The following is a 121,758-nucleotide window of genomic DNA, read 5'->3' as shown; positions in this document are numbered from 1 at the left end:
AAATTATTTGACGAAACATGTTTTTGAAACCCGGCGTGAACAGTAGTCCGGTTTTTGAGGACCTGGTAAAAGTTTCACAAAATCGCAGCACCGGGAGAAAAGCAGCACAGCACGTATCGAAAGTCGCATCGAAAGAAGCATCGAAAGCAGACGACGGTACGGAGTCTGCTTTTGATGCGAGCTGCGCTGCTTTCCCCCGGTGCTGCGCTTTCGTAGAACTTTTGCCGGGTCCTCAAAGATGAGGCTACCGTTCACGCCGGGTTTCAAGAATCTGCTTCATCGAACAACTTCAATCAAGCACGAAATGTCACCCACGGTACAGTGTACTAGATCTACGACTATTTTTATGGCAGCCTGCCGCCATTGCGCTGTCCGCCATATTACTATGATGGCTAGAGATGATATAACTCTACCTAAAGATGGCCGCCAGTGACCGCATTCCGGTCCATAGGAGGAGCTGGTCAAACGCGATCCAGCAAATAGACATAGAGATCAGTGGTGCAACCACTCGTGGAGTGCCGGCCGAAACGAACCCGTTCCACGCTGCGAGTGGGCACGCGTGGGCACGAGTGCCGTGAAACGAACTCGCTAGAGCACTAAGATTGCGAACTAACGTTCGCAATCTTAGTGCTCTAGCGGTAAAATCTGGCGATTTTTTTAAATTTATTTTATCAATTTGTTGTAAAATTTACGGAAGTGACAGGGATTACTCACTGATCTCTATGACAATTGCTGGATCGCGCTTCCCCGCTTGTTCGCTGCAGCGCATTGCACTCGCTAAACACATTCACACGGCGTCGGTTCTTGGTCGGTATCCAAGCGCGCGAAGGCACAGAGACACGGCACTTCGGCGTGCCAAGGATGCTTTGAACACGCCGCCAGCCCTTCCTTTCGACGCGTTGTGCCTTTTTCCTGCGACACTGCACTTTCGTAAAATTTTCCACGTGTTCACAACGGAAAGTCTCAACAATACACAGAGTCTTCAAAAAACTTCTTCGGCGAATGACGACGAACGAGTAGAAAACGTGTCGTCAGCACGCTGGAAAACCGCAGCAAAGGCTAGCAAAAACGGCAAATCGTATCCCAAGCGAGTGACGCCCGGTGGCTTCACTTGCGGGAGCGGCAAGCGCGATCCAGCAATTGTCATTGAGATCAGTGGGGATTACTAATCATTTATACGCGGTTGCTCCAGCGACATCGCAATCTTCCTCACGTGACACGTCCACGCCAACCTCCTTGGTCCACGCCTCTATGGTCCACGCACTGTGCGTGCGGTGCGTGCTGTGCGTCCAAGCCGTCCATCCATCCACGGGCTTCTGGCGTCATAGTTCCGGTTCTAGCTGTTCTAGGGCTCCTCCTCCTCTAGGGGGTTTTGCATATTTTACCAACTGAGTTATGGGCTGTGAGTGCTGTTAGTTCACTCATTTTTACGAGTTTGAGGAACTTTAAAGTTTCCCAGTGTTCGTGAGAATTGTGCGAGTTCAGCCTTTGCCAGTTTACTTGAGCTTTTGGCAATATCTAGTGCTTGGTGCTCCAAAATTGTCCCGAAATGGCCCAGCCTCCGAGAGCGGACGTGAACTACCTCCGTGGGTTGTTCAGGAAGTATGGCCATTTTTTTTTGCTCATTGCTTGTGTCTTGAAAACACTGTAGGCGGTCTGAATTCGAACTTATTGTGCCCAAGTCCAGCTAGTCGCCGATCCAGCCGAAGGAGTGGTTGATGGCCGCGTTTTTGCAGGAAGCAATTGCTAACGCTTGCGTCGGTTGATGCGTCACCTTAGTCGCAATGTGGTAGATGGGCGTTCCAGGCAGCTGATGGCTTTGGGTACAAACATATCTCACATGACAAAAAGAACGCCGAGACTGAGGACACACACAAGGGTCCGATCCATTGATGTGTCTGTCGCCCCATAAAATTTTGTACGTTCACCTATTTCTCCATGATCCAGCGTGGATAAGGACGGAACTGGAAACATCAGCGCGACTGAGCTTCAGAGTGCGCTCTCCAATGGTAAGTCCCAACTGCACAGCTTGCGAGTGGCTTAATGCTACGGTGCCGCAGCTATGTTGTAGCAACCGTTTGGTTTCATTCTAGGAACATGGAAGCCGTTCAACCCAGAAACCATAAGAATGATGATCGGTGAGTTCTGCTCGCGTCGCCCTCCCTGCCATGGGAGAATTTCCGATGCCCGGGCCCGTATAGCACCACCTTGCCTCCTTTCACACGCAGATTTTGCGTTTTGCCACGGTTAAATCCACCTGGCCTTACGTATCACTGCAATTGTTTTTTGCTTTGCTCTTCACTACATCGTCTCGAGTCTACCGAGCCGATACTTTAAGCGACAGTTGTAGACAAACCAGAGTATTACATGCAGCGCTGGAAAGGGTATCAACTCAAGTTACACCTACTATCACTTCCAGTAAGACCCTTTTCTGCGCAGTGCACTGCCATTTTGGGGACATCTGTCAGTGGAGTTTGCTTTGGCTACTTTCAGTCTGGCCACTTTGATCATCAGAGTGGCCGGACTGGATTGGATCGTGTTGATCATGGTCATCATTAGGGGTGTCGCGAACTTTTTTCGAACCGGATTTTTAGTTCGAACTTTCGAGGTTCGACTGGGTCGAACCGGTTCGACGAACCTTTGAAACTTTTCACCAGATTCAACCGGTTCGACATGTGGCCAGATCTTGATACACGCATGTCTAGGTTTGAAGAATTAATTTTTATGCAAAATGGTTATTTTATTTTATGAACAATTGCAATTAAAAGAAACCAATTCTAATTGCTGAAGACGTTAATAACTTAATTTTTTGTGCTGTATTAACTGAAATAACCAATCAGCGGTGCCCTTAATTCATCCCTTAGCCATTACCGTCCAATCCGAACGAAGCCAACTGGCCAGCCTGTCGCGCATGCGCACGAGAGTCGAACCTCAATACAAGGTTCGTCGAAATTTCCACAAAAAGTTAGAAAAAGTCGAACCTGGTCGAACTCGAACCTCGGCCGGTTCGCGACACTCCTAGTCATCATCAAGAAACTTGTTGATTAGAGTATAATGGTGTACTAGAACTGGGAGGTGTGCCAAGCACCGGTTGTTGCTAGGTTCTCCAACTGGATTCTGCTGTGCCGTAGTCAGGTTGCGGGCAGATTGGATACGGCACTCTGCTTCGGTTGTACGCAATCCAGTATTGTAATTCCGTCAAAAAATGTGTTGTTGTTGTTTTTTTTTTTTTTTTTGCTTGCATTGCTGCTGTACAGCATGAATAAATTTGGTTAACCCCCTAGAAGCTGTTCAAAATCGTTCCGCTCGTTTTATCCTCAGTAATTATCAACGCACTGCAAGTGTCACCTCTATGAAGTCTAACTTATCCTTGCCTAGTCTTGCCTCACGCCGAAAGGTAGCCCGTTTGTCTCTCTTCCATAAAGTATTTCACACTAACTCATTCCTCCGTCAACGTCTCCTCACACCACCTTTCTATGTTTCATCCCGTCTTGATCATCCTCATAAAGTAGGTGTACCACTATGTAGCACAAACACATTTCAACAATCTTTCATTCCCAAAACGTCTTTGGATTGGAACCGCCTTCCCACCTCCATCGCCATAATCCAGGCGGATGATTTGTTTAAAACTGCTATTTCTAACTTGTATTGTTCATAACTAATTTGTGCTTTGCCTTTCAGCTATTCATTGTATAATTTTTCTTGTTGAATACAACCCACTCCCCTCTGTAATGCCGTTGGCCCTGAGGGTATTGAAATAAATAAATAAATAAATAAATACATGTGAGAATTACACCACTTTACTTTTTTGTTTTATTCGCGTCTCCAGCTCGACGCTCGCCCTCCCACGGCGGAAATGGGAAGCGCTCTAGTGAGGGTCCCCCGATTCTCCTGCTCAGTGGGCATGGCGGAACTGCTCGCAATCATGGCTCGCGAAATGTCATTTCTAAATGCTGTGCCTTACTAGAGTAGAGAGTTTTAGTATTGCGCATAGAAGCAAGCGCAAGCTTTGTGCATTTGCGTTAGAGTTGCAAGCCCCACATTGTGCGTGCACCTCAGCGCCATCCAAGACCGCAATTCGAACTGGAAAGGCTGAGATTGGCAAAACGACGGTGCATAAAAATGAAAGTTACTAAATGTTATTAAAAAAAAATTAATGATTAAAAAAATTTTTTGGGCATTTGTTTTGGATAGATATTGGCGGCGACTTACGTTGCATTTTTTTGCCATTTGGTTTGGAAGGATATTGGCGGCGACTTACGTTGTGCCGATTGTCGAAAGTCGCGACTTTGATCGAAAAATATACTTCAACCACAATTAATGTAATTTTACATGGATTTCTCACATTAGCTAAAATGTTTTCATTGACTTTGGACTATTTTTATTTTATTACTTGGTAATTAAAAACACTTCAATTGGCACCAGTGATGATAATTAGCACACTTTTGGTTGTAATATTTGTTCGCGCGTTTGAAATTAGATCATAAGCAACGCTTGAAAAAATTACGTATTACAATTTCTGAATTTTTATATTATTATTATTGCCAATCGCGGCAATGTATGCCCCCAATTAACGATAAGATCACGAAAATACGTAATTTAACCATAATAGTCTTTCCAGAAAGGTATAATTTTGTTTTCTTTTTAGCATATGAAAAACACTGACATCGTTATCAAGGTAGACAAACAGTCAAACACTAGATATAACGTAAAGTCCTATGCGTCACGTGTTGCTATAAAAAAGCACACACACACGCACACTTCAGCTGTCCGACTCAAATTCCGTCTTTGGGTTGTTGCAGTGAGAACAGCGTTTATTAATTTATACGGTTTGTGGACATATTGTAAAAATTGGAATTATTCTCTTACTCTTGTGCTAGGAATAATGTTAAACCAATTAATCATCTGAATACCCAAAAACTCATTAAAAGGCCCGCAGTTCATTATTTCCCATGGCAATTATCTGAGCAAGAAAAGGCAGCCAGAATGCACAACTATCGGCACTGATTTTTTCAACAACTACAAATATCAGCCTGGATTGAAACGTGTATGTCACAAAATAAAGTTTCCGCGAACAACTTCTGTAACTAAATAATTACGATGTGAGACACATCTCAAGTTATGAAAGAATATGAAATTAAAACCTATACCGAGAAATTAAATCCAAAATAGAGATTAGTTTCGGTTTTGCTCCAAATTGAAACGCGCATCCTTGCATAAATATTACGCTAAACACCATTCTTGTTTTCAGGGTAAAGAGGTGACCTGCGCCCATAACACCCTAGCTTCATTGTATTACCAGAAATAATTTGTGTTGGTCAGTAAAGCCAGCACACTAGACAGGCTTAACAGCGGCTCGCATCTCCTACCCTCACTATAACCGCCATTTTGGAAAATGAGTGGCGCCACCTATAGTTAGTCGGAGTTGCGAATAGCAAAATAGAACACTGTTGAGTGTTCAAATCGAGAACACTGGGGGGATCGGTGGCCGAGTGGGCTAGCGCACACCAGCTCGGAGCACGTGGAGCGAAAGCTCGCGCTGCAGAACCCAGGGATCCTGGGTTCAATCCCCACCCCTGCCCATTCTAGGCTGTATAAACATACACACAACCCAATTTTTTTTTATCGAGAACACTCAGCCGATAGTTTGGTGCGCAACGGGTCATATTCGACTGCTCGCAGAGGAAAATAAGAGCTATGGTGACCCTTACTGAGTCTTTTCTCAAATATGCACCATGTAAATTTCAACTATACAATTTTTATATATTTTTATGAACAGCAATGTGCAAAGCCCCTTCGTCGTAAGTAAAACAAATTACTAGAGGTTATTTTCAATTTGTAAAACAGTATTTATGCTGCAAAGGTTATTTTTTTTATTTTCTGGTATTTTGACACAGGAAGTGCCCACATTTTACTTTATGCTTTTGCTCCTTGGACTTGGTAGTTTGCTGCCTTGTTTTTGCCTCTCAAGGAGTGCGTTTGTCTTGTGCAGAAAAACTTCACTGAGTGAGGCCCATGCAGTGGTGGGTAGCCGACCTTTGGGAGTTTTTGCACCATAAAACCCGCAAACAAAGCAATGACCTAAGGGAGTTTCTTCAGCGAGTCAATTATGTCAAACATAATGTCAGCATTGACGTTTGCATGTGCTGAAGATCTTTACAATGTAGTTTTCCAGACATCGGCACAAGCTGACAAGGGGCAAAACGATACAATGAAACTTCTGATTGCATCCGATTCTTTGTCATTAACAAGTGGTTAAACATAAATAACTCCAAATTTGTATTTCATTTGTTTTGTAATAGCCATAAACCCCTAGGAATGGTCATGTAAAAATAATAAAGCCAAATAGTTACTGAAATCTAACGGATAAGCTCGATTTTTCTTAAAAGGACTCAACAAAACACAACCTTCTGCATCACGCAGCAGGTTGTATTCCGTTGAGTGCTACAAATACCAAAACTTTTTTTTTTTTTTTTCTGGTTAGATTGTGGTGGTAGATAAGAGTGTTTGATAAACATATTAAAATACAGATCAAGGTGGGCTAACAATTTGCAGTTACAGTGACGAAAGGGTAAACAAGGAAAACTAATTGCATGCAAACTTAGTGTAAAATCCTGAATAAGCTCCCCCTCAAGATTTCAAGACAATCATGTGACACCAGGGGCAGATGCAGGAATTTCCAGGGGGGGGGGGGGGGGGGGGGGGTCAGGTGTTGGTCAGTGTACCATATGTTCAGGAACCCCCTCCCTCGTTTCCATGCCCTAAATTTTTACACATGCAGAAATCAAGAGGGGGGTCAGGACATCTAGACCCGCTCTAAATCCGCTCCTGTGCGACACTGGGGCGCTCCTTTGGCCAACAATATGTAGATACGTATTTTCCAAATGCTACACAATCGAGGGGTGGGCACTTCTCGTGGATGCTCGGTATTTTAGGGAACATTGAATCTTTGAAATGGAGAATAATGAGCCTATCCACTAGGCATGCATGGTTGGCTATATTTAACATTGTGGGATAGCCATCATGAATACAAAATGTTTTATTGCTCGTCTTGACTCAAGGTCGAGGGCTTCGCGGACTCCCCATTTGTGAGCCACTGAACTAGATGGTGCCACTCGCAGCTTTGAATTTCGGTGGTGGTGGTAGTATTGAAGGAAGTCAGTTTTGAGACAAAGGGATGAAAAATGATTTTCTTAAGTGCAGATATAATTTGAGTGGGTGATTCCGTCTACAGTTCCAAAGGTGCCAACATTATCGAGAAAAGCTTTTAATGCAACAACACGTCACCGCAATCAAGGGGAAGACTTGTCGCCAAATTACCCAAGCACCAAGGAGAATGCGGAGAACGTAGGTACACATGGTGCGCATTCTCACCTTCCTTGTATGGAAGAATCAAAGTATAAGCAAAATAAGACCTTGAGGAATGCATGTGCAAAATGCCATTTCTTTTAGATTTTTGCTTTGGAACAGTTACTGCTGCAGATACCAGCAAGTGCAATGCATTGTGTAACTGCAGTCGTGGCATGTGCCCGGGAGGTCTCTTCCGAGTGGGTTTGAATTTCCCGTCCCCAATATGGCAACCGCACTGCCAACAAGAAAAGGAATGCGATACTCTGGAAACCTTGACTAGCAAGCACTTTTCCACGGGCAAGGACCCTGGTCCCGCTTAAACAGTCTCTTTCCAATGCTCCTAAAGTTACCGCAAGCTGGACTCTGCTGCACCATTGCTGCCGAGAGACGGACCCCCATGCTGAGTGTCGTAACGCCACTTACGCAGCCGAGACCAACTTGTGAGGGAGAAGTGCAGGCACTGTAGTGGACAGCCGAGCTCCCCTGTCGTCATTGCTGCTTCCTCTTCCTCCTAAACAGACATGTTTCGTTCGCCAGGCATGTTTGACCGGAGCCGTGTCGGGACGGTCGACTTTGACGAGTTTGTCTCTCTGTGGAACTACATCACCAGCTGGCTGAGCTGCTTCCAGAGCTTTGACCTGGACCGCTCGGGCGCCATCGATAAGCGAGAACTTAGCGAGGCCCTCACTAGGTTTGGTGCGTATGGTGGCCGCTCGTGCCTTGCCAATTCTCTCGGAGGCCCGTGCGAGCTTTTGGTTGCTTCTGTGCACAGGCTACCGGCTGAGCGAGCCAACGATGACCATGCTGCTAGTGAAGTTTGATAGGGACGGCAAGGGATCCATCAACTTCGACGACTTCATCCAGTGCTGCGTGACACTCCAGGTGCTTAACTCTTTTGTTTCCCCAAGGCTGGTATTGTCCGTCAGCCGACGTTAAAGTATGAACCGCATGCAAGCTATTCGGCGAGCGACGAGACAAGCGATGGCGATCCCCTTCATTGTCGCTCGGTCAGTTGCGCGAGGCGACAAACCGCATGAAAGTTGCTGGAGCAAGCGACCAGGGCGATGAGAGACGTTTTTTGAAAAATCCAAAAACCAAGCGACACGACAAGCGAGAGTGAGAAATTTCTGTCGCTTGTTGCCGACTCCCGTTGCTCGTATTGTCGCTCGCTAAATCGCTTACATGCGGTTCAGCCTTAACTCTTTCCCGACCACGCTTTTTGACGGCGCTTGGTTTCCAAGCGCCGTTAAAAAACAAATTTAGTGCGGAGTATTATGTTCCACAATCTCGTCGATAGCCGAAGAACTGTAGTTTCGGTTTCAACATAGTTTTGAACTTGGCAACAAGCTGGTGGGCTGTCAAAAATAGTCCTGGGTGTGACATGGCTAACTGGTTGCATCAGTCTTAGTAACAAAGATGGCATTTACTTACATAATTCAACTGCATTGTGGCACATTTTTTAGACTTCAAGAGCTCTAGGGACACTTTTAACAATGTTATAGGTGTCGCTTAACAGATGGTTGTCAGTTAGCATCACTACAATTTCCAGTGCTGTCATGAGCCGACGTGTACGTTTTATGTTCCCAACAAGGCGGACAAAAAGCTAAATATGAAGGAACTGCAATTGAGACTATGACAAAACCATGGTAGAACACAAAGAAAGCATTCTGCTGTGGATGTGAGGTGTAGTGTCTGTGTTTCACCAATATATGCATTCCTTCGTTGAAAAGTACACGTGTTAAGAAGGCCAACTCTCAGACGAATCAAAAATATATGTCAGAGTATACAAGTTTTCAGAAGTAATAGCTTGGGTATGGGGCATATTTTGTATATTCTGAATTTTTTAAATTTGTTGTTTACTTTGACATAGCTGTAGAACTTTCAGCATATATACACCTTCCACACATACATAGTATTTTCAAAAAATATTTCATTTTAAAATCTTTTCCCCACATAATACCAACCTGTTTCTTTTGAAAGAACAATTGGCCACTTTTTTGGTGTGTCATACTCATGCTGCTAGAAAAAAAGTGGAATGCACAAGCCCTAGCCACAACAGCCCAGACTGCATGCACTGCCCCAAACAGAACTGGTGCAGTGCACTTGAGTCTTGCCGCATTTCAATGTACATTACCTCGCTGTCTCAATGCTGCACCCCAAGAACCTCTCACAGACTAGTCCCTCAGCAAATGGAAAGAACTGTGGGCAAAAGGATATCCCGACCAGGGTGTAAGATAGACAGGTGGAGAAACGAGAGCCAAATGAGCGATCGGATGGTGTCCCTCTTGGTTTTCTCTTTTTCTGTGGCGCCATCTATGTGGAGCACCGCAAACTCTCACTCCAGGTGGGCGACCGGTAGCGACCGGCTAAACTGACGGAGATGGTTTCTCGTGGATTTTTAATGGAGGACTGTCGTGCTCTCGGTTTATTTTGCGCACTCTCTTATAGAGTTCCATGCAAATCCGATTCCAATTTTTTTCCTCTCGCCGCAGCGCCATCTGTCGCAAATCGGGGGTACCCGCAAGCAGACTAGTACACAATCCGGTCACGGCGCTGCGGTAGGCTTCAATGGGCCGTTTCCCCACCTTTCTATCTTACACCCTGATCCCGACACAGTATACCAGCTTCCCTCACAAGCAACGAGCACAGACAGATTATGACTGCTTGTAACAAACCAACCACACTTCTGCCTTCATTAAAAGCACATATTCAAATTAGGAAATAAAAAGCGGTTGCACGGATCCTTTGAAAATTGCTGCTTTTCCCGTGGTCAGGAAAGAGTTACCGTAAAATACCGGGCAAGCGCCCACTCAAAATTTAGAGATAATCGCGAAAAATTGGGGGATGGGTGCTTGTCCGGTCATCAATTTTACATATAAATGTACTGTGCATATTTTTTCATATCTTAGGAATTTGGATATGGGCGCTTAATGTGGAATGGGCAGATGCGCAGTATTCTACGGTAACATTTAAACGAGGGTGGAGTGGCATTGAAGCCTGTTCTGGAACTGTTTGCGGTAAAAGTTAAGAGCGTGTCATGCTACGATGGGTTGACAAAAGAAATATAAAGTTTTTTCTTACAGTAGAAATGAAAAGATCCAGCTTTACTTTGGTTTAATGTTTACAGCACCAAAAACAAAACCTATTAGAATCCAGACTAACTATTCAGCTGGCACCAACTAAGGCAAAGTTTCTCGTCTTTTGTACAATTTGTCAATGCTGGCTCCCCAGTGTTCTCTCCCACCGAACGGCCACTAAAACACCGTGTGCCCTTTCTGCACCCCTAGACCCTGACAGCTGCATTCCGCCATCACGACACGGACCAAGATGGCTGGATCAAGATTTCCTACGAGGATTTCCTCCGGCTGGTGTTCAGTGTGCGCATGTGATGGCCTTCGGGGAGTGTTGTTGGTTCCTTCTTTCCCCTTCACTCCGTTTCACGGCGCTACAGTTTGTTTTGTCCAGTGCTTGTATGGTCCCGGACAGGCACGTCTCCGTGCTGTCACGGAAATGTGCCGAGGGGGCTGTTGCCTTTATTCCGTACCAATATTGCATCAGGTGCCCACAAATGTCAACAGAGTTAATAAAGGGAATGCTTCTCGATGCCTAAGCCATTTGTCATCTCGGTCCTCGAAGCACTGTAGCTGGAAAAGGGGCTTGTTGCTCTTGTACCTAGGATTTGCATGCTAAACAATCGTTTGTTATCTCGTGCATTTTTTTTTGCATTTGAAAATTTCAAAAGACTAGCATTTTTTTTTTTCTTTTTCCCCAAAGGTAATGCAGCAAGATTTCATGCTGTAAATGACTTACTGGTGCAATGCTCTTTCTGAAAGCCAGATTCTCCAAGGTTGGCTGTATTATGTAGCGATATCCCTTGTTCAATAGACTACTTCCATAAAGCCCTGCATGCAACGCGGCGCGCGTTGCACTCTGGGAACTAGTTGGCCAGGGAGGAGGGCGGCATGGTTTCGGTTTCGATCGACACGTCGACAAGAAACTATACACAGAGCGTGGACTATTACGGCCGTCATCTCACGTTTTCTGGTCCCGAGAGCGTCATTTGTGGTCTCTAAACTAACCTAAATGGCCAGACCGCGAAGCTTTAGCACAAGCCTGAGACGTATAGCTTGTCTTAACACATGCTTGTTGTATTTTTGTACTTGAGCCTTCCTGTTAGCGTTCCAATCGACGTATGTGGACGAGCCAGTGCTGGGAATCTCGACGCTGCGAAGCACGGGGATCTTGCTTGTTTACGAATCAACAAGCTCTAGCAACCAATAAGTATGCATACATCGAGCTCGCGCCTTTACATTAGTGTTGTTGATCAGGAAGTTTGTTTGTTTCGTGCGTCCATAGACGAAATATTACTTCTTGCAATTACTGTTTTTCTTAATATGCTTGGGTATGCGAGGTAAAACTCGAAGGCGCCATTGAAAAGCTCAATTTCAACACACTTCTTATCGCTTATCTGTACTGGCCCGCAGCACTGCACGAAGTGAAGTCCCCGCCCGCTTGCATTCCACTAATATTGAACATCGCGTATGCGCATAAAGTTATCCTGCAATCATGTCGGAAAATTCGCACGTACAGACCGCTTTAAGAAGGCAAAAGTCGAGACTTTGTGTGAATAATGTCGCAAAGTGCGCCGGACGGGTGCGAACCCCTATGCGGTGCGCCAAACGAACGAATTCAAAGCGCGTTTGATGGTTGCTAATGGCCATAATATTTGTTACGTGTTTGCTTTCTTCCTGCCTGAGTACGCCGAGATAATTTCAGACACACCGTTCAGGCACAGATTTTGGGCGTAAGTAAAAGCTCGTCCAAAAAGGCTTAGCGAGGAGTAAGGGACGCTTGTTAGGGCCTCCGTCGTGGCTAGCCGATCTCAGCGTTTGCGAAAAGTTAATCTTTTATCAGCATAAAATTTGAGTGGGAGATATATGATGAGACGAGGAAGACATCATAGTAACTTTTGTGCAGTGGTGAAGTCGAATTTATTGCGTTTAAAAGTTCATGCGTAAACGCTGGGCTTAACTTTGATACCCTGTGAGGATGCGGCTTGTTTTTCGCCCAATGAAGTAACAAGAAGCGGCCGTTGAGCAAACAAAATGCGTGTAAGGCCCAGATGAACAAATTTCAGTTCTAGTTCACTGGTACTAGACGGGATTATTGAAATTGAGCTCAAACATGCACTCGTGGGGTGAGGTGACTAAGCCACGACTTACTACGTTTGCATACGCACGCACAGTATGCGGTGTTTCGGGAACCAAGGAAAGTGCCCCGGTCTTTGTTTTGTATCGCTCGAGCGTGAAAAGTCAGATAATCGAAAACGCAAGCAGCGCGTTCGGTCGCGACGTGATAGCATGAGATGCAGCTGCTCACTCGAAACCGAAACTGAGTGGCCAACTAGTTCCCAGAGTGCACTGCGTGATATTTCGCCGCGATGGGGCGCGTCGGTTTTGGAAGAAGTCCATTGAATAACCTAGGGTGCCTTCATGTGCACTCTGCTTCAGGTAACAACATCTGTCCATTTTGTTCCGAACACATCTTTCTTTTTTGTTTTGGAACATGTAAAAGAACGTCCTCTGGCACGAGTGCTTGGCGTTTTCTATGGTGGCATTTTGTTTCCGGCCATCTCTTTGTACATTCCCTGTAAGTGCTAACTGTCGGTATTGGGTACTACAAAGAATGACATCACCCTAAATGGAAGGACATCATGGCACCCTAAGACTTATCTTTTAGTGCAGCTGGCGGCCTCACAGTTACTCTTTCTGCATTTAAGTGATTGTGCTTAAACTGTAAATAGAACTTGCAATAAATATTTTAGAATGCTGCCTGGTGTAGATTGACATGACATTTCAAAAGCTTGGTATGCTCTGTGAAGCATGTGAAAACAAAACACAAGCAGCAAGACACTTTTTGGAAAGTTTTTATTTTAAGGAAAAAGGTATATGTACAAATAGCATACAAACATTAAAAAATTGTCCCTTAACTGTCCTAGGAAGACTTTCTTTGTTTTCTTTCTAACCAGAGGTACACTACTTCCTGGTAGCATGTAGAAAGTCAGCACAGGCTGTAGGAGTTCTTTCACAAAAATCCTTAAACACTTCCAAAAATAACTAGAAAACAAGCCAAATCACTATTTTGGAGTGGCGATTCCAACCTGCCAAAAAACACAGTTTGTGCCGAGGGCAGGAAGTCTGAAGGTGAGCTTTGTAATCATTTAATCAACTTTTTTTTATACATTTTCCAAAAAGTTTTTATTTAAGCAGATGTCAGCAAGAAGGGGGCCAGGAAATTTTAAAATGACAAATTTACAGGCCATTTATGCACCACCACTGCTTTAGCCATGTAGCCCTCATTCCACTGGCAGGCACATGCAAGTGACAATTGACAAAGCACATTCCACATCTTTGATGGCAACTAACAGGGGAAGTTTTGTGAATTTACTGTTAACCAATGCGCTCCGATGCATGGTGCACTACGACACCAATGTCTGGACAAGTGTTTGCACATAAGCGACATTTGGTAATCCCTGGATGGGTGGAATGGAGCTGGCAACAGGTTTCTTTGCACTTGATTTGCCACATTATCCATTATGGAAGAGCCTGCTAAATACCATAGTGTCCTGGTTTGCACCACCGCCATTGCGAACTACAAAAAGCAGCAGACCCTTCAAGCTAGTGAACATAAGCAGTTAAGGAAATTGCGCAGTAGTATAAATAACCTCAAAGTATGGGGCACTCAAAACACTGCCAAGTAAGGTGCTTGGTTTCACCAAGTTGATGGCACAACAAACCTCTGCTGCATATTTCCTGCTACCGTCTTAAGTACGCTGCGACTACCGGGGCTCCAACCATTACACTTCCTACGGCACCCATTGTGACAACATTGATCCAAGACCTTTCTGACAGTGCTGCCTTTGCTAACACAAAATGTGAAATCAGACAGGCTCAAAGTACTCATGCTGCTAGAAAAAAAAAGTGGAATGCACAAGCCCTAGCCGCAACAGCCCAAAGACTGCATGCACTGCCCCAAACAGAACTGGTGCAGTGCACTTGAGTCTTGCTGCATTTCAATGTACATTACCTTGCTGCCCAAGAACCTCACACAGACTAGTCCCTCAGCAAATGGAAAGAACTGTGGGCAAAAGGATATCCCGACACAGTATACCAGCTTCCCTCACAAGCAACGAGCACAGACAGATTATGACTGCTTGTAACAAACCAACCACACTTCTGCCTTCATTAAAAGCACATACGATTGAGCCAATTGTCAATAAAGCCCACCAGGGTCCAAGAGCAGTCAAGCATAGTTTCTTCTAAGCACTACTGCTTTTGGTACAAACAGTTTTCTCTCTCAGAGCAATAAAAAAATCCAATGCTTTTTTTTTTTTGTGAAGATTTGTTTAGGACTACAGATTTCTGCCAGAATGAACAACACACACTTGCACATCTTGTCAAGTGGCCAGTTTTTATCCTGCGAATGAACCTGTGCATGATAGGCGCGAGTATTATCAAAGGTATGCATAATCATTTTCTGCAGATGGTTAGAGGGTCAGAAATAAAGTCGGACAGAACCTGCAGCTTGTTTAAACATGGCACTAGACTGTGGTTTACTACATGCCACAACAACCAGCGAAGTCTGCCAAAACATGCTCAATCAGGCATCCGACACAGTTTAAGAACCCAGCATGTTAGAGAGGCTAACATATTACAAAACACAGCAGTGAAAGGAGTTTGCATAAAGGTGCTTAAATATTCTGCTCTCAACTACATCAGCAGTTGGCCACTGCTGCAACTGAATTAAAATTATATGAAAGATTGCACAGGCCGCCCATGACCATCCTTTTTGAATGTGAGGAACAGCCGTTCAAAACCTTTGAGGTTGTGGGGAACAGTGAAACCTGGCCAGTCTCCCAATTAACTCCCGGCTACTGTCAACACAACCAGAAACTTCAACTTGGCTGCAACATACAGATGTGTACAAAGGCTTATATATGCTGTGTAAACCTATGCAAAACAACAATATATATATTTAGGTATATTCTCGACTGCTCGTACAAATTTGAGCAGATAAAACATAAAAAGTTAGAATTGTAAAATTCTCAGCTGGCGGCACCATTGAGGCCCATGCTCAAAATAAGGATATAGTACTAAAAAGTTAAAATGTTAAGCAGTCCTTTCAGCTTCTTTTGACTAAAAAGAGTACGGCATAAGGAACTTGCTGCTTTATCGAGACCCATGTCTCAAAATTTGGACCAATTGAGCTCTCATTTAAGTGTGCTGCCTTTACCTCCGAGATATATATATCTCTATGCTTTCCGTACGCCGCTCTGCATTCCCCAAGAAAGGTGAGACTCCCCACACATTTATTCAATCAAAGAAAGGCTTACACAATGTTGACTGTGGCTTTTACAAAATCACGTGCAAACATGTGCCTTTCTTGACTTGCACTCTGAACTTTGGCTTTACTTCTCCTTGAGAGAAGCTTCCAGGGCTTGTTGGAGTGCGTCGTCGTCGTCAATGCCGTAATCCTGCCGGGGAGAGACCAGGAAATGCGTGCAACGCTGCCACAGTGCATGGGCCACTCTTGGCTACAAAATAGAACTTTTTACACGGTGATCGCATCATTTTCAGCAAGTCCCTAGCAACCTGACTGAAAAAGGCAAACGGCCATATCCTCTGAACTCCCTCCAACCAGTGGAAGGCTCAGAAAATGACACCACAGTGATGCTGGCCTCTGAACAGAAGCAATTTCTGAGTAGGCATGTACTAACGGACGAAATCACCCCCAACATAAAATGCACGTGACAACAGAAATAAATTTTTTTTTTCCTTTGGGGAAGTGCAATTTGTGACAAGTGTCCTATTTCTGTGGTCAAGAAAAAAAATATGGTTTAGAAGCACAGTATCCCTTTAAAGTGTTGGGATCATGACAGCCGTCTGAAAGGGGCCAAGAAAAGATTTTGAAATTTGAGGCTAATTAACGTTACTTTTATTATTATTGTGTTACATGTGAGAGAAAACAGGCACATCAGATTTCATAAAATAGTGTAATCCCAATATGTTATCGGAAAGCAAGAAATGGGACCGTTTACCATTCAGTAGCCCCAACAGCGGCGTGGTGGTTACCACGAGATGACATAGTGAACTACGAAATTCTGCAATATAGACTCCCGTATTGTTAATATTCTGATCTGGACAAAGGACAATGGCCCCTGGAGCAAAGGCAGGAGAGGGTTTTTGCTGAAGCGCGACACTCGCAATTGTGCTAGACACACTACAGAACAAGAAGCTTCGTACACCCGGAGATACGTGACTAAGCATGTGGCCTGCAAGTATTGCACACTAATCTGAGCACTCTTTTAAAATAAAAACTAGCATATGCAAGCAAAAATTACTCTCCGCTCTGCATTTCATGTAAGTGACGAGAAAAGTGCCATAGTATGTTCGTTGTACAGTAGGCACCGTGACTGGGACGGCGCCAGACTTGTAGAAAACTGGTTGGTCATTCTGATTTTGTAGACTCCATATGAGAAAAAGAGTGCACTTTTTTGGGGTCCTCACAATTCAAAAACTGACAGGGCACAGGCGTGAAGTTTTCAATTTCCAGGGGGGATCCCACCCTCCCACACACATACACAATATATCAGTGATGGAAGTGGCATTTGACTTTTTGTAGCAGGTTTTAGATCCCAACATGTGTTACCACATTAATGATGATTATTAGTGGACAAAGAGCATGTTGGTCAAGACTGATGAAAAAATAAACATGCAAGACGAAGACGACACAACCAACTAGCATATCTGCTAAAACGTCGATCAATGAAAATATGCTCCACCAAGATGTAGTTGTGTCGTCTCCCTCTTACATGTTTATTCTTTCTTCAATCTTAAAAAAAAACCAAAAAAACTTAATTTAAAATTGTTGATAATAATTGAAGGTTCACCTTTGATATTCAGGTATATTACTTATTACCCCTTGGTATAATACATATAAATAATCATAAAAAATATAGCATGACACGCAACTGTTTCTAAAAAAAAGCTCGAGGTATACCTAAGCACTTCGGAGTTGTGAGTGTAACAGCACGCAAGCCGCTCGTCCGCTCCCTTTTTCGTCTGCTGCGTACTTTCCGTCGCCGGTCAACGCGCGCGCCCTCTCCTCGCTGCTCTGACCTAGGACGCTCCGTGTTAACAGCGCGCTGATGGACACGCAGCGCCATGGAGCGAGCGGTCGTGGAAACTGACGAGCACAGCGGCCAATGGGAGCCCCGTCGACGCGCGCCAGCCAATGGAACCGAAGGCAAAATCCATCAGCTTTACTTCGCTCCTATTGGGATCGCGGAAACTAGGTGCCATTTGAGCGCTTCAAACTGAAGACGTCAGCTCGCTCTATGGGACCCAGTTAATGCTTTCGCATTAAAAAGGCTGAGGTCAAAGTAGGTTCCGTTTATAATGGGGATTAAAAGGAAAAAAACATTGTTCAAAAATGAATCATAGCAGATACTTCCATTCAGATAAAGTGTCTCTACCATCAATTAAAATATAAAAGGTTTAAACAGCATAAACAAAATGAGGACAAGAGACCCGACACAAAGACAACAGGATAGCGCCTGTCCTGTTGTCTGTCTTCTTTGCCCTCATTTTGTTTGTTTTTTAAACCTTTTAATTAATATGACCAACTAAGTTATAATGACTCTCCCACTCCAACGTTTACACTCACAGTTGATGTAGCCTGTCAATATCATTATGTAAAATTCCATAAAAAAACTAGCATATCCGCTTAAACGCCGATCAATGCAAGTATGTTCCACCAAGATTTCTGAACCTACAAAACTTAGATATCTAACTTCATAAACCCTTCTCGCTAAATTAAAATGACTTTCTGAAAGAATAACGATACTTCACCAAGTGATACACTTTATTTAGCCTCCATAAAAGAAATTCTGACGGTTCTTGCCAACGCTGCTAATCACAAAGTCAACCATGAAACGTCACCAACTGCGCATTTTGAATGCACGGGGTGCCACCAGACATGGCGCTGTTTTGATCTGACCGAATCGGAATATGATGAGCAAATATTTCGTGAATACTACTTGTTCCCCGAGTAGCCCGACCCACTAATGAGGTAATAACATGAAAAGTGCAGAAGCTCAAATATCATTAGAGGGACCCTTTAAATTGTTTTAGGGGCGAAGCTCCTTAGGGTCTAGCCTTGTCCGGCGTTCGTGCTCACATCGATTGCCATCCCATCTGTCTTCTTAAAAAAATAAAAAAATTTTTGCGCAGTCGACAGGATTCGAACCTGTGCGGGGAGACCCCAATGGATTTTTAGTCCATCGCCTTAACCACTCAGCCACGACTGCGGGACGAGTAGGGGGCTCTGAGGTGTGGTAGTAACTCAAGAGCTGGGGATGTCATGGGTGAAACGCTGCATGTAGCCGCTCAACGTCTATACAGGAGAGGGCACTGCGGTCAAATGCGTATATAATCGCGTTAAACTTTGCATGCATTGGCTCAACGTTTATAGACGAAAGGGCGCTGCGGTCAAATGCGTATATAACCACGTTCCATACCACACATTCTCTTTCTGACATGGATGAAAACAATCGAAAAGCTTGGCATGCTACGGCTCAGTGTATCAGCACCACCAGAGCTTCGCCCCAATCAACATCATTCACCACGTGGAGATGCGGTCATTTTTTATTTGGTCTCCAGAATCACGAATAATTATATTTCAGATTGATGTGACAAGTAGCCACAGCAGCACTTTCAAAGTAGTGCCGAAGCCCCTCCTGCCCGGAGTGTTAAGAAAGAATTGCGACGTATTATACAGAAATCTCAACATTTACGCACCTTCCGCAAGCCTTACCCGAGCGGAAGACGACGACAAAGTCGAGTCAGTCAGACCCGCCTCGCTTCAGCTCCGTCAACATTTGGCGTTTTTGCGTCCCACGCTTGGGCTTTGGCCCACATGTCTCGTAATGGCACTACAACGACCCTTGGCACTGCCAAAAATCTTCAGGAACTTCCCCTGCCTGAAAATATAGACTCCCTACCCACCAAATTTAGGTCTGGAACTTCTTCTTTGTTAACCCTAACGCCGAATGCACCGGCCGCCGCTGCTGTAGTGACTAACAAGGGCGCACCATATCCTAACGCGTTATTCGCTGCCACGTGGAGCCCCCCTGCGCTTCCTACTCGGAACCAATTCTACATCCTCGGCGACGACGAACTCACAGGCAGCCGTGCCATGGCTCTCGGAGCCGTCGAGATGATTACCGGCGTGCTTGATCATCAGCCCAGCAAGCCCGTGATAGATTTTGTTGAAAATTTCACCATGACCAACACCCGAGGGAACGAGTGGCATACGGTGCTCTAGTGCACGGGCAAGCTGCGCCCAGTTCCCGCCACGTCGGAAGGTTTCCCAGCCCCCATCGTGCCAGTCCCCGCCAAGCCAGCGGACCTCCACGCGAAGAAACGCCTCGTGCCACTGCCGAAGGGAGGGTTCAAAATCGTTATGCGCCCGTGCAACGGATTGGACCTTCGCATGTGGAAACCCTACCAGCTCGTCCACTACCTAGCCAAGGCGGTCGGGGCCTCCGCAGAGGAGGTAAGCGACGCAGCACACCTGCAAGTGAACCACAACCAGAACATTTTGGCGATCCACACCGAGGACGAGAGAATGGCTCAGGCGCTCGCCCAGATTCATCAGCTCGTGCTCGGAGGATGATGCTACCCTTCGTACACATATCTCGCAGCGCCGGTCGACTCCAACAAGGGCACCATCCACGATGCAAGACCAGGATCCACCATGGAAGAGCTCGTGAGATGTATCCGGACGGAGGATGGGACACAGATCATCACTGCTCGCATACTGGGCCAGTTTGGCTCGGCAATCATCACCTTCGCTGACCGAAGACTCCCACATCACGTGGTCTACTACGGCAGCCGACAATGGGTCACCCTATACCGACCACTCAAGCAGGTATGCACCACATGCATGAAAGAGGGACACCGTGTGGATGTCTGCCCAACGCCAGGCACCCAGGCGTGCCCCCGCTGCACGTCGCCCACCCTTGCACCGAAACACGCCTGCGTCCCCTAGTGCCTGCTGTGCGATGGGGACCACCCCACCGGGGACAAGGTCTGCCAGCACCGATACGCCGATCGTCGGCCGAGCAATCAGGAAGCCGGCCGCTGTAGCCGTAGCAGGGGCTGTAGCAGGAAACCACCTAACAAAAAACCGCCAGCCAAGGCTGACAGATCCGAGAGCTGCGGCAGGAGCCACATGCGACGTGGCCGCAGCCGCAGCAAGACGAGAAGCCGGACCACAGAGCGAGTGAGCTGGACATGGATGCTGAAGGGCCACCGCTCTCTGCCGAAGACCCCTCCCCACCCAACCCTGTTGAGACCCCCGACTGGGCGAAGGCTTTCATGAGCTTTATGGACGAGATGAAAGGCACAATGTCGCATACTGTCGAGACCGGTTATAACGAAGTTGGTTATAATGAAATAGCGGCTACAGCGAAGGAATCACGATTTCCCCATTCCCTTTTGCACTTCGTTAATTGAATTCGGTTTAAACGAAATAGCGGATATAGCGAAGTAATTTCCGATTCCCATTGTCTTCGTTATAACCGGTCTCGACAGTATGACCAGCCCCCTAGACAAACTAGAGCAGAAATCCAACCCTCCTCCCCCACCAGAGCTGAGGGCTCCTGCGCTTCCTCTCCCTCGCCAGCCCGAGGACGCGCAGCAGACGATTGAGCGCCAGCAGGGGCTTATCACCCAACTGCAACAAACCATAACTCGACTGCAGGAAATGATGACGCACCAGGAGGAGGTGATGACCCACCTCCACAAGGGGCTGGACGTGCAGGAAAGCGAACAGGAAGTGGCCAAGAGAGCTAGGAGGGTGGACGTACTGTCCTCAGCCATGCGTAATCCCGAATGCGCCGCAGCAGCCGCCGTCCTACATTCAGCCAGCTGCTCCAGGCCTCTACCCCGCCGCCCCAGCCCACGCCGTTAACGATGGCAGGACGCAATCGAGGCACACTAGTCTGGCAGTGGAACTGCCGCAGGTTTTGTGGTTAACACGGTGCTCTTGCGCAGTTCATTGCAAGCTGGGAATATCCCCCCGACGTGATGTGCCTACAGGAAATCAGCAGGGACCTCCCCTCGCTTTTGGGTTATCAGACACTCACGCACTCGCACGCAAACTCAAGAATAGCCAAGCTAGTCATGAAGCGCATCACAGTGAAGCAGCACGAGTTTGACAGCTCCACGGTGGAGCACGCAATCGTGGAACTCCTCACCAAGAAGTGAAATGCACCTAGCTTCTTCATTCTTAATATATATAGTCTGCCCAGCTGCACAAAAGACGTATTTGAGTGCCTCCTCGCGCGTGCGCTGCACCTAGCCAACCAGAACCTTCTAGCAGTAGGCGATTTCAACGCCGCGCACTCGTCGTGGGGGTACAGACAGGCGACTGCAGAAGCCGTTAAGTGGCATGAGGCAATTTGCCAACATCACTTCACCCTCCTGACCGACTCGGAACACCCGACGCGCACGAGGTATGGCGTAAATAGGGACACGTGCCCCGACCTCACACTACTCAAAATCACTGCAGCCGACTAGACCAACACCGGCGAGAGCCTAGGCAGCGACCATTCCATCATCGAGGTTGAGGTCGCCGTTACTTCTTAGAACAAGTATGTCAGGCCTTAACCGACTGCGATGCATTCCGTAAGTCGCACCCAAAGCAGCCTGCGCTCTCAGGAGACCTAGAGCAGAGGGTAAGAGACCTGCAGACTGACATAGAGAGAAGCACACCAGACACGTGTATCTCACCAACAACAGGCCAGAGGTAGGCTCTCAACTCCTACGCCTCTGGGACGGCAGGCGTGGCCTCAAGAGGTGGAAACGCCAGCGATTCAACCGCCAGCTCAAGATCTGAACTGCCAAGCTGGAGAGGGAAATGCTCGAGCAAGCAGCCCAGCAGTCACACTCCAACTGGCATCAGACGTGCAACAATCTCCAGGGGACTCTGGGCACGGCGAAAACGTGGTCACTGCTGCGCCACCTTCTTGACCCGAACAAGGGCAAGCTTCAGATGAGCCACACACTCTGCAAAATCGTGCGAGATTTCGAGGGCACAAACGACGAGATTCTCCACCGAGGCAGACGGCAAACTAGTAAATGGGTAACAGAGGACAGGGTGCACAGAGCTTGCTTAGCGCCTTTTCCGATGCCGATGCGGGCAGGGAGCAGCGTCAACGTTCCGACGCTACTCACAGTGCCCGCGGCCGACGCTGCCCAACTCCTGGCAGAATCGGGTCAAGGGAGCGATGAAACTCGGAGGAGATCATCCCGTTCGGAGCCCCCGGCGTGCGCCCCTGCGGTGTACTACACGCACACGTGCGTCATATGGGAGTGTTAACCAGAAGTCGCTTAGATCTGCGAGGATGAGAAAAGCAGCCGGCCCAAGTCCAAAATTGCCAAAGAATTCGACATTCCGGCAATGGCTGTTTGACATTGCCTACCATTTTGCAGAACGAGCGAGGCATACGGGACGGGTTCAAGAAGTTTCTCGCGCAGGAAAAAGCGCGCCGGCAATCCGAAGATGAAAGATTGGCAACTGCTTCGCGGACATCAGATTTTCTGTCGCGAGTATGCTCGCCGAGCTGGCGCACGATTTCCATGGCTCCAACGATTTCTACAAGTGTGTGTGAAAAGATGTTGGCAAAGCCACCGAGGATAATTTTAATTTGTTTGTGCTTGTCGATGCGGACGTTCCCGTGGATGCTTCTGCCACGGAGGCTGCGATAGTAAACCTTACGTGCGGCCAGGGTAAACACGAAGCTGCGTCGGAGAGGCAACTCGGGAAACGCTGACGACTGCGGAGACGCAAAACATCCTACGGCCGCTTCCAAACAAATTGGAGTGCAGCGGTGGTGACAGTGTTCTTGCAATGCCCGAAGCAGTTCGAGGAGAATCAATGCCGATGAAATTATCGGCAAACTCCACTTAATTATTTGTTTCCACTTAATTATTTTTTACTCGGTAAAGCTGCCGCGAGATGTTCATAACCAAGGTCTCATTAAATATACAGTCAGAGAGTTCTGCAGTATTCCCATCCGCATTCAAGACTGCTGGCACTGTTTTTTTGGCTCTGTTGCCTTTTATCGAATTACCGCTTATATCACACTTTTTTGTGGTCCCGTTGACTTCGTTATAAACAAAAATTACAGTAGGGCCGCTTTTTTTTTTTTTTTCTTTCTCGGCACTATTTTTTAAAAGTAAAGGTTAACCTAGAATCGAGACCAAAAAAGGTTGACCTGTAATAGTACTGAGCATAATTTGTAAGCCATTCCGCTAACCCATGGGTATTTCCCGCATGCCACTTCTTCTAACACAACGGTGCAACGCGGTGAAGCTCAACACGCACGCGCCAGTGCGAGGTGGTGAAGGTTTATGCGAGCAGCAATAGTGTCACGGTGTGCAGCCATGTGGCTGAGCTAAAAATCAAGTCATCAGGAGTATGACACTCTGGTTCTGTCTTATCACAACAACCGCCATACCACCATTTTTATTAATTTTTTTTTTTTCTCCAGACTTCTACCTCGGTGATATCGTCAACATCATTGTCAGACAGTTCAGACGATTAAGTGGCCAGCGTGGTAGACGAACTAATTTTAGCTACGTAAGTAAAGACGCCGTAAAATACATGTATTTTACGGCGTCTTTACTCATTTTACTCTGCTTTTACTTCTTAAATTATTAATGCTCACAAACATTAATTTTTTTTTTAAGCGTATTTTGGGGCTTAGGTGGGGTGCAATTTTGAGCTAAAATGGCATTTTGGCATGACATGAAGCAGGCTTGCATACAGGGCACAATTTGGTGCAAATAGCGCAGCACTTCCATCACTAACATATGTATATATAGGGTGCTTCCAGAAACGCGGGCAAAATAGCTCTGGATACGAGCGACATATCGCTCTAGTATAAGCCCTTCGTAGTCAAGCTGACGAGGAAGGGCCACCCTTCGAAACAACCTATGTATTTTTACATTAAATGAAAACTTTTCAAGTTTGTCTGTTCCTGGCTGACTTCTACTTATATGTGCATGCCCTCGGCCTACTACAGTCTTAAGATATATATATATATATATTTACAGGGTGTTCAGCAAAACGCGGAACAAATCGTTCCTGCCAGAACTATGCATCGCACAGAAAAAAGGCTTGTGACGTTTTCTTTTTAGGAAAGTTATTAAGTTGGGGATAATTAAGTTAATTATTTTTCTGTAATTAATTTTTATAATATTAAGTTCAAGGGCATGGTTTCACTTAGAAACTTGCTGGGCATCATTGAAAACCTCTAAATCAAACCTTATTTAGACAGGTATAAAGCAAACTCTGCAGTTTATGACAATTGGAAAAACCCTTCGTTTTTTTGCATTCTCTGGTTTCGTTTCCTTATCCATACCTGCCAACCTGTGGACTTTCAAATTTGTAAAAGTCCCACGGCCGCGGCAGGGGGGGGGGGGGGGGGGGGGGTTACACGAAGCAATGTGCAGCTTAATGTCAGCCTGGCCAGCGTGCAAAACGCTTACATCACACTTGCACGTGCTACAGAATCCAAACTTCTCTCGCTTTTTGGGCGGCATGAAGCATGAAAATTTCGACGTGTAGGACTTCAGGAACACCTGAAAGTACCTCTTTTGAGGTTTGGAGTTCGGCATTGCGCCGCGAAGCCACAGTGACCAGGAGAATGCTACAGTTACACGTGCAACAAACACAGACGCCATACTTCTCGCCTCGAAACTGGCCGAAACAATGAGGCCCAACAACGTCTGAACACGCCGAACCAACGTGCACCCGTGCACCGCCGAACACACGAACAAAGGCTTTGAGCTTTGGATTGGTTTTAGATCCGTGGCCACCGGATAGACGGATAGTAAAAACCACGACGCTGCTATGGACGGTACCTATCGTCCTCTTGTGGCGGTGCAAGATACCGCCAACAACGGAGTTACAAAAAAAGAAAAAAAATTATTGTTTGTAAGATTTGAAGCAAGATTCGTAAAATCGTAAAATTAGTCCCGATTCGTACATTTTACAAAAAATTCGGAAGAGTTGGCAGGTATGCTTATCGAAGTGCATCTTGGCGGCTGCAGTACTGCCCTCTCGCGGCCGAAGCGCAGATCCAGTAGAAAAAAGTTCAATCTTGCAATGTCATGCTCATTCAAAAGTGAGGTTTTCCTTTCCGGCCACTCGTCCCTGCACGCGCAACGCTTCCTTTTTTACGAGAGAGGGGAGGCAGGCGAGCTCGACGTGGCCGAAGCAACTGCCGAAGCTGCTTGCCTCAACCGCGGGAGGGCAGGTCTCCGGCCACCAAGATGCGCTTGGATAAAAAAGCAAAACCAGAAAATGCGTAAAAAAAAAAGAAAAAAAGAAAAACTTTTTTTTTTTTTTTTAAACGTCATAAAATGCTGGTTGTGGTTTATACCTGTCCAAATAAGGTTTGATTTAGGGGTTTTCGACGATGCCCAGCAAGTTTCTAAGTGAAACCATGCCCTTAAACTCGATATTTGAAAAAATAATTAACAACTTAATTATCCCAAACTTTAATACCTAATTTTCCTAAATGGGACCCTGGCCCAGGACCAGAACGTCACAAGCCTTTTTTCTGTGCAATACATAGTTTTGGTAGGAATGATTTGTTCCGCGTTTCGCTGAACATCCTGTGTGTGTGAATGCGTATATATGTATATATTACGGGAGAGAGAGAGTTCATGAAGCACTGGTGTCTTTGCCTACCGGGGATTGTTCTGCGGTAGGCAGAGGCACCAGTCTGGCTACTGGAGGGCTCCCCAACAACTGGGAGCCCCTCAGTAGTCAACGCCTAGGTGATAGGGCGACTTACCACGTAACTGTCATACTCGAAGCGATGCCTGAGGTTGAGGTGACTGAGGAAATTGATGGATTTTTGATGCGGGTTTCCCCACGGCATGGACGCGCACACAGGACACACCTGCACACAGGGAAAAAGAAAAGCCTCCTTTCATTACAGCAATAATGAAAGCCCATATTCATCACTAGACATACACACCCTGATAACAAATGAGAATAGAGGGCAATTTTCCAGTTCTGTTATCTTTGGGCAACTCCCACAGTGGAATTTTGTGGGTTGGATTGTCCACTGTGTCAGAACTTTCTCTTGGCAACTAGTGCCTGCCTCCCTATGGCAGTAATTTTTCTGCCTCTGAGAGCCCAAAAGGGGGCTACAGCTACCAGGATTGGATAAACTTCCCTGTTCAATGATGATAAAGTGGCATTGGCATGTAATTACGTTGTAGCATGACCATGAAGGACAAAAGGGACGAACTCTCAGCACTTTGCCAGCTGGAGTTTTCCGAATGTGTGCTGTGCAGTTCTTAACGGCCTCTCGGCTCAAACCAAATGTGTCGCCAGGAGAGAAAAGGATACCGTGGAACGCATAACCCAAAACAAACACTTGGCATTATTCTGAAGCAGCGTCCCATTTCAGGTGCCAAGACCCTACCGTCAGAGTTGCTTACCTCACTGGCATTCTCATAGCCGTTAACAGCACGTTTGCACACAACCTTGCACTAGGGTAAGTTCAACCGTGCTGCCGGGTAGCACCAAGTCCAGAGGTGCTTGCGGAGTGTGAAATAGGGGTGGGAACATACCACCGACTGTGAGCTGTTGTTGTGGTCAGCATTGCAGTGGTCCCTCAGGGCAACCAGATCAAGGTTGTCAGTCTCGCAGTAAGGACAGGGGAAGGTGAGCCGGTTCTCCTGGTTGGAAGGATCGCGCCCCGACACTCCGTTGGGTGGTCGGTAGACGGGCGGCCAAGCGGCTGTCGCTCCCTCCACTTGGTCGGTGCAGGTGCGATTGTGGGCACGTAGCTTGGACAGCGGCACCTGCATCGGGCATTGCACACTCACGCACACATTGTGCAACTAAGGAAACTCGCGCACTCTGGGGACAAGGGTCACTCTCTCGGATAGCACAATCATTACCGGTATGGCGCATTTACAGCGTCCTCATTTCCAGTCCCTCGAGTTCGTTCCCTGCCACAACCATGGAGTAGACGTCTGTCCTGCTCCGAGGCCAAGCATGACAGTCCTCGACACTCGCATTCACCAGTCTCTTTTGCAGGAACCTCCACCGCCAACTACTTGGCCTACGACAGCAGGACACCACAGCTTTGGCGAGATTAGTTTCCCCACTCTGGAACCACTTTTGATGCCCGGCCGATATAAACACACCGGCCGAGAACGCGTTGCAGGCACTAGAGTACCGGTAAACAATGCCCTAGAAAAATGTGTGTCCGATGCCAAACAGCCTATTGGGTACAGTACCAGGACTGCTGTCTTCGACGACGACGAGTTGGTGAACTTTTTCCGACGCTGGTTAGAAAAAAATGGACGACAGTGTTCTTCTCATCGAGCATGCTTCGTTTCAATAACACCAAATCGTGCCAGTGTTTGGGGGCCCTGTTCCAATCACTATAAGTGACTATGGACTATGGGCTATAGTCTAATAGAGGTTGTGCCGCGCCATGTGCCAGCTCAACGCACAACGCTGGGGCATCAGCAAGCAAGCATTAAACTCAAAATGGTTTGCCCCGCTTTTTATCCTCCACGTTTCGAACCTGCGGCGATGTGTTGGCGTGCGCGAGCTTCCAGAGGCTTGACTTTCTTTGAGGAAGCGATCAAAGGACTGCCCACTGTCCTTCCATGGTGCTGATGAACGTTGATAAAAACGGAATGTCTGGTTCAAGCGGTTGCATAGGTTGCGTGCAGAGCAACCTGAGAACAAGCTGATACTACAGTTAACTACATGTAACCACGGAAGCCACAAGAGACATGCAGAAATTCCGAAAGGACCTGTTCCAGCCAATTCAGCGTTTTTCCGATATGTGCCATCTGGTTTGCTGGAGTCGCAAATACCGGGTATTTCAGCTAAGACATAAAAATTTCTAAAAATATGGTGGTTGAGAAAAAAGGAAACTTTTTACGGGAACTAATAGCCAACCACAACACAAGTAGGGGATTGTAAAAACATCAATTAGTCAAATAATTAACTAAAAACACTAATTAACTTTCTAATTAGTAAAAATAAACATGTGGTTTTAATTCAAAACTTGCTGAGCATCATCGAATACGACTAAAAATTAATTTTAGAAAGATATAAAAATACAGAAAGATGCAGCAATCTACAACGTTCCCAAAAATGCAAAATTTGGACGCGTTTCTAGTAGTAAAGGGACAAACTTCTGCCGAATCTTAGGATTCGGCAAAGCCGAATTTTGGCCGAGCTGTTTTAAAGATTCGGCAAAGGATGAATAGTAATAGCTATACCCTTTGTAACGGGCGGCAGCTTGCGCCACCTAGCCTAACATTTTGTCATCCCTTCTTTCTTAAACTTTTCTCCCCCTCCCTTGTAAAGTGTTCCCATTGCTTATTTTTATCTGTATTTTCACCCCTCCCTAGATATTTTCTACTGATCTTCCCATCTCCTCTTAGTTACCACAATTCTTTCCCTATTCATTCGTCCATCCATGTCAGCAAATCATCCATTCCCCCCCCCCCCCCCCCCCCCCCCCCCCAAGGGGGCGGAACAAAGCCTGTGCACCTTGAAATTACACGTTCTATAGTTTCCCCTTTAGACCAGGGCGTGTTTCGGCACTAAGGTTCGGCAAAAATACCTTATTGCCAAACCTAAAAGCTTATATTCCGTTTTTAAGGGCAATAAAAGTTCTTGGGTTTTTTTTTTTAAATGCATATTGACACAGTTATTACTAAATAAAGTGATATTCCTAAACGTAATAGACCGATCTCACCAGGAGTTGCACGACGCCACCGCCGCCGCGGTGCATTCTGGTACCTGTAGTTCTCCCCAGTTTTCTGGCCGCGTCAAGGCGCATTGTACGCTCGGCGTTTGGGAATTTTCAGGTTAGCACGAGTCTTTTAGTCGGCCTTTTACCCACGGTTTGTAATGGCCGTCTTCACCCGTTCTGTGTCAAGGTGCTGCAATAACCGCACCACGCAAAAAGGCATCGGATTTTATGTCTTCCCGAAAGAAACCAGCCCACGAAAAGAGTGTCTAAAAAATGTAAAGAGAGCGGTAAAAGAGCGGCAGGAAAAAGGGTTTTTATATTTGTTTCGTTATTTGATTCATAATTTATATTCACCCCATTGCACGATAACTAAAGAGGGTAAGCTTACACAGGGCATGAGACGTAGTAGGGCGTGCTAAAGTGTTTAGTACGTTGGAATCTCCCAGAGCGCTCGCTCCATAGCGGTATATCCGTTGGTCTATCTCAATCGGAACTTCCACACTGCCTTGCTGTGACCGTTTTTAATACAATGTTTGCTTGATGCATTTTGGTGGTTACAACTGTTATTGATACGACATGTTTTGAGCACAACTGTGCTTCAAAAGATCAGTACAATCACTGAAGAAAGAGCAGCGATTCTCGGTATGTATAACTTGACATAAAACGACTTTTTTTAAATCAGACCTAATTTTTTTTGGTGGGCTATTATTCTACAACGTGATTTTGGCTGGCATTACTGATCCATTCTGTGTTAACACCAATCGACACACCGGAAAAAAGCATTTTCCGTCGGACAGCTCTTACCGTTAACCAAATAAAATGGAATAGAAACTGTACACAAGAGCTCATCTTTACCCTAAGTTCTCAGGCATCTCGCATGGCTACGTTTCATTTTGACAAATGCGAGTTGTTACGGTTCTTCAGGCAGGTTCTTTTTGTGGATCGTTTCTTTGTGTGCAGGCTTCCCCCCGAAGTTCATTTGCACCCTGTCGCAAAGGCTGTCAAAAAGAATAAAACGAGCTTTAGAAAACTATCGCTCTCCGAGAATATCTATTGGGCTCGTCTTCACTATCGAATAAAAGTTATGCCTCCAAGTTTATCCGGAGTGCTCGAGGGAGTAGCGGCCTCGTTGTTTTTCCCGCTGTTGGAGTAAGACCACCGCGTGTACGCAGTGGGTTCACGCGCGTTCACGGAGGCGAAGAAGCGGACGACGACGGAGCAGACAACAAAGCGATTCTAAAGCGATAAGACGACCAAAAACCGAAACTTTTTTTTTTTTTTTTTTTTTGCGCTTGATGACAAATTAAGGCATCACAAACAACACAATCTTATAAAGTACTGATATGCAGGAGAATCCAAGCTAACACCAGGGCTGCCCAAACTATGATGTACGCCCACATGAGCCCTTTTCAGCCGGGAAGCCGGAGAGCGATGACTACAAGTAGCATGGCGGCGGCAATACTTCCGGAATGCGCGCGCCTGCGCAGTTCGCTTGGTGGCATCGGTCTATTGTACCGGTTTCACTTTTGTGTGTCTACTGGCAATTTTACAGTGACTTCCTGCAGAAGAGGTGCGACAACAAGGTTGGGTAGTAGCAGGGTGGCGGGCGAAGTCACGGTACGCAAGTTTCGGTTTTGAGGCCTCATCAGCGCAAGCCTGGAAGTGTGTACATTTTTTAAATAAAGGCAGTAACGCTGTGTTCTTACTTTCTTTGCGAGTCACCATTTCGCGCACAAAAATGAATGCAACGGTTGCTGAGCCTTCACCAGAAGAGAAAACACTATTATTGTAAACATGCATGTTTTTCGATTTGAGTCACTTGACGCCAGCTTTGCATGAAAGTGTGAGTCCCATATACACGTCTTGTTTTTAACTTTTAAAATGCTAATTTCCGAGATTAGGACACACGTGCATGTTTAGGAAGAAGGGAAGAGTTAGGAATGTCGGATGTGCAACGTCGAGCATGATAGTTGTGTGTTTAGTTTTATGCTGATAGATGAAAACCGCAAAATAACGCTAATTAAAAAGCAATTTTTTTTTTTTTTGAGAAAACTACTTGTGAGTTGAAGACAGGATTGCTAAATGGCGAGGAGTGCTTTAACCCCTTAAAGGGCCCATGAAACGGTTTTTGGGTTGGGATAAATCAGTTTAGATTGGGATTTTACTAATAGCACATCGTTCAGTGGACCAAAAGAAAAAAGGTAGAAAGTCAAAAGCCTGACTTTCAGTGCGAAAATTTGAAAACAGAGCGGACTATTTCGTACCTCCTCCCCTTCGCAACCTCTCTGCCTTTTCACGATGATACATGCGCGGTCCCAAAAGCGCGTCATCGGGTCCAAACTGACGTCACACGCAACCGGACTTCACTTATTCCCTTCACCCCTAAGCTGACATTGTGGTGGAAGCGACGCACTTGCCGGACCAATCAGCCGCCTCCCTTTCATCACCTGACTTCATTCTCTGCAGCCACATTCGCCACGCTCACGTGGCAAGTGTGGCTGGCCCAACGAGCACGTAGCTTCAACAGCACTGTCAGCTTCGGAATGAACGGGGTGAGGAAAGCAACTTTTGTCTGAATTTTGAGCGGCGGGCTAATCTTCTAGGGGGAGAATGGATGTGTCCGGATTACACAAACGAGAGTGCGAGCAAGAGGGGACTCCCCCTTTTCGTCTTCTTTAACTGTTTGGTGGAATGCGCGATTTATGACTTGAGGAGGAAAGCTAAACAGGAAAAAGTTGGAAAAGCGTTTCATGACCCCTTTAAGTGCCATGGACGAGCTCAGGTCGTACAGTGTTTTTTTCGGTAGCCCTCAATTCCACGGACGAGCAAGGCTCGTCCGTGTAGTTTTGCGGCGCTGATCATAAATGGCAGCACTCGTATTAGTTGGCAAACATTTTTTTCGCCTACACTGATTTTTTTGTAATAAACTTTTCAAATTATATGTGTAATACTAGATGAATAAAAATTCAAAAAAAAAAAAAGGCACCTTTGGGTTACTTTTGGAAAAAAAAATGTGGCACTTCAGGGGTTAAAAGTACTTGTCAGTCAATGTTGCAACTGCCTCTATGCATCACTGGAAATATCAAGTGGTTAAAAGTACTTGCCAGTCAATGTTGCAACTGCCTCTATGCATCACTGGAAATATCAAATGAAGACCACATTATCCAAAATGTACCGCATCATTTGTCATTTGCGCAGTGGAGTGTGTCAATTCCTGGTTGATCTTCTGTTCTTGAGGCAGAAAATATTGCAATGAACCACACTCGCAAAGGCTGACAAACACACACTTACCATGTTGCCTACTCCGCACCTCGCACTACTACACTGCGTGATGGTATCATGGTGACCGCACGGCGTCCATTTGCAATTCATTTCCCTGTCACGTTCTCGCGCGTGCGCAGACGTTTGCCGAATTTTTGCCAAATTTTCCTTCAAAAGTTTGGCTTGTGCCAAACTTTGCCGAATCTGAAGTTCGGCAGACTAAGTCCATCGCTACTTTCTAGGTTTCGGTTTCCTATCAAAGCACATCTCTCCAGCAGTGACCACTTCCCACCATCCAAAGCCGAGGCGCACAGCTACATCGTAGCCTCCCTCATAGGATGGAAGAAGGTGTGGAGCATGCATGTTGCATGCCTCGGCCACAAGGGGGAGGCAGAGCCGTATATTGGGAGAGTCTGGCCAGTGGGTGTGGCAACGAAGGCGCTGGAGGGGAGAAAAGTGAAGGAAAGGGAGGAGAGCGCCGAAGGAGCGAGAGAGAAAGAAGGAAGCAAAGAGGAGACGATCGCCATTTTGACACATCGCTGTGGGCGCAGAGCACTGTTGAGGCTACGCGTAGTCTGCTAAGGGCATATTTCTTTTTCACCTGAATCAAAGTTTTTGTTCAAACGTGAAGAAACTTCATTTGTTAGCCACCGAGCAATAACACAATATCATTTTCTTACCACAGCCTGCCAAATAAAAGGAAAGAACTGAAATTTGGATGTTGATTCGATGCATTCTGCCGGGCATATGAATGAAAATGGCGGCCGACCCTCCCCGCTCAGCTAAGAGAAAGCCAGTTCACGTGCATGCGCTCACGCCTCTCGCTCTGCGCCGCGGGCTGATTGACTCATTCAGGAGGGGGGCGTTACGGCGGTGAGATCATAGACTGGCCAAACTCTCCCCATATACGGCTCTGGGGAAAGGGAGAGGGGGAGGAGGAGGGGGGGGGGGGGCTGTTGCAGAGATGTGCTCCGATAGGAAACCGAAACCTAGAAATGTGTCGAAACTTAGCGTTCTTTTGGAACGCCGTAAATTGCTGTATCTTTCTAAAATTAGTTAATTTAGTGGTGTTCAATGATACTCAGCAAGTTTCTAAATAAAAGTATATGTTTACTTCCACTAATTAATCAGAAAATTTTAGTTCATTATTCAACAAATTAGTATGGTTTTTGCAATCCCCAATGTCTGCCGTGGCTGGCAATTTGTTGCCGTATTCTCAACTACCCGATTTTTAGGCATTATTAAAAGTCTTTTTTTTTTAACACTTGGTATATACATCAAATCGATGCACTATCCACAAGGCAAACATTATTATTCAAGCAATACAAAAGACAAATAAAGGAATAAGTTGGGGGGGGGGGGGGGGGGGGTGAATCGGGCGGAAATGTATCTGAACACACGGATGCATTTTAGTTGTATCATAGATAGAAAAACAAGATCTGGGCTGTCCCATTATTTCTGTAACTTAGGGCCTCGGTGGGGGGTTGGGTTGCGTTGAAACTGCATTTTAAGTTGCTCTTGAGAAACTCCTCGAAGATATTTAGGGATTCGCCTGCGGCCTCAGGGCATGTTTCCTGTTGTTGGGTAAGCAGACTCGGCTCCCCTACAAGTAAATAAGCGGAGGGGAGCGGACTGCAACTTGGAAGCCAATAACAATATGCCGGTCGCTGACTTCAAGGCGACGTTTTCTCCTTCTCCAACGAGAGCCTGCCCACTCCTGGCGAGAGCAACAGCTTGTGCAATCTTCCCAATGACAACTGCGAAGGAATTTGCAGAACTGTGGGACACTCTCCACAAACAAGGTGAGCATGTTCCAACAAACATGGCGGAAGAGAGACCCCAGAGGGCCCAATGCAGGCTACTCTTGCAATCATAGAGCGTCATGTAGCGCAGTGAAGGCGGACACCCACCGGGTCGGGGGGCGGGCACTCACCACCTTTCGGCAGCCAGAACAGGGTGCTTTGAGCGAGGAAATGTTTTTGGCAAGGTCCTTGGCCCGAACTGTTTTGCTCGGGTCAAAAATGGAACGGCAGAGTGGGCACTTGGGGTCATCTTGCTTGCACTGGGCCAAACAGGTGCTGCAGAACCTGCACATGCACACGGCGTCACCGGAGCTGGCAGCAGCTAGCGTTCAAATAAATGTTTCCAGGCTCCCAACGAAAGCGCAAGCTCAAATTAAGTACATTTAACGCTTTGTCCAGTAATTGGCATCGTTTATGCCCATTTGATTAATTCCTTACTAAAGTAGAGACAATAGAGAGATTTAGGAAACCGTACTGGCATCTCCAATCGATCGAGCCGCTTCCCGATACAATTGCTAAACGACGTGCGCAAAATGCGTCCTTGCTTTGATCACAAAAATAAAATTTTTCTCCCAGAAACGGGAGGAATAAGCTGGAAATACGAGCAAAATGGATTGCCTTCGCATATTTGAGGAGTGACGTGTACGGCTATTGCTAAGGAGGGTCGCAACAAACAATGAAACGTAAGGAGAAACTAAAGCTGCTCGGCCTACATCGGCAAAACATGCTTCCGTAAACAGCTGAAAACAATGTCTGCATGGTGGCCGAGCGGTCTGGGGGCATTGCTCTCTGGCAACCACACTGATGAAGTCCTGGGTTCAAGTCCTTATAGGGTCATGTTTCTTTCATGTTTTTTTTTTTTTTTTTCCATTTTATGTTAATGCACAAGTACCATACAGTAAAGTACCGGACAAGCGCCCACTCAAAATATAGCGATAATCGCGAAAAATAGACCGATCTCACCAGCCAGTTTGACTACGCCACCGCTGCCGCAATGCATCGAGGGAACTTTAGTCTTTCTGCACGTGCGAGAACCAAGCTGGAGCTCTGTGCGTGTGGAGCACGAGAAGGCACGAGCACTCGCGTGCACGGCCGTCTGCCTCCTGTGAACTAAAGTTATGGCGGCTTTACGCATGCGCCCAACGCTTAGTGAGATCGGTCTCTTGGGGGATGCGCACTTGACCAGTCATCAATTTTACATATCAATGAACTGAGCATATTTTCTCAAATCTTACAAATTTGGGAATGGGCGCTTAGTGTGGGATGGGCGGATGCACGGTATTCTACGGTAATCTAATTCTCCTTGAGAAGCTTTTTTTTTTTTGTTATTTGTGTTTTTTTAGTGTTTGCAATACTGCCTCAGTGAGAGCAGTCACTGCACTGAGCTATGGTGTGGTGGGGAAGAGCTTGAAAACGCTCGTCTTCATCGCATTTCAGACACCTTTTAGCGCTTTCCTATCGCATTAAACTGCTCTCACTGAAGCACTAGTGCAAGGACTAAAGAGATACAAATAAATATAAAGGCTTCTGAAGGTGAATTAGTGCTTAATTAAGCGCTTATGAATAAAAAAAAAAACAATATAAAGAGGACTATGGACTCGTGTCCAGAACTTCCCGATCGTTGTCGCCAGACTGCGACGCCCCAGACCACTCGGCCACCATTAATTTTTTTTTTCTTTATGGCCTCGGCTTAATGTAGGCCTCGGACCTATTGTATTACGACCGTTCTTAGCAATAACTTTACGCGTTGCCCAAGTACACAAAGATGAATTATTTCGCTCATGTTTCCAGCCTCTTCGTCCCGTTTCAGGAAGTGAAATCGCAGTTTTGGGATCAAAACGAGGACGCATTTTGCACACATTGCTTGCCGATCGTATCGAGGCTCGGCTCCACCCATCGTAAGTGCAAAACTAAAACTTTTCAATATGTATGTGAGAAAACACGGAAAAGCTGTGAAATACAAGTAGCAATGGGAAAACTTTTCATCGACAATATGATTAATGTGGCAAGAGTCGGAAAACATCCGAGGCGATGTAATCTTTCAAACACATTTAGACACAAAAGGAAATTTGGGGGCGCCAAGCGTGTCAAACCAAATCTGGCCCACCCCAGCGTAGGACTGAGGATCTTATGACGTGGAACCCTAATGTTGGCTCCACAATAAGCCTTCAGCAAATTGCGGGCACTTCGGCCGGCATTCAAACCCGCCACCTGGGGATCCGCAGGCCGGCACTTGGCCTTGGAGCCACCGAAGTAGCTATAGTTACGAGCTTTTCCCAAAACACGCGGTGTAGAGAAACATAGAATAGATCAGTGGTTATGCTTTAAATAACTTTCTTCAGCACTGTTTTTTTTTAAACACAGAGTGTGTTTGAGGGCTGGGATTCCCGAGGAAGGCGCGATGTGACGCCACGAAAGGCTGCCACGCGCTCGGCAAAACTAGTGAACCTATCTCCTGCTACATTCGACATTACGGAAACCTAGGTTTGATGGGCGAAAAACCGCCCACCTAACGCAGTGGACAGTGGTCACACAATGTCGTTATCAGCGAGACGGTCACGTGACCACATCGTGCGACGTTAGTGACATCACGTGACATGGCACTGCATCAGATGACACCATGACGTGCCATGTGACCTCTAGTGGCACCAACTATGTGGGCCTCCTACTGTATGTGTATGACGAGCAGAGGAAATCTCGTAGAGAAACACCCTGCGCAGCTCAAACACACATTGAACATCCTACGTCGCCCGACGCGATCCGCAGGATTAGGATACATTAATTTCTATCTCTCCTTGGAACACTCCTATCGTCATTAGAGGTTTCGTACAGGTCTAGAAGACAAAAATTAAGATATTTTTGAGGACACAAGACAACACTGTATCTGTTAGTTTTATGACATACCAACATTTTCAACTCATTGCAAATGCTGGTCTTGTTGCACAAAATAATATTTTACCACTGAAGTGCTAATGGAATTTTTTTTTTCTTGCAAAGGAGCTGGTATAGCGTTTTTAAAATTATTTTTGGGTTATTGTTTAGGTATTAGCTTTTTGCAGTTTTCTTCAGATAGTTTGATTTGGATATGCACATAATGTCACTTGATGCTTCCACTTTCTCAGCATCATACATTGGTAGTAATTCTATCACATTAATTAGTGCAATTGATTTACTTTCCTGATTAATATTGCCATCCAGTTGAAACCATCTGAACAAGCTTCAGCGTGTTGCCTTAAGTGCTTAGAACGTCTCCCCAAGCAATTGCCTTCTTTCTTCCCGTCCTGTTTACTTTCTTGCCCACTCTGCCCTTTTCACCCCTTCACCTTCCATCCCAGAAAAACGAAACCAACCAGCTTTGAATAAATGCTTAATGTGTTGAAAGTTTAAAAGTAAAACAGTTATGTCTGTCCTGATATTTAAAGTTTTAACCTTAGTAGCTGCAAAATTAAGTATAGCTACTTTTTTAAGGAATACTATATGATCAAAGTTTCTCAAGGCCTTGAAGGAAATTTTCTTCAATTTCAAGGGTTTCAAAGGTTTTCAGGACTAGTACGAACCCTGCGAATAAATGTGGCATAGTCCAATGGTTGTTTCATGTTTATTTTAAAATAGCTATGGGTGCTACACGAACCCTACATAACATAGGTATCTATCTGTTTTATGCTAGCTGCTTCTTTAATATAGAAAAAAAAACTAAAAAATAAAGTTGTAAAAGTTGTAAAAATAATTTTTACAACTTTCAAACTGCCACTGATTATGCACTTACACTTGTACCCAACTTCAAGGGGTGCAACACTGGCCGCTAGTTATGTGAGGTTCTTTTCTGTTTCCCAGGCCGAAACTCCATAAACCCTATTGCCCAGAGCAGAGTTGCGGTCTCACGTTCATCTGGAGACTGGGTCTGAGGGGAATCGGAAGAGAACCCTACACCATTGGCTGGATCTTGTTTACATTAGAAATATATTGGCCTTAACCCCCCTCCCCCCCCCCCCCCCCCTTTTTCTTCACCCACTAAAAAATAAAAAAATAAAAAGAGAAATGCTGGCAAGTGAAACATTTTACTCTTACTATGGTCATAATCTTTCTTTGCCTCGGGAATACAGTTGTTTTCCTTATTATCTATTAATATACAATGATTTATTAGAGGGCAAGAACCTGAGCAGGAGCTGCAGACGATAACTAAATATTGAAACAATCAATTACAGGGTGAGAGCGCCTCGGCACACGATGTTGCGATGAATATGGCAAGTTTTGCGCTAAGCAACTCTCTCAAGGAACCGCTTCGCTTCCTCTGCGCACTTGGGGGAAAGGGAAAGCGCGCATCCCCTTCCTTTGTTCTCGCAGCGTCGGCTGGTGCTCGCTCGGGGACTTTGAAACGACAGCGGATGCAAAAGCAAATGCGACGCCTAGGATCCGCACCACGACAGACATTTACGACGAAACCTGGTCGAACGGCCGAAAAACGCCAGACACGCGCCACTCCATTCAAGTGCGCACATCAGCTGTGGCGTACACGTAGCGGGGGGTAACAAAGGATGCAACTCCGGGTTGCGTAACTCGCGACCCGATGCGTCGGGTCGGGAACACACGGCGTTGTTGACGTGCTCCATCGCACGAGACTGGGCATCGGGTGCCCAGCGAGGTACCCCCGAGACTCCGAAACACACCGACATGGCCCGCATAGCAACAGCACACCACGAGCGTCGGTTTAAAGAGACGGCGTTCTTTCCACTCTTCGCACAAAAGCAGCCGCGCATCATCCTCCACATTCACCTGATTCAGGCGCCACCTTTAGATCGGGATAAACAATCCGAAAGAGAGAAAGAAAAAAAGCGGGCCTGCGGATCAGCGTTCGAACGTTCGAAATCGAACGCCGTGAGAACAGGTTACGAACTGATGGTAGAAACGCTCGCAAAGTCGAACCATTTTTTTTTTTACCCTGCTCCGAATTATGAGAAAAACGATCGCACCTTCATTTGGGCTGAAAAGGCTATCAAAGAGCGCGAGTAGAGGCGAAGCAAAGGCAGCTCTAAGCGGACGCGAGCGAGCGCATCTCGTGTTTTGGAGACGCGCACCATGCGTTGCGAGAACAAAAGCGAGCTCTTACGTGTGGCCGCAGCTGATCGTCACGGGCTTCTGAAAAATCTCCAGGCAAATCGGGCAGACGAACTCTTCCGTGCTGCTGATCATGCTGCTGGTCGTCTTGAAGAGGGAAAGCCTCGCCATCATCCTGATTTGCTTGAAAAGCACAAGCCGTTACAGCATGGAGCTTCTAAATTAGTGCGCAGCAAAGTGCTCATCCTACAAAACACGATCCTGATTGTCGTCGTCGTCGGATGGGGACCCGATCTGTTTTCGTTTCCCAAGCCTGGACGTGCTTGTTAGAAAAAGTTTTGTGCGTTTTGGTGTCGTAAGGCCGTTCATACTACAACTTATTGGCTTCAGAAAATATAATATAGTGAAATGTGTATTTTATATTGCGAGGAGAATAGCGTAATCATTGTAATTTAAAACGCGCATTAGGATTGTTGCGTGCGACCTCTATAAAATGAATGATTTTTTTAACTGAGGTAGGTGAACGAGGCGAACCCACGTGAGTTTGCACGTGTTGTAAACAAACATGGCGTTGATTCCACTTGGTTTGAGGAATCACAGGAAGCTCTTTGGCTTGGTGTCGCTATACGTGAGGTCGTTCTCGGTTGGACAGCGAGATGACGCTAAGCTTGGAGTCTTTCTGCATAAATTAATTGAAAAATCAAAGTGAGTTGAATCTTTCCCCTTCAGCTCGTGCGCTACCACGCGTTCATCAACGTGCTCGTGGGAACGTTACATGGGTACCGGACATTCCACCGAACGCCGTTTCATCAAATGGTCCATATCACATGAGCGAATGTCGTTTTAGCGAACAGCGACATTTGAGCGAATCAATTTTTGAGTGAATAACGGTGATTGCAGCCAGCCAATGATGGGACACTGCCGGCAATATTTCTTCTGAACTGCTGTGCCGGCTGCTCGCAATATATCCACTTCCTTTTAGTTTTGTATTTTCCTATTTACTTGTTCTTTCATTCTATCCTAGGAGTATACCTTCCTCTCTAAGAGCATGGCTTGAAAAGCCTGCAGGTCCGCGGTACTGCCGATTACGTAAAATAAAGGAGAGACATCATTTTTTTGTTTTTGTTTCATGCAACATGGAGACATGTCATTGCTTCAAGGACAGCTTCGTGCTTGAAACAGAATGCGTCTCTTCAAGGATCTCTTCTTGAAGGGACGCATTCTGTTTCAAGCAACCTTGAAAAGACGCACCTTCGTCACTGCACCCGATGATCGCAGGTTTCATGTCTAGGCGGTGTTCTCGCTTATTATTGACCACATGAGCAGCAAAAATCCTCAATTACTAAAAAGAATTGAAAGGTGTAGCGGAGAAAATAAAGATTCTTATTATTAGTTTCCCTCTCTGTAGGAAAAAAAAAGGTTCACTCTCCTTCCGGTTCTAAAAGAAAACTATTTCCTATATGAAAAATTTCTACTGCTCAACTAGGAGATGTTTGATGAAACTGCGTTGAATGAAATGTCCCGACCCAGTGGCATACCAACTTGTTTTTGAGTGGGGGGGGCAAACCCTCTCCCCCCCCCCCCAGGGCCGGGGGGCGGTGCCCTTGGTATCCCTTGGGCGCCGCTGGTTAATGTTTGCCCTGCCCAGTGGCGGCTGTTTCAGGGGGAGCAAAACACTTGCCTTGCCCACCCCACTTTGAGAACTGGGGGGGCAACGCCCCCCTTGCCCCCCCCCGGTTGGTACGCCCATGTCCCGACCCAATGTTCCATTGATACTCTATTCATTCTTGGCAGGAGGAGGACCCCGCAGCAGTATGTGTACATGGTAAGTGATGTCCACATTCTCTGGAACCCGCAGGGCAGCGTTCCCTGAAGACGTATTGATTCCCCTTAAACGCTTAGCCGCACAACTCCGTCGTGGCGTCAGCGCCGAGGAAGGTACAAGAACGAACTCGAAGACAGAAGGTCCTCAACACCATTTTTATGGAGAACATATCCAACATAATGGCCACAGGAGAAATCGGCGACTCGTTAAAAGGCCTTGCAGTGGAGTTGACGGAGGTGAGCAACCGTGACTGGGGAAGGCATTTGGGGGGAATTTCGCGGAGAGTTCTTCGCTTCTGTTTACCAGGTACGCATCTCGCCAGACTGCACTTATCTCAACGTTTATTGGTCGACCTCACTCGAGGAACCGGGCATCGAGCAGAAGATTTCAGATAGTCTCCGAGCATGCACGGGCCCACTAAAGTGAGTAGTATTCTTCCACTTGTGATATGCCGTGACGAAAAATTACTGCTACACGGTTGACGTTGCGGTCATGGCGAAATAATGTTTCTGAGGGGTCTCCCAAACTACCACCTCCAGCTTTCATCGAGCTTTGGCTGAACGTGCTACCAAAATCTGTCCTGTAGCTCCTAGAGCGGAAATCATTTCATGATGCTTCTTGCCACCGGATATGTACGGGGTGTGGCTGTAAGCACTAGGACATTTGGCGTGCCTTGCGAAATTCCAGTTCCAAACTTTACATACCTGAAATTGGGCACGCAAACATAGTCTTATCAGAAGTTCTATGTATTTTATTTTAGCTCAGTTTTGAGGTAGTGAAATATTAAAAATAAAAATAAATCGGAGGCCGTGTATTTTCTATGTCCTATACCAGCCTGTTTGCCGTCTGCACACTGGTTTATGAGCTTGCTCCCGGGTGGCTTGCTAAACGCAAAAACGCTACAAACCAATAGCAGAGGCTGGCGATGAATGAGGTAATTGCGATAATACTTTTAATGACATATGTGAACAGTCACCACCTGGGAGTAAGATCAGAAACCAGTGTGCAGACGAAGAACATCCGGCATAAAGCATAGGAAGTGCATGGCCGCCGTTTTTATCTCTATTTCTAATATTTGACCACCTCTGACTCAAGCTCTGAAAAAGATAGTGGTAAAAATTGTTGCAAAACTATATTTGCGTGCCCACTTTCGGGAATGTTTGGAATTATTTTGCAGGGCATATGCCAAATGTGTTAGCCCTTATGGGTGCACTCCGTATAAACTCTGTCACAATTTTGTTAAGAAAACGTTTTTCCATTTTAATCGGGGAGGCATCTTTATGGGAAAAAAACTTAATTTGACTACTTCTTACTGCTGGCAACGAGAACAGCGATTGCGTCCAAGGCTGGTGGAACCCCGTAATAGGGGCCGGCACCCATCATTCTCCCTTTCTCTCTCTTCTTATTAGATTCAATAGAGATGTTTTTAAAAACAACAACCTGGAGGCAGCATAGGTGCAGACATGAGCCTTTCTCAACTGCAGAACAGAGCTCATTAACTGCCAGTTCATGGGGAGACCTCCAAAGATCACTTTTGTCCGAGACCTAAGCCATGGGAGGGCAGCAGCAACGGAGAGGCTCATCGAGCAGGTGGCCAGGGATCTGCCGGCCGACCTCGAGGATTCATCTTGCGAGTCTTCCGATGGGGAGTTGTCCAAGTTGGTGAGTTCTGTTCACAAAGCATGTGCCGATAATTTATTGTTTTTTTTATTTATTGATGCTACTGTCCGGCCGTGGGGCAGCCAAGGTAGGAAAGATACATCGATCAAGGTTTACGATAAAGCAAGCGCAAAGTGTGGTAGCGCAGCAAAACAAAAACAGACAAAAAACACATCACATATATAATCAGGAACACACACAGAGTAGAAAAATGTTCTTTAAAGGGGTATCAAGGCTAGAAACAATGTAGAACAATTTGAAGAGACAATTTGTTCGGGTAACGCATTCCAGGCATGGATAGTAAGAGGAAAACAAGAGTATTTGTAACAGTCAGTCATGCACTTCATTTCAGTGATTGATTTTCTGTGTTTATTTCTTGTGACCCTAGACGTGTTGAAGTGAAAGTAATCTTGATAATCTATGTAGTTCCTATTTATTACATTAAAAATAAATTGCAGTCGATTGATCTTTCTACGTTTCTGTAAAAGCAGAATGCCCGGCCTGTACATAAAGCTACTAACTTGAGGTGCTTCTCCTATACCTTTTAAATATAAACCTTAATGCCTTCTTTTGAATCCTTTCTAATTTGTTAATATTAGTTTTGTGTAAGGATCCCACAGCGTCTGCATACTCGAGTAGAGATCTAACAAACATTTTGTATATGGTTAGTTTTGTTTTGCTAGAGCAGTCCTTCAGTCTCCTTTTTAATGCCCATAATCTATTGATTGCTTTTCGAGAGATAAAGTCAATATGTGAGTTTCAACGCAGGTCTGAAGTTATGATTAATCCTAGGTTTTTGTATTCGCATACCGTATTTAAAGCTGTTCCTTGAAGAGTGTAATTAAAATTCAGTGGGTTTCTTTTCCTAGCTATTGTCATATGAGCACATTTTTGGTTATTAAGAGACATTTGCCAATCATCACACCATTCTAAAATTATTTCTAAACGTTTGTTTAAGATTACATGGTCATTCAAGCATTTCACTTGCTTATAAATTATACACTCATCGGCGAATAAACGAATTTGAACGGATCTGTCTACTGTAATGTCATTTATAAAAATTAGAAAAAGCAGGGGTATAAGAACTGATCCCTGAAGAACTCCGGAGTCTACTTTTGGTGTGGATGAGCGGGAATCCTGTATTTGTACAAACTGTTTTCTGTTATTTAAATATGCCTCTAACCATTTTAAAATGTGTTCATTGTTTAATAAGGGTCTGTTTGAGGAGTAGCTTTCTGTGAGGCACGCGGTCAAACGCTTTTGCAAAATCTAGAAAAACTATGTCCGTCTGATATCCGTCAATCAATTCCATTGGTCAATTGATTTTGCGAAATCATTCACAGTGAGCACCAGTTGCGTAGCTGTATATAGATTGCGTCTGAAGCCGTGTTGACCTTTATTAAAAAAGTTATTCTCTTCGAGAAAAGAGACAGTATGCTTAAACAAAATATGCTCAATCAATTTTGCACTGCTGCTCAAAATTAACACCGGGCGGTAGTTACTAACACGATGGAAATCTCCTGCTTTGAAGATTGGGACTATTTTAGCAGTTTTCCAATCGTCAGAGATTTTTCTAATTCAGTTTACTTATTAAAAATTTCAAGCAAGAAATTTGAGCGAGATTCTGCATACCGACTCAAGAATATGTTTGGGATTAGGTCTGGTCCTACTGATTTTTTAGTGTCAAGGTTAAGCAATGCTACAAAGATGCCTTCTTTAGATATTGCAACACTCAGAATGCTTTTCTGTGAGAATTCTATTGTTGGATTTTGGTTATTATCCATAGTATACACTGATTGAGAAGTATTCGTTGAATGAGCTGGTAATTTCGAATGAATCATCAATCTCTGTTCCGTTCTGTGTTATGGCATTAATTGGCTGCTTTGATTTGATCATAGATTGCCGAAATTCCGTAGGATCCGACGCCAAAAATTTATCTAACGTCACATTATGGAAATATCATTTTGACTCTTGAATCATTGACCTTAATTGCTTTCGAAGTTGTGTTATGCTAGGTTTGTCTGTTCTTTGGTTTTGAATTCTAATTCTGTTTATTTTACGTTTGAGATGCAAAACCTCCCGAGTAATCCAAGGATTACTTTTCCGTGTTCGTTTTTGCAACGTGTCGGTATAAAACTTTCTATACAGTAGAGAACGGAATTCTTAAATGACAGCCACAAATCGTTCATATCTAATGCACATTCACTTTGTTCACAAAAACTGTCAAATGATAATTCGAGGTGATCTAAAACGCTTTTGTCTAGTGATCGAGTGTAGTCGGGCACTTTGACTAATCGGTCGGTTTTTTTAGTATTAAGTTCTCCGACACATTCACACCGAACCAAATGGCGATCAGATATTCCCTCTCTAACCTGGCAAGTGAGTGCTTTACCCAATAACTCCTCAGATATAAATATGAGATCAAGGATATTATTGGTTGCAAGTTCTCGTGGAACATTTAACAATTTGCATTAAATCATTATCAAAGGCCATATTGATTAAAAGTTCTGAGTGTTTGCAATTATAGTTCAAATGTGTTAAATTTTCCCAGTTGATGTTGGGAAGGTTAAAATCACCGGCAATTACAATGTTTGGAAAACATTGTTTTTACAGATTTACAAATGTGGAAATCTGCTCATTTTGTTTCACCAGGCTTTTTGTGTGTTCTTTCTTTTTGCTGGAAGCCACCATACTTCGTTTCACCTTGAGTCTAGACGAGCTTGTAGGACCAATCGGACAGCGTCAAAAGTGCATCATCATGGTGTCAAAAGTGCATCACCAATCATAAAGATCTTTTGTTTCTGCCTCATTGGTCCCATTGCCTCATAGTGTCAGCTGCGTCTGGACTCGGGCTGAAACAAAGCGTAGTAATCCTCAAGATTGTCTAGAAATCTTGCAGAGTGTCCAGCATTCGAAAGAATGTTACTCCCAAAATTCTTGGCTTCTTGTGGTGGCTCGGTGAAACTAGTCACTGGATCTTGCCAGTGTATCGCATTTAATAGCGTTCAGTGTGACTGTTCTCTTTTAGCTTTGATCGGCCATTTTGGCGCTTTAACAGATACAGGGAAAGGGGTTTCAGGGGTGCCAACCCCCATCTCCCAAACGGACTCGCTGCGAATTATCACCGAAGTTAGGATGCTCCCAGATAGGGACGTGCTACCTGAAATCCCTGGTGAGACATGGTTGTATAAAACAATCTTAATTATGCCGCAAAACTCTGTAATCTAACATTTTATGAAAACATCACACTTCTGTCATTCATACTAATCTACAATAAAAGTACCTACAAAAAGAGCTTTTTTCTTTTGTTTTACGCAAAAACATGCTCTCTAAACAGTGACATTGATGAGAAATGCTTCCAGGGGCCTAATCCACAAGACGGAACCAAGGGACCAGGACAACGCCGCCTGCTCCGATTGTTAGGCGGTGCGGCGCCGACAAATTATAGCAGGCAGTGATGTCCCGGTTTCTTGTTACTGCCGTGGAGATTAGGGTCCCAAAACTTTTTCGCGTAGAAGGTAGGTCAGAAATTCCAACAACACTGTTCACACTGGTCGTCACAATGACCACAGTAAAAAAAAAAAAAAAAAATATTGAACCGCCGTTGTGCCTGGAAGTTTCGGTACTCCGGGAACATCCAGGGACTCTAGGTGAAACTAGAGTAACTGTATAGGCTCTGCTTGAGGGTGTGAATATGTTTGTACAGCCTAAACTTAGTCTGCCTTGACGGGCAACTTGTCTCTCAGCTGTACATGAGAAATTTAGCCAGTGCAGTACAGCCGCTAGCATTGGGTCTTTAACGTGTATTACGCTGTAGTAATACACAACTGCACGCCGGTACGATGCTCATCCAGATCGAAACAAGCAGGGGTGGGGATTGAACCCAGGATCCCTGGGTTCTGCAGTGCGAGCTTTCGCTCCACGTGCTCCGAGTTGGTGTGCGCTAGCCCACTCGGCCACCAATCACCCTAGGCTCTGCTTGCGGAGCCAGAGTACCATATTTCTTTTTCTTTCGCCGCTAACTCCAAATTGGTGGAGAAGTGGTCACGTGCACCAAGCTGGATCCAACCTTTTCGTGGGAAAGCTGTCTTGCAGGCGTCGAGTTTCGGGCAGAGCATGTTTCTCGCTTTGCGTTTGCGAAATATACGTCCTACACTAAAATTGAACGAACTGGAAGGTTTCTTAACCATTGAACATTATGTGTAGCCGCTGGGTTCAGTATGTTTGCTTTGTTTTATATTGCGAGTGATGATTTAAAACGCCTTTCCAAAGTCTGGGAGCAGACGACACGGAGAACGATCGCGTCTGCGGCACTCGTGGTGTGATACGTGACCGGCACATCCAGGCAGCTCGGACCAGACAACAATGTGCAGCTATGGCTCGCAAAGGGACAATGTTTTTTTCAGCCACTACGTTCTACCGATGGCATAGAGAGAAACAGGAGACAAGTGACAGGACGATGATGCACGCGTGGCGTGTCGCCACACTATATCTGCTCTGCTCTGCTTGCCGCAGCACGCCACCTCACAGCCATGCCATCTGTGCCTCCTGCAGAAGTGACAGTCGCTTCCCGCAGTGCAGCCTATTGCTAGAGCGCCAGCATGGCGCTCTAGCAGCACTATTGCGATATCTGCTGTGCAAGTGGAGCATATACAGTTACTCTAGGTAAAACGAGTCTATTCAGATCATGCAGCCAACCTTGTCGGTCGTTAACCTCCCACTGGAACACCAGCTGCTTATCACACCATGTTGGGATTTAAAAGTTTGGAACGCCAGTGGCTATCATTATCTCGTCATTTGAGCTTTGCATCATCACCATATCAGAAACAAAGGCTATAAGAAAAAGCACAGGACCATCGCCATGAAATTTGAAGCCAACCTTACCGTTGCACTAAATGTGCCACTAATCTCTCACAGGGACTCCGGCTGCTCTGGAGTGAAAACCATGATTGGCCAACTGAGGGTTGTAGCCGTTGCACATCAATTGTAATATCTCTATGTACGAAAGACTGGCTTTTCTAGACTCAAATGGTTGCACACCTATTGCGTGCATATGAGTTATCGTATTTATAGTATAATTACATGTGCGGCGATTCCACTCCTGTGCCAAATGCACCATTTTGCGCCAAAGGAATTTTCCTGCGCCATCTTGATAAAAATTGCCAGATTGTGCAAATTGCGTGGCTAGCCGAATTAGGCGGCAACTTGCGCCATCTATCCTAGCCACACACAACCTGAGCCGCAGCAAAGTGGGACAGGCAGAAAAGAAGAGCGTCAGAAGCAAGCAAGCCACCTAAAGAAGATCAAGAAGATCAAAATTGGAGAAGAAAGACTGTTCCTGGACAGACGTTTGGACTTGTCAAAGGCAATGTTTAACTTTTCCCGGACCGCGTCCATAGAGCGTCGATGATCCATGATCAATGGGCGCGGACACTCCTTTCAAAGTTCCCGCGCAGCTTCCGGGCTCGCTGTGGTTTTTTGTAGATAGTTTGAAGACCGCAGTTTGGCTTTTTGTGTAGTTTTTTGTTTTCCCATATGGCGGCGATTTTTAAGCGAAGCGTAAAACCGACGGCGCGTCATTGTTACCGACAGCAATGGCCACTCGCAAGGGCCTTGCACCCACTCACAAGCATGCTGATCCTAGTGAATCCTCCGACGATTTTTTGGATTCAAACAGCAGCAGTGGGTCTAGTGACGGAGCCTGGTCATCGTGCTTCAGTTCTGATTGCGACGATGACCAAGACCAACCGGGAATATCTGCGGCAGTTTGTCCGTAAGTTTCGCCTCTGCGTACCTGTTTGTTCATTCATACTTGCAGCTGGTTCAAACGTTTTGCTGATGTTGACAATGACATATTTTAAAGTGATAGCTTTATGGGCGACACTTTGTAGCGATTTCGTCCTCGTCACTTGTCGCCGCGCTCGCGAAAAATGGAAAAACTTTTTTTCGCTCCTCTCTTCCTGCGAGAAGAGGGAAGTTGGGACTCCCAGTCCGCCGTCCGTGCCGCGCAAAGACAGTCTCACCAAGAATTGCGCAACGAAGGGCGAATGAATGTGTCGTCTGCTTGAAAGACATGTTTTCAAACATTACTCGCGTTATGCGAAGTCCCACTTTGGCAGTATCCAGTTGCTACGCGTAATGTCGTATGATTTTAGAAACTTCCCCGCACTTCCCTACTTACTTCACGGATCACTGGTGGCAGTCGTCAGTGGCATCCACGAAGGCTATTTTATTTGTAGGGTGTCTACATCATTCGGGCAAGATGTGTTGCCGCCTGCTCAGCAAAGAGTGCTGTTTCGACCAAGGAGAGAGCCAGGCATTTATTTCAAAATGGCGCTCCACAGCATCTGCTCAAGGCTATTGACGTTTTTTGGCTTCCTTTCACCACCGATGTGATTGTGACCATTTGGGCAAATACATACAAACAAGTATGCCTGGATGCTCATATTTGAGAAGCCCACCTACAGCGAGGCAGACGAATCTTGGAAGGAGGTCACTCCAGTGGAGATGATCGCGTTCATTGGCCTTCTTGTGTACATGGGGATTGTGGAACTACCGCACCTGCACCTATAGTAGACTGGATCAAGCTTGTTTTCTGGGTTAATTCCTCGAAACATAATGCCCAGAAGACGTTTGAAGGAATTTTTGGCTATGGTACACATCTCCGACCCAGACGACGACACCCAAGCTCCCGGATAAAAGTTGAGAAGAGTCGCCTGGCTGCTCCAACACATAAATGATCATTCAGAAGAACATTTTCAGCCCCATCTGGAACTTTCAGTTGACGAAAGAATGGTGAAATCAAAAGCGCACGCAGGGATCCGGCTGTACATGAGAGACAAAGTAACCAAATGGTGGGGCTACAAGGTATGGGTCCTGGCAGACCCCCGAGCCGGCTATACGATATAATTTATTGTTCATATGGGCAGGCGTGACAGGCCCAGTTCCAGTGGTCTCGCATTGGATATGGTGACACAGCTGTGCAGGGACTATCTTGACCAGGGTTACTGCGTTTACGTGAATTTCTACTCGTCAGCATCCCCATTTTCGCACCTCCTATAGAACGGAAGACTTGGCATGTGGAACGACATGGAAAAACCATCGCGGGTTCTCCAAAGAGCTCAAGGACAGCAGGTGGGCAAGAAAAGCCAAAAGAGGGGATATGCGCTAGCTAAGGAATAACGGAATTTTGTATTTGCAATGGAAATACCGGCGTGTTGTGCACATGGTCAGCACAATGCACACCGCCATAGGCGTAGACTTCGGGGGGGCATCGGGGCTCGTGCCCCCCCCCGGGCCCGGGCCATGATCCTTACTGAGACGCTGTTTATGTGCCATGTAACGAGCTTCTAGTAGTGGCATGTAAACAAATTACGCCCACGTTGCCTTTATTGACATAATACATGGGAAATGGAATCCCAGCGTGCTTTCGTTAGCTTCAGTCTCCAGTTCTGGCGAAAAGGTAACGCGCAGCCCCCCCCCCCCCCCTGGACCCCCAGAGAACTTCTCAGCCTGCCCCTCCCCATTAAAATGGAAAGTCTACGCCGCTGCACACCGCCAACAAGCACGTACTTGCCAAACGGCGGGAAGTGGCAGGACATTTCGGTAAAGCAACCACAGCTGGTAGACGAGTACAATTTTGGCATGTTTGGTGTTGACAAATCGGGCCAACTCTTAGGTTTGTACGATGTCCTCCAGAAGTTTGTCCATTAGTGGAAAACCCCGTTTTTTTCATTGCATTGACATTGCGTGCGTAAATAGCCACATCGTAGTTCAGGAACATTGCATGCGACACCCCGAAATACCTGAGCTCTCCAGGATTTCACGTTATAATCAGCTGGCTTTTAGGACAGAACTTGCACAGAAGCTCTTAGCTCTTGAGGCACATCAAAAGTTCATGTTTCTCCAAGACCTCGGAGCATGCAGCACAAGCCAACCAGAACAAGCAACCGCCAGAACTACAAAAAGTGCTATGAAGATAACAAAGTAGAACACAAAACAAATATTTTCTGCAAAACTTGCCATGTGTACCTGTGCTTCACCGCATTGAGAAACTGCTTTGCCCAATGGCACGTCATTCATGATGGTCGACCTGAGTTTTTATGGCTCAAAAACCTGTATGAGCCAGAACTCAAGTTTTTGCTGAGCTTTTTGTTGTTGAAATGGAGACCATTTTGAATATGGCAGATTATTTTTGGCATTTTTGTCTCTCGAGATTTAGGCATATCTTTACCTGGTTTCATTGAAATGTTAGAAAAAAACTTGTGTTTGGCAAATTAAATTTTGCATTAGAAATTAAGTCTCTGTTTTCACGTTTACATTGTTCAAAATCACATTTACTTAGCTTCATTTCTAACTTTGGTATCGTGCTGTAAATTCAATGGTTTCCTCACGAAAATGAAGTAACAAAAAGCCACAGAAAACAGACATTTTCCCCATGGTCAAGAAAGAGTTAATCCGGCCCGGGGACTGATCACGAGGCTGGCTAACGAGAACTTGGAAGAAATAGAATCGGGTACAGGTCTTTCTGAGGCAAACACAAGCTTTTCCGAGAACACAACTAAGCTGGCAGGCATAAACGAAAAGCTGCAGACGCTTTGATGGATGGGCCTTTGACAGGTTCTTTTGTGTTTAAATTAAACAATGGACAGTAAGTTACATCAACAGTTGTGTCAACTTTTTTTTATATGAGAAAGATCTGTTTAGTAATCCCTCGGATTGGAATTCCATGAGAGATACCTTTTGTACTTAAGACTGTGTAGACCAACATTACAAAGTGACTTATACTGTCTACAGAAAAAAGAGAACTTGGTCGATTTGCAAACTTCAAAATTCTCGTAACTAAATTTAAGTGATCATAAGATTTCATAACTGCATGCCCAAAGTACTTTTGGAAAGTGATATTTAGGTGCTCAAAAGGGCTTCAAATTTCATGTTTATGTGCTCCAAAAGCCATTTTTAGGTGCTCCAAATCACAGTTTTGCAGTAGCATCACTGCAAGTGTCACAGCATAGCATTGTAGTGAAATGCTATACTCTAGTGTCACACATTGAGCAAGAGAAGTGCCAACTTTCGGTTAAATGCTTCTCGACAGTTGTTTGGACGTTGGAGACACGCAGAAGCACATTTTTACTTCCAAGATTATAGTATGCACTGCCCAATTAATTAAATTGAAATGCTTATACTTTTTTTTTCTTTGCGAGTGGTACTATTTTTATGTACAGCATGCAAACGCCAGAGGTAAGATAGTTGCACAAAAAGTACATACCGTAATATCCACAGGGATGCCCCACTCCCCCAAGATAGCCCACCCTTATTTTTGGCATGATTTCCTATTTTTTCTAAAACACCAAAAGGTAGCCCACTGTAGTCACCATTGGCCAGAGCCCTGGCCACTGGTGACCTATGCAAAAACGGTGTTACTTAATCACAGTGGGAGATGAGCGAATATTGCTGACTGGGAAGGACAGTCATCTTTGGTTCATTGCCCGTTCCTGCGATCACAAGGTTCGAGGGTCACAAAATGTAAAATGAGCATCGTTTTTCAACTTTTTTTTTTACGGCACATCGAAAGTTAGCCCACCTTTTGTTTTCATCCGATTAGCTATCGATTTTAGGTGGGCTATCTCCGGATATTACGGTAGTGTGGTGCAATGCTCTGCTGTGTTCGCTTTACTCGTAGATTTGTTTGCATATGTCACAAACCTTTTCTCACTACTTTTGTATTCTTGGCAATTGTTTCAACAAGGTGCCGCCATTTTCAGAATTGGCTAGTTCGTGAGAATTTTGTACGAGCAGAGCGCGACCAATTCGCTTGAAGGAATGCCCCCATCGAACGAGCGCTCACGCAGTAAACGTACATGCCCCTACCAATAGTAGCTCCCAAACCTACAGTTTAGAAAATGGTCGATTGCAGTGAAAGGTTGCGGCTAATGGTGAAATTTCTCCTCGTTAGTACTTCAAAAGGACCTCCTGAAAAAGCCTTGGTGCGGTGACCCATGCTTAGACAAGAGACCCGATTTCTTCGGGGCTAAGTTTGCTGGAAAGATGTCGCCTGTTGCACCAAGGCTTTAATGGGGTTCCTTCCGTTCAAGTTGTTCCTGGCAGCGCATTTTTTTAAAGGAGCTGTGCAACAATTTCAGTGCTTTTCTTAAATAGTTTGGGAGTTGGTGTCTTGCCTTTTCTGAAGTAAGGAACAAAAAAACGCTTTTGCCTGCCTGTCCTAGTTTTTATTTTAAAAATGGACAAAGATTGAGGTTTTCGGCACCTCTCGACTCCTTTACCATCTTCCAAGTCACGTGAGCTGTGACGTCAACGGGGGACACGCGGGGTTCCGATGAAGCTCTCTCTCTCTCGAGAGAGAGAGAGGCATTAGTAAGCAGCGAGAACTCGTCCGCCTGCGACCGCGTGACCACGTGCTTGCGCAACGGGATCAACATGACGAAAGGAGGAAAGTCTCATCCGGGTCCGGCCATCCCCGTCTGGCTCTGCCCCCATCCCCGTCCGGCTCTGCCCCCATCCCCCTCCGGCTTCTGGTGGCTTTTCGTGGTAGCAGACAGAGCCGACGGTTTCGTTGACCTTGGATAGATGGCACCACTAAAACTCCGTATTATAAAAGTTTTGTCGATGATACCAGGCTTTTGACGCATTTATATTTATGTTGGAACGACAAGATTTATGGAAAAATGACATTTTATCGAGCAGGTATTTGCGCAACTTCCTAGCTTTTTACAAGTCCCCCATTGATGTCATGCCGCGTGGTTCTCATGGCCGCCGCTCGCGGTTACAGGTCGGGAAATATTCAAATTTTTGCCTCGCGATTACGCCGCAGAATCGCAACATTTCGAAGGAAGGAGATGTGTTTTCTGTCCTTAGTGACAAGATAAACAATGCCAAAAGTAGAAGATGCAAATTCTTTCAACATAAAATCGTTGCACAGCTCCTTTAACGACAACATCGAGGGTCATGCGGCGCATACACATTGGTCCTCTACCGCTTTTTCTTAATTCAGGACAGCATGGTGGAGGAAGGCAAAGGTACGGAGAGCAGCTCGACTACCTCCCAGTCGGCAGCAGCGCCCGTCCCACCCGAGGGCATGAAGACCAACGTCTACGGCCTGGACCGTGCCATGCTCATGCGGCAGGTGCTGCTCAAAATGAAGAGGGCCAAGGGAGGACACCGCACCCCGGCAGATGACCCTGTGTCCGAGGGGCACCTCTTGGACGAGGGGGTCAGCTCAGACAGCGACAGGCTCAGCGAGGCGAGTGCAGCGGGCATTGCCGAGTTTGTGCACCAGAGGCGGCTCAAGAAGCAGCTGGCAGCCCGGGCCGAGAGGGAGGCCCCCCTGCAGGCCTTCCAAGGGGAGGAAGAGCAGGCGTCGGATACAGCAGAGTTCCTTCCACACGAAACGGAGGACCAATTTGACGAGGAGGAGATCACAAAGGTGTCTTATCTAGAGGACGATGCAAATGGGCGAACCTGAGGCAAATGTCTTTCCGCAAAGATTCTGACTTTTCCCGGTGAATGCCGTCTGGCAAGCTGCATTGACCATCATCATGTCGTCTGGTGGTTCGTCCTGTCGTGCGAGTTTTTAATTTTTTCTGCATTTCCTCGGGGGCAAAATAAATTAAACCTGTTCTCCAACTTATGAGGCTTGAAGGCTTGCCCAGCCTTGCAATCTTTAGTCCACAAATGTGCTATTTCCCCGAATAAAGTTGTACAATAGCTAAATTTTTTGAAGGAGTTGAATTTTTTTTTTTGTAGAGCACATGTGTTTGTTTTTGGGTTGACTGGCGTCGGCGTAACCATGCGTTACATTATGGGACGTTTCCCATATTGACGTCACACGTGACGTCACGAGGGTAAAATTTTCACGCTAAATTTGGCAGGAAAATTTTTCACTAAACTTAGCGGGAAACATTTTCCGCCAAATTAAGTAGGAAATTCCCCCCCCCCAATTTTAGCGGAAAAATTTCTCGCCAAATCTATTGAAACATTTTCCTGTCAAATTTAGCCAGAAAATTTTACCTTTATGACGTCACGCTAAATTTAGCGGGGAAATTGACGTCACGTGACCTCAACACGTATTCAATTTCCCCGCTAAATTTAGCGGTAAAAGTTTTGCTAAATGTAGCAGAAAAATGTTGGTAAATTTCCCGCTAAGTTTAGCGTGAATATTTTGCAGCTAAATTTAGCGGGGAAATTTTAGCTTTTAATGTAGCGGGAAATTTAGCGAAAATTCCCCGCTAAATGGGAGGGGGGCAGGAGAGGAGGAGGAAAGGGTACGGAAGGGAAGCATGGACATACCCTCCTCCTTCACAAGAGCTGCGCTCCAATTCAGCTTTACAGAGAATTGTAAACGTCTTTCACTTTTTTGTGTTAAAATAATGAATAAGTTGCTGTAGGAACACCACTAATGTGCCAAAAATACTTTTTTTTTTCCCTTTTGCTTATGCTTAATTAAGTGGCATAGTTGCCATTTAACCCAGAGCATGACGATGTGCCATCAGATGGTGGAAGGACCTGCAATTCGTATGTTGAACAAAAAGCATCTCATAAACAGAAAACTAGGAACGTTTGGGAGAAGAAACAATGCTTCAGAAGCTATTTTCTGGAATGCTGTCCAGTAACAATGCAGAATTCTGTATTTGCTGTACAAATAAATAAAAACACATTCAGCAAGTGGAGCTGTGGAATAGCAGGCTTGCATGCAAGCTGCCGAACAACACTGTCACTTTTAAATGGTGGTGATCTTCACTTCTACTTCCGTTTTTCAGTCGCTAACCCACCTTCCAATTTGGATAAGGTATGTACAGTATGTAGGGTGACCACCCGTCCCGCGACTCTATCCCGCTTGGAGGGCTTGCGTCTCGTGTCCCACAAAATATAGCAAAATTTTCAGAATGTCCTGCACCTTCACGTCGTAAAATTCAACTCGTGGCACTGCCGAACAGCGAGGCACTGGGAAGCGTGGCGGTTGCTCGTAATCGTGTGAATCGCGATGGTATGCCATTTTCTATCCTAGCATTGCGGGAAGAGACCGTCATTCTTGCTGGAAAACCGATGCACATGCGCCCTTGTGCCTCTCCCCTTAGTGGAAAAGTACTGCTAGAGAAAATTGCTAGCCAAAAGCTGAAAAATTAATTATTGTAATTATTTTAAAATCAAGCTGTGTCAATGCGAAAGGGTTGCTGTGAAATATTTTTAGTGAAGATGGTCACACAAGGTGCCTGCAACTCGCAATGGTCGCAATTTGTGTAAGAGCATGTTGGTAAGCATCGACAGGAAACAATGAGCCGAAAAAGATTTACTGTTTTTTTCCTTTTGATGCATTGAGTTTTGCTGTAGCCTATTTTGATGTTTTCAATTTAGACACATTTAATAACATCTGGCATAAAAAAAAAAAAAAAAATTACATATATATATATATATATATTTTTGTATATCACTGGGGGTGAAAATTATTTAAGATTAATTGCCATAATACAGTTTGCAAGTGTATAATATGCCGTCAGCCACATTTCGTGGTGTGCGTGTTAATATATTGCCTCCCATGTTCTTTTTTAGTTGCTGCAGTTGTGATAATGCTGCCCTGCTCATTTCATCCCCCCACCGCCGTCAGCGTGTCCCGCTTTTTGCTGGCAGGAAGGTGGTCACCCTATATGTATGTTGTCCATTTTTGGAACATGTTCCAAACCAGAAGTTGGTGGAGAAGGAATGGTCAGCTTTTGTGCATATGGTATGAACACTGACTATCATGATATTCAGAAAATAGGTAGGATTACAGTATCTGTGACTGTGCCGTAAAACTCTTACTTTTTATCAGCACCCAATGTTCCTCTATTTCGCAACATTCGCTGTAGTTTCCAAAAGGGCGTGCGAGAGGGGTCTCCCAAATCGCAATGAAATAAGCAGACTTTAGGAGCTTTGAATTTGATCAGGATACCCGTCTCGCAAAAGGCCATGGGAACAAAGGCTTATTTTGTCAGCTCATGCACTGCAGCAAAGTTTGACACAGCATAGCAACTACTCTTGCAGCAGGCTGCACATCCCCAAGCTTTGCATCAGAAGGCAGTCTGACAGGCGTAGTGCACAACAGTACCACCTCATGCATCCACTTTTTCGTCCGAGGCCCAAGGGCCATCCGTACCCCTCTCGGACCTTAGGGTAAACAGTCCACTTTTCTTCATGAGTGGGTGCTCCTCCAGTATTGCATGTATTGTCCCAGCAGTAAGAGGGCAGAAGACGTGCAGTGCTTTCAGCTTGCGACATCTCGTGGACAGTCTCAGAAGGGCATTCTCGAGTTCAACGCTAGGCGGTGCCTGAAGGATGAGCTTCTCAAGTGTTTCCGAGTAGGTTTCTGCAGCCTGCAGTACCATGTCATGGATGATGGTAAACGTCTCGAGCCTCAACACTTTGCAGGGGACTTCGGGCTTCATGATGACAGGAATCACGACAAGCGGGCAAGTCTGATCGAAGTGGAGGGTAACCCCGAGCTTGGGCAGCATGCTGCGGACCTTCCACCATAGCTCCGAACTGAGCTGGTCGTTGTCGGTCTGCGGGCTGTTGGTGTAAGCCTCTCCGCTGCGGCACTTCAGCGACAGGTGTTCCAGATTAACGCGGTTGGCTTCAAGAAAGCATAGCATGGCTTCCCGAGATAAGCTGCACATGTGGATGTGGAGCTCGCGCAGCTGCCTGCAACGCTGGGCAAGCCTGACAATGCAGCCTGGCAGCACCAAACAGATCAGGTTGTTATTCTGGATGTTGAGGTGTTCCAGTAGAGGGTTGTTCTGGGACAGCACATCAACTGTACAACAGTCTATCATCATGGGAAAACCACTGAGGTCCACATGAACCAGGCGGCTGTTGGGCTTTCCGAAGAGTCCTTCCAGAGCAGACACAAATTCTTTCCCTGCGTAGAAGAGAGGGTTTTCCCCCGTGCAGCTGATCTTCAGGTGCGACAGCCGTGCCTCTGAACTCTTGGCGAGGAGCGATAGTGCTTGCACCGCATTTGTACGGTTGACGTTTTGGAACTGGTTAAGTTGAATGGTTGCCCGCGTGAGATGGCTGCCGAAGCGGTCTATGCACTGGAGTAGCCGGGCGTCTTTGCGGCTGTAAAAGCTGAAGTGGAAATGCTTCCAGCATGCCCGAGTGGTGAACGCAGCGTACCACTGTTTGCAGCTCAGAGCTGCGTGAAAGCGGTCGCTTAGTGGAAGGTGTAGAAGAATATTGACAATGATGCATTCTGGAAGATTTTCGCAGCATCCGACCTCATCTGGATACGAGACAGACTGCTGGGGTGCAGCAGAGCCCTTTTGTTTGTCTCTCATGACAGCTAGCCAACGTCCAAACCAATACTGAAGAAAATAGCGCAGCTGCGTTGTTTATGTACGGCCTTCGCTACGATCGTTCCTACTTGACAAGCAAACACGACGCTAAAACTGGCTGCGTACGAAAGAAGTCGCGTAAAGCAGCACTCTCAAGATCGAAGGGAATTTCACTGACTTACGCATCTGCAGTTTTACGCGACGTCTTCGGGCTCTTCGCGGCGACGGCCAGCGCGCACCCTACTGCCGTGGTCTGCAGCAGCCGAACACCTCAGCATCTAAATTTGACTCCGGCGTGGATCGGGTCCCCGCCTTTTACCGCGACTCCAAAAGCGGCAGCCTTCGCCTCGCGAAACCCGAGTCAATCGTAACTGCGCAGTTAATAATTTTCAAGTCGACTGGGGGTAGTGTGTTACGGGCACGTATGCCTGCGTTTATTTACGGATAGCATCGTGAATTAGGGACAATATCTCCGCGAGTCGATGGTTCCTATTATCGTGGTTTATTTCGATGACCGTGGCGCTTTGGTGACCTCTTATCCGCTCGACCAGAGGCAGCGGTCTCCCTCCGGCAACGGGCACGGTGACGAGGATGCAACGGTCCGGACTCAAAATGAGCTCCTGCACTCGCTGCTGAAAGCGTTGAGAGAAGAGTTCCATCTTGCCGACTTCGTCCAAAATGACGACATCGCAAGGTGCTTGCAGGGACTCGAGAGCGACAGCCTCAAATGACACGAGGTTGACGCAGTACTGCCCCACCGACGGCCCCGCTTCGTCTCCGCACAATTCGCGTATTCGAGCCAGCGGACCCCTTTTGCCAGTCGTGGTGATGACATCAAAGCCGATTCTACGCCCATTTTCTCTCAGTTCTTCCGTGTAAAAGCCCGACACACTCGCCCCGTGTTTCGTGAGCGATTCGACCACACGCTTCACTAAAGTTGTTTTCCCCACTCCGGGGCGGCCGGTCAGAACCACGAACTCGTGCCTCACCATTTACACGTAACCGCGGTTACAAACTAACTTAATTTCTGAGATTTCTAAAAAAAAAAAAAAATAGGAACACCGCTAGATCGCTGGAAGATACGTAGTACAACATGAAGGCACCCCACTACATACAGGCAGCGGCTTGTCTGATTAGAGTTGGTCGTGGATTAGATCAGCTAGGCAGCAGCTAGGTGGCGAAAGGGCGAAAGTTGCCGCCTGATTCAAAGGCTTCAGCCATATTTATTCATCTATTCATGTTCTTCACCCGCGCCTTTTGGCGTCTCTCCACTCGTAGACTTATTATAATAAACGCTAGAGTCTAGAGGTCTAGAGTTTAAACGTTCGGCGAGTGCATTTTCTCCCTGCGCTTGATTATAAGAGTAAATACCACGAATAATTCGTACGTTCTAGGTAGATTGGAACATTTCCCAATCACGCAAACGAAATAATTCGTCAGTTACGGCGTTTTCATTTTAAATTCGTGGTATGAAAAACTGTGCTAAAACCGCTTCATACATGAACTTATGCTTATGCATGTGCACTATCGGACACTGTCAGCGCGAACACTGCGTCGGCGCTTTCCAAACGAACGAAGGACATGTGGAAAACCAAAAGAGACGGCAAAAACTACGCAGTAACACTGGATAAAAAGAGACAGCTGTCAGTACCGTACGTGCTTTATTCTTTACGTTTCGAATGTTTTTAACCGCTCGTAAAGATGCAAGACGAGGTCATTTTTATACAGTGACAGGACGGAATGCTGGCGAACTTTGAACACGCTTAAAACGTCGCTCAATTTTACATACGGTTTGATCGTTCACTGGTGAAGAAAAATGCCGTAACTAAAGCAATTCCACTTTTTTCAATGTTAATCAAGGTGATCAAGGTTCGTCATACTACCCGGAAGTCGCATAGACACTAGCGCCAGTTGAACCTCTAGCGTACATTATAATAACTATGTCTCCACTGCGTCTCCGTGCGTTTTTAAAAATATATAAATTTTAATATTTCTAACTATAAATGCTTACGTGTAAATGCAAAAATCTCACAGGCTAAACTATAATTCGAAAATTGGGCTATTGCGCTGCATCTTTCGTTTCTAAATGCCGGCCACGCTGATTGGTCAGTGCTTGGGTTCGTTAGTTTTTAAACGTAAGCTTGCATGGTGGTCAGTTCGTCCGATTTGCAGGCCTGCGCTCAGAAATCCAGAATGGCTTCTCAAAACATTGATCCTTTGGCTCTTGGTGGCAACATGAAAAGCAGCGATGAACAGAGGAGGGTGGACACTGGGAAACACTCGGTTGCAAAACGGTACCAACTCTTTTGACAAAAGTGTATCGCTTGGTGTTTGTAGGCCTAAAATGTAGCCAGGGGTATGTGTAAATTTTCAGGTGTGACAAATATATTGAGCTTTTATCGATGCTGTATGCAGTGCTCGCGTCTGTGATTATCGCCTCTACCTTTCATCAGAGTCGGTTGACGGTTCTTTCCGCATCTATAAGGATATTGGATAGCTATTGTTCAGCTGCTGTGAAATGTGTCCGCTTGTCTCTGATTTTATGATAGCTTTTTGCCAACAAGACGGTGGCGTGAACAGCCTAGCTCTGTGAAACATGTTCGGAAGTGAAAGGGAACGTTTCTGAACACATTTGGCTTACTTTGTACCTAGTCACGTTGCCACTACCCCTTTGTTACACCGAGTCTTTCCTTCCTATTGCGGCTGTTCTAGGTTTCGCCTGTCGATTGCTTGACAACCACTTGTAAGCATACGCAATAAGTGAATAGCCTCATTTGAAAAGTTACCTACTGGTGAACGAGATGTGGGTGTTTCAATTGCCAACTGTAAGCAGCCTAGCTGAGAGTCATGGAAATTAGACAAGGAAGGCACTTTAGATGAACTCCTTGCCTACTTTAAGCATGTCATTTCTTTCCAGACTGCAGCAGGAATTAATGACTCTTATGGTAAGCTGACAATGTATGATTGTGGGAACAGCTGCTTCCTGCATTAAACAGGTTTGCTACCAGAATGTATGTTTTGCAGATGTCGGGCGACAAGACGGTCTCCGCATTTCCAGATGGCGACAACCTTTTTCACTGGATTGGGACAATTCAGGGGCCTGTGGGAACGGTGATAACCTTTCAATTCTTGGTGCAAACTATGATTTCATTGGTGCCTAATACTTATAGCCTTTTGCTGTAATTAATGTTTTTATTGAAACAAGTTCCTGACACACTTTCAAGTTTTTTTTTTTTTTTTGTTTTTTTATTTTCACTTAAAAGGCCACCACCGTGGCTTGGAAGCAAAGTGCCGGCTTGTGTATCCCCACATGGCAGGTTCCAATCTTGGCCGAGTTGCCAACAATCTGTTGGTGGTGTATTGCGGAGAAAGCCGTGTAACTGAGCTGTCGGTTGCATGTCAAAAGATCCCCAGGTGGTCGAAGTTAATCCTCAGTCTTCCGCTGACGTGTACTGAATGACCTTCGTTAGTTTGGCACGTAGAACCTCCAAAATTGACCAATTCTTTCTTTCACTAAACACTGCTCAGAAGGAATCCTTGCCATTCATAACCTGCAATACTTGTGTTAGATTTTCCTCCATGTTCTAGCAGTCTAAGGAGGGAGAGAAATCGAGAAAACCAAACGGGGCTAACCCACTTCAACTCATATCCAGACCAGAGCCATATATGGAGAGTGTATGGCCAGTCTATGATCTCGGCGCTGTAATGCCCCCCCTCCCGAGTGAGCTAACCAGCCCACGGCGCAGAGCGAGAGGAGTGAGCGCATGCGCGTGAACTCCCGGCTGCTCCCAGCTGAGCGGGGAGGGCCGCCATTTTCATTCCTTCGCTTTGCTGAATTCGTAGCGGAATGCATGGGATCGACATCCGAATTTCGGTTCTCTTTTTTATGTGGCGGGCTCTAACAAGAAAATGATATAGCATTATTCTTCGGTGCCTTAAAAAGCTAATGAATGTAATTTCTCCAAATTTGAACGCAAGCTTTTATTCAGGCAAAAGAGAAATAAGCCCGTAGCAGACGACGCATAGCCACAACAGTGCTCGGCGCCGACAGCGTTGCGTCAAAATGGCGGTCGTCTCCTCATTGCTCCCTTCTTGCTCTCTCGCTCCTTCGGCGCTCTCCTCCTTTTCCTTCACTTTTCCCCTCTCCGGCGCCTTCGTCGCCACACCCACTGGCCAGACTCTCCCAATATATGGCTCTGATCCAGACCAGGTAACCACGCAACCTGGTGTCGACCGTGTGTTGTAGATGTGCAACGAGGTTGGCAATGCACAGGGCTCGTGCTCTGCTCCACATGTTGTTAGGGTTTAGGTATATTCCCGTCACCGCAGTGATTATTTCATCCCCAACCATGTAGTCCAAGTCGTGTGCTCGTGCAGTGCTCATGTGTTGCATTTGACTATTGACGCCCCGTGGCAGTCTCCGCGGCAATGTCAATGTCTTAATTCCCATGGCTATCTGGACAAGTTTGCGAAGAAACTGAAAGGAATAGTCCGCTTCGAGCCTCGAAATTGACAAAGAAGCTTATGTCCCTCTGGCGTTGCGGGTTGGTATACTTAACTTGCACATGGATCGGCACGCTTGTGCAAACTGCGTAGCAGTCGTACCTGAGAACTTGCTGGCTCTCTGTGAGAATCTGAACCATTTACTCGGCCGAAAGGTAGATGATGTGGGATGAGATCTTTGGCTGCCATTGCTGTGGAAGAGAATGCACTTGAGGCAGGGGTTTCATTTAATTTATTTACCCTCGGGGCATAAAGCATTACAGAGGGGGAGTGGGGGAACAATGAGTCGATAGTGAAAAACTCGCTTGGGAAAATCGATAAACATCATGATTAACAAAATCAAGTAAAGATACTAATCAACGCCTTTTTGAAAAGAGCACTGTCAACCATTGAAACAATGGGGGCCGGAAGGTGGTTCCATTCATGAGATGTGCATGGTACAAAAGAATGATAAAAAGCATTGCAATTTGAATGAGGGATGGCAACTTTATGTTGATGATCGACTCGAAACATAGAAAGGAAGCTCAAAAAGCCTTTTGCACAGTGCAGCATTAGTGTAATAAATTTTGTGAAAATAGACTTCACCGAGCGATTTTTGCTGCGCGCTGAGAGATGTGGAAGTGAAAGGTTAGCCTTCATAAACGATATACTTGCCGTTCGATGATATTTAGAACAAATGAAACTTACTGATCTGTTTTGTATGGCTTCATGTGATGCAACTAGTGAAGATTGACCAGTGTCCCAAATAGATGATGCATACTCTAGCTTCGGTCGTACGAGTGTTTTGTACAGTATCACCTTTAATGATTGGGGTGCCAATGAAAAGTTTCTCTTAAAGTATCCCAGCACGCGATGTGCATTGTTAGTTACATTATCTATGTGATGTTTGCATGTTAGATCAGACGTGATATGTACACCAAAGTACTCATACTCTGAGACCGACTTTAATGCAATTCCTTTAATATTAGAATCTGCAGGTACTGCTATACATCTGGATATGCGCATAGATTTACGTTTAGTAAAGTTTAATTGCATTGACCATGATTCGCACCGAAGTGACACTGCATTATTATTATTTGTAACTGTCTCGATTCAAGGTTATTGGTTACTTCGCTGTATAGGATGCAGTCATCAGCGAATAGTGAAATATTGGATGAAATATGAGATGGTAAGTCATTGATATAGATTAACAATAGCAAAGGTCCTTAGACTGAACCCTGTGGTACTCGTGAAGTGACAGAAACTAAAGTGGAGCTAGAGTCATTGGTGGTAACCGATTGTTTGCGGTTAGTCAAGAAAGAATGAATCCAATTGAGAACTTTAGGGTCGATATTTAGTTTACTGAGTTTTTTTAGCAAGGCCACAGTCAGTTGACCGATCCGTTTGAAAATGGGTTAATGACGAGAAAAATGTACCAAGATGACCTTGTGAGCGCTTTAAGAAATGAAACTTATATTCCGCTTTTGTGTTGAAGTTGGTTCACTTAGTTGCTTTCCTAGGCCGTAAGGTACACTTGAGGTGCTGCGGATCCATCCACTGAGTGTGGAATGGCTTGACGTGTTCCTTAATCCATGATGCTGTCTGCTTTGGTGCAGGTCTATGAGAAGCTCAAGTACCGTCTTGTACTGGACTTTCCCAGCACCTACCCGTACGAGTCGCCCCAGGTTCGCTTTGAGACACCCTGCTTCCACCCCAATGTGGACTCGCTGGGAAACATTTGCTTGGACATTTTAAAGGAGAAGTGGACAGCTCTCCTGGACGTTCGCACAGTCCTGCTCTCCATTCAGTCTCTTCTCGGAGGTGTGTACATTGCAGCTTCTAAGATTCTACTAAAGAGAAAGTGTCCTTTTCTTTTTTTTTTTTTTTTTTTTTTTTTAAGTTTGGATGTGTTGTTCTTTACTATTATATTTCTAGCCCTGGGTGGTTCAGGTAGGTTGAAACTGTGGAGGGAGCATTTTAGCGCTGTTTTGAAGAGACCATGAAATAATTTTTATTGCTTAGCAGACTAGTGCTCAGGAGAAAATTTTATGAACCATGAAGCAGATGTTACTTATTGTTTTATGTGCCAATATTTGCGAGATAAATGCACCTGCGAGTCATTGCTGCCAGTGGGCGCTCATGTGCAGGCAACATTGATAAAGCATTCTTTATCTGGCTGGCAGTGCCGGCCATCCACATCAAACAAGCATGATTGAATACTTTGTTTAAAGTGTCTCCTTCACTCCGTTCCCTGTGAGGGGCACTTGTTAGTCACAAATTGTTAGTGGTGGAAGTGCTGCGTCATTTGCACCGAATTGCGCCATGAATGAGTCTGCTACATCTTGTGCCAAAATGCCATTTTTTGCTAAGAATTGCACCACAACTGTGCCGAATGGGCTTTAACAAAAGAAAAGAAATTAATATATTTAATTATTCGTCGATTCTATTATTCAGAGAAGTAGGAGGAAAGAAAAGTGGTGTGAATATGTTTTGAGCATCTCTACTTGCCGCATAGTTTGTCTCATCTTAGGTCAGAGCATAGTCGACGGCTTGAACACAAACAACCACGAACAAGCATGCTAAAAGTGCAAGTCCCGGGACATTCGCTGTACTTGATTGGCCTAGCTGATGAAAGAACACTTATTGGAAGGTGGCAAATGCCATGATGTTGCGCTTTGACGCTGTTTGATTCGTCCCACTGGCTTGTAGCGTCGGCTGCGCTTTGACTTGAAGGGACAGTGCAACGATTTTATAGTTGAAAGAATTTGCATTTTGTATTTTTAATATAATTTATCTGGGCACAAGTGAGAAAAACGTGCCACCTTCCCAGAAGGGCTGCTATTCCGGTGCATAATTGCAAAGGAAAAAACAGATTACTTGCGGATCTGCAGCCACGTTTGGCGGTTACGGGAACTGTGCCGGTGCTTTGTAGGGGGCCTTGCGGAAGTCAATAAAACTTGTCCCCCTCCACTGCTACACTCGCCCCGTGGCAAAACGTCTTTTGTGTCGATCGTTCACTATGACCTCTGGCGATGCTTGTCCTTGAAAAGTACATTTGCGGAGGAAGCAGCTGTGAAAACAGAGCCCACTGGGGAACCAGCTGGTCCCCCAGAGATGTCACTCGAAAGACAATGTCAGAAATAAAAAGCACCTTCAGTTTGTTTTATCTAAAAAAAAAAAAAAAATCTAGCAAGAAAAAATGGTTTTCTGTTCTTCGTTTCATGGGTAACAGATTAATTCCCGCAGTTAATTGGCCAAAGTCCGGAAATCGTTGCACCGTCCCTTCAAAGGGTCCATGAAATGTTTTTTCAACTTTTTCCTTTTTAGCTTTCCTCTTCAACTCAGAAATCGCGCAGTGTTACCAAAGGTACAGGTGCCAGAGTATACCACTAGCAGTTCAAGACTACCCTCATTTGTGTACCCACGCGTCGCCATTGTCCCCCTAGAAGATTAGCTTGTCACTCAAAATTCGGACAAAAGTTGCTTTCCCCCTCTCTTGACCGTGGCTTCCGTAGTACTGCTGCACGCATCTACTGTCGAGACCAGTTATGACGAAATAGCGGCTACAGCGAAGCAATCATGATTTCCCATTCCCGTTTGCACTTTTACAATGCATTTGTGTCTGTTTTTAGCGAACAAAATTGAGCGGCTCGCACGCATATAGAGAAGAGAAATTTTGCGATAATTTAAAAAAGAATAAAGTTCGGAAAATTTACTAAGTCTCGGATTGCCAAGAAGCCACCCAGAGCAGGATGCAAATGCTGGAAAAACTGCCGGCAGCAGTCTGTGCAACGTTGTCTGCTCCCCGCTCCTTATCTGGGAAGCGGCTTTACCGCATCGCTCGTGGAGAGGCCGTCGTGGCATGACGATAGGGGCATTTGAAGTGCTAACGGCAACATACTGGCGGATATGACGGAGTTTAAGAGAGGGAGCAGTAAGTACGGCTGCATTCGATTGTTGCATGGCCAGTGTGGCGAGGCGGACACGTTTGGAGGAGGTGAACGCTTTTGAGTTTTGACTCCTTGTGTGCTGCAGCTCATTTTGCAAATGCAACCCACAAACCACGTGACCCCGATTGAGCAGTTGCTACATCTCTTAAATCTAGGCTCTCAATCCCGATGGCAGATATGCTTAAGCGCGAACTCGGTGCCGTGCGCGCTTCTTTCTTTGCTTCGTGATTTGTGTCTGGGTCTGGTCAGTGAGGTCGCTCTTGCTTGGAAGTCTACTTCGCTCAAGCACCGATTTAGCGAATTATCGCCACTCAGTGATGGAAAGTCGCGGCACCGCCGGCACCTCGACGGAAAAGACCAAGTCAATCTCCTTGGTTCAAAAGCGTGCCATCCTCGACGGAGTGTGCATAAGCGTAAAGAATGCTGTCCACCGCCGGTGTTCTCTGTGGCGGCCGTTGCAGCTGTTGACACGGTCCGTATGTAGCAGGATCTTTTTTCGATTGGAGATTCTTGCAGTTGGTGAGAAGCAGCTCCGATCTAGCGGTCGAGGGATTCCTCGACTGCTTTCTGCAGGCTCGATAAACATGGGCTTGTGACAACCCGTGTTATCTTTTTTTTTTTTTTTAATGTTATTGTACGAGTTCATATATAACAAAGAAGCGGATATAGCGAAGCGATTTCCGATTCCCGTTGACTTCATTATAACCGGTCTCGACAGTATCCTCCTTTCTCCCCAAGCTGACAGTGCTCATTGGGGCAGTCATCTTTTGCCACATAATCACGCTTCCTTGCGCATACCCTCGCGCAGAAAATGGGGTCATGTGATGAAAGGGAGGTGGCCGATTGGTCCGGCAAGCCTGTAGCCACACTGTCAGCTTAGAGATGAAAGGGGTATAGTGAGATAGTACAGTGACGCATTGCTTGCGTTCAACGCATGAGCTGGGGTCGGCTAACGTTTTTTTGGCACCGTGAGTGTATCGCAGTGAAAACGCAGAGAGCTTTTGAAGGAAAGTAGGTACAAAGTAGTCTGCTATGTTTTCAAATTTTCGTGCTGTAAGCCAGGCTTTTGACTTTGTAACCTCTTTTGTTTTCAACTCTAAATAATGTGCTATTAGTAAAATCCCAATCTAAATGTATTTATCCCAGCCCAAAAATTATTTCGTGGCGCGTTCAAAGCCCGACCTAAAAAAAGTTTTTCCACATAGTAGGAAAATCCTCCTTGCCACCCTTTCCATTTCCCCCTCACCCACTGCTATCTTGACCTTGGGGGGGGGGGGGGGGGGAGTGGGGAACTCCTTTTGTTGCTGCATTTTGGGGCTGGATAAGCTGGATTATCCAGCCCCAAGATGCAGCTACAAAAGGAATGCCCCCCACTTTCTAGACAAGATAGCAGTGGGAGGGAGAAATGGGGGGTGTCAAGGAGGATTTTCTTACCTTGCAGAAATTGATTTTGTAGGTCGGCCTTTAAGGTGAGACAGATTTCTCGTCAACCGCGCTGGCCGGTTGCACGAGTCATGGTCTAAATTTCCAGTCAATGTGAGTGATGTTGGTGGCTAAACATGGTGAGAAAACTTTGCAAAAGACAATAAGACCGACCCAGGGTGTGCTCCTGATGACTTGCTTGTCTGTCGCATGCCTCTTTGTCTTGGCTACGAGTACCGTGGCACTTGCGCTGCTCGCGTCAACCTTCACCTCCTCTCACGAGGCTGCGTGCGTCGAGCTAACACCGCTTTGCGCTAGGAGCAGTTGCTGACGGGGGGGAGCACCTGGTTAGCGAGATAGGCTCAAACTATGCTCAGTACTATAACAGGTCTACCTTCTTTGGTCTAGATTGCAGGTTGGCCTCGAATTTTAAAAAGCTCTGCCGCCTGCCAGTGAAGTCACAGGTTTAACTTGGCCAGCCGGACCTACAACCATCGTGAATAGCAATTTAACAAGTTTGGTGGCTCAAACCTTTCCATTTCATTGCGAATATAGATATAAATGTTTGCATATAATTTGCACCACTGTTCTTACTTTTCTACTTTCTATAAAAAAAAAGGTAGTAGTAATTACAAGTGGAAAAAATTCGGCTAAAGCTCCTAAAACTTGTAACTTTAAAGAGCAAAGCATGCTTATTGGTTAAATAAATGCAAAGGAAGAGCAACGTGGGTATTCTTTTAATTAGTAGAATACAGCCTGAGCCCACTACCCGAATACAGCACAAAAAAAAATATATACAGGGTGTCACAAAAGAAAATTTACATGGTCTTTTTTACCGCAAAAATAAACTAGGCATCGCCGAACGCTCATTCTCTGCCAAGAGGCAGAGCTAGAGGTCACAACCATATGCCAAAGTTTCAGCCGATCCGATAATTTAATCAAAAGTTATAAGGGATTTTCTGAAAATTTCAATGGGAAAATGGAGCCCATTTTTGCCCGTTTTCGGTTTCTGGTGCAATAGAGTCCCATGTGTTTGAAAACTCCGTCGGCCGCCATTTTCTCGTTGAAATTTTCAGAAAATCGCTTATAACTTTTGATTACGTTATCAAATCGGGCTGAAACTTTGGCATCTGGTTGTGACCTCTAGCTACCTTTGGGCGGAGAATGAGCGTTCGGCGATGCCTAGTTTATCTTTTCGGTAAAAAAGACAGTGTAAATTTTCTTTTGTGACACCCTGTATATATATTTATAGAGCCATAAAATACAGGGAATCAAAAGATAATCTCGTCTTTGACATTGGGCAAAAATGCCGGCATGGAAGGTACACTTTGCAGCGTTGTAACTTTGAAGGAAACAAAATGATGCAACATGTTTTTTTTATGAATAAACACAACAGTATGGTGGAGAACTATAACTGAGTTTCAGGAAAATCGAAGATGTTTTTTTTTTTAATTGCCTCTGGAAATTTTCCAACTTTGTACTTTAGAGCATGTTTGGAGGGTCATAAACATTTTATTTTTTAGATAAAGCAATGATTTATATATTATTTGAAAGAACATTTTAATAAGAATACATGACATACATTTTAATGTTGTATTACATTTCTTTTTAGATAACAGCTCATAAATCTTGTGACAAAACATCAAAGTAGCCATGTTTGCGAATTTTTGATGCAAAATATATACCCTCCACAATGCTGTACATATCTACACCAATTGTTCCCATGATCTATTATTAATAGAAAATATTTTAGATTTCTGATATTTGTAGTTTGTGTTGTAGGTATTGCCAAGCATGGGGGGGGGGGGGGGACCTAAACAAAAACTTCAAAAATCAAAATGCCGTGTTGGCACACTCCTAAAATCTTATTTCTCTTCAGATATTTTGTTTTTTGCAAAATCTTTTATTACGTTTCATACACATGTTGAGGAGTAACATACTAAAAAAATCAACAAAAACAAGAAATACTTCCAGACTCGCACGCATGATCTTATCTGAACAGAGCCTGTAGCTAGAAAAAAGTGATGCTTTATCACTATATGCATTTTTAAATTTGACAGATTGATCAATTTGCTCCACCACTAAACACAATATGGAAGAAAGGATTACTGTACATTTCAGATTTTTAACTAGTTTAATTAATAACTTTAAATTGATGTCAACCCACCATACTAGAACAAAAGCAACTTTTTTTTTTAGGTAGTGATAAAGCTGATTTAGCTTTTTCTTTTACATTCTGATTTGCTTGCAATAGGGCATTACTTTTCTTGTTTTGGTTTCTTTCAAGTTTTGATTTGTTTGCAGTAGCTGCATTACATAAATGACGAACAAAGTGGAACATAAAAACAAGCTAAATGCTCCGATTTGCTTAGAAGAGTTGTTTGTGTTCAATCTGCTTTAAATTTTTTGCTTGGTGATTTTCTTAAAAATTTAAATACAAAACAAGTGCACACAGAAAGTATCAAGTAATAAATAGACAAACTGAATGAAAAAAAATTGTGTATTATTTTTGTTGGAAAAGTTTGATTGAAATAGACCAGTGTGATTTAAATCAGGATTTAAATCAACTTGACTTTTATTCTCCGCTCTGGTCTGTGCACATAATTTCAAAAGAAGAGCTTCTCCAGATATGCAAGCATTTAGTGTGCATTGACATCATCACGAGTACATTTCAATCACACTTTCTGAAGGCAAAATATGCAGGCACAGGCCTTTTTATATTTCTATTTCATGGTTTCCAAAAAAACATATCTTACAAAGTCCACCGGGCAGTGTAAATAAATTCTCAGCTGAGTGCTTCATTAACTTGTCTGGAATCTCGGCAGGCATGTAGCCAGCCCCCCCCCCCCCCCCCCCCCCCCCCTCGAAATCTTTTCATTTTGCTGGGACCTCCTCTCCTCCCTCCCCTTCATACAGCATTTTGTCATGGGTGCCCCCCCCCCCGAAACAAAATCCTGGCTACGTGCCTGAATCTCGGTAATATTTGCCTATAGAGTAGCTAAACCCTGCCAGACCAGGGTGACGACCCCCACCCCCTTATTTGGGGACCACTTTGGGAAGTCTGCATTTTTCTCTGTGCTGTAACCATAAATTCAGTTTTAAAAGCTGTGTGCTATGTATTGGATCCCCTTTATGGTCTGCTCACATGTGAGCTGTGAGGAAGGGGAGGCAGTTAAAGGTGCCGACAAGCAACCAGAAAGGAGGAAACTCCCTCAATTCCTCCTTTCCTTTGAGGAGGAGGGAAATGCTCCTTCTTTCTGCAGGGAGTAGTTTAGAGACCTGCTTTTGTCGGGGGAGGAGAGAAAGGTGCGTGGGGGACTGGAGAGGCGGGGAACCGGTTTTCTTTCCCGGCAGATGATTCTGTAGGGTCGGCCTTTCAAATAATTAGGCAGAGCACTCGCACGACTGAGTTGTGCGTAGTTCGGTTGGCAGAGTTTCCCTTCTCTTGAATGTGTTCATGACCTTCACTACACTCTTGCTGGGGGCAGTGGTTCTCTGCAAGGAAACAGATTAGCAAACATGCATGACCTCAAATAACAATGACATCCAATCCCCTCTGTGGAGGGAAAAATCGGTCCTGTGAATAGACCTTTAGACGTGGCTAGAAGATAGTGTAGAGTCCTGAAATGCCTCTTTTTTACCCCTCAAAAAAAAGAACAGTAGAGGAGCATTTGCTTGGTAGCTTATCAACTGTGTACCACACATAGCCAACCAGTGAAGGTGCTACAGCGTTTTTCTCAAGATGGTTACGATTCTCTCTCGTTACTTCAAAGATGAAGCTTCATGCTTTGTGTGGTGGTTGGAAGAATCTGATTAGGGACATTTGGTTAGAAGTTTGGGGAATCTCAAAAAGAGTGAAGTGAGGCGGTGGCTTTGAACAGGCACTTGTGCAGAGGGTTGAAGGAACCCGTCGGGTATAAATAGAGTGCACAAACATCCGAGTGGCTGATGGGGAAAGGTGATGGGGGACCCGATCTGGTTTCGTGTGTGTGTTGCATCTCTGGCAAAGATGCCCCAGGGCCTGATCCTTTCCCTCTTGTGCAGAGCCCAACGTGTCGAGCCCCCTCAATGGCTACGCGGCAGAGATCTGGAGCAACCAGGCTTTGTACCAGAAAGTCCTGCTGGAGAAATATGAGAAGCAGGCCAAGGCTAAAGATTCCTAGGCTTTTGTGTGTATGTGTGTGTGTGTGTTCACCGAGTTATAGGAGGCTGGCGCTTCTGGGCACTCCTAAGTTCTGTGCATGTGGGTGGGTGTAGTTTTGTGGTGTGTTGCAGCTGCTTTTTTTTTTTTTTTTTTTCTTTTTGTGTGTTCACTAACGAGGGATCTGAGACCCCCATTGAAGGTGGCGTGGATGAGCGCCAAGCTTCTTTAACACGGAAGCTACGCTTTTTGACACCTTGTGGAAATACTGTATAAAGAATGCTTCAGTGTTGCTTCTTGCACTTGTCCTAAACGGAGAGAAATAAAACCGTGTACAGCACATTTTTGTTCACTGGTTGTTGCTATTTTTCTCAGGTTGCAGTGTCAGCCTTACTTATAGCTTGGGCAATTTTAATCTTTCTAGATTCCTTCAGTTGGAATCCACAATTCGATTTCAATCTGGCTTTCTGAAGATAAGGTTTGTATAGCATACCTGCGACGTCTCCCTTATTGCCCGGTAGACTCCCAAATTTTGACCAATTTGTACGGTTGTACGATTGACAGAAAAATTCTCCAAAAAACACATTGTGTTGGGGGTGGTGACATTGGGGCCATCTTGCTTTGTGATGCTATTACTATTTTTTACTCAAACGTGAAAAACCATCTCCCGGCACTCCACTCCGCGTCAACTATTTTGTGCTAGGTTATGAAGGCAAGCGTAGCTTTTACAGTGCTCCAACATTGTCCAAGTTAATTGCTTGAGCACATGGATTTTTTTGGCCTCGCCTTTGCACGAGACTGCATGCGAATGAGAGGCAAGACAGTCACATGCTCGCAGCAGTGCAGGCCTGCAGCACTGTGGCAGCTATGGTAGCTTTGATAATGTAGCGAAAAATATGTGGTGCCGAGTGTAAGGTGCCTTCATGTACTTGGTACAAGCTCTTGGCATTTGCTGTACTACGACAACATTTTGTTTTCCTTTATTTCTTTCTATATCCCCGTGAGTGCAAAATGCACTACAAAAAAGTAGCATCGCCCTAAAGGCCTCAACTGAAGATTCAGTCGCCCTAGTTTAGCCGTTGGAATGTCTTGGGTGCAGATGTAATGGGGAAGCCCCAGCTTAGTGGCTTTTGGGGTGGAGGGGGAGAAGTGGGTAATTTGGAGAATAAATAGGAAATGGCCCCAAATCTTCGCTAGCTGTAAGTATTAAAGTGCAAAAGGAAATTAAGCATGCAAAGCAGCATGGCAGTGCTCCACGCATGGCCGACTTGCAGGGATTGTCAGCGGTGCCATTGACTGCAATGCAGCCTTTCACATTGAGGGTAGATTCTGTAGTGGACTTGCACTGATCAGACTTTGAGCAAATGCGTAAAGATGATAGTTCGCAGGGAATCGGGTTCAGGCTATAAGATGACAATGTTTATTGAGACATGAAGTGGTAATGTTCAGTAGCATGTCCCTGTCTTGCTCATGTCTGGGGGTTCCCCTTTTTATAGCTGTGGTTACGTGATGTTTGCATCACCGGCATAGGGTCTTTGTTATTGTTTTTGCCTGTTGTCATTGATAAGTTGGGGTCTAACAAGCCCGTAGGTTTATGTCCTCGCAACAGCAGCTTCCCTTGATGGAAGAGGAAGACCCGTTGAAGCTGGTACTGTCGGCAGATGTTTGAAAGCCTTGGTTTCAGGTCTGCAGGAATACAGGTGTAGGAGAAAATGGTTAAAATGATTCCGGACAAAATGATCCCAAGTGAATGTTTTGACACAACCATTGCTCAGTGTAGTTTTTCCTATATTCAAGGATTTGGTGATATAGTGCTGTGGCGTAGCCAGGAAACTTTTTCAGGGGTGTTTTTCTTTGCTCAAACCGTCGAAAAAAAAGAAAAAAAAACAAAAATTGCACGAACTATTTGTTACTATTTTCCCGTTAAAAGTTTGACCTTTTTTGCCAGATTGGTCTATGAAAATCACATCCACGCACGAAACTTCGTTCGTCCAATCATTAAAAAGATAAATATTAAAGATAAATATGCGTTGAAAAAAAAAAAATAATCCCAACAGGGTAACAAAATATTCCCGTTGCGTGCACTTCTCTGCGGAACGCTCAGGTAGCCAATGACTGAAAATTTTGGAAGTCTGTCAGAGAATAACAATCTTTAGAATACGAATAAACATAAGAACTGCAATGCGCGCGGGGGCAACGAGCAAGAATTAAGCGTCACGCTCATTGTTCCTGCACGGATCACACTTTTTCAGAAATGATGTGCATGGTCTTTTTTTTTTTTTTTTTTTTTAATTCTGTTCTTTGTAATTGTCGTTTTACGGGAGAGTGGCAGAGAAAAGTCAGTTTTTATCATTCTGTGTGGTCTTAACATTAGTCGAAGCCTCCGCCAGTCGATAGAAAGAAGCAAGAGGACCCTTTCGGGGTTGACTTGGATGTAAGCGTATTTTTTTTTTACCGCAAAATGAAAGTATTCCTGAAGGCTCATTCTCCGTCCAAATCAGTCCAAATGAAGCACTAGCACTCCAAATGAGATGCCAAAGTTTCAGCACTAACTAAAGTTAAGTTATGTGATTTTCTGAACATTTTAATGGGAAAATGAAGCCCATTTTCGCCCGTTTTCGGTGACTGGCAGCGCCATGAGCTCTATGTATTTGAGAGCTCTGTCGTCATCATTTTTCCACTAAAAATTCATAAAATCCTTTCCATTGAATAAAATAACGGTTAGTGCTGAAACGTTGGCATCTGCAGTAGTTTGGACTGCTAGCACTACATTTGTGCGAAGAATGAGCGTTTGGCGATATGTAGTTTATTTTCGCGTTAAAAAATACCATGCTTTTTGTATTGGGGGGGGGGGGGGGGGGGGGAGAGACTAAGGCTGTGCAGCACGTGTGATGAATGCTGACAACACCCCCCCCCCCCCCCCCCCCCCACACACACACACACACAAAAAGCGTTTTTTGTTAACTGGAATTTTGCACGTGTGTGTGTGCAATAATGGGCCCCAGCTTGGGACCGCAAGCCTCCGTGGTATGGGCATCACTGCCTTATGCGACCTAGTGTGCCTGGATCAACCCTTCCAAAGTACGAATAAAGCATTATTATTATTATTATTACTATTATTGCGACGCGCGAACATTTCTCGGCGAAGCTACGGTGTGAGAAGGCTTGATGATGATGCAAACGACTGAAAAGCAGGCGGAAGAAAATGATATTAGTTTTATTTTGCCAAAATAAGCGCCACCGTGATACCAACACGACATGGAGTCATACAGACATGCATTATAATTTAATTTCTAAAAGTGCAAAAAAGCGTGCGCCGCCCGGGAATCGAACCCGGGTCGCAAGAATGGGAATCTTGCATGATACCACTACACCAGCGGCGCAACTATGTCAAGCGTGGATCGCAGAAGGAGCACCTCTGAACGTATCAGCGAAAGATTTATTGCAGAAGTACCCGCAATTGGTTAATTTTTCGTACCACAGTTTTAAATTACGAATTTACTTGAACAAAAAAGGAACCAAAGAACTTCACTTCCCTACGTATCTTAACCAGACGCATGTCTGATTGGCACAATAGCCGATAGATGGCAGCAGTGATCCCCGTCCGTGCCGTCCGTGCCGCAGAGCCGTGCCGTCAGTGCTAACACCAACAACAGCTAAGGCCTCACCGCTCTGGGTTATGACGTCACAGATTCACAACAAGTGGGCCGACTTCAGAGGAAGGCGTCTCCGCAACGCATGTTCTCTTCTTTTCGTTAATTTTTTTTTCCCCGGAACGCCAAACGGTGCATGCTCCGGCCTTTTTCCTCTTTAGCCTCTTTGATTCTCCCGGGGCAGAATTTTCGCCTCCTTCGCGCACGGAAGGCTTGCGCAAGGCTCGCGGCGGGAGTACGCGAACTGCTTTAACCGTTTCTTTTGTGTTCGGTGCAGGGTTGCCAGGTTTCGCTACTTTGCTCCAAATTGGCTACTTTTTTTTAGGTCCATGGCCTTTGAAACTTTACGTTGCTACTTGCCTACTTTCTGGCTACTTTTTAACGCTGGTACGTTTTATTGCCATGAAGATCCGCCAGCCTGAATCCGTGACACCACGACACTTTTGTATGAAATTACGGCCGGGCGCAGGCGAGTTGGTGGAAGTTTACCATGATGATTTTAACCCAAAACAAGAGCAAAAACAATTTTTTTTTTTTTTGCAGTGGAAGAGAAAGTAACAGCGACCGACAGCGTCTCTAACTCAGCTAATAATTTTATTCAACCAACTTGCGCTTTCCTCCAATTCTGAGTGTTAGGAACGAGCGAAAGAGCCGAATGAACTCCTTGGACGCCTAAATTCATTCAAGATCTTTTTTTTTTTTTTTTTGCGTTTTTTTATTATTTTATTTTACTTCCAAGGGTAATTAGAGCTAGCGGAATCAATGAGGACGATCCCCTGGTCATCGGGACATCATTGTTAGGTAATGGACTGCAAAAATAACAATTCAAAACGCAGAATATGATCGTATGACATCTGTATCGTGCACGGTATGCGACAAGGAGACTGCGGCTGCAATCTCTTCAAACTCCATCGCTTTCTAAATGTCCAAACCTCCGGCGGCAATAAGTTGTGCCTGTAAAAAACAAACAAACAAAAACAAAAAAAAAAAAACAAAAAAAAACTCGAGTGTGCTCGGAACTTTTCGTGCATAGAGCGCGTACCGAATTTACCGCTGTGTCCTCGATGAACATGGGCTACGCTCGCAAGGTGGGCGCAAGTTTTCTCGTGAGAATCACTGTTTCAGCTTGTAACTTTTCGTAACTTAATTTATCTTATATCCTGCAGTGGTAACATTGACACGATTTTATTATATACAACGCTTAGTTGAAGGCTCAATTCCGCTGCTGCGTGTGGCTCAACATTGTCGAAAAGTTCTATCCGTTTTCCTGAATCGCGATCTCCTGCGCGATAGCAGAGAGCCGTGAACTTACGTTGACCGTCACAACGCGACTGGGTTCTTCTTATTTTGAAAATTAGTCCATAACGTAGCTGAAAAGAAAACTTCAATTTGTACTTCTGAAACATGCTCATGCATCGATTTCGAATCGTTGAATCATTGATCGACTCGCTCCAGCAATGGACCTATCTTGACTTGGCTGTTTTCAGTTCTAGACAAAGGTCATTTTCGTCGACACGGGATCCTCTATGAAAACTTTTATAAACATCTGCAAGCCTGAGAGACCTGCCTTCGATCGTTCCCTGCAATGCTCTTATTTCGCGCGTCCTCGAGGACAACCTCAAGGACGACTTCTAGGACGACATCTAGGGCGACGCCTAGAGAAATTCAGCCTTTCCACTCTGGTGAAAACCAGAGTGGAAAGGGTGGAAGTGTTGCCGCCATCTATAAGCGAGGCCGGTAAACCGGTTGTCTCGTTGCCCCCGTCGCTCATAGATGGCGATAGCTGTCCAGAGTTTTGTGTGTACATTTTTTTGCGGGAGACACGAGACATTCAACCCTCAACCCCCTCCTTCCCCCCCCCCCCCCCAAAAAAAAAAAAAAAGAAAAAAAAACATTTATAAGGGAGGCATATGATAATGAACCAATGACAGTTGCTGCTGTATTAAATCCTTTAGCGATACGTCAAAGACAGCTCCGTCTATGGTCTACCCATGACACAGCCGCGCCGCTGGTGTAGTGGTATCATGCAAGATTCCCATTCTTGCGACCCGGGTTCGATTCCCGGGCGGCGCACACTTTTTGCACTTTGAAATTAATTTATAATGATGTGCGACGTGACGTGCGACGTGACGTGCGAAAGAGGTGACAGTTGCTTCTGTATGAAATCCTTTAGCGATACGTCAAAGAGCGCTCCGTCTATGGTCTACCCATGACACAGCCGCGCCGCTGGTGTAGTGGTATCATGCAAGATTCCCATTCTTGCGACCCGGGTTCGATTCCCGGGCGGCGCACACTTTTTGCACTTTGAAATTAATTTATAATGATGTGCGACGTGACGTGCGACGTGACGTGCGAAAGAGGTGACAGTTGCTTCTGTATGAAATCCTTTAGCGATACGTCAAAGAGCGCTCCGTCTATGGTCTACCCATGACACAGCCGCGCCGCTGGTGTAGTGGTATCATGCAAGATTCCCATTCTTGCGACCCGGGTTCGATTCCCGGGCGGCGCACACTTTTTGCACTTTGAAATTAATTTATAATGACGTGCGACGTGACGTGCGACGTGACGTGCGAAAGAGGTTTGAAACTGTGACGCGGAAAATGAACCAATGACAGTTGCTTCTGTATGAAATCCTTTAGCGATACGTCAAAAAGCGCTCCATCTATGGTCTACCCATGACACAGCCGCGCCGCTGTCATTCGACTTCCGGCTGCCGAGCAGATCGGACGTACTTATCATGAGCTCCGTCGGAGCGGTATCAGCGGCCCTTTCCGGCCGCGGAAGCAGGAACGCTGACTCTGCATCGCAGGACTACGAAGTGATAATGCCTACGGTGCCTACTGGCTCGTCTGTCCAGAACACGATTTTTTTACACGCCGATGTGCGAGCCCGGCCCTACCGCCTGGAACATTTCCGAGACGCCTTGGCCCGTGCGGCACTTCTCCCTGAAGTGCTCGCCTTGGGGGCGTACCAGTACAACCACGTGTGGGCTGTGACCTTCAGGAGCGCCGAGGGCAAGAAGAAGTTGCTCGCAACCGACGGCTTCACAGTCAAGGAAGGCCGCTGTGTCGTGGTGGACCCGAATAACCAGGACACGCGACTCAAGCTCCACTGGCTGCTGCACCACGTCCAAGATGAAGAAGTGCGTGTGGCCCTGGCGCCCTTTGGGAGGGTGACGGGGATCACAAGAGACAAGTGGCACGTGCCAGGCTGTATGGACACGGGGTCGACGACACGCTCGGTGACCCTCAAGCTGGCAGCCGGCGTCACGGTGGAGGACATCCCTCACCAGCTGCGCATCGCTGGCGACCTGGTGTTGGTGGTGGTGCCGGGCAGGGCGCCGCTTTGCCTTCGGTGTAAGGGCAAGGGCCATATACGCCGGGAGTGCAGAGTACCACGCTGTGCGTCCTGCAGACGTTTCAGCCACAGTGAGAGCCAATGCGTCCGCACTTACGCGAGCGTCGCAGGGCCCGTGAGGAGCGACGATATTTCGGAGCACGTCATGGACGTGGCTGACGCCGAGGAAGCTGTTAGCGGAGGAGCGAGTCAGCTACCCGAGCAGGCACCAGCACCCCTTGGCCCTTTGGGGAGCAGTGACGAAAGCCGAAGCGACGGTGACCGCGGTAGGCTACCTGCGAAGACGTCGGCGGGCGGTGCACCGAGTGTGGAAAACGTCGGCTTGGCGAAGTCTTCAGCTATCGAGACGCCGCATACTGACAAGGTTGAACCTAAGGACGTCGAGACAGAGGTCCCCACGTCCCCGGTCCCCAAGCGGGCTCGTGAACTTGGTGAAAAAGTCAGCCAGAACTCCGGAGCGGCTGCCCCCGATGAGCCGCCCCCAAAGGCGCCTCTGACGCGGCGGTCAAGCCTGAGACCCAAGCCCAACATACCACCGGACCGAAGTCCGATGGTGACGCCGCCCACGCAGTAGTGAGGCCTCGCGCTCTGCAAGGCACTCGGAACTCTAGAGGGACGTAAACACGACGTGGCCGAGACGGAGACCTCCTGTAGCGCCTTGGACTTTTCGGCTGCCGAAAATGGCCGGCCAGCGCTTCGGGACAGTGAGTCGTTAGGCGTCTCTCAAAGAGCCGAGGTGAGCACCAAGCAGCTCCGTTCTACTCGCTCAGAAAGGGCAGGTAATCTCGATACAGCCCTACGTGTCGCCACGCTGAATGTACGGGGCCTGGCGGCCAGGCGCAGGCAGTACCAACTTAGCCGCCTTTTTCTGGATAACGACCTTGACGTAGTGGCTGTGCAAGAGACGAAAGTAGAGAGCGAAGAGCAAACGAGCCGTATGCTTCAGCCTTTCAGCGCTCGCTATAATGTGTGTGTATGCCACTCCGTTGGTAGATCTGGCGGTTGTGCTTTATTTTTGCGCAATTCCGTAGGAATTGTGGCAGAGTCTGTTGCTGTTTGTACGAATGGGCGTTTGATTGTATGCGATTTTTCCTTTTCCGGTAAGCAATGGCGTATAACATGTGTCTACGTGCCAAATCAGCAAAGTGAACGTGGTATTTTTTTTGAACAAGTTGCCTCCTATCTTAACTCTGATAAACTTATTATCTTCCTGGGAGATTTTAACTGTGTGTGCGTTCCAGAAGATAGAGTACAGCAGTTGCCGATACGTGATCAGAGCGCGATGTTATTGAATACCTTAGTGCAAGAATATAACTTAGAGGACGTTGGGTGGGTTCTGTTGAAAAGTAATGTACCCCAGTTCACGCATCACCAACGCGCAAGCCACGCCAGGCTTGATAGGGCTTATATATCAACAGAACTGGTCCCACTCTGCCAGAACTATGACGTTAAACATGTGTCTTTCAGTGATCACAGCTTGGTAATGTTCACGCTAGGAACTAAACAAAATAAAAAGGCCTTTAACTGGGATTTATGGAAATTTAATGATAAGCTTTTGAAAGATGAGGCCTTCATGAGCGGAGTGAAGGAAAGCACACAAAAGCTGCTGGAGGCTGAGACTGGAAGCTTTAGAACATTGTGGGAGCTATTTAAGGACGAAGTAAAAATTAATGCGATCGAACGGGCGAGTTTTTTGAAAAGGCAAGAAAGGGCAAAAGAAAAAGAACTGCAATGTCAGCTCCAGTTTCTGCTATGTATGGAGAGCGCTCAACCGGGACAGTTTACGAAAGAAGTTAGCGAAGTCAAGAGCAAACTAGAGCTTATCGATGCAGATAACTACCGAGGAGCAGTGATAAGAGCTCGAGCTGAACGATTGTGGGCGGGAGAAACACCGACTAAGCGCTCACTGAGTGATGAAAAAAATATGCAATACAAAACGAAATAAAAGAGATACAATACGGCAGCGAAATCACCCGTGATAAAAAGATTATTAAACGTGCTTTCTTTGAATATTATCGAGATCTTTTAGGGCACAAAATAAGTGTTGAGGGTGGTTTTGAAAAAGAGTTTTTACCGTTAATGCCACAATTAAATGAGGAGGTTAAGACAGTCCTCGAAGTTCCGATAAGTGTGCTAGAAATAAAAAGAGCTATTGATGATCTAAACACAGGAAAGTCTCCCGGACCCGATGGATTGGGGGCAGCTTTTTACAAGGCCTTTAAAGAACCTATGGCTGAGGCTCTACACCGTGTGCTACTAGAAGCGTACGTGGTAAAGGAAATGCCACCATCTTTCCGGAGAACCCATACCATTTTGATTCCCAAAAGTGAAGACCCTGTAAAACAATTATCGGTTAAGTCATATCGCCCAATAACCCTTACTAACGTAGATTATAAGATTTTTATGAAAATTTTGGCGAGAAGAATGCAAACTATAATAACATCCATTGTTGGGCCTCACCAAACCTGTGGCATTAAAGGGCGCACAATCTTTACAAATATTCACGTGGCCAGAAGTATTTTAGAGTGCTGTGACGCTTTCGGCGGTAGAGTGGCCATGCTGCAACTGGATTTAGAAAAGGCCTTTGATAGGGTAGCGCACGATATACTTTTTTCGATATTGGAACACGTGAATGTAGGTTCAGTTATTTTAGATGGTGTAAAAATGTCATATGAAAAGTGCTTTACAAGCCTAATCGTCAATAAGGAAGTGAGTGAAAAATTGGAAATTCGGTCCACGGTCCGACAGGGATGCCCTTTATCTCCTCTGTTGTTCGCCATTTATCTCGAGCCATTTTGTTTAAAGATCCTTCATAGTCAAAGGATACGTGGTTTTAGGCTGGCTTCAAGTGAAGTCAAGCTCCTTTCTTACGCAGACGATATAGCTGTGTTTTGTAAGGATACAGAAAGTGTTAGTGAGGTTGTGAAAGAAACTGCCTTGTTTTGTAAGATGGCAGGTAGTGCCATAAATTGGAAAAAATGCGTTGGATTCTGGCACGGTTGTTGGGAATCCACGCCAGTTAGTTTTGAAAACATTCACTTTACTGTTTTGTCGCCCAAGTACCTTGGCGTGCCACTAGAACATTATCGTGATACCGGAGACTATTGGAGGGAGCAGACGGAGCAAGTACGGGCAAAAACAGCAAAGTGGGGTGGTAAAGACCTTTCAATGTTTGCGCGGTCATTAGTTTGCAACTTGTTTATAGTGGCAAAAGTATGGTATGTGTTACAAGTGCTGTCGATGTCGAGAGTGAATGTTCAGAGGTTACATAGGGTGTTTGCGGTTTTCGTATGGGGTTCGGGTTGGGAGCGAAGCAGTCGTACTAATTTGTTTCGTTCTGCGCGAAATGGTGGGATTGGGCTTGTTCATTTGTTTCTTCGGCAGGTGGTTTCTCGTTTTATTTTTCTTCGGGATCAAAAAGACGATTTCTTGCGAACTGTTCTGCAGGTCAGACTGTGTCATATATTACCTGAGTTTGTTGTATCTACTAGTACCTTTCAACGTGTGGTTTTTTGTATGAAGTGGTCAGAGCCTTTCAGTTTTTAAAAGTACGGTTTTCATTAGAGTATTTAAGTGTTGTCGATCGGAAGCGCTTATATAAAGATCTGGTTGACACTGTGCTGCCAATACCTTTGTACCGCTCCTTATATTGTGAGGGCCCAGGAAGAGATGTTTTAAAAAGGGTTAAAAGAATGCCGGTTAGGCCAACTGTGAAGACCTTCTTTTTCCAGCTACACAGTGGCACCCTTCCTGTTAAGCCCTGGCTGCAGGAATAAGGCCTTTTTGTGCCATGGTCTATTAACTGTCTCTTATGTCGAAAACCCGAAACTGTGGAAGATATTTTCCTGGACTGTTGGGATGCTGTTTTTTTGTGGGACATTTTGCAACGTACCCTGAAGAAGGACCTACCATTAAAGGGACCATGAAATGACTTTTTTACTTTTTCCAGATAACTTTTACATTAAACCGTCAATGTTCACTGAATGCCGAACAGGCATCCGTTTTCGTCTCGGTTTATTAACTTCTACACAAAAAATTAATGAAATATCGACTTTTTCTTGACCGCAAAACAAGCCGTGACGTACGCTGCTTCCGGAACCAGAAGTTCTCTCGGCAGTTGGAGATGGGAGCGTTACGGCGACGAGTTGGGGTGTGCCGGTAGGTTTTACTGCGCCGATGTCACCGACGTATTTTCTGAATCGGCGCCTCTCATCGCCGCATCGCAGCTGAGCGAAATTCAATGAGATACGTTGCGCTACAGCGACAGCATGGGACTAGTCCCATACGCCGTTATGCCTGTTGGGAAGTGCAGCGAGTCTTCCGGTGAAGACTCCAGAAGTTAACCCAACTGTCATTGTTGGTAAAAGGCGGCCAGTGTCAGTCGTTTGCAAAGCGACGTAGATGGAAACAAATTGCCGCGGCGTTTTTCGCGGTCTCGGAGATGCAGGAGCGAGCCGACGTTAAAAAAGATACGTTTGAACTACGAGTGTCAGCAAGAGCCACGTAAATACCCGTTCACACTCGGAGCGGACGCGCGCGTTTGATGGAAGTGCTGTATTCGCGCTGTTGGTAAGCGCTTCGGGACCGATCTTTTACGATTGCAACTCGATACTGAAGGCGGGAACACATTTGCGAAAAAACGAACCGAAAATCGGAGAGAAATCGGAGGCTGCAAAAATCGTAGCTTGCGATTTTCGGAAGACGAGCCACATCAGGTGGAATGCGCGGCGCGGAAATCGCAATGCACCGCGGTTATCGTGCTCCGACTTTGGGAGGCTGTGCGGTAGTCTGGCGAACTGGCGTCCCATATTTCGCGCCTCTTAAAAACTTCAGCTATTAAAACCTCGTTGAATGCCACGCGAGCCTTTGTACCACCACCCTTTGATAAAGACAGAAGGGGTTTTCTACGAAGGTTGAGACGAGAACGCAGGGATGGCATACAATGTTGCCTGCGCTGCTTCCGAAGCTGCGTGATCCGCCATGTTGCGAGCCGATCGTATCTTTTCGTTCCGTCCTGTTCCGGGCTTTCGCTCCCCGAGCTCCTCCGCCCCGAATTCGGAGGCGCCGTGCGAAAATATCTGGCGCTGCAGATCTTTCGAACCACTCCCGATTTTCGGAAAAGGGGAGGAGCCTAGCTGCCGTGCGATTTTCGTGTGCGGTTTTCGCACAAAATTCGGCTTTTTTTCGCAAATGTGTTCCCGGCTGACGCGACACTCGGCAAAGAAAGGTTGGACCGGTATTGCGCGTATACCTCGCACGAACTGTTACAGCTCGACAGTGACGTGCAGTCTGTCAGAATAAAAATGGCATACCAATAACAAAGTGTACATACCGTGTTACGAAGGTAATCCATACAGCGTTTATTTCAGCTCTATATCACACAAAACAAGAAGAGAGAATTGACGAGGGTCCCTTTTCGACGAGTGTTCGTCAACCCTGCCTCGGAAAACAAGGGGAAGAGATTGACCTCACCTCTTAATCTAGAATTGAGGTCAGTGATCAAACTATAATACGGGAAGGGTCCACAAGGGTCGCGCGGGCATATTCCATTTAGCACGCCAGCCGGTCGTAGGCAGACAGACGGTCTTGCGACGAAGCAACGCTGCGCCGAGTCGGAGTGCCTGCTAGGCCTATATCCTGAGAGCTTCGTAGGAGCGGGATTCGCGGCTGTTGTCGCTCTTCTCGGGTGTTTGTGGATCCAGCGTTCTTGTTCGTCGTGGTCTGTTTTAAGTACATTTTTTTCTTGCTGCTTGAAGTCGGCACGCGCGAGATGAAGACGTAGAAAAATAAACATTCAGTCAGTCAGAGTTCTGAGAGGAAGGAAACCAAAGGAAATCACCGTTCTGAACTCGGCCCTGCCCTACTGCGCACGCGCAGTGGTTGCTTCGTTTACCACACGATAGATGGCGCTTGGCTCTCAGGATTATCAAATTTGGCAATTTTCGCCACACATCTCTAATTATGCTACAAAATGTGGATCTGAATATTATTTAACAAAACTTTTAGGAAACATTCGCCGGCTATTTATTGTTTACGATCGCGGTGCTGGTGAGGTAGGCTCTTACCCAATAAGCGACCTGGATTTGGCTGACGTGCTCCATTTCCGCGGATGCATCGTAGTGAACAGGCGAAGGAAGGAAGGCGCAAAAGAGTCCAGTTTTCTTTTAAAAGTTCTATAGCAAATAATTTTTTTTGGCTCCCTAGTTTTGTGTTTTCGTGTTTCTTTTCACACCTTTTACGACGTGCGGTGGATGAAATTCGATTTTAAAATCATTTCATGGTCCCTTTAACAAATTATGGTATTAGATTCCCATCTGTCGACAACGAAGGGGGTGTGCCTTACGACATGTTTATGCTGTTGGGCCTCCACAGCCTATGGAGGACTAGGATGGCTGTACGAAATGCTGATGTTAACCCCCGTCAAGCAAGGGAATATTTAATTGAGAGTGCTATTTATGTAAGAGAAGTGTGTGAGACGCTGACCGAAAAGCCTGAGTGGGTGCCTATACTGGACAGGCTGGTATCGATGAAGCAATTTTAAAGTTAGTCGCAGTCCAGGGACTATCTGGTCGCTCTAGGTTGTCATTGTTGGGGATGTTTTTTGTACTGTCTGTTGAAATAAAGGTAGTAAAGACAAAAAAAAAACGATACGTCAAAGAGCGCTCCGTCTATTGTCTACACATGACAGAGCCGCGCCGCTGGTGTAGTGGTATCATGCAAGATTCCCATTCTTGCGACCCGGGTTCGATTCCCGGGCGGCGCACACTTTTTGCACTTTAAAAAAATTGATTTATAATCAATGTGCGCATGGCTCGATCTCGTAATGGTATCATGTGACACTTAGTTTGGCAAAATGAAACCAATATAATTTTCTTCCGCCCTTTCTTCAGTCGGTTGCAATGCCACCAAGATTTTTATTTCAGGCTCGCAATGAACTTGAGAAAAAACTAGTTTTTTTTTGGTCCGAAGTAGTAGATTTGATATGTGAATGCGACGCGAGCGGTCGCCGGGTCGCGTCCGTTTGCGTCGCCTCGGCAAGAGAGGTCTCGTATACTGGCCTTCTCACACCGTATACCTTCGCCGAGAATTGTTCGCGCAACAACAATAATAATAACAATAATACTTTATTCGTACTTTGAAGGGATTGATCCAGGCGCACAGGGTCGCAAAAGGCAGTAATGCCCATACCAGGGAGGCTTGCGGTCCCAACCTGGGGCCCATTATTGCACACAGACACGTGCAAAACTTAAGTTCAGAGAAAGAAACAAAAATACAAAAAAAAAAGGTAAGCTTTTTTTTTCTTTTTTTCAGTTGGCGGGGGGGGGGGGGGGGGGGGGTGTAATGTCAGAATCCATCACACGTGCTGCACAGCCTTCGGGATAGGTCCAAGGTGAACTGCTCGTTCACAGGTCAAGCAACACTTCCTTTGATTTCGTGGCATTTAGGGGGAAATGTTTGTGTAGGAGGAGGCAAAACTTTGTCTTAGGGTGATTGTTGAGCGGGCGGGATAGGGAGCTTATCCCCACCTTCTGGCTAGGAGTGCATGGACCACGGCGACCCGCTCAGCCCGTTGGGTGACCCTGTCCTGAAAGACCGGGTCCGAGCTGAGCAGCTCGGCCTCCCACTGCCCCCGAGTAGCGATGCCAGGCCCGTCGGACCAAGGGTCCTTCGGGCAATTCCAAATGATATGGGTTAGGTTCGCCCTCCCATGACATAGCGTACAGGAGGGGGTAAAGAAGCCTGGGTGTATATGGGAGTATAGGACTGGATTCGGGTATGAGTTGGTCGGGAGCTGTCGCCACGTAGTGGCTTGAGCTCGAGGTAGGGAAGAGTGTGGTTCGGGAAGCAGCTGTTGCCAGAGTGCAATAGCACGAGACAACCACGAAGAACCTTGCCTAGCTGTTCGGGTGAGGAGGGGCTGGAGGCGGGCTGTTCGGTTGTTGAGGCGGGGAGCATCCACTAGATCTTGGAGCCATCGACAAAGCAGACGGCAGCCTGCACCCTCAAGTTGCCGCCTTAGAGTCATGGAGGTCTTGGGCAGCTGAAAGCTCTGTGCTAGACATATTTACTACAGGGTGTATTTACCCGAAAATTGCATGGTATTTTTCGCCGCAAAAATAAACTACACATCGCCAAAAGCTCATTCTTCGCCAAGTGTAGTGCTAGCAGTCTAAACCAGATGCCAAAGTACGGACCGTTATTTTTTGTTAAATGTAAGTGACTTTATAAACTTTTCAATGGAAAAATGGTGACGACAGAGCTCTCAAAAACATGGAGCTCATGGCGCCAATCACCGAAAACGGGCGAAAATGGGCCCCATTTTCACATTGAAATTTTCAGAAATGTATCACATAACTTTTGAACAAGATAATGATTAGTGCTGAAACTTGGGCATCTTGTTTGGAGGGCTAGCGCTACATTTGGACGGAGTATGAGCGTTCAGCAATACGCAGTTTCATTTTGCGGTAAAAGAAATACACTTTTGTTTTTGTTGGGACACTTTGTACTGGTTGCGTAGGCAGGTTTGAGGGGGGGGGGGGGGGGTTCACGCGTTGAAACACCCCCGAAATTTTATGGTTTTCCTCTTTTCCACTTTTCTCTTTCCTGTGTCAGTTTTTTTCTCCTTTTTTAAGTGTTTTGCCGTCTCGTAAAGGCGTTCAAATTTCTATGTGTTTCTCTTCTCCAGGGTTTATTATCGTCGTTCTTGAGAGAAGTCGTTCTGAATTGAAATGTCTGACCCTCTATAGTTCACTACAGTTCCTAAAGACTTCAATTTTCTCGTTGTAATCGCTAAAGTTCGTTATTATAGGGCGTGCACGCGTTGTCCGCGCTTTCGTCCAAGTCTGTGTATCCGCTCGACTGCCTGCACAGTCAGTCCCAGGGGTCTACCAAAGAGGTCAGTAAGAATTCTTGATCGAAGTTCATCGTTTATCTGTTTATGAGGCTCAGGAATTCCAGATACAATTAAATTGTATTTCCGGCTTCTGTGCTCGAGTTTGACTAATGTAGCTTGTTGAGATTTAACTGTAGCTCGTTGAGACTGCTTTGCATTCCTATAATAGCTTCCTTGTTTTTTTTTTTTCTACTTTGACAAATGAGTTTTCCAGACGAACAATCCTTCCGCCCATGTCGTCTAACGTACTCTGGAGCTTGTTTCGTTTTACGTTGATCTCTTTGATATCGTTGGCCACGCTTTTTTGCCCTGCAAGGATTTCTGCCACCATTAATTCTAGTTCTTTTGGGCTGGGATTTGACTCAAGGTCACTAGATAGCATTAGTAGTATATTTTCATAACGTGATGAAGCATAAGAACAAAACACTTCAAGGCACAGCAGCAAAGCGAGTAAAAATCTATGGTCGCTTTTGTAGTATTTGCCATAGTCACGTTCACTAACCTGAAGGAAGAATAAGAGTGGCATTTTTGACGTGTCCTTCGTGCGCTTTCCGCTGTGCCCACTGGAGGACCATGTGGTAATTGTAGTAACTTGTTTTTCTTGATCGTCCCCTAGGTTAGCGTAGCAGTAAGTTTGCTGGCGCGGGCAGGAGACGCGCCCTAAGAAGGGCTATTTCGCATGCAGTGTCTTTCGCTGGCGAGTCACGATATATTGACGGTGGTTGCAGACGCTCCACGAGGCCTGCGTCCTGGAAGAAGTTCAGCAGTTCTCTAAAAGCCTTGCGACACTTTTTGCGTGTTCCGTCTGGGAACAGGACGTCGTGTGGTAAGGCTTGGGCCCCCGCTTTCACTTTTTGGAACATCTGTGCTTTTTGAACTCCGTAAACCACGTATACCAACAGTGTGTGGTCCACTGTCTCTTTCTCGGTGCAGTTGGGGCAGGCCGGACTTAGTCTTTTTTCATTCTGTGTAGGAACGCGTTTGTGGCTGCCGTACCAGTTCGGAGTCTACTCAGAATTGTTGCCTTCGCACGTGGCAGCCCTACCAGCGTTCCCCTCGGCAAGAACGGTTCTAGTTTCCCGCTTTTTACGAGGCTTCGCACATCACGAATGGCTTTGAGCGGGTCTGTCGGAGTGTCAGCCGATGGTGGTTCCTGATAGGCCACCGCTACAAGTCTGTCCGCCTTCTCGTTCCTTCGTTTCCCGCGCAATTTTTATTTACACCGGCAATTATCAGTTTATTTTAGGGGGTACATTTTACAGCGTACGTATATCGCCATGTGTCCATCGCTGTGTGCGTTATTTTGTTTACATGCCACTACTAGAAGCTCGTTACATGGCACGTAAACAGCGTCTCGGTAAGGATCATGGCCCGGGGGGGGGGGGGGGGGGGGGGGGGGCACGAGCCCCGATGCCCCCCCGTAGTCTACGCCTATGGAGCCGAGCCATATTATTGGGCGCCGAGAACACAACAGAGGCGCTGTAGCGCTGGCCCACTTTCTTTAAATTGCGTGACACTGAGCGTAAGTATGAGATCACATGCTGGTCTCGCATTGGTCCTCGGCAGAGAACTCGATAAGGAGGAATGCCTTTCAAGTTCTCTACTACCCATGCCGGCCTCGTCCTGCAGAGCCAAGAAAGAAAGAAAGATAGATAGCACCGGTGACGCGTCCCCCGACTGACGTTTGGTGAGCGAAACAAATTCAAACAATATACGGTCGCTTCATTAGATAATCCTCAGGAGAGTGACAATTCTTTGCCTTTCCTTCGAGGCTCCAGACCCATTCGGATCTTCGACGAGAAGTATTGCTACGGGTCTTCGTTTTCATAATATTTAGGTGAAAAATCTTGAAACAATTATAATAAACAAAGCCGCCTAATTTTTTTTTTTTTTTTTTTACTTGCAGCGCACGTCAGAGTTTGAGGCTAGCAGTTATTATTTCCGTGCATAAATTCGGACAGTTAAACAAAAAAATCTAGATCTTGTTTTATCTCAATAGCACCAACACTAACCTCGTTCAAGCGCGTTCAAACATGGGCGAATCGCCTTTTGATTTCGTCCTCCTCTCCGGCCGCGGGTCATCCTCTCGCCGGTACCCTTCAACCAAATCGCGCCAGAAAAGCGAAAATAAAAAAAAATAAAAAAAGTTACCTGCGCTGCATTCGTTCTTTCACGCGGGGGCCGAGTGCTTGCTTCGGTCCCCGCAGCCTCCTGCGTGCTATCGGCTCCAAACTCGGCGTGGAAGGCAAAAAGTGAGCTGGCCGCAAGATCCGGGCATTCGGCCGGTTGGGCTCACTGGGCTTGCCGTTTCCACTTTCTGCTTTTTTATAATCTCATTGGATTCGGCCTTTTTTTTTCAGTTGCTTAGTAGCGAGTTTTGGATATTCTTTTATGTGCACGCGTTTTTATTCCCCGTATCGTTCTGTTTATGCTCTGCGGTCGCTCGGCGCCATGGGCTCCCCACTTGGCCGCCATTTTATCTGCTGAAGTGGCTCGGGGCTTGGGTCTGGCTCTAGTTTTGCCTTCCACAGATTTCTTTTTTCTTTTTCTTTTACTTTTTTTCTTGCTTCGCTTCGATAACATCGTCGGTTCTGGATTTGGATCTCGACGCGGTTCAGCAGCCTGCGCTTGGGCTTCTTGGCCCCAATTTGACTCTCGCAAAGCGGCGGATAGCGGTTGGGGCATGCCACTTTTACTTTCGTGCCGTGTTTTCTCGTCTTGTGCGTGCGTATACAATCCTGCGTGTATCTGCTTTTATCGGATGACGGCTCCTCGTGGTTTTTGGGGTAATTCACTTAGCATTGACTCCTTTCGCTTGTTTTTTTCTTTTCTGGAGTCGCACATGGGTGCACAAGACAGGGAAGGGGGTTTGAGAACGTTGTTCTGGCTTTGTATTTTCGTTCTTCTTTCCGTGTTTATAATGGGGGATATCGTTGCCGTCTTATTATTATTATTTTCTCGCTGTGATCGTTGCGCACGGCTGCCTTTTGTTCCGATTTCAGGAGGCTGGTTGGTGCACGCTGTTGAGACTCTGTTTTTTTTTGTTTTGTTTTTTTGTGGTTTGATTTTTTTCTCCCTTCAGAGTTGATATCCGTACACTGTTATTTGCGAACAGAACGGGAATTTCACTTCTTTAGTTTTGTGCAAATTTGTGGTGCTTTTTCTCGCCATCCGGATGCACGCTTTTACGCCGCTATGTTTAAGCTCTTAAACTACATAAACTTTGTTACAGATATCGTCTTTGTTTCTCCGTAAGGGCAGTTATAATTTACAAAAAAAAAAACAACAAAAAAACAAAAAAAAACTTTTATTGTAGAGGCGTTAAAACAAATGCAGCATTATAAGCTAACACGCTTACTTTTGTTCGTTTAGTTACTTTACATTTTCGCAGGTACGATGAAACCATCAAAGATAAAGAACGGAGCGATCTTCTTGTTGTAAAAAGCTCTTTGCAGAAACCCAGTTTTAAAGAAGATCGCGCCGAGTCGGCGCATGCGCGGCTGGAAAGCGGCACGTCCGTCTCATGACTCGAAGGTATGGCTGGCGTTAGGCTGGACGAACTCTTAATGACCGAGTGCGGGCACGAGGGCGCCGCCCTGAACGACGTCACGGGCACGATGTGACGTCGTCCCAAAACACGCCATTTCTAACTTATATATGCTGGATCCTGCGACGATATCACCCAAAATCAAGCATTGAGACCACCGTGTTCATCCCAAAGTTGGCACTGATCCTAAAGGCTTCTTTAGTAGAAGGATGCCGTATTCTGCTCAGATCAAGGTCCTCAAGACAGTGATTTCTACGTCATAATCGTTGGTAATTCCGTCACCAAAAATCACCGTTTTCCAGGGACAAACGAGTGTTCACCGCACGGTCAATCTCCGATATGGGACGTTATCGGCAATCAGACGCGCTGATAGCTAGTGGGAAGTAACCGCCGAAGTGGTTGCAATACGACGATGGACGGTGGTAATTAAAGTACGGGTTATAGTTTAGCGTACGATAACCCAACAATGGGTCAGCTCCGGTAGAATATGTGTTTGTTCACATTTATTTAATTATTTTAGTCGGTCGTCTCGCCCTGCATCGCGCAAAAAACGTTAGTGATAGGCAAGCGGTGTAAAGCGCTTTCTCGACACTTTGCATAGCCACCCACATAAAGACGGCCTGTCGTTTCTTTCTGAAAGCGGTCGCTTTATATTAAATCTGTAGCTTTATAGACGTAACCAAACTCGGGAGCCGCGTAAGCACGAAATGTGTAGGTCGGTCAGTCCGTAACCGCTAAACGATCTTGAAAAACCGGCAACCGGTGCCGGGGATCGAACCCCGGAGTTGAAGCCGAGTCCGTTGCTGACTGAGTTACGGACCCAGCACGCAGGAACGGGAGGAGCAGAAGCAGGTGGTGTGAGAAAGCGCGCGGAGCGGAGACGGGTAGAAAGGGAAAGAGGAGCAGAACCAGGTGGCGTAGAAATAGCGCGCAGAACGAGGAGTGGAAAGGGCAGGGAAGCGCGTTTCTTCTCTCGGTGACCCCGCGAACATTCAGCGCAAGGGCTTTGTATCCGGGTGGTGCCAAAGGAAAGCGCGCGCAGCGTCAAAAAAAAAAAAAGAAAAAAAAAGACAGTGGTGTGACGTATACAAACGACAGTCTCCACACATCAGTAGTTGCGATATCCGTGGTTCAAATTCCGCTTGCCAAGTTTCTCCTTAAACTCGTTGCCACGCGGTATTCGAAGCACGGATCGCGTGGTGACTTGCGCTCGAATCTGTTTGCAGACTGTCTTTTGTACGATGGTATAAGTAGTATGACCCTGGCTTAAGGGTCATCCTACCCTAGGCACAACCCGAACGAAGAGTACCACCCACCTTATAAAGCTGCCGCAATTAAAAGCGTTTAAAAAAACGATCAAACAAGCAGCCAATTTTTTTTAGGCTTTTATTTGAGTTTGACTCGTCCTTCCCTTTTCGACTTGGTACTTTCCCTGTCTGTTACTGATCATAATAAATCGAACGTTGCTTGGTAATAATGCTGAGGCTAACCGCGGAGATGACGCGAGCTGCCGGTCATTTTTGTCTGATTAGGCGATTATCGGCTGTTGCGACGTGAGGAAACTGCCGAGTCGGTAATAATGGCGTCGTTAGTGAACCTTTTTTGATACCTGTTCTGGACTATTCACGTAACATTACTCTTCCGCCTCTTTCGATATGACGAAAAATAATTATGGCGCCGGACTGGCTTACAATGGGAAACCGCGCGAACATACATAGCTGTAATATCGCGGAACAACGGCAAAAATGCCCCGTTCGTTACTCGAGAAACCCCCGTTTCTCGAGTAATTTGGTGCACGGAGGCTGCAAAAATCATTTTCAAAGTACCACTCAAGGTCCATCTTTCCGGAGCGTGACGTCACTAAAGGAGTTTTCGGCATCTCCGCTCTCTCACATCTTCAGCGCCTATATCAAAGCTATGCACGCGCACTCTTACTATTTTAAAAGGGTCATAAAAATACGTCACGACTGGTGTCAGTGCGGGGGAATATAGACATTTTGCAGCAGCGGTGCATGGGCACCACCATAACCGAATTTCAGTTTTTTTTTTGTTTGTTTCCTGTTATAGAACCTTTCAGGAATTCAGTCTGGCCACTTTGATCACTATCATCATCTAAAAAATGGCATATGTGCTATACTAATGGCTGCCTCCTGTTTACTGATAAAGGAATAGTTGAAGATTCTCCTAAGCAAATGATTCGAGGCCTATACATTCTATAGACGTTAGCGCGACGTGAAGCAGGAATTGGATGCGCGAGCTGCGTAACCGTTCATTTCTAACTCGGGCTCAGTCAATTTGGTAGTAGCACAGAATCGGCTTCAAAGCCCCTTGCTGTAACGAACTTTGTCAAGGCATTTATGTGGGTTGGCACTTCGTTCTGAATGGTTGCATCTTTTTTACCATCGATACTGAGGGATACTAAAAAGGAACTGAACAGTGAAGCGCAGATTCTTGTTTACCCTTGACTTGCGAAACTGACGGTGCCCCGTAAAATACTGCAGACCACAGGTTCATTGCCGCCATTAGTATGGTAAAAGATAAACTGCCATTTGAGTCACCAGATGGCACTGAATTCCGGAAAGGGTCTATACCGCTTACTTCACTTCGTCATTGCCATAGGAGGCCAGGTCATTGCCATTTTATATTCTACTGTGTCCTTCTCCCCAGCATTGGCCTTTCTGGAGACTCGTCAACGCCCGTCTTTGGTGACTCCGCATCTCGGTAAGACAAGAGAATGTCAGCAATGGCGGATATAATCTGGCGCGTGTGTGAAGCGTCTATAGGCAATTGCTAGCCTAGCGCCCCGACTGGTACCCTATGAGAGCAAGCATGTGCTGCTTGCGCCTGAACCACGGTGTAGCTTGAACATAGCCTTGGTAAGCTTAAAATCGCACGGGCTCGGCCGCACAAGCAGATACATATGGCGGCGGCCAGTGGCGCTGCTTGCGTGCAAGTGCACGCGCTGCCCACACGAGCGACACGCGCTTGGCGGCTGAAAGATCCTTTATGACTTAACGACTGGTCGGAGGTTTTTCGCGTTTTCTCACGTTTAGTTACAACTTTGGAGAAAACGAACGTGATATTCAGATTCACGGGATAAAAATACTCTAGAATTCAATTGTAACTCGTTTTTCAAAGCGATAGCTTTACGGGCGACAATTTGCAGAGATTTGGAGCTCGTGGGCTGTCGTCATCGCTATGGAAAAACCCTTCTTCTCTCCCCTTTTTAGCGCGAGGAGAGGGAAGGAGAAAGCCTTCTCTCTCCTCTTGGCGCAAGGAGAGTGAAGTCGGGTTCTCCCGTCGGCCGTGACGCGCGAAGAGAGCTAAGAGGGCAGCCCTGGCATCCCGCCAAGAATGGCGCGATGAAGGGAGAGTTTTCCTGTCGTCTGCTTGAAAGACTTGTTTTCAAACATTCCTCGCGTTATGCGAAATCCTACTTTGGCAGTATCCTGTTGCTACGCGTAATGTTGGATGGTTTTAGAAACTTCCACCGCGCTTATTCATTTGCTTTCGCGGATCACGGATCGCTGGTGGCGGCCGTCAGTGGCATCCACAAGGCGCCAACCGCGACGGCTATGAGAATTGACCACGTCGCACCTCCGTCCTCAGGTACGTGGCGGCACCATTTCACCCGTATTGTGCGATCGTGCTACAGCTATCGCTTTCGTTTCTTCGTACATTGTGAACGAAATATAAATTCTTTTTAAGGACCTCTTTAGCTTCCCTTTACTATATAGGAGCTGCCGCACCGCTTGATCACGGGGCACCTTGCCGCCGCCGGTCATGACGCCTTCACATTTGGCAGTGTAAGCGATGGAGACGGGAATGTTGTCGAGAAGAAAAGAAAGAAGTGGAACCACTCGCTAATGGGAGAACATTTTTTCCTTGGGCCGGAAAGACGCCGTTCATTTCCGCGCTGCGAGTGCGGGGCTGCAACCCGGGTCCTAACCGGAGCGGTCACGGGAGTGGCGTTAAACTCAAATCGCAATTCCGAGGTTCGGACCGCGAAATCAATGCTCCGGTAATTGGATATGCAGTCTCCCGCAGACCGCATTTTCTCGGGAGAAACGAAATGGGCGCTTAGGGTATAACGTGGCCAGGCTTCGATCGCCTCGTTTTGCCCTCGACGCATCGTACGCGATCGTATCGGCGACATAAACCTCTCGCCTGCGGTCGTGGCATAGCTGGACCGTTCTCTTCGTGTACCTTCGCAGGTGAGGCTGTCTTGAGTCGTTAATTAAAACAGATAGAGCGATGCCCCTGGTTGGTGGGGGGGGGGGGGGGGGGGGGGCCTACACGAGACAACTAGCTCGAGTTAGAAACAGGCACCGGTCGGGGTGCGTCCGAGTTGACGAGGTCCCAGGCGCTCTTTTAACGCAGGGGCCTTATGAGCGAACCAAGGCCGTATCTGCGGTCCCGAAGGGCGCGTGGAGCGGTAGCGGCCTCCTCACGATGCCGCCGCGGCCCGCTCTCAGACACGCGGGCCGGCCATAAAACGTCTCGAGGGAGGACGCCGTCCCCAGTGAGCTCATGATTTATTCCTGTCCTCACTTTGTGGTGCTCCGTCGTCACCCGCAGTAGCCGGCTCTCGTGACTCTATCGCTTCCTCCGTCGTCTTCGTGGCCGCCTCCAGCCACGGGGAGGGGGCGCTACGTGCCCGTACCCCTGGTCGCGATCCGCGCACGTGACGCCTCTCCTCTGCACGCACCGGTCGGGGCATCGCGAGGGCCGACTTGCACCCCGCCCGTTGCGCAGCCACCCCCATCTTGGCTGAGGTCCTCGTAGCGGCGCTGTCCGTGCCCGGGCGCATTGATTGTGCGAGCACTTCGTTTGTTCGAATCAAGTTCTGATGCACGAGACAACGTCAGCATGACCAGAGAGCGCAGCGTGTCTCCTCTCGGGTTACTGCCGTTCCAAGAGCCGTGCCACGATCACCGGGTTTGGTCTCGACGCCAAATGCACAGAACGAAGCGTTCTGCGCTGGTCGTGGCACCCTTTGTACGGGCTGCCTCGGTGCTTCAGCCTTTAGCATACGTGACGGTGGAGCAACGCCAATACGCGGCTCTTTTACTTCCATCGAGGCTTCATTGCTTTCTAATCCCTTCGTTTTCTGTAGCCGTTGTAAGCCATTAAAAACAGTAAGCGCAAGCTGCAGCGTCCAGAAACCGCTTTCTGCGGCATATTATAAACGGAGAGGAACAGAATAAACTTGATACGCTAAGAAACAGGATGGATAAAGAAATGCGCAGGGGTTGGAAAACGAAGCTGAAACGCTGCTGATTGTAGCGAAAAAAAAAGTGCTAACTGGTGGTCAATTTTCTTTATCTTTCACTCGATAAGGAAAGACAAAGTGTGACGTTAAATTAGACGAGCAGAAGCACGACTCTACATGAAATGCTACAATTTACGCGTCATAATGGCACGCATCTTGCAGTTACAGATGAAACAGATTTTCGGTGCGTTCGTGACCCAAACAGCGAGTCTTCGCGGTGCACTGAGAGCCAAGGTATTAGGTCGGCATAGGAGGGACGAGCCACACCGCGTAAGAGCAACTGACGCGTGGAAGCTGCCAGAAAGGGCTGTCCGGAAACGCAGATCGATTCCAGGAAAACATCAGAGCTGCACCTTAGACTCACTTCCTGTTTACACCAAAAGTGTTGTTCACATTCACGGCCGGGCTGCTCCAACCCTCGGTCAGCATGGGCCATGCCAGTGGTGCCAGCAGCACACATCTTTGACTTTGGAGGATGTTGAAGGTATCCTCCGATACGAGTCTACCTTACGAACGGGACGGTGTCTAGAGTGGAACACGGAGGTGGATCAACGTCACGTGACTAGTGGATCCTCGTAGCGCCGTCCGGCGTGCGTCTATACAGCGCGTCTATATATAAGCGGCTCCCAAGGACCTCAGCACGCGGCAACGCCGTCTTTGTGTCAGTGCCCGTCTAGCTTTACATCAGGTCTTGTCTTCTAGGGGACGCCACAACGTGGTATTCTCGAGATCCGCCGATCGTCCTTGCAGGGACGGAGCTGCACCCAGTGATTCCAACGTTGCATCCAGAAGCTGTTGCCGCGAATCAGGATATGATGATTCCCCAGTGACTACACATTAATGCTTTGACGGGAATGCATGTCATTTTTCTTATTTATTTATGCGTAAACCTACATTGCCCAGGGGGCATTATTCGAGGGAGGTTACAACGTCTCGATGCAATGTACGCTTAAAATAATGACATCAAATATCGGACACTTAACGATACGAGCTTCTTGTAAAATTGAGAGAAAAAAACACGTGTTAGGAGGTGAACTGATAATCGTATTGTCCAGACGGTTCCATTCTCTAATGGTAAGGGGGAAACAAGAATGAATAAAAATTGTGGCCCGAATAGTCATCTGATATGAACATTATTGAGCCAATTTGAGGGGTTTTGGAGGATCGAGTGAGGAATCATTTTGCCAGCATTACGTAGGGAGATTGTCGCTGTTCTCCAAAAAGAAGGGCTCCCAATCCGTCTGGGCGCCGTGCATAACTTGTATTTGTCCTTACCACAATCGTATTCATTCTGTATTAGCCGCCAAACAGAGCAGTACACCACGCAAAAAAGAAAAAAAAAAAAAAGAACTCGGGTGATTTTGTTTGCGTTTTCGCATCGTGGGACTGTGCCTGCTGCACGGACGGGAACTCTAGCGCACCCTCGCACTTCGCACCTGCTTTGAGTCGTTCGAAAATTGACTGATGTAAGGGTTTTTGATGAGGCTCGGCAAGTTTTAATAGGAACCGTATGTTGATTTTCTCAAATTAAAAAAAATTAAGCAGTAAATTTTATGTAATTAGTTTCCTAATAAGTATGCCTTCTTGTAGTTTCCGCCCTGGCTGGCATATTTGTTCCCAAAACGAGTTTATTTTTTTTTGTTTTTGTTTTTTAGACATCCTATTTTTAGGGATGTTTGAATGTCTCGGGCAGAAACATGCGGTATTATCGGCCACTGCGGAAGTTCAAAGATGTTATAAAAATTTACTTGGCGATTCTAGTCGATTACCGGATGAGCATAGAAATTGCGCGAAGAAAAAGCGAACAAACAAACAGAACAGAGGATGTTCAGTGTAATAAAAGGAAGTAAACCGTCTGGAGCTAATAATTAATATCCTCTGACGAGAGTTTGCGGGCGGGAAGCACCGAAATATTCGGTCGTTTCTAGTAGCACATTTATACCCTTGTTACACGGGCGCACTTAACTGTAGTTACGCTAAGCCACGGTTAGCGGACAATACTTGCGGACGCAGAAAGTGGTTTAGTGTCCCTTTAAGTATGGGACGGTCGCAGGAGTGAGGACTTCCCAAAGTCCACGTTCGGATTACACTGACGTGTCTAGTACTCGATCTACGTCACTTTAAATTCAATTTAAAGCTTTTTTTTTTTTTTTTTTTTTTTCAGTTAGCGTTATTCGGATAGGAGCAAACATGACCCCGAGCTATGCAAAGATGTTCATGGGAAATTTAAAATCGATTTTTTTTTTTTAAAGACGCTCTTCTTCAACCGCTTTTCTATAAAAAGATACATTGATATCTTCCCAGTCTGGCCGCACGCAGAGGAAGAGCTGCCAATAGTTGATCATACATTTTTTTTTTAAATTCTGCATACCCTTGTGAAATAACCGTTGTCGACCGCGTCCATGTAAAATCAGTATTTATATATATATTTATTAATTATACCCTTCAGCGACCAAAGGCATTACAGTAAAAGGGGGGAAGAGGCGATAAAGTGAGAAAAACGATAAAGAAAATCTAGGTTAATGATGAAAAATTTACACAGTGTAGGAACAATAAAAATAACAATTATTATACATTGATTAACAAAGGTTGGCGCATGTGTAGATTACTGCCTTACGTGTTTCCTTTTTTATGTTTTCTGTAATAAAACCTCCAGTTGCGAGTCAGCGCCTGTCACCTCCTGTTTGCTCCTTCCTTCTAGTCTGTCGTTCTGCGCTGTTTTACCTACGTTATTTTAGTTAAAACAACTCTTAAAACAACTAAAACAACTAATAACTCTTGAAAAAAAATCAGTGTTTGATGATAACTTGAAATGCGACTCAGGTAAACAGTTCCGTTGATGAGTGGTAAGAGGAAAAAAAAGTATTTGAAAATGCACGGCCTAAATATTCCCGGCTTTTTTTAATGATCTACCCCGCGTGAGATGAAGTGAGGAGGCTGAAGAAATGGTCCCTTGTCTATGCCCGTTTTGGTGTTATATATAAATTATGAAAAGGTTGTTGGACGTAATGCGAACCTATGGCATTTTAGCGGTTTCCATCCGAGAGAGGTCAGCACAAAGATTTTGTGTTTGGGAATCCCACAGTACACGATCGTATTCAAGAATGGCCCTTATATTCGTCATATAATGTCTCCTCACCCTTGTAAGGGCAGTTTCGAAAGTTGCGTCTTAAAAAATACAACATACCAGTGCCCTTCAGCGGTAATTTTATTAATATGGGACTGCCAAGGATAAATGTTTTTTTATAAAATGTACCCCAAGATACTTTACCTCTGGAGTAACCGTATCAGACGCACTGTTTTCGCTCAGTAGTCTTTTAACCATAATAATATATTACCTAAAATATTTATTGAGGATCATTCAAGTAAGATTAATTCGTGTGAAACTGAGTCGAATGCTTTTCTAAAATGAAGGAAGACACAATCCATCTGAGAATCTCTACCGTATGAGGTCGTCACGCCATGAAAAAGTTCAAATAATTGAGTTTCAACCGAAAAGCCGTTCCTTAAACCATTCTGGAAGAGAGAAATATTTTTGTTAACGTTCAAATGATTGATAAAAGGGATCTGGGTCGGTAGTTATCTACTTTACTTTCAGAACCGCTTTTAAAAGTAAAAAAGCACAACGCTGGCTACCTTCCACTCTGCCGGCAGCTTTCAAGATGGCAAAAACTTTGTGAACAAAATAAAGAGAAAACAAGAAATAGCGTCGGAGCATGCCTTTAAGGCGCGATTAGGAATTTCGTCAGGGCCAGTAGCCTTATTTCTGTCCAAGTTAAGAAGGAGGCTCCCGGAATCCGTGAGCAATTATTTCTAAATTCGGCATTGGAGTTGCGACTCAGCCAGGAACTGATGCGGACCTTTCGACATTGGTTCGGAGAAAATTGATTGGACGTAATTATTGAAGCTACCTGCTTTTTCAGTGTCATCAGATACAGATGCGCCATTACTATCAATTGGTCGTATACCAGCCTCTTCCTTTCTGTTACCCCTGATTTATTTGCATACAGCTTTGGAATTCGTTTTTTGATGATGTTCCAGAGAATTATGGAAGCTTTGTTTCTCCGTTTCTAACTGGTATTTGTAGGTACTTTTAATTGTTTTAGTTGCCTGAGATGCTCGGGAATTTGGTTGTTACAATATCTTAAATAAGCCCGCTGTTTTTCTTTCTTCTTTATGATGGCCCTCAGCTCGCCATTCATCCAGGGTTTATCTTTACTCTGCCTTGACCTCAGTATTTCTGATGGTACGTAGATATCAATTAAATGATTTAGCTTATAAGAAAACATATTCAAAAGATCTTTAAAGACGAGCTGACTTCCTCAAGTTCTTGAAGAAAATAAGACATCTCATCGGTCAGGCTAGAGTAGTTACACTGGACATAGAAGTAAACCCTCCCAAAGACACATTTCGAAGCCTGGGGCACCTTAGATTACAAATAACGACGTCATGGTCGCTGATTCCCAATAAAACCGACAAAGAAGATATGAGAACATTTTGATTTGTAAAAAGAAGATCTAACATACTGGCCCGTTGAGCAGCAGTTCTCGTTGGTGATAATACGTTTTGGTAAAGACTGCAACTTGAAATAATACATATTTATATATATTGTCATTAAAACTTGGAGAACGTTTAAGCTTCGCCTTTAAGAGTGGGACGCGATAGCAAAACATGGAAACATATTAACTCCCGCTCGTTCCCAAACCGTGCAAGCGCGCCTCGCGTGGCCTTCAGAAAAAAAAAAAAAAAAAAAAAAAAAGTGCTTTGCGTTGTTTAGTCAGTTGCGTGTTTAGCTCGCAACCGAAGGGTTGTGGGTTCGCATCCCGCCTAAATTTCTGTAGCTTTTCTTTAAAATAAATAAATTACTTTATAGAGTGAAATCATTTGAGACATGCGGCGACCTTTAACTCGCATTACATATGTCGTGGTTTTTTTTAAAGAAATTTTAAGAAATTTTTTTATCACTTTCGTTCGATTCGTGACATCACCTTTCACGTGAGCGTTGTGGGTGGTTTGAAATTCCCGAGCGAGGTTATGTGGCTGCGACGTCATGAACCTATCGAACAATCAGGATTTGCGCGGTACGCCACCGACGCCTGCCTGCTTTTCTGCTACTAGTCCTTTACAATCAATGCTAGTAATGTCATTTATATATAAGTTCAAAAGAAGGGGTCCTAAAATACACCCTTGCGGTACGCTCGCATTTAATTTTCGAGACTCAGAGTAGTGTCCTTCCATTAGGACACTTTGAAAACGGAACTTCAGGTAGCTCTATGAATACGTATCTTTTGGGCTCTTCCCTTTAGGCCATATTGCTGTAGTTCTAGGAATAAGGTTTTGTGATTAAGACGGTCGAGGGCTTTCGAGAAGGCTATAAATATTCCTAATGTAAGGAGCTTACTCTCAATATTGCTTAGAATTACCTCTTTTTGGTTGAAAAGGGCTAATTCAGTCGAGCACTCTTTCCGAAACCCGTATTGACGGGGATTAAGAATACGGCGCTTTTCGCGGAAACTGTAGAGTTTGTGGATTATTATTTATTTTTTTTTATAATCTTTTTGAAAATATTTGTAAAATAGAAACCAGTGTATAGTTACCGAGGTCAGTTTTATATCCCGCTTTATAAATGACTGAAACATTGGCCTCTTGCATTTTGCGTGGAAATGGTCGAGTTTGAAGGGACACGTTAAATATATTAGTTAAAATAGACGTAATAAACTCTAACATATTTAACTGGCTTTAATTGAAAGGTCGTGTATATCACAACTTCCACTGTTTTTCAAGCACTTGAAAACTGAAATAACTTTTACCTCGTCGGTTGGTGAAACAATATGGTATGAGAAATACCTTCTACATGTCTTAAGGCTTCAGCGGTGTAAACAATGTGCACTAAATCAACAAAATAGCCATTGAACGCATTTGCAAGAGCTTTACCATTTTTAATTTCACCTAAAATGTTAAGTTCAGCGATTTGTTCAAACACATCGCCTTCGTGCAGTACAGGGTTTAACGTATTCCACAAAACATCCGTTCTGTTCTCATTTTGAAACAGAGAGTCTTACTATGTTCGTTTGGCCCGTCGTAGTGCACTTATCTTATTACTTTGTTATTTAAAATTGGATAAAACAGATATATCTTTAGTACGTATAAACCTGTTATAAAGCGCATCTTTTTCTTAATCATTATTAGTATATCGGGTGTAACCCATCATTTTCTTCACTCTGTAGTAACTTTATGTGTTTTGTATTGAAAACCATGATTACAAATATTGCAAAACGTTTCAAGAAGACTCTGGTATGCCTGGTCAGCCGACACCTTAAGACAGAACCGCGCTCCAGTTTGCAAGTTGATTTGTTCTTGAAAACTTTCGATGCTTCTTTTACTTATATCACGGTAGCGAAATTGTCGCATCTGTTTTTTTATTACGTTCATTTCTTTTTATACATGTAAGCATAAAAACATAGGGAGGTAATCGCTTATTGTAGCTTCAAACACACCAGCATAAACCTGTGGCTCGGGTGATTTGTTAAAAACAGATCTAATAAAGTTTCATTCAATGCATTGAAGCGTGTTGGTTGACAGGTAGCACTTACGTAACCATGCGACTGACAGAGTATCTAAACTTCCGACTGTGGCGGCAATGACACAAGCAAGTTTATATTGAACCCCCCCCCCCCTCTCCCTCCCTCCCCCCCCCTCAAAAAAAAAAAAAAATCAGGTTGTTTTTGCGTTCTGTTTTATGATGCCGAGTGCCAACCGGCAATCAACGTGGTTTTGCATTTCTGCGTCTTAGCAACATAGCAGCAACATAGCGATGACAGTGTTGCGCGTTGTAAATGAAGATTAGCATTGTCGCCGATGTGACCGTGTGTTCCCGTATCAGTGGTGTGACAGCAAGATGAGGTGACGTTAACTGTCAGGCATTGATGCCGCTGGTCAGGTCGTGATCAAAGGGGTGGGGTGCCGCAGGTTGACATTCTGCTTTACATTAAGACCGCTTGAGGGAATACGCTGCAATCGAGGAACCCGCTGACGGAGGCATGCGGTTTAGAGAAGTTCATTTTAGCGAACGCCGTTTTACCGATGCCAGTTTATCGAATCTTTTTATAGAGAAACCCAGTTTAGAGAAGGTGGTGATGAGCTTCCTTTTAGCGAAATTGGCCGCCGCGAAGCGGCTTGTAAGGATGGGTCAGGTGTGTTAACATTTTTGTAATGAGCCGCCGCAGACTGCCGCCGCGAAACGGCGTAAAAGCGGGGCGGGGGGTGGGTTAACATGCACCCGGGTGATACACGTGCGAAGTAAGAAAGCCTTTTTTAAACAGCGTCCCCTTTTCGATAAACGGCGTTTTTCTAAACAGAGGCTCCGGTTTCTCTAAACCGAGCTTCGATAAAACGTGCCCATTCTCTAAAACGTGTATCGATGAAATGGTGTTCGATCAACCGCAGTAAACCCTCTGCTGATAGTCATGCTGGAACGTTGGTCTCAACAGTAGCTTCTATCGTACAGTGGCCAATGTGACTGTCGTCTGCGACGTCCTGTTGCCCCATCCCCGAGAGCAATTCCGCTCCAGGGGAAGAAAATATGGAAATATGACGGAAAGTAGGTATATTTACAGTTTGGAATTTTAGCATTAAGAAAAGATGGTAGGTAAAATACCCCCCCCCCAAAAAAAAAAAAAAAAAAAAAAAAGAGAGAAAAAAAAAAAGAAGCTATCTTTGTTTTGTTGTTTAAATATATACCACGGTTTCTGGAGAAACTTCCCTTCAAGTGGCGCGCTGGGATGAGCGCTTGAAGTTTTCGAGCTCACCACGGCGTAGCTCCGTACATTTAACACCTGCCACAAGTCGCGGCTTTCACTGCATTCATGTTTATACATAGGTTGCACTGACGTCACATCGCATACTTTTGACCACCATGTAAGAGGAGGAGAGGGAAGCTGCTTTTGTAAGACCTTTGAGTGACGGGTTAATCTCCTATAATCTTCTGGGAGGAGAATAGCGAGGCCTGTGCAAATCCGGGAGGCACAAAAGAGGGTCCCGATAAGAGGGGAGCTCCTTCTTCCCCTTTTCTCTGGTGGTCATCGGAGCGCTCTTGAGTGACGTCACGTGCAACCGGTGAAGCATCGCTTCCTGCTGAGTGAATATCCGCTCTACAGAGATTAATTCAAGACGACAATTTCAGCCGTACGCGAACAGCACAAATAAATAAGAAATACTACGATCGAAAAAAAAAAAAAAACTGGCTATGACGTGGTGTGCGTGGAAGCAAACGCATGGCTCAAAACCACATTGAAGCGGCTTGTTTTATTGACCTTCAAATAATTACGGCATTAGCGTTTACTTTGGTAGAGAACCTTTGGGTTTGCCTCTACGTATTCGGTGCCGAAGCCCACATTCTCCGCCGGTGTGAACATTTGTTGACTCCTCCATCGTCTCCAGTGCCGAAGCCGACATTCCCCGCCAGTCTGTGATCCTTCGAATCCCGCCACGTAAACGAGGACGGCATGCCCCGCTCGCCTAGCGGCGAACATCCGTCGATGTTCGCGTTACAGTATCGAGCCGGGATTTATCGCCAGGCAGGCGCCGTGGCGCTCACCGTGGCCTTATATGGGCATGTGATTCTCGGAGGGAGCGAGAGGGGGTGGGAGACAAAGGAGTCGGGATGGCTATATAAGGAGATTGCAGTATAAGGAGATAGCAGCTGGACGGTTTTCATTCGGGAGTCCTCATTTGAGAGTCTTGATTTGACGGTCTTTAGTTAGGAATCTTTGAGGGACAGTCTTCATGGGATCTTTATCGGGAGGCTTCATCGGAGGTCTTGAGTACAGAGAGTCTCGACTCGTCGGTAGTCTTTAGTGGAGGGTCTCGATTCATGGAGGAGGCCGTTCAGCTGCAGCATCCACCGGAGGAGAACGGATCTCGGGGCGACGGAATGTCAGTTAATAAACTTTTTGATTGCACTTGCTGTGTTGTGCGATTTCCTTGGGAACGACTGGAGCGTGTCTCGATCGAATCGGGCGTAGTATACGGTGGGAAGATCGTACATTCTTTAATAAAAGATTCATCCCCTGAGCTGTGCAAAATACTTTCAGCATGACATTACTGAAAACAAAAATCATAATTCTGGGTATATTACTTATTGCTTTGGTGATCACCTAGAAAATCCGTACCTTCAAAACGACGAGTCTAAAAGGCGGAAACGCAGAGCTCGGTAGTAGTAATCGGGTTAGTGTGGTATTTTATTGATGTTTGCATGTGCCGTGTATTTGTGTGCGCTCGTCGTATATGTTAAGCTGATACTTGCGGTACGCGCAATGTATCTACATGTGTGTATAATGAAGGTGCCAGATGCGCAATGGTGGCGTGAGCAAATCAAGATATTTTTGTAGAACGTTTTAGGCGAGTTGGTGAACGGTATAAAACATGGTGTAAGACGAAACAAAAAACGGATACAAGGAAGAAGACACACACACAGGAGCATGTGTGTGTCTTCTTCCCTGTGTCCGTCGTTTTTTTTTTTTGCGCATTATACCATGCTTTATAAATATATTTTTGTAGCACACGAATTGAGCTGTACCTAGCGCTGTCTAGCCTAGATACTTGCAATTACCCTGCTTGACCCTGGCATCTAGTGTTGAGTGATTTTTTTATGTATCGAGGTGCGGAGCACGGTGTGAATAAAGACGACGACGACGGCTCGGGCAGTCCGAGCCGAGGCTGATAGCCAGCCATACATCACTTCGCGTTCGGTCTCTTAATTATGATATTTCTTAGAAATATCACATTGGCGACGAGCAAAACGTAACAAACTACGCAGGCAAAGACACAAAGAAGGACGGAGAGGCACCAGATGTCTTGGCAAGGCAAGTCTTTCTGGATTTTCTCCAATTACGATGCCTAAGCTCGAACCCTTTCTCGGAGAAAGCAAGGATGAATGGGAGGAGTATGAGGAAGTACTCGAGCAATATTTTATTGCAAATGACATAGCAGAGGAAAAGAAGCGCGCAGTATTTTTGTCAAACTGTGGCAAACGCACATATTCGCTTCTCAGAAATCTTCTGGCTCCAGAAAGGCCTAGAGATGTTGCCTATGACGACATTATCACGAAACTGAACGGGCATTACGCTCCCAAGCCTTCCGTAATTGTAGAGCGTCTGAAGTTCCACACAAGGATTCGTCAACAAGGAGAAACCGTGAGCGACTTTATTGCATCTCTGCGGAAGTTGGCGGACTCTTGCGACTTCAAGACGGTGCTGAACGACATGCTTCGAGATCGGCTAGTCTGCGGCATCAATAACGACCTCATGCAGACCCGACTTTTGGAAGATGCAGAACTGACTTTTGAGAAAGCGGTCAAGGTCGTCGTAGCCATGGAAGCCGCGACGAAAGATTCCCAAGCAATCGCGTGCCGGGCTGGTACGACTTCAGCTGTCGAAACCAACCGTCTATCAGAGCAGTCATCTAGACAGTCTCGGTGTCGTCACTGCGGAAAGTCACACGGCTCAGCGGCATGTCGTTATGCTAATATGACATGCCACAACTGTAAAAAGGTTGGCCACCTCTCAGCGGTCTGCACAGCAAGATCCTATGACGAGTCAAGCAGCGTCAAGAAAGATCGGAAAGCTGCGCGAGACTATCAGAACTCGCCAGGACGACGGTCGAAAAAGGCGCCATCGGCGGTTACAGTTCACAGCCTCGACGACCCCAACGATCAGGACAGTGAGGATGATCCCCCAACGTACAACATGTGGCAACTGAAAGCATCTCAGGTTCCTCCAATTATTATAACGGTCATTATTCAAGGCAAACCAGTTGACATGGAACTCGACACTGGGGCAGGCGTCTCCGTAATGGAAGAAAGACGTTTACGAGAATTGTTGCCGGATGTGAAGGTTGTCCCCTCCAATGTTGTTCTTCGAGGGTACTCAGGAGAGTTGACACCGGTTCAAGGTTGCGCCGAGATCCTGGTGAAGTACAACGATCGAGAAGCTCTTCTTCCTCTGTTCGTCGTTGGCGGAACTTCCCCAACTCTGCTGGGACGAAACTGGATACAAGCTCTAGGTCTACCTCTTGCTGACGTCGTAAATCTACATAATACATACAGAGGGTCTTTTCAGCAAATTTCCAGAGGTGTTTTCTGGTGGGCCGGGTCTGCTGAAGAACGTGGAAGCCAAGATTTGCGTGCCAGATGGATCAAGACCCCGGTTCTTCAAGCCACGACCAGTCCCCTTTTCATTGCAAGATCTGGTCACTCAAGAGCTTCAACGGCTAGAACGGGAAGGAATTTTGAAGCAAGTCAGGACTTCTGACTGGGGAGCCCCAATTGTCCCGGTACTAAAAAGAGATGGTCGAGTGCGAATCTGTGGAGACTTTAAGGTCACCATAAACGCAGCAGCCCAGGTGGAAACGTATCTGATACCGAGAGTCGAAGAGCTCTGGACGAAGCTCTCCGGAGGCATCAAGTTCTCTAAGTTGGACCTCAAAGATGCTTACCAGCAGGTGGTACTCTCTCCGGCCTCAAGGAAGTACGTCACTATCAATACCCACAAAGGATTGTTTGAGTACACAAGGCTACCTTTTGGTGTTTCATCAGCGCCAGCAATTTTCCAGCGAGAAATGGAAAACCTGCTTTGTGACCTCAGGCACGTTGTCGTCTACTTTGATGACATCTTAGCAACTGGAGTGGATGACTCGGACCACATGAGAAATCTCGAAAAAGTACTTCAGCGGCTAACAAATGCAGGATTGAAGCTGAAGTTTGAAAAGTGCGAGTTTTTTGCATCAAAGGTAGAGTATTTGGGACACCTGATCGACCACACAGGTCTCACCCTTCGCCAAGTAAAGTGAGAGCAATTGTAAAGGCACCAACTCCAAAAGACACAAAGCAACTACAAAGTTTTTTGGGCCTGCTTAATTTTTACAGAAGATTTCTACCCAATCTGTCAAGTGTCCTGGAGCCGTTACATCGGCTGCTGGGAAAAGGATCACGCTGGGAGTGGTCAGGAGAGCAAGAATGCGCATTCGAGCGAAGCAAAGAGCTGGTAACTTCTGTTGGTGTCCTTGCACATTACGACCCCACGAAGCACCTTGTGCTAAGCTGCGACGCTTCACCCTACGGAATTGGAGCTGTACTGGCGCACAGGAGTTCCATGGGCGAGGAGAAGCCTATTGCGTTCGCATCACGTCGTCTCATGGCAGCAGAACAGAACTACAGCCACCTGGACAAAGAGGCTCTTGCACTCATGTTTGGAATAACAAAATTTCACCAATATCTCTGGGGTCGATCTTTTGAGGCCGTCACTGACCACAAGCCCCTGCTGGGACTATTTGGATCAAGACCCCGGTTCTTCAAGCCACGACCAGTCCCCTTTTCATTGCAAGATCTGGTCACTCAAGAATTTAACCTTTTTTTTACGCGTTGCAATATTTTCTGGTTACCGTGCAACAATGAGCCAATGTAGGCTGCCTCGAATTTGCTCTTTTGGGAGCGGGTTCTGGTTTCCCGAATGGTTTACCATTCTTCCGTGGTGTGCGGTTGACGAAGGAATTATGACTCGAGGCATAGCAAAGGTAAGACGTAAAGTGCGTGAAGTAACTGGGTATCGGTTTGTCTTCGTCTAACATCGCAGTGCCGACGACGAGAAGACTGGGTGGCTGCATTCGAAACACTAGTTTTTCATCTGCGGGTGAAGCTGGCTTTGGAAGTAAATACAGTTCGCGGAAAGCTCGTGTTACGCATTTATTTTCAGCTCCTCTCGCCCCGTATAATAGACGTAGCGTCTTCGTTAAACCTCCTTGAGCTCGATTTGATCAATCCGGGACCGCCATAATGAGATGCAGACGACGGAGGAACATTGCTCCCCAGTCTTCAGGACGAATTTATCTCCCTTTTTGAAGGAACATGTGTGTCAAGAGCGTTCCTCCCTTCAGGGAGGACTATTTAGACTTTTTTTATTTTTAAAGAGTGTGCGGGAAAAAGATGCTGTGTACCAAGTAAAGCCATTGAAGACTTCGAGTTTCACCTAGAAAATTTTCAGAATGGCGACACTGTTTCACCTAATGTACGAGCAAAACCGAAGCTACAAGCGCGAGCATGTTGCCCTGAACTGCAGTGGTATATATATATATACCTGTGTGATGCTTGCTCAAACCAAGATTAATATTGTTGAAAGGCTCCTTTAAAAGGGCCACCAATGTTGGGTTGGAATGTTTATCACTTTACACGAGCATACTGGAATTATGCAAATATACTCGCACCCAACCAACTGGCCAAGACGCATCTTTGCTTAGAAGTAAACGCCATCTGCTGTACTCCGGGACAACTTTCCTTGGCATTTTCGAGGAGAGGAGGAGAGTGCGCGCCCAGCTTTAATCAGCGCTTAAAAGGGGAGAGGGCACGCGTGCCTGTACATTTGACTGCAATGTCAAGAAAAGTTGTCTGCGCCAATAGGATTCTTGCACCTGACGTCACTTCAGGTTAGCCTCGACATCGAAACCAACATCGTCTGCCATTAGTGCCTTGACGCCATGTTGGAGGTATTGGGCGCGTTCAGTAGCGGCTCCCTCAACTCCGAAGGGAGTAACTCTAGTAGGAGTTCTCGGAGCGACTAATGAACGGCAAAAAAGTACGGCTCTTCAGCTGCTCCTACGCACTTTCCGCTTTGTCCCCTGTAGCAGAAAGTCTCCGAATGAAATTCGGCAGAGACACTTAAGACTGGTTACGTGTAGGAATGTGAAAGCATTCCTACATGCAGCGCATTCTTACAAGCAGCGCGCCATGTCCTCCATTTTTCCCACGGCGCTCCGGCGGCGACATCACGCTCCCCCACTGCGCAGGTGCGCGAACCCCGCCGCCTTCAAGACAGCTTCCTTGACGAAGCATCTGTGTTGCTGTGCTTTTCTTTGTGTTTTGTTTCTGAGGCGCGTGCTTGATGACGTAATGCTGTGACCATCTTGCGGGCACAACAGCGCCGCTTTTTCGCGCGTAATGGGACAAGTAAGGCTTTCGCCTAGGGTGCCTCAATGTCCTTCTGTTTAGGGTGATGCCACCCTTTGTACCACCCGATGCCGACAGCACGCGCTCACGGAAAAAATGCAAAGAAATCGAAGGAAACAAAATGTCGCCATAGCACAGTCAGCGCCAGAAACGCGTGCAGGGACACACTTTTTCACGCGCTTCTGAACAAAAAATAAAAATGAACATGTGGGACAAAATGGCGAGATGCTACCGCCCTAAGCAATGCGCACATGAAGGCACCCTACTTTCTCCTTAAAATGGAAGCGGGCGACGCCGAGCACGATCGCTTTTATTTGACGCCGGTATTGAAGAAGTTTTGACAAGGTCGTTAAAGGGGCCCTGCAACAACGCTTTGACTGGTTTTTAATTTGCACCCATCCTGAGGGCACTGAAAGTAATAACTTAATGAAACTTTTCTTTTCTCAAAATTCGCTTTATTTTAAAAGTTATATGCAAATTAAAATTACAAAAAACAAGCAAAAAACAACCTCCTTCATGACGTCGTAGTTCCTGGCTTGAGTGGCCGTGAACAAGAGGATGGGTAGTGAGCTCATCGAGCGCTCACGGCTGCCGCACTCCGTGTCGACGGCTCGAGAGGGCGCCACTAAAGCACGTGCTGGATAGGCTGTATGAAGCGGGCGGCCGGGGCGGCTCGCATTGCATTTGCTGCGCGATTAAACACTAATTCGGCATAACACTTCATTGGCCACAAACGACAGCAAATACGAGGTAAATATCAGTTCAGAACGGGAGCCACTTCGCGCTGCCATACCGCCAAATGGCAAAATCGCCAGCCAAGCCCGCGCTGAAAGCCTTCGGAACGCTCGGAACCGGTCGGATCCTCGAGCCGGTATACGACCGCAGCGCCGCCGCGTACATCCGGGACCTTTCTACTCTCGCCGTTCGTCGGCGCCTCATGCCATTGGCCCTTTCTAGTATTCGCCGTTTTTTCCGCCGCTAGGTGGCGGGTATGTCGAAGGACATAGCCAAAGCCTACGACTGCGTACCACATACGTTGCTAATCAGGAGGCTACAACAACTCGATATGCCGGAACCCTGGGTGAGACTTATCCAACGTATCTATGATAGAAACCACGTAATGGCAACATTCAACGGGACCACATCTGGGGATGTTCCGGTGCACAAGGGACTACGTCAGGGCTGCCCGTTATCCTCCGTTCTGTATATGCTATATACGTCCGGCATAGAGAAGGCACTGGAAAAAACCGGTATCAGTTTCACTCTACAACACAGGCAGCACGGGGACATGGTCAAATGGCGGCTCCCTGGTCTTGCTTTTGCCGACGATCTTGTGCTGATGGCCGACAATGTGGCAGACATGAAGGTACTGTTGACCACCTGCGAAGCAGAAGCGGCTCAGCTTCGACTGCATTTCAATGCCAGTAAGTCAGCCGTGGTGCTGTTTTCCGGTCAGGGCGAGGTCCTTGAACCCCTTTCCATCCAGGATAAAGCACTTCCTCTGAGTACCCGATACAGATACCTTGGTGTTACACTGACCTATTCCGAAGATTATCTAAAAGAACACAATGAAAATCTCAAGGCATCGGCACTAAGAAAGCGAAACATGCTGCGTCGAAAAAGTCTTTGGAGCTGTGACCGGTATCTAGTAACTCGAGAACTTTGGAAAGCGGTCGCGGTACCAGGATTGACTTTCGCCAATAGTGTTACGTGTACACCCAGCGAGATCCGGGAATACATTGAAAGACGACAACGAGAGATTGGACGCCAGGCACTAGGATGCCACAGCAGGGTGGCCAATCAACTTGTTCAAGGAGATCTCGGATGGTCCTCTTTCGAGGCACGTGAAGCCAGCAGCAAACTCGAATATTATGCCCGACTTCGACATATGAATGGAGACTGCTGGGCGAGGAGAATTTTCGTATACCTGCATCTAAAAAACGTGCACACAACGTGGAGGCGTCGAGTCATTCGACTTGGAACAAAGTATGGTGCCTTCTCAATGACCGACGAGCCATCTACAAAGAAAGACTGGGTAGCCAAGGTTAGAGGGCAGATAAAGACTGTCGAGGCAGACCGCTGGAGGGCAGACATGCAAGAACATTCAAGTATGCACCTCTACGCGTCTTACAAGACCGACATCGCTCCTATCCACTGGTGTGGAAATACGTTGGGAAGTCGGCTCCTCGCCGAGGCCCGCGGTGGTGCCTTGCGTACCCGTCTGTACAGAAGAAGATATGACACCAACGTAACGGACGTGCTGTGCAGTGCATGTGGTGATGCGGACGAAACTTTACAACATTTGCTTCTCGAGTGTCCAGCACTGAAACCTGTAGCAGGCGTCGGTACTCGCATTGAGCAAGCTCTTGGATTTACAGAAGAAACCAATTTTGTGGCGTGCGCGAAGCGGAGGCTCGAGGCTTGGTGGGCGATTCACCTGTAACGCTCGCCGAGAAGGCATTGCTGGAGACGCTGCTGCGAGACTCGTGCCAACAGATCGACTACTCCGACAAGGAGCGGGAGGCTCTGCTTAGGGTGAACGAGCGAATGGCAGGCAAGATAACTTCAATGCACATCACCATTCATGGTTTAGAAGATGCTTCCCGACGTAGCGCCATTGCTGCTTCCGAGGCAAACAAGGTGGCGGAGAAGGGGAAGGCGTTGGCAGAGGAGATGGGGGCATACCTGCTGGAGGAAGAGGAGAAACACAGGCAGGCCCCAGAGAAAAGGTGGCAGGAGTTTGAGGAGAAGCTACACTTGTCAAACGAAGCACCTCTTGTTGAGCAGGAGCGTGCGACGAAGGTGACAGAGAACGAAGCGGCGCTGACGCTATACAAGCGTCTGCTGCCCTCTATGAAGGAGAAGGTGCTTCAGCGCAAGGCTGAGGCGCAGGAACGCGTGGACATGCTACAGAAAGCCATTGAGGAGTCCAAAGATGACCTGGAGCAGTGCAAAGCAAGGCAACGTTCGGACGTCTGCGCAAAGCTCAAGGCGCAGCTGGACGATGCCGTAAAGGATCTCACCATCCATCTGGAGATGTCAAACAACCAGAAGTGCGATTTTGAGAGAAAGCAAAGAAGCTGAAGCACAGAGCACAGGACAACATCGAGGAGTGCAAGATGCAGGACAAGAGAGGATTGTCTAGGGTGAAGGAGTTGAAGAGGCAGTTCCAGACGGAAAGAAGACGGGCAGACAAGCTTCAGGAGAGACTTCAGGAAGTTCTCAACGGCACGAGTCTCGGGAGATCTGACGAGCTGTTTCGGCCCATTAACTACGAGGAGCGCCAGTGCGGTGACTCCAGCAGCAACAATACTCCAATTTCTTCTTCTTTTCTTTTCTGGGGGGAGGGGGGGGGGGGGGGGGGGAGGCGTGTTTGTTTTGCAGACGCTCGTTGCAAAGAGCAAGCGCCGCATAAATGCATACATACATACATACATACATACATACATACATACACATACATTTCTTGTTTCCGTACTTTATAAACTGCATTTGTTTCTTTTCTGATCTAAATTACCGAACAAAAACTACTTCCATACATAATTGAAACGGTTCACGACACTTATATTTTGTATCTCGACTAAGAAGAAAGATTTTAGCGGTTCTGACCAGTAGTAAGCCCAGGACCAAAGACGTCACATATCGCGCGCTTTCGGCAGCGCGGGTCGCCCCGTAGGTGGAGAAGGTTTCCGCGTCGTCCGGTTAAATTATGTCGCACTGATATTTGGTTACTCTCTCCGTGCCCGCTGGCTTGCCCTATCCCCAAGAAACGTGGAAACTGCAAAAAAAGGTAGACGCTTAAATATGATTGCAGGGCCCCTTTAAAGAAAAAGCGAGTGACTGTATAACATCAGCGCTGCTGTTCGAAGCGATCCAAAGCGATCGAGCCCTTTGCAGGGTGGTTTAAAAGCTGCTACTGTTATAAAACCGACAAAAACGTCGTCAACACACGAAACATATATGGAGCTCGGCGAATCTACACCGCCGTTTATGATACTTTTATACGGCCATACGTTTGCCCTGAACTTCTTTACGAACTTCCTGTAAAATGTATTCGTATATATATGCACGGGAAGTCGGCCGCGCTTGGCGATCAAGGTTTTGTCGGCCGCAGCGAGCTTAAGCCAACGTCTCATACTCGCATACACCCAAACACGAACATTAATGAGGATCATGTTCTGCGTGAGGGTCGAACTGCGCACCAAAGTCACGTTCACACCCGGCCAGGGTGGTGCACGAAAGCACACGATGTCAAAAGCCTCGCGTCAAATGCACCGCGGCAAATGCACCGCGGCAAACACCCCAGCCTTTTTGCCCCGCTTTCAAAAAGCCCCGAGTTTGAGAAGCCCATGATGCGAATCCTCCGAGTCAAGTGGCCGGGTCTTCAGAGCAATGGCGAAGCATTCTACTTTTAACTAGAAGAGAGTAACGGTGCACTCCAGCTTGCCTAACATAATCATGCTGTTCCCGGGACTGAAGTAAGGAATAACTAGATAAAGCTTCACGTCATTCAGGCGTACGCTATACACATTCGCGTCTTGTAACGTTGAAAGTCAGAACAAACAAAAAATATCAATGAAAAAATATTTATTTAAATTCACAGATTTTGTGAATAAGCATTGGAATAAAGATTTCGTCGACTCTGAAGCACGCGCGGACCCGCAGCGCCGACGAAGTGCGTTCTGTCAAAACTCTTAACCCGCAGCTCATGGCGCCATGCTTATTATGTATACATCACCAAACACCAGTTCAATTCTTACGTCGTTCTAAAATATTATTGTATCCATCTAGGTAGTTAAAGTCTGTAATTCTGTGTCTGAGTATGCCTCTTTGACAGCGGAGTTCATTGCTGGTTATGCAGGTTTATGCAGTTGGCCACAGTACGTCATTCTAAGATTTCAGCGGTTCAAGTTAACATAATTTTGCTGTTTCTTTAACTTAAAATACCTGTTGTAGACCCTGAACAGTTTAGGTTAAGACATGGAAAAATTATGGTTGAAGCGCAAAAAGAGTGGGACGGGGGCAGTGAGGAACGGGGCCTTTGGCACGGGGGATTACGGGACGGGGTAATTGAACGCGGGGTTTTCGAAACGTGGGGCCGATGACGCTGGGCTTTTGCGAAAGGGATTCTTCACGCGGGGAAATCGTGCTACACCCCCGACCCTGTTCTGCTCAGCACAGACAGGAATATCGTCGATAATCGACGAGTTTCCTTGCAACGGCGATTAAAACACGGCGCCAAATGAACGTTTATGTGATTTCTTATCATATCCAAAACAAAACTAAATACGCTCCAAGGCATATTCCGAAAGGAGCCTGAGCTGAAAGCGAAATTCGAACGCGTTATTCGTCTTACCCTGAGCACTTGTCATCGACAAAAGCGAGCCAACCGCAGACCCATGCCGCAACCGACGCAGCTTCTCCCCCCATTTTCTTTTTCTTTCAGCACCGGAACGTCTTCAGCGATCCGGAAATACATCATACTGCTCTCTTTTCACTCCTCGCGCACCATCTCAGGACTCAATGTACGAATGCGCGACTCTTTTACTCCGGAGTAACCTGCACCGGAAGTCGCGTTTTGCCATCTATAGTGGAAGGAGCGCGAGCTCCTTGACTCCCGGGGCCGCTACTGAACGCGCCCATTGGAGGCGAGAGTAGTGGTACTCTGTGTGGCTAAGTAAAAGCTAAGTAAAAACATATCTCCAATGGCGTTTGCCTCGCTCGCGTTTGACGATGAATCAAATTGGTGGCGAGCAGTCGATGGAACACAGGTCAGAATAAGCTTGACTCGTGTTGAACATTCTCGGACGGCACTTGAACGACACGCAAGAGTGCCGGCGGACGGCAAAAAATGCGTCGTCTGCTAATCATTTGCGGTGACTGACAAGAAAATGAGCGCCGATACCTATACTTGAAATCATTGGCGAATATTGTGCAGAACTTGGCAGCACTGTAGCCGCTCCTTTATCTTTCTGACAGGCTACAAAGATGAAGACTGGAGCTGCCGCACAAGTATTTTTGTCTGCTTTACTTATCCTAGTCAATCACAAAGAGGTTCCTCACCTGACACAAAGTGCAGTCCACAAATTATTAGTTGGTACGAAGCTTTTTTTGTCGAGATTGTGCCGGCGTATCCGTCGGAGCCATTCGTGACACCGGCGAATCAATTGCTCGAGCGTCGCCTTGTCCCGATTCCTAATGATTGTCGGAAATTTAAAACACCTTGCACGTGAAAGGTTCTGATATCTCGCTATTTGGGTGATGCTTGTTTGGCTCGTTCGGCTTGTTCGGTCCTGACCGTTCTGCGTGGGTCTTCATCACCGTGTGTGTCTAATTCGATGTTGCTTCTTGTAGTCGCGTCTTCGCGCGTTGGTTTTTATCGTGTAGCAGCCAGCTCGGCCAGTGGAGCTAGTCGTCGTAGCTCAGTCTTCGGAAATCGGCGCCTACGCTCTCGGCACTCTTCATCGGTTAGTTGAACTAGTAACGCCTGGCGTGTCTACACTCGATAGCACTTCCTGGAATGAAGATACAATCATGGTTAAAAAAAAAGGAATAAGCCAATCAGCGTCGAGCTTGCTGTGACATCATACCTGACGTCATACCTGACTCAGCCAATCAACATCGCAACATTCGGCGGCTTCAAAAAATTTTTACCCTCCCGTTCTTTGCGACGGGAGGGGGGGGGGGGGGGGGGCCCTCCCGTTGCAAAGAACGTTTCACGCTAAAAACCAATACTGCTGGCCGCAGCTCCATTTTGTCGCTACTTTTACGCCTGGAACGATTACATTGCAACTGACAATTTCGAACCTAGAGTGAAGTGGACAAACTGCAGCGTGAACACGACCCCAAATTACACAAAACATAGCATAACAGAGACGAATGGCTCCAATATGGATTCCGGTGGGTTCCGGCGAGATTTCCGAACCAGAAGTAGCGTTGCATTATGGCCTCGTGCCGAGTTCGCCATTGTTTGGGCAAATACTCTGAGCATACATTGGACACGAGAGAGTTGCGTCAGCTTGCGGCGCTCGGATCCAATCCCGTGCTTCGTCCCCAAGGATGAATGGATGCTAATTCCTAACGGCTCTATGCTTTTTATAACGGGCGGTAGCTTGTGCCACCTAGCCTAGAAAGTAGAAACCAAAAGTATGATCCCTCCCCTCGCCCTTCTAAGTCAATTTGCTTCCCCTCTGCCCTTTTGTATCTATCAACAGGCGGTGGTGGGATATCGCCAGGTAATCCCTTGTAGGATCGTGCGAAAAAAAAAATTAACATATTTTTTGCATTTTTTCCCCGGCGAGGGAGTCGCCTATTTGACTGTGGTCAAACATATAGTCGGCGTTACCCCAACACCGGTCCCACGGGAGACATTGTTGAGACTTTGGCGCGCCGAGAGGGAGTCCCACTTTTCCTCTGTCCCACCTGTCCCCAGCTGCGCTAGTTAAAACAGCGGCCGCCAATGTTGCTTGATGAGGTTTTTTTTAAAAAAATAGGGTTTATTTAAAAAAAAAAAAAAAATTAAAAAAAAAAAATCCAGTCTTTTGTTCATAATTGATGACGGAGTGACGTGGATCGCAGAGTTGACATAATCTCATGGTGACGTTCGAGCGCGCCCATGCATTTGATTTTTTCAGAGCAGCGCACAACGAACGATCTGTTTTTTTTTTGTTTAAATACTACATTGGCTTCTGCAACGTCCATAGTAAACGTTTTGAACTGGTGAAATTGAAAGTGGTATATAGTCCACCTTTAAAAACAAGAAATTTGTGTACAATATTATCTTTAGAAGTAATGGAAGTTGGGAACATAACGAGTAAATTAATCAATTCGAGTTTGAGAAAATTATCAGTATCGCTCATCCCTTTCATTAAGAGCGCAGCAACTTGTAATCGTCATTTATATTTCGTTTTTCAAGTAAGGTGCGCAGGCTTGTAACGGTTACGTGATGTAATGCGTAAATAATGGTTAGGGCGAAGATTTTAAAAGAAAAAAAACTGCCAAAAGAACTATTTAAACTGTTTAATACTACGTTTCGAGCGGGTACCACTTTATCAAATTGTATTAAAAAAAGTACTAGAAAAAAAGAAGGGGGGAGACAGATTTATAGGAGGTGCGCCTCACTGCGCATTCGGAAGGCCTACCTCCTCTTCTTTCCGAGAAAAAAACCGCTTCGTTTGATTTAGGTGAGCATACAATAGAATCTAGAATAACATAACACAATGTCTTAAATAGATTTTACGCGTAAATCACCTTTAGAGACGCCACACACAACGCTCTGTCAACAACGAAAATACCGCACTAACAGCCTCACAAAAGCCACGTAAATTTCGAGAAGCCACGTAAATTTTGAGTAGCCACCGTTTTCGTGCTTTACCCACGCTACGAGCATGCGGCTTGGGAGGTTTGGGGGCGGCCCAGCGTGCTCTGTCTGCGATAATCCAAGCGTCAGAAACTAAGCGCACGGTCAAACGTTTACAATGACCTTGGAAGGTGCTAAATTCTTTTCCGCGATCGAAACTATCAAACAAAATGCATTGGGACAGAAAAGGGGAATTTATGAATGTGCCGGGCGCTTTTTCGAGACCGCCGGAATGCGTCCGTAAAGAAGGAACGCTTTCCGAATGTCAGTCGACAGCCGAAGTGCGGTTATCGGGGAGCGCAGGAGCTCTGTTGCTTTGCATTCTTCCCGAGGAAGCCATGCGGAATGCACACCCGTGAGAAATGGATTTTGGACGCAACTCCCTCAGTGCCCCGCTTTTGGAATTTGAAGCTTTTTCTTTCATTTTGTTTTGTGTGCATGAAAAAAAAAGGGGATTTACCGGCGAAGATATTAGAGCTGCAGAAGCTCTTCACGAATCAAGAAATTCTGGAAACGTGTGGCAGTCTGTGTCGATATTACGCTGGATGGTGTGGGTGTATGTTTGCTCGTTATGAATTTAGTAATAACGGCACTTTAGTCCGAAAAGTGCATTTTCTGTGGGAGGGCCGAACTACAAAACCGCAAACAAAAACAACAATGACATCTCGGGTTTGAAAAAGAAAAATGCCCACATACACGCACAACGAAATATGTTACCATTATATGCCAGACACATGTATAGACGTCCTTAGAAGCCATTAAGCAGTTGCAGAGCCAAACACACTCGATACAATTAAAAAAAAAGGACAAGTTTTTACACTTTAAGCATTTATTGGGCTGTGCCCGGGTCGTACCTAGGGGCTGCGAATAGTGGTTTTGAATCGAATAGATACGCATAACTCAGAGTTGCTAGTGCCTAGAAAAACCACGCGGCATACCGGCTGACATTCATTATAGTGCTCATGCTGGGGATGACACAGCACCGTTCGGCTCGAAGCGATATTTACACACGCCTACTCGAGTCCCATCCTCGTCGCCACTGTTCACATGACGATGGATGGATGGATGGATTATAGCTATACCTTTTATAAGGGGCGGTAGCTTGCGCCACCTAGACTGGAAAATTTACAACCCATTTTTCCGATCGGCGCAACGGGTGGCCAGCCACGAACAAAGGTTGATTCTAGGCATATTCTTTTGCAGGCAACGGAGGGGAATGAGGAAGTCAGAGACGGAGAGTACGGCGCCGCGCTTGGGTGACATCGCAGAATGGTCACAGTGGCTGTGTGTCTTCCCTCTTCCTAGTCAATCACTGCGATTTACGGAGCGAGCTGGGCGAATGACGTTGGCGAAACATAGTTTTCATACAAAGTAGTCGATGTGAGCATGACGCTTCACATGGTCACGTGATGCTCGCTGTAGCATCGCAGTCTTCATTTTTTCGTGGAATGGTATTTTTCGTCCTCGTCGTTCGCCGAGCCCCTCCATCCGTATGTCGCACTGATCGGCTCTCCGAGTTCTCGGCGGGAAATTAGACGCACGTGCACACGAGCCCACTAGCAAGCGTCTCGGTGGTGAGCAATATTAAATAAATTAAACAGTGTGCTCTCAAGGCTAGAACACACACTCAAAAAGCAAACGAAATTCTTGGTTAGGCAGAAATACTCAAAATAGTGGCTAAAATACTGATACTAAGATATATCTATAAAAGTGTATCGGGGAAATACATTTTAAATAGAGGCACAAAGTATTTGGAAATACAAATACAGGAATACATTTTAGGGAGGGCAGAAATACAAATACAGAAATACTGATACTGCAATATATTTTTTAAAATTAGTTTGAGACGCCAAATAAGATGAAGCTTGAAGTTGGAAGTGGAAGTTTTCAATCCCGAAATTACCTTCACGAAGGCTTGGCACTTTGCCTTGTAGGTAGTGATTTCGGACGACAAGAAGTCAGTCTCAACGGGTTTAAAAAAAAGCGTTCCACCAAGGACTGACCATGGTCCCTTCCCTGACATCCTGTCTGCCTGACGAGGGATGCAAAAAGACTTTGACCTCTAAATAAATTCTATGTCATCCTAAATCCCATCCAAATGTCACCTCGCCCCTATCCAATAAGAACGCCCCTGTCAACAATGAGCACATTCCACATGGTGGAATGAACAGGGATTCTTTATTTGTTGGATGTGGCCTTGAACATGAAACTTCACCACGCAGCTGTATGAAACGACATTACGTACTTTCGTTGTAGGTTACCTCGTTGAAGATCGTGAAGGCAGTGACCATTTGGAATTTTCGAGAATAGTGGACCACCTGAATCATCCTGGAACAGATGTCTTATCTATTGTTACGGTTGAAAAAAAAAAAAAATACGGTGGCATCCCTGTTGTGAAGGGTTTTCCTGCCGACCCTCCTCCATCAAAGCATGGATTGCAGTCCTCAAATTTCGCCTTGCATAATCCAAACAGAGACATTGTGGATTGCGACCTGATATTGCCCCGTACAGGTGCGAGCTCTCCAAGAAACAGC

The 121,758-nt window shown here is 46.1% G+C and overlaps 7 protein-coding genes and 6 non-coding genes across 14 annotated transcripts; 8 read left to right on the top strand and 5 right to left on the bottom strand.

Moving 5' to 3' along the window:
• Positions 1-1,228: 1,228 nt before the first annotated feature.
• LOC115322300 (programmed cell death protein 6) lies at positions 1,229-10,960 on the top strand. 2 transcript variants are annotated; one of them, XM_029982695.4, is made up of 6 exons: positions 1,229-1,602; positions 1,948-2,009; positions 2,094-2,138; positions 7,870-8,046; positions 8,123-8,232; positions 10,638-10,960. In XM_029982695.4, exons 1-6 carry the CDS (start codon positions 1,550-1,552, stop codon positions 10,737-10,739), a joined length of 549 nt encoding a protein of 182 aa, XP_029838555.1. In that variant the 5' UTR covers positions 1,229-1,549; the 3' UTR covers positions 10,740-10,960. The 2 variants fall into 2 exon arrangements, with proteins under 2 accessions (XP_029838555.1, XP_029838556.1); XM_029982696.4 differs by having other exon boundaries at positions 1,258-1,602; positions 7,888-8,046.
• Positions 10,961-13,260: 2,300 nt separating this feature from the next.
• On the bottom strand, positions 13,261-39,661 carry LOC8031243 (E3 ubiquitin-protein ligase RNF166). The gene is made up of 5 exons (XM_029982694.3): positions 39,395-39,661; positions 34,419-34,572; positions 27,069-27,302; positions 26,282-26,389; positions 13,261-15,883 (listed from the first exon to the last, which is right to left on the bottom strand). The coding sequence occupies exons 1-5, from the start codon at positions 39,514-39,516 to the stop codon at positions 15,818-15,820; spliced, it is 684 nt and encodes a 227-aa protein (XP_029838554.1). The 5' UTR covers positions 39,517-39,661; the 3' UTR covers positions 13,261-15,817.
• Trnaf-aaa lies at positions 18,637-18,718 on the bottom strand. Its single transcript has one exon. It is a non-coding gene; the product is annotated as a tRNA-Phe (tRNA).
• Positions 39,662-39,876: 215 nt separating the features above from the next.
• Positions 39,877-54,556, top strand: LOC8031244. Its single transcript, XM_002404797.3, has 6 exons — positions 39,877-40,047; positions 41,137-41,167; positions 41,245-41,403; positions 41,474-41,589; positions 42,652-42,829; positions 53,838-54,556. Exons 1-6 carry the CDS (start codon positions 39,908-39,910, stop codon positions 54,306-54,308), a joined length of 1,095 nt encoding a protein of 364 aa, XP_002404841.3. The 5' UTR covers positions 39,877-39,907; the 3' UTR covers positions 54,309-54,556.
• Positions 54,557-56,202: 1,646 nt separating this feature from the next.
• LOC8031245 (F-box/LRR-repeat protein 8) lies at positions 56,203-58,155 on the bottom strand. The gene has a single exon (XM_002404798.5). It carries the CDS (start codon positions 58,153-58,155, stop codon positions 56,932-56,934), a length of 1,224 nt encoding a protein of 407 aa, XP_002404842.3. The 3' UTR covers positions 56,203-56,931.
• Positions 58,156-58,557: 402 nt separating this feature from the next.
• LOC8031246 (cancer-related nucleoside-triphosphatase) lies at positions 58,558-59,144 on the bottom strand. Its single transcript, XM_002404799.4, has one exon. The coding sequence runs from the start codon at positions 59,142-59,144 to the stop codon at positions 58,587-58,589; it is 558 nt and encodes a 185-aa protein (XP_002404843.1). The 3' UTR covers positions 58,558-58,586.
• A 914-nt stretch (positions 59,145-60,058) lies between these two features.
• On the top strand, positions 60,059-72,499 carry LOC8031247 (ubiquitin-conjugating enzyme E2 C). The gene is made up of 5 exons (XM_002404800.4): positions 60,059-60,446; positions 61,070-61,097; positions 61,177-61,263; positions 64,251-64,455; positions 72,051-72,499. Exons 1-5 carry the CDS (start codon positions 60,298-60,300, stop codon positions 72,167-72,169), a joined length of 588 nt encoding a protein of 195 aa, XP_002404844.2. The 5' UTR covers positions 60,059-60,297; the 3' UTR covers positions 72,170-72,499.
• A 2,960-nt stretch (positions 72,500-75,459) lies between these two features.
• Positions 75,460-75,530, bottom strand: Trnag-ccc. Its single transcript has one exon. It is a non-coding gene; the product is annotated as a tRNA-Gly (tRNA).
• Positions 75,531-77,802: 2,272 nt separating this feature from the next.
• On the top strand, positions 77,803-77,873 carry Trnag-ccc. Its single transcript has one exon. It is a non-coding gene; the product is annotated as a tRNA-Gly (tRNA).
• A 147-nt stretch (positions 77,874-78,020) lies between these two features.
• Positions 78,021-78,091, top strand: Trnag-ccc. Its single transcript has one exon. It is a non-coding gene; the product is annotated as a tRNA-Gly (tRNA).
• Positions 78,092-78,238: 147 nt separating this feature from the next.
• Trnag-ccc lies at positions 78,239-78,309 on the top strand. Its single transcript has one exon. It is a non-coding gene; the product is annotated as a tRNA-Gly (tRNA).
• Positions 78,310-78,507: 198 nt separating this feature from the next.
• Positions 78,508-79,731, top strand: LOC115311530. Its single transcript, XM_029970203.4, has one exon. It carries the CDS (start codon positions 78,538-78,540, stop codon positions 79,729-79,731), a length of 1,194 nt encoding a protein of 397 aa, XP_029826063.2. The 5' UTR covers positions 78,508-78,537.
• Positions 79,732-85,849: 6,118 nt separating this feature from the next.
• On the top strand, positions 85,850-85,920 carry Trnag-ccc. Its single transcript has one exon. It is a non-coding gene; the product is annotated as a tRNA-Gly (tRNA).
• Positions 85,921-121,758: the final 35,838 nt, after the last annotated feature.

The sequence above is a fragment of the Ixodes scapularis genome, unplaced genomic scaffold (genome assembly GCF_016920785.2).
Source record: "Ixodes scapularis isolate PalLabHiFi unplaced genomic scaffold, ASM1692078v2 PGA_scaffold9__187_contigs__length_104089568, whole genome shotgun sequence".
NCBI classification, from domain to species: domain Eukaryota; kingdom Metazoa; phylum Arthropoda; class Arachnida; order Ixodida; family Ixodidae; genus Ixodes; species Ixodes scapularis.
Note: the sequence above shows the minus strand (reverse complement) of the source record. Positions and strands in the feature narration are given on the sequence as shown.

Bases quoted from the DNA above. Each gene is read 5' to 3' on its own strand.
- LOC115322300 (XM_029982695.4), top strand. From the start codon at position 1,550: ATGGCCCAGCCTCCGAGAGCGGACGTGAACTACCTCCGTGGGTTGTTC. The intron at 2,010-2,093 runs GTAAGTCCCAAC...GTTTCATTCTAG, and splicing joins TCAGAGTGCGCTCTCCAATG to GAACATGGAAGCCGTTCAAC. The intron at 8,047-8,122 runs GTGCGTATGGTG...TTCTGTGCACAG, and splicing joins CGAGGCCCTCACTAGGTTTG to GCTACCGGCTGAGCGAGCCA.
- LOC8031243 (XM_029982694.3), bottom strand. From the start codon at position 39,516: ATGATGGCGAGGCTTTCCCTCTTCAAGACGACCAGCAGCATGATCAGC. The intron at 34,573-39,394 runs GTAAGAGCTCGC...GTGCATGTGCAG, and splicing joins ACGATCAGCTGCGGCCACAC to GTTCTGCAGCACCTGTTTGG. The intron at 27,303-34,418 runs GTGAGTGCCCGC...TGCCCGATGCAG, and splicing joins GTTCTGGCTGCCGAAAGGTG to GTGCCGCTGTCCAAGCTACG.
- LOC8031244 (XM_002404797.3), top strand. From the start codon at position 39,908: ATGGCGTTGATTCCACTTGGTTTGAGGAATCACAGGAAGCTCTTTGGC. The intron at 40,048-41,136 runs GTGAGTTGAATC...CATTCTTGGCAG, and splicing joins AAATTAATTGAAAAATCAAA to GAGGAGGACCCCGCAGCAGT. The intron at 41,590-42,651 runs GTGAGTAGTATT...TCTCAACTGCAG, and splicing joins GCATGCACGGGCCCACTAAA to AACAGAGCTCATTAACTGCC.
- LOC8031245 (XM_002404798.5), bottom strand. From the start codon at position 58,155: ATGAGAGACAAACAAAAGGGCTCTGCTGCACCCCAGCAGTCTGTCTCG.
- LOC8031246 (XM_002404799.4), bottom strand. From the start codon at position 59,144: ATGGTGAGGCACGAGTTCGTGGTTCTGACCGGCCGCCCCGGAGTGGGG.
- LOC8031247 (XM_002404800.4), top strand. From the start codon at position 60,298: ATGGTGGTCAGTTCGTCCGATTTGCAGGCCTGCGCTCAGAAATCCAGA. The intron at 61,098-61,176 runs GTAAGCTGACAA...TATGTTTTGCAG, and splicing joins AGGAATTAATGACTCTTATG to ATGTCGGGCGACAAGACGGT. The intron at 64,456-72,050 runs GTGTGTACATTG...CCTCTTGTGCAG, and splicing joins CATTCAGTCTCTTCTCGGAG to AGCCCAACGTGTCGAGCCCC.
- LOC115311530 (XM_029970203.4), top strand. From the start codon at position 78,538: ATGAGCTCCGTCGGAGCGGTATCAGCGGCCCTTTCCGGCCGCGGAAGC.